General features: G+C 59.7%; 5 protein-coding genes and 1 pseudogene across 12 annotated transcripts; 3 read left to right on the forward strand and 3 right to left on the reverse strand.

Moving 5' to 3' along the window:
• Positions 1–13757: 13757 nt before the first annotated feature.
• On the forward strand, positions 13758–56118 carry SLC12A7 (solute carrier family 12 member 7). 4 transcript variants are annotated; one of them, XM_056135079.1, is made up of 25 exons: positions 13758–13948; positions 39012–39103; positions 39183–39305; positions 39502–39648; positions 40220–40274; positions 40899–41029; positions 41609–41850; positions 42250–42461; positions 42977–43144; positions 43892–43990; positions 45256–45313; positions 45924–46098; positions 46405–46523; positions 46898–46996; positions 47338–47457; positions 47699–47803; positions 47948–48116; positions 49169–49364; positions 49454–49623; positions 49809–49940; positions 50031–50138; positions 51624–51799; positions 52130–52144; positions 54417–54550; positions 55087–56118. In XM_056135079.1, exons 1-25 carry the CDS (start codon positions 13774–13776, stop codon positions 55176–55178), a joined length of 3312 nt encoding a protein of 1103 aa, XP_055991054.1. In that variant the 5' UTR covers positions 13758–13773; the 3' UTR covers positions 55179–56118. The 4 variants fall into 4 exon arrangements, with proteins under 4 accessions (XP_055991054.1, XP_055991055.1, XP_055991056.1 ...); XM_056135081.1 differs by lacking the exon at positions 13758–13948 and adding an exon at positions 30778–30958; XM_056135080.1 differs by lacking the exon at positions 52130–52144.
• Positions 56119–60094: 3976 nt separating this feature from the next.
• TRIP13 (thyroid hormone receptor interactor 13) lies at positions 60095–65297 on the reverse strand. Of its 2 annotated transcripts, none has more exons than XM_056135075.1 (13): positions 65194–65297; positions 64756–64921; positions 63831–63960; positions 63563–63618; positions 63094–63184; positions 62923–62995; positions 61902–61965; positions 61579–61665; positions 61267–61373; positions 60964–61117; positions 60701–60786; positions 60342–60411; positions 60095–60238 (listed from the first exon to the last, which is right to left on the reverse strand). In XM_056135075.1, exons 1-13 carry the CDS (start codon positions 65283–65285, stop codon positions 60143–60145), a joined length of 1272 nt encoding a protein of 423 aa, XP_055991050.1. In that variant the 5' UTR covers positions 65286–65297; the 3' UTR covers positions 60095–60142. The 2 variants fall into 2 exon arrangements, with proteins under 2 accessions (XP_055991050.1, XP_055991049.1); XM_056135074.1 differs by having other exon boundaries at positions 60701–60813.
• A 103-nt stretch (positions 65298–65400) lies between these two features.
• Positions 65401–78652, forward strand: BRD9 (bromodomain containing 9). 4 transcript variants are annotated; one of them, XM_056135070.1, is made up of 16 exons: positions 65401–65558; positions 65924–66138; positions 66209–66341; positions 67704–67764; positions 68253–68397; positions 69888–69998; positions 70486–70661; positions 71776–71908; positions 73015–73090; positions 73714–73809; positions 74946–75078; positions 75236–75347; positions 77115–77153; positions 77786–77885; positions 78141–78308; positions 78387–78651. In XM_056135070.1, the coding sequence occupies exons 1-16, from the start codon at positions 65507–65509 to the stop codon at positions 78485–78487; spliced, it is 1851 nt and encodes a 616-aa protein (XP_055991045.1). In that variant the 5' UTR covers positions 65401–65506; the 3' UTR covers positions 78488–78651. The 4 variants fall into 4 exon arrangements, with proteins under 4 accessions (XP_055991045.1, XP_055991046.1, XP_055991047.1 ...); XM_056135071.1 differs by having other exon boundaries at positions 70546–70661; XM_056135072.1 differs by having other exon boundaries at positions 70549–70661.
• On the reverse strand, positions 69156–69266 carry LOC130043031 (uncharacterized; annotated as a pseudogene).
• A 6387-nt stretch (positions 78653–85039) lies between the features above and the next one.
• On the forward strand, positions 85040–100273 carry TPPP (tubulin polymerization promoting protein). The gene is made up of 4 exons (XM_056135077.1): positions 85040–85154; positions 92788–93075; positions 97149–97302; positions 97379–100273. The coding sequence occupies exons 2-4, from the start codon at positions 92792–92794 to the stop codon at positions 97571–97573; spliced, it is 633 nt and encodes a 210-aa protein (XP_055991052.1). The 5' UTR covers positions 85040–85154; positions 92788–92791; the 3' UTR covers positions 97574–100273.
• Positions 100274–102318: 2045 nt separating this feature from the next.
• On the reverse strand, positions 102319–121239 carry CEP72 (centrosomal protein 72). Its single transcript, XM_056135091.1, has 12 exons — positions 121151–121239; positions 117060–117187; positions 115277–115469; positions 114302–114410; positions 112460–112644; positions 111068–111262; positions 109013–109284; positions 108164–108290; positions 107476–107642; positions 105227–105353; positions 103552–103663; positions 102319–102835 (listed from the first exon to the last, which is right to left on the reverse strand). Exons 1-12 carry the CDS (start codon positions 121230–121232, stop codon positions 102673–102675), a joined length of 1860 nt encoding a protein of 619 aa, XP_055991066.1. The 5' UTR covers positions 121233–121239; the 3' UTR covers positions 102319–102672.
• Between the last annotated feature and the right edge of the window lie 13776 nt (positions 121240–135015).

The following is a 135015-nucleotide window of genomic DNA, read 5'->3' on the forward strand; positions in this document are numbered from 1 at the left end:
GCTGCGGAGGGGCGACGAGAGTGTTCAGGGCCCCCCATGTGGGGCGTGAACACAGGACAGAAATCACCCATTGGAGAATGTCCGTATCAGGGGCCCAGGAGGGGGGCCAGTCTGTAGCCAGATGCGTGTCCTGACTTGGGGGTTTCCCTGGGTGCCCTCCTGGTGAGGCTTGAGCTGGTGACTTGGAGACAGGGCCCAGGACAGTGACACTCAGGTCACCCCAGCAGGGCTTGGGGTACCAACCAGGGTTGAGGGGAGTGGACCCAGGTGGGCCATGTACAAGGTAGAGCTCTACCCACTGCACTATCTCTCCGGCCCACATAAGATCCCCAAGCCCCGCCAGGGGTGAATCTGAGCCCAGAGTAAGACCTGGGCATGGCAGGTGACCCCCCACCACGACGACTATCCTGTTATTCGTCGATTGCCTCGAGCAGGCCCCAGTAACGTCTCCTTCGTCCTAGCCCTGAGATTTTTTTTAAAAAGTGCCATATTCAAGGCTCTTCCAGGGTTAGGAGAATGAGACCCTTCATTGTTACTGGTATTTGGCATATTGGGTACGCCACGGGGAGTTTTGCCAGACTCTGCCGTGTGGGCAGGTTACATTCGGTAGCCTGCCAGTTTGTCCAAAGTAGGAATGAGATAATAAGATGTCATAATAAGATGTCGCGCAGCGGTTCCGGGAGCTGATTTTTATAGTCTCTGAGTCTTGGCTGTTGATGGGATTACACGGCGCCAGGGGGCCAGTTGGTGGGCATGACCCCCGCCTACTGGAATTCGGAGGATCTGGGTGGAGGATGCTCAGCCCGGATTCGAGTAGGCTTGGAGATCTCAGCCCCGGGACCCGCTTGCCTTTGTTCCTCTGCCGGTACCTTCAGGGCTGCGGAGAGTGGTCTCAGCATGGTGGTGGCTGGTCCTGGAGGTCTTCGGCTGCCGGAGCCCTGATCGGCCCCACCACAGGCTCCGGAAAGGCCTGGAGGCCGGAGCTTCGTCCTTCCCTCAGACATGGGTTCGGGCTCCTAAGAGGGATGAGGTACCAGCCCTGTGCCCTCCTGGGCCAGTCCAGCTACGACAGTCGGCGGGGCGGGGGTGGGGGGCAGCTCTGGGGATGGAGACCCGCCAGTCCCTTCCCACCGTCTCCACTGAGTGTGGACCCCAAAACAGATGCCAGCACTGCCAGGTGCCCACCCTGCTCCACCCCCAGCACTGAGGGGTGTCCCTGGGGCCCAGCGCCTTGGGACTGGCAGCACTGTCTGGGGCGCAGGTCCCTCTAGCAGGCTCGGAGGCCCTCAAATAGGGAAAGGTCGCCTCGTCTGGTGTTGCAGAGCAGCTTGGGTGTTCCAGGCGTGACAGCTATAGATCACTGCTGTGTGCTCTGTTAGCCGGTTCTGGGTTGGCTGGTTCTTTACCGCCTGGTTCTTCACTAGCTGTTTCTGAATCAGTTGGTTCTGGATCAGCTGGTTCTGTGTCAGCTGGTTCTGGATCAGCTGGTTTTAGATCAGCTGGTTCTGTGTCATCTGGTTCTTCGTCGGCTGGTTCTGTATCAGCTGGTTCTGTGTCATCTGGTTCTGTGTTGGCTGGTTCTGTATGGGCTGGTTTTTCATCAGCTGGTTCTGTGTGGGCTGGTTCTGTGCCAGTTGGTTCTGCGTGGACTGGTTCTGTATGGGCTGGTTCTTCATCCACTGGTTCTATATCAGCTGGTTGTGTGTCTGCCAGCTGGTTCTGTATTGGCTGGTTCTGTCTCAGCTGGTTCTTCACTGGCTGGCTCTGTATCACCTGGTTCTGTGTCAGCTGGTTCTTCATAGGCTGGTTCTGTGTTGGCTGGTTCTTCATCAGCTGGTTCTGTGTCGGCTGGTCCTTCATTAGCTGGTTCTGTATCAGCTGGTTCTGTGTGGGTTGGTTCTGTGTGGGCTGGTACTGTGTTGGGTGGCCCCGTACCGGCTGGTCCTGCATCTTGCTGGCTCTAACTGAGCTGGCGGCTCCAACATCTTCAGGCAGAATCTCCTTCCACTGTTGTACCCCCTGCCCTGCTGTCTCGCTCGTCCAGGACATGGCCTTCCTGCCACCCAGCGCAGTGTCCTTTGGGAGCCATGCTGCTGCCCAGCCCACTCTCTAGCCTTTGGGGATTCTCGTGGTGGGGGGCCCCACCTTGTTTGGGGAGTGGAGGTGCTGGTCAGCTCCAGCCCTTGCTGGGTTTGGCCCTGCATACCTGCACTGGAAACCCACTTCCTAGGGGATGGTGGGGGTCCCTCCCCAGGCTGTCAGATTCCAGAAGGGGCTGGAGAGAGCACAGGAAAAGGCGCTTGCCTTGCACGTGGCTGACCCAGGCTCCATCCCCAGCCACCCAGATGGTCCCCTGAGCACCGCCAGGAGTGGTCTCTGAGCCTGAGCACAGAACCAGGAGTCAGAGCTGAGCACCTCCAGGAGTGGTCCCTGAGCATTGCCAGGAGTCAGTGCTGAGGACTGCCAGGAGTGGTCCCTGCCATCCTCAAAACCAGGAGGGTCCTCGGGGTGGAGTGGCATGTGGGAGACGCCCACAGGGTTGGGAGTGGGACCCTCCCTGCACCCTGACAGCGCCCCTATGCTGAGGAGAAGACTGCGGGGGCCATGGGAGGGACACAAGGGGTGGCAGAGCCCAGGTCGGGGATGGGAGCACTGGTGAGAGAGGAACTGGTGCCCGAGGCCCGAACCCGCTCGGCTGGGGCAGTTGGAGAATGAGTTCTAGGTTTGGGCAGGGGTCCGTGGGGGATGAGCCTCGGGTACTGAGCTGGGGGCTTCCTCGGAGGCCAGGTTAGCATCTTCAAGCAGGCTGGGTGCACAGTTGTGAGAAGACTCCAAAGGGACAGGCTAGTGGACACCGCGGGGTCATGAGGGCCAGGCTGGGGGTGCACATTGCATGTGGGGTCACGGGAGTTGGGCCGGGGGTGCCCGATGCAGTCGGGGGTGCTGGGGGCAGATCCCACTCAGGCTGCCGAGGGTGAGTCCAGCTGATCTCCTCCCGGAGCTGAGTCCCCAGAAAGGAGGCAGGAGAAGACCCGGGGGGGAATCAAACTGCCCGTCACAGAGAGCCTGGTGGGCCCAGGGCTAGGGCTAGGGTTCCTGACCTTCAGATCCCCCTGACTTCTAGGCCTTTCCTTGACCTCCAGGTGCCCCCTGATTCTAGGTTCCCCTGACCTCCAGGCCTCTCCCTGGCCTCCAGGCCTTTTTCTTTGACCTCCAGGTGCCCCCTGACTCTAGGCCCCCCTGACCTCCTGGCGTCCCTCTGATCTCCAGGCCTCTCCCTGACCTCCATGCCTTTCCTTGATCCCAGGCCTCCTGACCTCCAGGTTGCTCCCTGACCTCCAGTCTCTTCCCTGACCTCCAGCCCCCCCCCCCCCCCGCCAACCTCCAGGCCCCCCTCCCAGGCTTCTGGGCCCCTACCTGAGAGGCAGAGTGCCCAAGGCCAGCACCCCACTCACAGCTGTCCCTCACCCACCCGGGGACATTCCCAGAAACTGGTCACATTGTTTTCAAACGACTGACTAGATTAACCATCAACCACAGCAGGAGGAGGACGCTGGGCCAGATCCAGGTACTTTTCCAAGGAGCCCGCCCCCACCCGCATCTGGGAGAAACACACGTGCCCATCCGCGACCAGGAGACACACACGCGCCCACCCGCATCCAGGAGACACACATGTGCCCACCCGCGTCCAAGTCCAAGGAAACACACATCCCCTCCCGCGTCCAGGAGACACACATGTGCCTACCTGTTGGATTACAGTTCTAAGCATTTTAAGAAGTAACATTGATTTGTCCTTTCTCTCCCTACAGGGAACATAGGTTTATTGAGTTACTCTCACCACAGTGCTCCCGAGGCACTCCCATTCCTTTGTGTTTATTTATTTATTTTTTTGCTTTTTGGGTCACACCCAGCCGATGCTCAGGGGTTACTCCTGGCTCTGCACTCAGAATCTCTCCTGTCGGTGCTTGGGGGACCCTATGGGATGCTGGGAATCGAACCCGGGTCGGCTGCGTGCAAGGCAAACGCCCTACCTGCTGTGCTATTGCTCCAGCCCCGAGAGTGGCCCTTTAAACTTAATATATCTTTTACTGCGTCCGTACGAAATGACTAAGGATATTACTAAGAAGTAAATTTAAGGTGACTGTTTAATTGGACGCTGGCTACGGAAAGAAGAAAGCAACATGCCTTTAGATGGAATTCCACCCGCGGGCGGGTCTCCTGGCAGGAATCTAGAGTGCTGAGTCCCTAGATGAGGTTCTGTCCTTGAGTAAATCTTCTAGAACCTTCCCTGAAGAAAGAGCTTCAGTCTGCTCATTGTTTATGATAATGTTCAACCACATCTCCGTGTAATTGCAACCCCAACCTTCATGATTTCTCTATAACTGCGAGGCTTAAATGAACGGCAACCGATCACCAACCAGCCTAGTGGCTCCCGTTCCTTCATTTGTCCATCCTGTCAGCCGGCCAGGATTACAGTGATCAGCCCTTATCGCACCAGGGACCCTCAGGCCACCACGGGTAGGACCAACGTGCATTAACAGTGACACCCACCCTGTCCAGAAGACACACATGCCCCCACCCTGTCCAGGAGTCACACACATGTTCCCCTCAGGCCTCCCCACCCCACAATGCATTCACACCCTCACACCCCTCCACACACCCGCACCCATTCACACACCCACACAATGCCTCCACCCCTACCCCCACCCCCACATACATGCTCCCCACACACAAGCCCACAACCACCCACACAATGTTCCCCACATCCCACACCCCCATACATGCACACCCCACATACCCACACACATGCCCCACACATGCTCCATACACAACCAAACCCCCCACATACCTCCCACACATCCATACACATATCCACACAATGTACCCCATATCCCCCACAAGCCCCCACATCACTAAACTCCACGTCCCTACACATGTCACCCCACACACCCTTACACATGCACTCTCAACCCCCACCCATCCCCCATTCGTGCCCCCCACCTCCCAATGCCCCCACCATGTTCCCAGGAGCCCCAGTGTTCACAGCCCTCCCTGCACCCCTGTCCTGCCCAGCCCTAAACTCATGAGGCATCTCCTCATTGCCCTTCCTGGGGGCTCTCTTCTTACTTGTGCAGGGGCCCGTGGGGAAGCTCAGTGCCTAATAGGGGCTTCTGGGTGGCACCTAGAAGATATAGGGTGAAGAGACACAGGGCATGGCAGACCTCTGAAGAGCCCCCTGCCTACCTCCCTCCCACTCCACCTGAGGCCCCCAGAGCTTCACCCCCAGCCCACCAGGTACTCAGTCACCAGCCCCTCACACAGAATGGAGCACAGGCTAGGGGGCATTCACCCTGTTTCCTTCCAGCCATCTTTCTAGCCATCCATCCTTGCACCCATCCTAGCATCCATGCATGCATGCACACACTCACCCATCCATCCATGCATGTATCCATGCATCCATCCATTCATGCATCCTTTCATCCATCCATGCCTCCATTCATCCTTCTACCCAGAAGTGCCCCAGAGCAGTGCATGGGGAGAAAGCATCTTCAGGCGCCCACAGAAATGACTCCCCCATCTCCCCTGCAAACCAAGTGGCTCCTCTGGAAGAGTTGCCTGGAGGAGGGACAGAGGTGCCCCACAGCCAGGCCCCGGCTGACTGAGTCATCTTGGGAAGGGAGCAAGAGGGGTCAGGATGGGCTTAGCCATGTGGGGGAGGGAGCCAGCAAGAACAGAGAAAGAATGGGGTGGTGGGGCGTGCTCCGAGCATCTTGGACAAGGGAGGGTTCTGGGAGCAAGGTGGTGGGCTCAGGGGAAGGAGGGTCCGAGGGCCGTGAAAACCATGGTCTCAGGGGCTGGGCTGGACTCAGAAGAGGCCAGTAGTGAGGGCTGTGGGAACTGGAGGCAGGGCAGGGTGTCACCCATGGGGACACACGAGGACGGCTGGACATTAGAGCCAGGGACATTAGACCAGGGACATTAGAGGATGGGCCTGAGGAAGACAGAGGAGGAATATAGTGGGTAGAGCGCCCCCTGCAGCCAGGACTCAGAGCTGCAGGGAAGATATCTACCAGCTCCTGGCACTGTGCCACAGGATGACCGCCCACGCAGGTGCTGTCCAGGTTGAGGCCCAGCCTTCTGCACGGCCACACCCCACCTCTGCTACCCTCCATTGCTGCCTGTCTGGGAGCTGAGCTTAGTCCAGATGCAAAAGCAGCAAGGTTGTGGGAGAAAGAGGTGGGACCCAGAGTTCTGGAGTCTAAGGAGATATTCCAGAGCTCTAGGGTCTCAGGGGAGTCAGACTCTGAGGTTTCAGGGGAGTCTGTCTCTGGGGTCTAAGGGAGTCGGTCTCTGGGGTCTCAGGGGAGTTGGTCTCTGGAGTCTCAGGGGAGTCAGTCTCTGGGGTCTCAGGGGAGTAGAACTCTGGGGTCTCAGGGGAGTCGGTCTCTGGGGTTTCAGGAGAGTCAGTGCTCTGTGATTTGAGGGCTGCTACTGCGGGGGTCTTAGCAGAGCCTGCACATTGTCAAAGCCATATTGGTCCCCTTCCAGGGTGAGGTGACCCCAGATGGGTTGAGTTCTGAGTTCCACTCAGCACAGCATCCCCACCCTATACACTGATGTGTCTGAGACAAATAAAGAAAGAGAAAGTGGTTTGCACTCCGGGCTGCTCTCTGGCAACCGTACTCCACTGCTTCTTCCTGTTCCTGGGAGGCAGGTGCAATGGCTGAAGCCTCTGCCACCTGTAGAGTCACCTTACAGCTTTAGTGTCTTCTTCTCTCCCTCTTGTGTCTGTGGCGTGAGGAGCGTGGTCACGCATGCTTGCTATAGTGCTCACACGCAGTGTTTGTGGGTGCTCACATGCCCTGAGTGCTCTGGAGTTGGTCACAAGGGGGGTGCTGGTTCCAGGCAGTGGTGTGGGCCAGCAGCACCGGCTTCAGACTCTGACTCGAGCTTCACACTCAGCTTCAGAGTCTGGCCTCGAGCGCCCGGGCAGCCCCTTGGCCCCTAAGCCCTTCAGACTCTGGCCTCGAGTGGCCAGGCAGCCCCTTGGCACCTGAGCCCTCCCTTCTGGGCCACAAGGATGAGGAGCTGATGCTGAAGGTTCTTTTTTTTTTTCTTTCTTTCTTTCGGGGTCACACCCGGGGTTACTCCTGGCTCATGCACTCAGGATCCTGGTAGTGCTCGGGGGACCAGATGGGATGCTGGGAATCGAACCCTGGTCAGCAGGGTGCAAGGCAAACGCTCTACCCGCTGTCCTATCGCTCCAGTCCCTGACGCTAAAGGCCCAGTCCCTGAACCAGTGCAGCCCGGAGCAATGCAGCACCAGAAGCTGCCAGCAGGGGGCACCAGCGCCCAGCGAAAAGGTGAACTCAGATGGAGCTGGCAGCTGGCACACAGGGCACACACATGACACATGAAATACCCCTGACACCACACACAGGGCATATGTGATATGCGACACACCTGACACAGCACACATGACACACATGATACAACAACACACCTGAAACATGATAATTAACACCTGACACAGCGTGTGGTCCACCTGACACCCTGGAGGACCTCAGTCCCTCACTCCCTGTTCCCCTGCAACGGGGATGGCGGTACAGGTGGTCCTGGTTGGGTGCCCGGCATCCCGGAGCAGAGGCCCTGCACAGCACCATCCCCTGGGCAGAGCCTGTACTCTGGCTCTCCTTGACTAACCCCTTCACTCCCAACCCATCCTGTCCTGCCCCACACCCCCGCGTACCGGGGCACCCTCCTGCCATGGGAATCACTATCTTGGGGTCCGTGGGGGCTTGGCAGGGCCATGCCAGCACCGAGAGTGAGCCTCAGCTCTCAGCTGTGGCACTGGGCTCCCCAGGGTGCAGCAGCCTCAAGACAGGAAGCTGCTGTGCCCACGTCGCTGCTGGAACCTGAGCTGTCCCCGGGGAACCGCTCCCCGAGCAGTGTGGCACCAAGTTTCCATACTTACTAGGGCAAAGTGGGCCAGGCCCCACCGGGGGCCCGGGAGGGAGGGTGACATGGAGACACCTGCCAGGCCAGCAGCTGGACAGCCCCAGCCCCCGCGCGGCCACCCCCAATGGCAGGAGGGCCTCTGGCCCCGGCTCCTGCGATGTGCATGCCCAGAGCACTGCACTGCACTGCCCCCAGCCTGGCCCAGGGAGAGCTCCAGGCCTCTCTGCTTCCCTGACTCACCCCTGCACCCCCCTCACTGGCCGGACCCATCACCCTCCAGTCCAGCAAAGGCAAGGATGGAGCCTCAGCTTGGAGGCCCTCTGGCTTGCCCCTGAGAGGTGGGCTCAGGGCAGGGGAGGACATGGCTGTGGAGTCGGTGACAGAGGACCCTGCCCCTCCTCCTTCTCCGGAGTAACTCAGGGTCACCCCACACTTCACATACAACTGAAGGCAGAGGCCGAGACTTTGAGGAAGAAACCAAGAGTTCACACTTAGAGAGAGCCACAAAGTTGTGACTTGTGCTCTAAGGAGTGTTCTAGACATTTACCACTTCCTGGGCACCCACCCACCCATCCATCCACCCACCCATTCATCCATACTCCTACCTACCATCCATCCATCTACCCACCGACCCTTCCTTCCTTCCTTCCTTCCTTCCTTCCTCCTTCCTCCTTCCTTCCTTCCTTCCTTCCTCCCTCCCTCCTTCCTTCCTCCTTCCTTCTTCCTTCCTTCCTTCCTTCCTCCCTCCCTCCTTCCTTCCTCCCTCCTTCCTTCCTTCCTTCCTCCCTTCCTCCTTCCTTCCTCCTTCCTTCCTTCCTTCCTTCCTCCTTCCTTCCTTCCTTCCTTCCTTCCTTCCTTTCTTCCTCCTTCCTTCCTTCCTCCTTCCTTCCTTCCTTCCTTCCTCCCTCCCTTCCTCCTTCCTTCCTTCCTTCCTTCCTTTCTTCCTCCTTCCTTCCTTCCTCCTTCTTTCCTTCCTTCCTCCCTCCCTCCCTCCCTCCCTCCCTCCCTCCTTCCTTCCTTCCTTCCTTCCTTCCATACAACCATCCACTCAAGTGCCTGTCCCTCCATCCACTCACCTGCTCAGCATTCAGCTTCGTGTCTCCCTGTACCCACTCCCCCACCCCGTTCCTCCTACCTGCTTCCATGCACCAACCCTCCCTCTAACCTACCATCCTTCTGTCTTTGTTTGGGGCCCCCAGGGGAGACTCTCAGGGAGGCATGTGGAGTGGCCGTGGCTCACTGCAGCATAGGAGACAAGTGTGCAATGTGGCGTCCAGGACTTTGCTCTTAGCCACTGTTCCTGGGTTTGAATAAATCACTGGGATTTTTCTCCATTATCTTGGAGCCCCCACTCACAGCAGAGCCTGGCAAGCTACCTGTTACATATCTGATCTGCCAAAAACAGTAACAATAATGGGTCTCAGGGGATGGAGCGATAGCACAGCGGGTAGGGCATCTGCCTTGCACGTGGCCAACCTGGGTTCGAATTCCAGCGTCCCATATGGTCCCCTGAGCACCGCCAGGAGTAATTCCTGAGCGCAGAGCCAGAAGAAATCCCTGAGCATCGCCGGGTGTGACCCAAAAGGAAAAAAATAAATAAAATAAAAATAATGGGCCTCATTCCCCTGATCCTGAAGGAACCCTCAATATAGCAATGCTGGAAAGGATGAGTAAGGAGAGGCTGATAAAATCTCAGGGCCAAACTAGGTTGCCAAAACGAAGGACTAAAATGACTGCCTGTACTTTCAACGCATGTATGCTGGCATTGGAAGCATCTATTGAGGACCTATTGTGCAAGCGCAGAAGATCAAATCCACGGGATGTCAAAAGAATGCCTGGACGCCCACCTATGAGATGGTCAGATTTCCCTGTCAAGACAGAGAAACGAATGAACAGTTCGATGCTCTTCGTGTTTCTGGAGCGAGCAGACGCCATTGGGATGCCTGGAGCCTGGTGCCTGCTTGAGCAAACCCATGAACAATGGGATGATAAATGACAAGTGATATTCTGGAGCCACGACTCTTGGTGCTCAGATCCACGCTAGGCTCAGCCCTCTGCTGGGTCCTCTCGAGCCGGGGCCTGCCAGCCAGACTTCACATGATTGCAGGCAGTTGCGCCAGTGCTGGTGCAGCATGGATGACCCGGCAGCCCTTCTGAACAGGCCACAACCCGAGCCCACTGCTGACTCTGCTGACTAGGACCTGACCCTGCACGGCCATGAGGGGTTGGGGGCTGCGTGCCAGAACAGGAAGAGGTGCGGACGTGAGGCGGGGTGCAGCTCCCCCCCAGAACTGGGCAGTGCCCTGTGTTAGCAGCACAGGAGGAAGCGTCACAGGCCGATGCTGCATTTCTCACTGAAACGAGAAGTTTCCTTTCTCATTTTGTATTGCGGGCGGCCTGGAGGGTGCAGCTTCTGAAACTACAGGGGGCCCCTGGAAAGGGCCTTGGGGGTTGCTGGATGGGAGCAGAGTTAGAGAGTATGGGGGGCTTTTCAGCAAGGGGCTCGGTAGCTACTGAGACCTTCAAAAGAGGGTGGGACTGTACCCCTTGTCTCCCGCAGAGACCCCCTCTAATGCACGCCCCGCAGTCCCTGCTGTCCCCAGGGAGAGCCGCCCAGGTCCAGCGAAGGGCTCCCGTGAGGGTGGGGAGATAAGATGTCCCTTGACCCCCCTGCCCTTGTGGGTACATTTAGATCCCCAGGTGGGGTTCACTTGGGGCCCTGGACTCAAGTCTGCATGCCCCTAGCATCAGCACAGACTGCAGTGAGGGCCTACTCCCCCATGAGCCCCGCAAGGGAAAGGGGAGGACAAACCCGGTGTGGAAGGCCACTGGGTGGTCCCGTGGGGAGCCTCAGCTGTAGCCTCTGCCCGCTGACCAGCTTTCCCAGACACCCATTCAGACAGCCATCGTGCCACTCCGCAGGACAGGAAAGACTAACTGCATGAATTTCTGGGCACCAGGTGGAGGCACTGTCCTCTCCAGGCTCCCGGGACAGTTACCCCATCCTGGTGACTATGTGGGGTGCAGGGGTCCCCTGGGCAGGTGCCGGCACTGTCTCCACTTCCTCTCTCTGCCTCTGCCTCCCCCATCTGTCTCTCTCAGGCTCAGTGTCTGTGTCTGTGTGTGTGTGTCTGTCTCTCTGTGTGTCTGTCTCTCTGTGTGTCTGTGTGTTTGTCTATGTGCCTGTGTGTCTGTTTGTGTCGGCTGTGTCTGGCTGTGTGTCTCACACCTCTTCCTTCCTCCCACCTAGTCTGGACTCCCATGGTGTCAGAGGAGCCTTGAGGGAATGGGAAGGAAAAATCCACCCTGAAGCTCTCTGCCTGCCCCTCCCCAGGGGCACCCCGCCCTCAGCATCTCCAGTGCCAGCATTTGGGGAGCTCGTGTGGGCTCTGACCAGAACCTCTCCAGCGGCCTGATAATCAGGGCTCCTGGGCTCTGCTGTGGGTTTGGGACGGCCTCTGCTTGCAGGAGCAGAGATGGAGGCCAGGAGGTGGTGTGGCTGTTGGGGCTGGTGGTCTGTGTGGCTCGTCTGGGCAGTAGGGCTGGTGGTTGGTGCGGCCCATGTGGCCGGTGTCCTGGGTGTCCAGTAGCTAGTGTGGCTCTGAGGGAGGGGCAGGGAGCTACTGGGGCTGAGAGCGCCCCACAAATTCCCTTCAGCCTCCTTCTCCTGGGGGTCCTGCTGCACTGCTGAGGCCCTTCTCCTGCAGGGGCTGCTGGCTCTGTGTGGGCCCTGGACCGTGGGGCAGTGCAGCAGCGGCCTTGAGTCGGGGCCCAGGCCTCCCCTTGGGGTGTAGACCAGACAGGGAGCTCGAGCAAACAAAGTGTTTAACTTCGCCCTGGAATTTCTAGAAAATTCCAGAACAAGAACAAAAGGGGAAAAGAAACCAAAAGAGTAAAAACAACAAAGAAAGACAAAGCCGTCATTCTCCGCAGTGAAAAAGATCCCTGCACTGCCGGAGAGGTGGAACTGGAAAAACGGTCTGTGAAGAGCAGCGGGGGGAGGGGGGGGTGCCGGTGGCCCGCCCAGCGCCGCCCAGTGCCGCTGCCACTAGCTTCTGAGGCAGGAGTCCAGCTGCTGGGGAAGGGAGCTGGCTGCACCCGGGAGGAGTGTATAGGGGTGTGCTGCCGACGACCCTCTCGGGATGCCCATGCAGCTAGAAGCCGGTCCATGGGACCAGATGCAGGGGGGCCTCTCAGCCAGCCTGAGGTGGACGAAGCATTCAACTTGCACATGACTGGCCCAATTCCATCCCCAGAACTGCAAGTGGCTCCCCAAGACCATCAGGGTGACCCTTGAGTACTGACAGGTGTATACCCCACCCCCCAAACCAACTGCTTTCAGTGTGACTGGGCTGGAGACCAGAGCTGGGTCCTGGAGAGACATGAGGGCTGTCCTCCTCACAGTGGTCGCTGACTTCTGTCAGGAGACCCCACAGGCTTCCTAAGCACCCCAAGTGTCCCAGAAGGCTGAAGAGCAGGGAGGTGGGTGGGTAGGTGTGCTCCTTCACGCAGGTGTGCATAAGGGGTATGCTGTTTGTGCAGAGGTCTGCTACGGCATGGACGGGTTACGCAAGAAACATCACCTCTCTGCTGTCACAGGTGGAGATTAAGGTGATGCCAAGGCTGGGTAAGGGGGCAAGTCACCTCCCATACCAAGTCTTTCCCCTGGTTTGCCAGGTGGCTCAAACCGCTCACTTCTCACATTCGGGGCATGTTTCCCAGCCATCCACAGGGGGTGGCAAGGCTGTGGGGTCACCTGCTGGACAGCAGAGTGCTATGTGCAGCCTTGGGGCAGTGCTCCTGGGGGAGGCGCTGACTTCCCGCTCCACTGGAATGCAGGTGTGATGGCTGAAGGGGAGGCAGCCACCTTGGGCCATGAGGCAGGACTGCCAGCCTGCACGGACAGCCAGTGACCCCTCCAGGTGATTGCCCTGAAGTCCCTCTCTCTGGGGGTCCGCCTGGTACCCGTTCACAGTCCGCTACTCGGCGACGCATTCTGGACCCGCTGCTTCACCTGAGCTGTCGGGGCGTCTGGGAGACGCGGGGATCTGCAGCCCCGCCACGTCACCAAGGGCTATCTGAGGGCTGGAGGGGTAGTGTCCAGGGGCTCACAAATGTCCCTCGCTCGTCCCAGGCCCGCAGGCCCTGCCTTCGCCAGGCTCCGACCGTCCTGGGAGCGGATGACCCCAGGAGCAAAGCGCGCCGTCCGCAGGGGACGCTCCTGGCTCTGCGGAGCGAGTCCCGGGCGGGACCCTGCCAAGGTCGGACGGCCCAGGCCCCGGGCTCGCGCCCTTTACCCGCCCGCCCCGCCCCCGCGCCCCGCCCCCGCCCGCGCCCGCCCCGAACCCGCCCCGGGCCAGACCCCGCGACCCCGACCAGACCCCGCGTCCCCGTCCGACCCCGCGCCTGCCCCGACGCCGCGCCCCCGGCCCGACCCCGCGCCCGCCCGGACCCCGCGCCCCCGCCCGATCCCGCACCCCCGGCCCGACCCCGCGCCCCCGGCCCGACCCCGCGCCCCCGGCCCGACCCCGCGTCCCCGGCCCGATCCCGCGTCCTTGCGGGGCCTCTGAGCCGGAGGTTCCGGGGGTGCCCGCCCGCGCCCTCGCCGGGGGAGACCAAGAGGCTCCCCGGTGCCCACCGCGCCCTTGCTGCGGGAAGCCCCGAGGCTCCCCGGTGCCCGCCTGCGCCCCGCCCCGGCCTGGCCCCGCGCCGTCCCACCGCCACGCCCCGGCCCCGCCCGCCGCCCCTCCTTCGCGGCTCCATCCGCTGCCTTCGCCGCGTCCAGGACAGAGCCGGGGCGTCGCTAGGGGCACCATGTCCCAGCGCTTCATAGTGACCCCTGCGGCGGCGGACGAGGAGACCCAGCTCGACGGCGGCGGCCAGCACCCCGGCTCGGACGGGGTCCCGGAACCCCGGTCCCCAGCGTCACCGGAGCCGCGCGCGGACGCGCTGCCCATTCTGCGGTACTGCCACGAACCGAACCGCTACGGTAGGTGCAGAGGGGGCATAGAACCGGGGTGGGGTCGTGCCTGGGCATAGAACCGGGGTGGGGTCGTGCCTGGGCGCCGTGGGGGCGCAGAGCCTGGGGTACGTACGCAGGGGCGGGAGGGGCCAGTCAGGGCAGCTGTGGGGGTGTCCTCTGACCTCCCTGCCCGGCAGAGTCCCCTGAAGGGGCAGGAACCTTGTGGAGCTCCCAGGCTCCCCAGCCCTGTCTGGTCTCCCGCCTCCCGCCCAGGAACCCAGAAGGCCTTGGGGGCAGTCAGCCTGGGGTCCTGGGCTGCCGACCCCACCCTCACTGTGGCAAGGCTGTGTTTCCTAGAGCTGCGCTGGACTAACAGCGCCCCAGAGACTCCCCAACTGCTCTTGGGGCGCCATGGAACATTACCTGTGGGCCCCTGCTCTGTGGCCTTCCTGCCTTCAACCCTGGTGGTGCTGTCTGAGGCCGGCCCATGGGGAGCAGGGGTGTTGCGGGGGCTGTGTGGGGCTTGGGGTAGAGGGCTTTGAGGGTGCAGGTCTGCATGCTGGGTGGGCCTGCAGGGAGAGTGGGTGGGCACTGGTCCACTGTGGCCCAGCGTATGTGGAGCTCTGGGCACACTGCCCCTCTGGCCACACTGTCCCTCTGAGCTGCTTGGGCTCTGGGCACACTGGTCCTCAGCGCTGGCATTCAGGGGCTCTGCAGCCCCCACTGACCTGGCCCAGGAATCACTTCTGCGGCCCCAGGTGGCGCCTGGAATTTCAGCATTTCTTGAGGGCCGGGGCCACTGCCATCCCCCGTCCTGGCTAGACGTCCTCTGCATCGGTGGCCTTGACCAGTGCTGGGTAGCCACTCACCAGCTCCCTGTTTCAGGCCAGGGGACGGCCTGGACTTTGATGTTTTGTCCCCGGCCTGCATGAGGCAGGCTCTGCCTAGGTCCTGGGGGCCCAGAGCTGTGGGTAGAGCCCCCGTGCCTTCCTCCCTGGTCCCCCCTCAGCCACCATCCACACGCCTTGCGCTTCCCTGCACCCAAGCCTGCTGCTTACAGAGAGGCGCCTGGACTCTGTGCCGTGGGCCGGTTCCCGCCACCCGTTGCTTGGGCTATTGGCTATCGCACCCACCCTGCGAACAAAGGTCCTTTGATTCATTGGTGGCTGCTCTTCCGCCCTGAGTGAAGCTGGAGTGGGAGCCGCTTCGCTGCAGAGGCTCCGTGTCCCGCTTCTGGGCTGCGGCAGGTGCCACAGTGCCACTACCTGGGAGTCCCTTGTTGCTTTTGAGACCCCGGACATCAGTGCAGCCCCCCAGCCCCCCCAACCCCAGGGATGGCCACACACACATCCAGGTGCAGGCAGGACCTGCCAGCTTTGGGGCTTCATTGCTGGGAATGGGACACCCCAAGCCTTATGCACAGGTGAGGGGAGGGAGGACAGGGCGCCCACAGGTGAGGGGAGAGGATGAGGCGCCCACAGGTGAGGGGGGAGGGGACGGGGCACCCACAGGTGAGGGGAGAGAGAATGGGGAACCCACAGGTTGAGGAGAGAGGATGGGGCGCCCACAGGTGGGGGAGAGAATATGGGGCGCCCACAGGTGAGGGGAGAGAGAGAATGGGGAACCCACAGGTGGAGGAGAAAGAATGGGGTGCCCACAGGTGAGGGGAGAGAGAATGGGGCGCCCACAGGTAAGGGGAGAGGAGGGTGCCCACAGGTGAGGGGAGACGAGGATGCCCACAGGTGAGGGGAGAGAAGATGGGGCGCCCACAGGTGAGGGGAGAGAAGGGGATTCCCACAGGTGAGGGGAGAGAAGGGCGCCCACAGGTGAAGGAAGGGGCGCCCACAGGTGAGCAGAGAGGAGGAACACTCACAGGTGAGGGGAGGCGCTCGCTCCTCTCTTGGGGTGTAGAAGGAGCTCGCTCTGCAGCCTCTTTCAGGAAACAGGGGTGGTGGGGAGACCGTGGGGCTTCGTCATGGGAGCAGCAGAGGCCCCATATCCAGAACCAGACCCCCGTGACCACCACCCTCTCCCTGTCTCCCCGATGCTCCACTGCCTTCTCTCACGGGGTCACCTGACCCCCACAGATACCTCATGTCCCTGAGGCCCAGAGAAGTGTTGCCTTTAGCCTGTGGCCGCTGGGAAGGGGCAAACCCCAGACTGGGGTGCACAGCTCACCCGGGTGCCCCCTAGCTGCCTGTATTCTACCTGGTAGGTGCAACTGGCTGTGAGCCAGGGTGACCCCGTGCCTGTGCCCAGGAGGGACGGAGGACTGTCCAGTCTCAGAACTTGCCAGGCCTGCGAGGGTAGCCACAAGCCAGACCCACAGTGCAGGGAGCAGGCGGACAGAGAGGACAGAGGAGGCGCTGGGCACGTGTGCTTGCTGTTCCTGTTGTAGGAGTGTGTGAGTGTATGGTGTGAGTGTGTGGTGTGTGTATGTGTGTGTGTATGGTCTGTGTATGGGTGTGTGTGAATGTGTGTGTATGAGTATGTGTGGGTATATGTTGTGTATATGACTGTGTATGAGTATATCTGTGGGTGTATGTATGTATGTGTGTGTATGGTGTGTGAGTGTATGTGTGGGTATATGCTGTGTGTATGGGTGTGTGTGTGTATATATGGTATATGCTGTGAGTGCGGGTGTGTGTGAGTGTATAGTGTGCGTATGGATGTGTGTGTACATATGTGTGTATGGTGTGTGAGCATATATGTGGGTATATGCTGTGTGTATGGGTGTGTATGAGTGTATGGTGTGTGTGAGTGTATATATGGGAGTATGCTATGTGTATGGGTGTGTGTGAGTGTATGGTGTGTGGATGGATGTGTGTATACGTATGTGTGTGTATGGTGTGTCAGTGTATGTGTGGGTGTATGCTGTGTGTATGGGTGTGTGTGAGTATATGGTGTGTGCATGAGTGTTTGTGTCTGTGTGTCTGTGAGCCCCGGGCCTCAGTGTGGGCATTGCCGTCACGCCCAGCTCTGCTTTCTTGTGCGTGAATATTTCATGTTGCCGCGCACCATGGCCGCCACCACGGGGCCCACATGAGCTGTAGTTGTGTGCCAGTACCTCCTGCCTCTTCTTGGGGGGGGTTGGTTCCTGGGGGGCTGGGAGCCAAGGCACCCCTTCTTCTGTGCGGGCTGCATGCCCCAGACAGGCATAGAAGCGAGGCTGGTGCACGGCTGGGCGGGCTGCCACCTGGGAAGGGGAGAGCCCTGTGCCAGTCTGCCCCCGCCCACCCCCGTCCACCTCCCCTTCTCCACCCAGAGGCCTGGTGACAGCGCCCTGTGCTACTGGGAATGCTGGACTGTGGCCATGGGCGGGGCTGGGGCTCACAGGCTCAGAGGTGAGTTGTCCTGGGTGCAGGGCCCAAGGCAATGGGGAAGGGACAGGGTGACAGGAGAGCGACCACTTAATGGGGCTGTATTCAGAGACAGACCCACAGCCCAGCCAAGAGAGTGTCCCAGCCTCCAGACTCCCAGAACGGCTCCCCAGCAGCAGGGAGACCTCCAGGTCAGCAGGGCAGACACACAAGCGCGCGCGCGCGCGCGCGCACACACACACACACACACACACACACACACACACCTCTGTGTATAGTGGCGCAGCCGCAGCAAGGATCCGCCCAGTGGTACCCAGTAAGTGAGCTTGTGGCTCGCCTCATAGGCCCAAGGGCATCCAGACAGATCTGTAGTTGGGAGGGTTTAGGTTCCTCCAGTAAGGATGGTGGGTGCCTTCACTGGCTACACCACAGGAGCACTGGCCCGCGTGCAGCTCAGCAGACACAGAAGATGCGTGCCTGTGCCGTGGGCAGCAAGGACAGAGTGAGGACTCCTGGGCAGGAAGGGCGTGGGTGTGCGGGCCGGGCAAGTGTTTCCTGGGAGGAAGTTTTGGGTGCGAGGGAGGCTGGCAGCTGTGCAGCATGAAGGTCTGTCTGTGCTGGGGTCACTGCCACATCGTAGTTATGTGCGTTTTCCCGTAATGCAAGAGCCCAGCACAGCACACTCTGAAACGAAGCCAAAAAGGAGGTGGGCAGGGCTCCGGCAGCTTCCTGTTCCTTCCGGCCTCATTCGCACCCGGCAGGCAGCCGCTGGGAACTGCTGGTCCAGGGAAGGTGTGAATGCAGCCTGGGCCTGGTGGGAGTTTTTCCTGTCCCCACAATATCCTCTGGCTTCCTGGACTCTGGCTGTAGGGGACTGTCTGCCCCTCCTCACTGTCCTTGTCCACCGGGCCCACCAGGAGTAGGGATGTGCTGCAAGTAGTGTTCACACAGCTTCTGACAAGCCTCCCAGGAAGGGCTTCTTGGAGCCCTGCTCCCCTGAATCACAACCCCACCTTGGCTCTGCCCTTTGCTCTCCCCTCCCCAGAGCGGGCGGGAGGGGAGGGTTGGCTGCTAACTTCCGCTCCGGTGCCATCTGGCTGTTGCCTAATGGGGTGGCCTGTCCCCAGAGTGGGATACTACCCTGCCCTGTCAGTCACCATCATAGCAAACAGTGGGCCTGGGGGTGAGCACCAAGATCGTGCTGTGTGCCTGCATGTGCATGCTATGTGTGTTCATGTGTTTACTAATGTGTGCATAGGTACTCATGTATATGTGTGTATACCAATGTATGTACTTGTGTATACACGTGCGCTTGTGCGTACTAGTATGTGCATAGGTGCAAATGTGTGTGCATATACTAGTGTGTGCACATGTGCTGGATATATGTGTGCACGGATATGTATGTGCACATCAGGTCTCTGCCCTGCACAGCTTATCACCTCATCCTGTCACCTAGAGTAGTCTGGGAAGTGGGGCCACATTTGTTGTCAGGGTCAAGGTGTGACAGAGGCAGAGTTGAGGGGCAGAGCTGGGGCTCACTGGGTGAATGCTCCATGTGGGCCACCAGGGACAGAATAGGGGCCTGGACGCAGCCACAAGGGCTCTGCACTTCCCGCCTATGCCAAAGACGCCAAGGTGCCACGTTCCCAGGCAGGCAGCAGAACCCGCAGGGTGAGTGCAGGGGTGAGACCTGCTATATCCGGGAGCTGCGGCTGGAGGCCTGAGGCCCTTGTGTGGAGTCCATACTTGGCAACTCCCTCCACCCCCACATTTGGGAGGACCGTCTGTTGAACTCAAAGTCCACAGGTTTAAATATTAACCTCACCCCAAAACTGTCTTTACAACCCTTCAGAGGTCTGTCTGACCCAAGTGGGGACATGGCCTCACCACTGACGCGTGAGCAAACAAGCTGGGGAAAGGAAAGTATGCATGTGTGTGCGTGTCTGCACATGCATATGTGTGCGTGTCTGCATATATGTGTGCATGTGCATGTTTATGTGTGCATGTGTACGCATGTACATGTATACATGTGTGCGTGTGCACGTATGCATGTGTGTGCATGCATTAGGTATGTGTGTGCACGCGTGCATGTGTGCCACACCAACTCTCAAATGGACTGTGGCCCCCAATGGACTGCAAGTGCCTTTCCTAAGCAGCAAGCCCCATACTCTGACTCTGAAAGCAGATAACCGCCTTTCCCATCCCACAAGGGTGCCGGGAGCCAAATCCTGGGGTCTGGAAGTCACGAGCACGGGACGGCCGTGATCCACAAGCAGCCAGCTCTAGGTTTCTGCGCTGTTGCTAAAAATGGAAGAAGGAACCTCTGGGCCTGGCCACTTCCTGTTTAGGCGATGACCGTTGCAGGAGGCGGAACACAAACACTTCTCTTGGACTCCTCATGGCGAGTTCCTCTGCCCAGTCAGCCTGGCAGCAAGCACGGATGCAGAGGACAAATATTGACACCGGGTGAGGGCATCATGGCCCATGGCATCTGTCCCTGGAGGTCATTGTGTGGGGCCTACAGGACCTGTGATCAGGCTGCTTCCTGGGTATCCCCTCACCCCCACCCGACACCAGGGGTTGAGGCTCCCCTGTTGAGGTGAAGCTCCTGCGTGAAGATGCGGAACGGAAGCCTCCCCACCAGTGGCCCCAGTGACCTCGGCAGGGCTGGGCTTGGCAGGGCAAGGCCCGGCCCGGACACCCCCTGGAGCAGTGAGGTGGGCAGAGATGTTAGCGGTGGGGGGGAGGGGCACTGCAGCGCCTCTGTGGAGGGTTCACTCCATCCATGCCTCCTGACGCAAGCCTCCCTCTCGCATGTAGGACAGCAGCGCCCTACCGAGACTGCCTATGGCCAGAGGTCCCAGTGTAAGGGACAAGCTGGGCGTTGGAGGGCTGGCCAGTGCTGTGGCTGCCAGTGCTGGGGATACTGGCACTGTGGCCAGTGGTGCCATGGCTGCTGTGCCGTGGGGGTGGGGGCACCTTGCCTCATAGGAGGTGCTGGCACTTGGGGTAAAAGGCAGGGTCAGGTGTCAGGAAAACTCCGGAGAAGATCTATGGGTCTATGAGACAATTCAAAGGTTCTTTTTTGCGGGGGCGGGGGTCACACCTGGCTATACTCAGGGGTCATTCCTGGCAAGCTTGAGGGACCATATAAGGTGCTGGTATCTAATCCTGATCAGCCTTGTGCAAGATAAATGCTCTAGCCTTGTACTAATATTCAGTTCCCTGGTTTTCCATTTTTATTGAGAATGTTCTGGAGCTGTCTTTAGGTGTTCTAGCAACCCTGTCTTCAGGACTACATTATGCAGAAGCTGTCTGTAGTCTGGGGACGCCTGTACATCCACATCACCCTCCTACCTCTTCAACACGAGCACAGTACCCAGTGAACCATCCAGCTAGGAACAGCACTGTGGTCCTGTGAGCGTGTGGGTGTGATTGAGCATGACTATGGGCTTGACTGTGAGGGTGACTGTGAGTGAGGACTGTGGGTGTGACTGTGAACAGGTGACTGTGAGCCAAACTGTGAGGGTGACTGACTGTGGGGGGGGGGCTTGTGGGTGGGACACAGTGGTGGTGTCAGGGGGAACCTCTTTGTGTCTCACCCAAAGCCTTGCCTGAGACTGTAGAGATGAGCTCTTGGTGCTCAGGGTTCCAGGCACAGGCTGGGGGTCTACACACTGAATGTTCCTGGGAGACGTTGTTTGAGAGGCCAAGGAGCCACCGGCACTGACCACACCTTGGGGCACCTCTATCCCCACTCCCTGGGCCCCGGGCTCCCTCCCCTGCCACCTGTGGCTCCCCTGTGGCTCAGGCACGCCCTGACCCGTTGCCAGGAGACCCAGCACAGCGCCCAGCACAGCGCCCAGCACAGCTGTCCCCCTGGACTAGAGCCGGTGGGGGGTGGGCACTGGGCAGTGCCCTGTTGTTGCCGGCCCCCTGGCTGCGGGAATGGTGGTCCACAGGGAGAGGCATGCCTCCTTGGCTATCGATCATGAGGGGAGTCGATACTGGAGTTCACGAGCAGGTGCACAGTGGGGCATGGGGACAAACTCTGCACACAGGGTCATGGCAGAGTATGAGGTTCCCCCTTTGTGAGGAAGGACAAGTCCTGTCAGCTCTCACCTATGGGTCCCCTGGCCTGAGGGCCAACCTGGGCATGGTCACCCCAAAGGTTCACCCAGTTCATGGCAGCCCAGCAGAGGCTCTGGGGAGCTGAATTTGTCCTGAGTCTCACTCGGGGCTGCTGGAGCTATGCAGTGCAGGGTGCTGTGTGGGCACAGGTGCGGGGGGCTGTTCAGGGCTGGGCGCTGTGTGGGCAGAGGTGCAGGGGCCTGTGTGGTGCGGAGTGGCTGTGTGCTGCAGGGGGCTTGAGGCAAGGTGCAGGGCTGCTCACTCCAGCCTGGCCTCCAGGGATCTCAGTCCTCTGTAGAAGCGTTGTCAGAGTCGGGATGCTGCTCTGAACAGCCAGGGTGGGGACCCTGGGCCCACAATGGGTCTGACTCAAAGGTTTGTTGGTCCAGGCTCATGACGAGTGGCTGCCCAAGGGGGTGGCAGGGTCTTGGGGAGTCTCTGGGGCCTGCAAACATCTGGGGGTTCCTTGGGGTCTGGGATGTTCTAGTTTGGATGGAAACCCTGTGTGTGTTGAGGGCTTGTGGTGGGCAGGACTCCCCGAGAGGGCGTGACCACGCCATCCTGAGCCTGAGCTTGGGGGGCTCCAAGGGAGGGGCTTCCTTAGTGGGGTAGTACTCAGGTCTTCGCCTGAGATCTTTGTGGTCCAGAACCCAGGATACCCGGAGCTACTGGTCGCCCAGGGAAATGCAGAACCTCTTGGAGCCTTGGGGTGCAGTCCTGAAACACCCCTGGTTTGATCCAGTACGACTCAGACATGCAGGCTCCCTGAGGGCATGGCAAACTGACCCTGCCTGAGCATGTCTCAGGTGTTCTGGGCCAAGCAGTCACATCACTAAGGCCACCGCCTTACAGGCAAGCACAGGCTGTCACTCACAGATGTTGGGACACTTCTGGGGCCAGAGGGCCGGTACCGCTGCTGTCCCTAGCCAGTCCAGAATCCCTGCATATCCTGAGGTGGTGGCTGCTTCCAGGAAGCCTCTATGGCTCATAGACCTGCTGCCACTGTAGGGGGGGGGGGGGCGGGGGTGGCCACTGGGGAGTCTGCCTGCCCTTGCAGATGTGTCCCCTTTCCCTCACGTGTTCCCTGGGAGTCCAGGCCAGGCTCAATTGGCCTCCGGCTACTAGCGAAGTTTAGGGTTAGTATTAGGATCCAGGGCTCTGTTCAATGCCTGTCTAGTTCTAAGGTGTGAGACAGACTGGGGCTGACTTGTCCCCTGTTCCTGGCCCCTTGGGCACTTCCTGCAAGGCTGTCCTCCAGCCTGGAGCAGGCACGTCCCACCCGCAGGCAGGTCTATCATAGAGGCCCTGTCCTGGCAGTCTCCTCCAGGGATCCCCCAGTGGAAGATGGACCTCTCTGGAAAAAATCCCTACAGCCACGAATTTTGGGGTTATAGGACTCCCTGTGGGTCCTGGCCATCAGGGTGACCTTGGCCCTGCATACTTGGAAACCTAGGGAGGCTCCTGCACCCTACATATGGGCCCATAATGATGGTCTCCTGCCGGGTCCCTTTCCCTGGAATCTCTGAATCTTGGGGGTACAGGATTAGGGAGTGTAGGAATAGAATATGAAAACAAGAAGCACAGGGGTGCGGGGCAGAGGGTGGGGTGCTGCACTAAGTTCTGTGTGAGTGGGGGACTGAGGAGTAAGGACTGGAATAGGGGTGTGGGAGTGGGGGCTGTGAAGAAGGGGATTGTGGCAGGGTGTCAGGAGTGGGGGCAGGAGCTCTAGGTCTATGGATTTTGGACAGAATACAACTGTCCAGTCAGGGGCTGTGTCCCCGCACAGGTCTCGCCTCTTTGTCCCTAGGGTGTGGTCAGGCTCTGTCTCTGGGGCTAAGTTGAGAACTGTCTTGAGGTCTAGCTGTCGCCAAACTTCGAGGGGCTGGCAAGGCAGGTGACTGTTCTGTACCCCAATTCTGGTCTGGGAAGCTTGTTCCGTACTTGCGGGGTACAGGAGCAAGTGTGGGATTCCGAATGCAACCTGAAGTTCCTGGTGCCCCCTTCCCTGGGGGTCACACCAGCTGGGCCCCTGACCTGTACTTCATGCACCATCTGCTGCCCTGGAATCTTACTGTCCTTCAATTCCACCGCTCCTCAGCCCTGCACCCCTTAGCCAGCACTGCCACTGGCCCCAGGTGCCCAACTGGGATGAAAACAGCCGCAGCTGATTGGGCACCCCTAATTGCATCCCCAGGGCCTCCAGTGGAGTTTCTGGAAACTCCCACTCCCATGGGTGGGGGCCTAGCTGCAGAGCCCTTATCCCCGTTTCCAGCCCCCCCCCAATCCTGGGCATTGTGGCCCCACAGGCTACCAATGGAGACTCAGACCTCAGACTGGTCATAGGACAGTCTATGCTCATCCCAACCCCCCACGGCCCCCAGACCCCATCTGGCTCTGGCTGCTCCTGTGGTTCTTGGGCAGCAGAGTGTGGGTGCAGTGCTGCTTAGGCCGGGTATGCTGGTGATGGCACCTGTGTGGGCCACGTGTAAGGCCGGGGAAAGCCCTGGACCATCTCCCATCTCAGAGCTGGGTGGGTGGGTGAGGTCCTTGTGCACCTGTTCTGTGGTGGGGGTGAGGAAGGACACGAAGAGCCTGACTGTTAGCTTTAAAAAGAGAAGGGAGGACCTCAGGGGACACTATCCTTGCAGAGGGAGTAGCCCTGCTCAGGGGGCCAGGTAGTGAATAGGCTATGGTGGGATTGGCTGCACCCCAGGCTTCACAGCACCCACTCTTGGTCACGGGTGTTGGGAAGCCCCCGAGCTGAACAGGAGATGGGGAATGTGGGGGACAAACTTCCTTGTCCTTGGGCTCCACCCACTGGCTTCTGCAACAGGACTTGTTTCCAGAAACTTCTACAGACCTCACAACTCTGCTTCCCTGTCCTCCCCACCCCCAGTCCCTCTTGTGCTTGCAGAATTGTGGAGGCCCCAGTCTCAGGGCCCCACCAACCCTCCCCGAGTAATAGGCCAGCCAGCAGAGGGCAGGACAGGACCACAGTGGCCCTGCAGCCAGCCTGGGACCCAGGAAATCCAGCTCTGGGTAGTCTTCACTGCAGGGAAATCGGTTGCTTCACCTCATCCTTCCTCCCCACACAGCCCCAACCTTCCTTTTGTTCATGTGGACACACCCCCCCCACTGTGGATGGTCCCTGCAGTCTGGTACCCGTGGTGACCTTTAGACAGGGGATCCTTCTCGGGAACTCTGCCTCACTGAAGCTGGCACCTGGGCTTCTGGAACATTCTGAGGGGCCACTCTGCAATTGTCCTGCTGTGGCAGATGCTGAAGTCTCAGTGCAGGCAGTGGGAGGGCCTAGGGGCCCCCACAGGCTTGAGGGGGTTCCAAGGTGGCGATGCTGACCAGGAGGGCACTGGGGCTCCTAAGTCGCTTGCTCTGCTGGTAGCCTAGGTGCTTCGAGGCCCCGCAACAGTGGGGACCTGAGGCTTGGCACCCATCTTCCAGCAGACACCATGGGGGTGTCAGAATCTGGACTTGTTTGGAGCTGCACAAACCCAGGCTGCTCTTTTTTAAGGGACTGGGTCACTCCCGGTAGGACTCAGGGCTGACTCCTGACTCTGCTCTGTCACTCCTGTGGGGGCTCTGGGGACCCTAAGGAGTATGCCTGCAGTCAGCCATGTTCAAGGAAGTATTTCAGCCCCTGCACTAGCTTTCTGGCCCTCTTAAGTTTATCTGTTACGTTTAGGCAAAATACAGGAAAGACCGATTGCCCTGGGCCTGAGAGAGCCAGGCAGGCAGGCACTTGCCTTGTATGCAGATGACAATTCAGACCTCGCTGCCAATCTCCAGCACGACTTCCGGTCCCTGAACACTTCCAGGTGTGACCCTAAACGAACAACAAACAGAAGTCCCTGAACTAAATAGAGGGACGGGGAGAAGGGGCTGCCTGGCAAGAAAGAACCAGGCAGTGACTGCCCAGCACATGGACACCAAGACATCCACACTGGGCAGCCAGCACACCCATGCCTCCAGAACGTTCCACCTGGCCAGAGACACGTTGTCCCACCATCCCTGAGCCGGAGGGTCTGGCTCACCTGTCCTTCAGGCGAGAAGTGGGGGCTCCCAAGGCACCCCCTGACCATTGGCTGCTGTGGCACAGGGACATGGCTACAGATTGCCCCAGTTTCCCCACAGCTGTAAGGCTGCCCAGTTCCTTAGCATGGCTGGGCAGAGTGGAAGAGTTCTGGGGAGTGGCCCTAGGAATTACACGCAGGAAGGCAGGGCCAGAGACACAGGTGACTACATGTCCACACTCTCACAGAAGCGTGGGTGAATTCACACCCACACCCTCACAGATGCACGGGTGAACTTAAACACAACGCACAGATGAACTCATACTCATACCCTCAGACCCGCAGGTAAAATCACACACATCTCTTTACCAACACTCTCAGATGCATGAGTGAACTCACATTTATACCCTTAGATGTGGGGGTGAACTCACACTCACACACTCAGACCCATGGAAGAACTCACACTCATATCCTTAGACATGTGGTAAACTCATACTCATACCTTTAGATACGCGGGTGAGCTCACACCCATACCCTCAGATGTAGGGGTGAACTCACACACCCTCAGACATGCAGTGAAGTCACATTCATATGCAGGGTTGAAATCATACCACCCTCACGAGACAGCCCACACTTACACACACACACACACACACACACACACACACACACACCTGTACTCTCTGAAGTGGCATCTCTGGCCCCCATGTCTTGCCTGCAGGCTCATTGTCCACATGAGGGCAGCTATATTCTCATCCCTTGCAGTATTTGGGTGATGTACTGAGCCTGGGTCAGGTGGGATCCCTGCCCGCGATACCCGACAGTCAGTGCGGGGCCTGTCTCGGCAAATGTGCTGGTCCTTTCCACTGCTGTGTCTGTAGGTATCAGGCTAACCACTCCCTCTCCACCCCATCCTGCCCCTACCTGGAAGTACATTTTTTTTCTGGTTTTGCCCTTTGGGAGTGCTCAGAGGGCCTCCCCTACGATGCTTGGCCTAACTTGACTCTGGCAGTGCTGTGCTGCTTGGGCCCAGCAGTGCTCAGGGGATCATGAGGTGTGGGGGTGTATTGGTGTTTCTGGACCCCACCCCCCAAGTATCTCTCTGGCCTTGGGCTCTGCCTTTCTCCTGGGCAGACAGTGTCTTGGCAGCCTGGGCGTAGGCTTGTGTTCTCTATACTTGCTGGCCCTGCTTAGATGTTCTTGGCCTGTGTTTCTAGAAGGATCTGGTTGACGTGGAAGCAGGTTAGCTATGATTGGTGCTGGGCCCGTGTGACCTTGCACTTCAATGACGACCAGGATCTTTTCCTTCCGTGGTGGCAGACGTGGCTGGGTCACAAACTTGGTCATGGCACCAGGGACCCCCTGAGAACACTGCAAGCAGTGCTTTGTGGCCTTTGCACCAAGCAGTGTCAGCAAGAGCCTGTCTGTAATTGCATGGTGTGTACACGTACACATCCCATGTGTGTGCCTGTGTGTGTGCATGCTTTGTGCTGCATCATGTCATTCTGTGTGTGTCGCATGTGTGCAGAGGACTGTCCTGTAACTGGAAATCTGCCCGGCTTGAGGGACGGGGCAGCCCTGGATACAGTCTTGGATCTGGCCATGCACCTTTCCAGACCCTTGGGGAATGGACAGCTTCCTCAGCTCTCTGGAAGCTTTAGCCAGGACAACAAAAGCTCCCAGAACCCCCATGCAGGTCCCTCTGGGTTCTTGGGCACGTCGTCACAGGCACTGTTACACCAAGCAGTGTCTGTCTCCCCTCCCCCAGAGGGAATCAGAGCTCTGGATAGGTCTTATGGAGGATGGTGCCTGACCTTGGACAACTGTGAGCACCTTATCTGGGCTGTGGGTAATAATAGGACAGTGTAACAACCCAACTCCCCTGCAGCTCTGTGTGGAGATACTTGGAAAGTGCTGTGTTCCAACAAACACCTTGTGCCCCCCAGGTGTGGATTTCAGTGCAGCCAGGGGTCAGATCCCAGATGCCCACCCCAACCCATCTCCTCCCCAGGAGGTGTGCCCTGTAGGTGTACACACAAGAATCCTTGTGCATGTATGTACACATATGCCTGTTTACATGCATGAGCCCATGTATATGCATGCATGCATATACATGCCAATGGACACACATGTATGTCTGTGAACACATACAAGCCTAGTGCATATATGTCTCATAAGCTTTGGGCATATCGTGCAGATGAACCTCGTGCATATCTGTGCACACACATCTCTTTACCAAAATGGTGCCTGCTTCCGGTGTGTCCCTCCAGTTAAAACACTCCCTTAGTGGCCACACCCTCACTTCCTCAGGACACAAGTTTCTGTTAGAGGGTCCCAGGCTGTTGGGGATGCAAGATGATGTACTTGTTTCAGGTTAGGGGGCGCCTTTCCACCCCAGCCTCCCTCTCAGAGCCACTGACAGAAGGCTAGCTTGCAGGAAAAGCTCTTCCTTGTGTCCTGGAGTAGGGGGTGGAGCTGGGGGAGGGGCCTCTTCCCCTCTGGTTGAGCCCAGGAACAGTAATAAATAGGGGCTGTGAGGTGGGCACTGGTGTGCCCATGCTGGAGACAAGTGCCCTAGGTTCTGCCCTTGGCTAGTACCAGGAGTAGGAGGGTCTCTGTGGAGTCGGGCCACAGACCTATGAATTGCCAGTGGGGACAGCACATCCCCATGGTGGTCCCCTCACTTTTGCTCCTGTCCTTCCGAGCTGCCCCCCTGCAGCACGTGGATGCTGCTGAGCAGTGTGCTGCAGGAACCCCATCCCAGGCTGGCCCTGTGACCTTGCTTCTGGGCTGTGATCTGCTTCCTGATCAAAGCAGTATAAGCACAGGAGACACTATCAGCAGCAAGACTGGTGAAGTCAGGGTGGCCTTTTGGTGGCCCAGTGGAGGGCAGAGCCCAGAGGGCAGAGTCCTGGGTCGGCCTAACAGAGACTCCCTGGGTACTTCCAGGGACCTCCTAAGTGGCCCAGGTCCTGGGGGGGTGCCTCTGTGGGGGCTGCAGGCCAGATGGGCCCCTTTCTGTGGGTGGCTCTGCATCTGTGCTGACCTGGAGGAGGAGGAGGTGCCAGGATGCAGGGATGTGGTGGGCAGGTGCTGTCTGTGCCCTGGAGCTGGGTAAGCCTGGAGCTTATCCCAGGCCTGTCCACACTCAGAACCGCAGCCCCATGGGTCAGAGTGGGGCTCCAGGAGCATCCTGCCATCAGGCCATGCACAGGCAGCTTCTGAGCACATCTCCCCAGGTTGTCCCTGTCTGCATCAGCAAGGACCTCCTAGCGACAGGGAGGGTTGGTCTGTGGGTGGTTCTCCTGTGACTCTGGGAGTGGGATGGGGACGGGGTACCCTGGGAGAGAGCACCCTCACACTCACTGCCTTCAGGCTTTTTCCTGGAATGTGTCTGCAGCCCTGACTCTGCATCTGACCTCTTCTGGGAGTGAGCTGGAGGACCCCACCGGCACTCGGGGGTGAAAAGAGACCCTGACCTAGAAACGAGCAGGGAACTGAGGGCTGCATGGAGGCCACTGGGACAGGACAGTCAGGTCTAGACAGTCCTCACCCCTCACCTCTCCTCACCCCTCATTCCTCCTCATTCCTCATCACTCCTCACACCTCCTCACTCCTCCCTTCTCACCTCTCCTCACCCCTCATTCCTTCCCATCCCCCATTGCTCCTCACTCCTCATTCCTTCTCATCCCTCATGGCTCCTCCCACACCTCCTCACTCCTCCCTTCTCACCTCTCCTCACCCTTCATTCCTTCCCATCCCCCATTGCTCCTCACTCCTCATTCCTCCTCATCCCTCATCACTCCTCACACCTCCTCACTCTTCCCTTCTCACCTCTCCTCACCCCTCATTCCTTCCCATCCCCCATTGCTCCTCACTCCTCATTCCTTCTCATCCCTCATGGCTCCTCCCACACCTCCTCACTCCTCCCTTCTCCTCACACTTCATTTCTCCTCACCCCTCATTCTTCCTCACTCCTCATCACTTCTCACTCCTCCTCACTCCTCCTTAGTCCTCACTGCTCCTCATTTTCCCTCATTCCTCCTCACTCCCCACCCATCATCTTTCCTCACTCCTTTTTCCTCAACCCTCCTCACCCCTCATGGCTCCTCATCCCTCCTTTCTCTTCACCCCTCATTCTTCCTCATTCCTTCTCACCCCTCATCGCTCCTCACACCTCCCTTCTCACCTCTCCTCACACCTCATTCCTTCTCATCCCTCATGACTCCTCACACCTCCTCACTCCTCCCTTATCCTCACCCCTCACCTCTCCTCACCCTTCATTCCTCCTCATTCCTTCTCATCCCTCATCGCTCCTCACACCTCCTCACTCCTCTCTTCTCACCTCTCCTCACCCCTCATTTCTTCTCATTGCTCCTCACATCTCCTCAGTCCACCCTTCTCACCTCTCCTCACCCCTCCTTCCTTCTCATCCCTCATGACTCCTCACACCTCCTCACTCCTCCCTTATCCTCACCCCTCACCTCTCCTCACCCTTCATTCCTCCTCATTCCTTCTCATCCCTCATCGCTCCTCACACCTCCTCACTCCTCTCTTCTCACATCTCCTCACCCCTCATTTCTTCTCATTGCTCCTCACATCTCCTCAGTCCACCCTTCTCACCTCTCCTCACCCCTCCTTCCTTCTCATCCCTCATGACTCCTCACACCTCCTCACTCCTCCCTTCTCCTCACCCCTCACCTCTCCTCACTCTTCATTCCTCCTCATACCTTCTCATCCCTCATCGCTCCTCACACCTCCTCACTCCTCCCTTCTCACCTCTCCTCACCCCTCATTTCTTCTCATTGCTCCTCACATCTCCTCAGTCCACCCTTCTCACCTCTCCTCACCCCTCCTTCCTTCTCATCCCTCATGACTCCTCACACCTCCTCGCTCCTCCCTTCTCCTCACCCCTCACCTCTCCTCACCTCTCATTCCTCCTCATTCCTTCTCAGCTCCTCCTCGCTGAGTCTCTCTTGAATTGCTCCTCACCCTCCCTCGGCCCTAGACGGCTCTGTCCCGGGTCAATCTTCCTTCTGGGGCCTCGCCGGGGGCAGGGACCCGCGCCGGGGGACAGTCCGGGCTCGAGGGCGGCGGGAGGGGACGCCCAGGACAGCGAAGAAGGCCGGCGGGCGCCTTCCCCGCCGCGCCTACGAGTCCGGCGGCAGCAGGTGAGGTCACGTGGACGGGCGGGGCGGGGCGGGGCCGCGGCGGGGCGGGGCCGGGGCGGGGCCGATTCGCAGCCGCGTGGGAGGTCCGGGGCGGGGCGGGGGCGTGGTCGGGGGCGTGTCCCGGCGGCCCGGGGCGGGGCCTTCCCGGGACGGCCCCCGGCGACGCGCGCCCCGCCCGGCGCCTCAGTCCGGCTCGGCGTCGGCGGGAGCGACGGCTGCACCGGGGAGCGCGGGCGGCCCGAGCGGCGCGGAGTGGCCGGAGCGTGGCCATGCCCACTAACTTCACGGTGGTGCCCGTGGAGGCGCGGGCCGACGGCGGCGAGGCGGGGGAGGCGGAGCGGACGGAGGCGCCCCCCGAGGACCACGAGCCCGACGGCCCGGGCGCGGGTGAGCGCGGCCGCACCTGCCCGGCCGCCGGACAAAGGCGGCGCGGGGCGGGGGAGGGGCGCGTGCGGCCCCTCGGCGCGCGCCCGGCCCGTGGGGCCCCCGCCGGCCCGGTGGGGCAGAGGCCACGGAGGGCGGCCCCTCGAGGCCCGGAGGCTGCGCTTGGCCGGCCCGGCTCCGGGGGGGTCACTCCAGAAGGGCAGCCGGCCCCGCGGGACGGCCCCAGCCGGCCAGGCCGCCCGGCCCGGGCCCTGGAGGCCGATTTCTAGCACTTTCACTTTCTCTTGGGGGCCACTTCCTCCAAGTTCATCCCCCAGGCTGGGGTGGCCCCTGCCAGGGCCCCTGCTGTGGGCTGGGTGGGCAGGGGCCAGGGCTGGTCTCTCCGTGGCTCTCCGTGGCTCTCCGTGGCGTGGGCCGGACCCAGGCAGGGGGCCCTCAGTGGGCTGGCAAGAAGGGCCAGGCTCTGGGCGCCCGGGCAAGTCGCCCCCCTAGTGTCCTGTTTGGGCGAGGGCGGCTTCTTGCTCTGTACCCCACACGGGAGGGGGCCTGAGAGCAGAGGTGAGGGCACAGCCCTCCGCCCCCCAGCCCAGCTGTGGTTCTGAGCCCCTGAGAAGGGGGGTACAGGCAGGTGTGAGCCACACCTCCTCTGGTGCACTGGGCTGCCCTGGCCTGTCCACAGAGCTCTGCTGCCCGTGGGGGAGGCAACAGTCCTGTTCTTGTTGACTTTCCCCCAGGAGCCTCCGGCTACCCTCCCTGGACCGGGGCCGGGGGCACACTCCACTGCCGTCTCATCTCTGACCCTCCTTTGTCCTCCTTCAGATCTCACGCTCTATCCCCACTCAGGGCTGACCGTCCTTTGTCCCTGCTCAGGGGTGATCCTCCTCTTTTCCTGCTCAGGGCTGGCCCACCATCCCTGCTCACGGCTAACTCACTTTCCTTGCTCAGGCCTGGCTATTTCTGCTCCATTTGCCTGGACACTCCTTGTGCAAGAGCTCAGGCACTCTAGCACGTGGGTGGGTCCTGGATGGTCTGAGGACCCTCACGGTGGGCTGGGCCTGGTGGGCTCTGTTCCCACACCCTGGGAGTGAGCGGCAGGAGGGACAGACCATCCTGTGGGCAGCACCGTGGCTGCTGTGCTTCACAGATATGCCTCAGCCATGTGTGGATGTATCTGGAGAGCCTGTGCTGTGTGACAGAGGACAGAAACCAAGTCCTGACCTTGAACTAGCCTTGACCCACTCGGGCAGGAACTTTAGAGATGACTGGTCCACCCCAGGAGGGTTATAGGAGCTGGGGGCCAGCCCCGGGGGCACAGGCTTAAGTGAAGCCAGGCCGGAGCAGTAGGGGCTCTGCCCACTGTCCTTCTCTCCCCAACAGGCTCGGGTTCACTTCCCTGGGGTGCCCTCTCTCTGGTGGCCAGACCATGCTGAGTTCTGTCCAGCGGTGCCTGGCACTGCCGTGACAGTCTTGTCCTGGCCAGTATGCTGGCCCTGAGAAGACAGCTCCCTGAGGGCCAGGGGGTGTACTCAGAGGACACTCTGACCTCCAGGAGCCGGGGGCGCTGTGCCATCGATTTTGGGGATCCCATCTGGCTCCTCTTCCCAGCTGGGCGGGTGTGTGAAGTGGCTTGGCAGCCACAGGGTGGGGCTGAGTAAGGGGCCGGGGAACAGGCCTCCCCACCCTTTACCACTCCTGTCCTGCTGCAGCACCCTACCCCCCGGGACTGCTGTCTCATCAGGTCAGGCCCTTCTGCGGAGATCCTTCCCATGGCCCACCGTCCGTGGCCACATCCATGGCCCCTGGCGTGGCTGCCCACCATTCGTGGCCCTGGCATGGCTGCCCACTGTTCATGTCCCCAGTGTGGCTGCCTAATCTTTGTAGCCCCAGCGTGGCTGCCCACTGTGGCCCCCAGCGTGGCTGTTTCACCATCTGTGGTCTCCTAGCCTGGTGGCTGGCAGACTGCTTTCTGTAGGATGGGACATGTCCTTGATACATGGGCCCAGCCTCCCTGGAAGTGTGGAGAGGGACAGATGCCACTGATTTGGTCCCAGCCTCACCTTTGAGCGAACTGTCTGCCCTCAAGGGGCTGCTGCTTGGTGTCGGGACAAAGTGCCTTTCAGGAGGGCCTCCTGAGCTGTGGGCTAGGATACCCTGTCAGGGAGTGTGAGGGGCAGGCTGGAATAGAGTAGAGGGACTGGGGACCTCGCTGTGCAAGGGCAGCTCAGAGTCCAGGCACAGCTGGTGCGTGCACATGACTTTGAACATGCATGTGTGCATGGGCAGGTTTGTGCTTGCTTGTGTGCAAGGGGGGGGTGTTTGTGTGTGTGTGTTTGTGTGTGTCTGCTCCTCTGTACATGGGTGTGTGTGTGTATTCAGGGTCCCCCTGACCTAGGCAGAGCAGCTGAGGTGGGAGCTGTCCATGATGGCAGGGTCAGTGTCCTTGAGATCCCTGTGTCCTGGGTTATGGCTGGGCTCCTGTGTGCATGGGTGTGTACTCGTCTGCTCCTTTGTACATGTTTGCTCCTGTGTGCACGTTTGTTTCTGTGTGCAGGTGTGTGAGTGCATTCTGTGTCCACATGTGTGCATGTTTGCTCCTGTGTGTCATGCTGTGAACTCTATCCCAGCTCTCTCCCAGGGATCTGAGCGGGAGTTCTGCTTCCTTCTCAAGTCCCTTGGTCTCTGTGCTGTGTGGGTACTGTGGGAGCGGAGCTGTTGGTGGGGTGTAGGAACCAGCCAGTCCCCTCAAGGAGGACAGTGCCCCCGAGCTCAGAGCACTGGCCAGGTGCCTCTCGAGGGGTTCTGGTGGAAGCAGGGGGGTATCTGGAGTGGGCCCAGCCTGACAACATGGATGGCTGCAGTCAGCCCTCGGCCCTTACCTCCATCCTGAAGTGGGAGCTGCAGATGTTGCAGATGTGACCCTGTCATGGGAGCAGTGGGCCCCCTACAGAGCCCTGGCACTGGGGCATCTGACGGACAGAGGAGCAGTCTGCTGTCAGCACCGCTAAAGGGGTCTTTGTTGTGTGGCCCCACTCCAGATCCACCTCTGTGCAGGAGGCTCCCGTGTGCTGGGCTGGGGGCACCACTCACCCCGAGATGGGCACACAGGTCCCAGCCGTGGCTGGAATTTCCCCTGGTACCTGGTGCCTGAGACAACTGGTGGGGTCCACTGTCTGGGCAACCCTTGGACTCCTGCATTGGGGTTCAGGTGTCCCTGGCCTTACCACTGTCCAGCTGGGCCATGGGCCATGGGGCCAGAGTCCCAGCTACACTTGGGACAGGAAGTCCAGGGTCCCTCTGACATAGGCAGGCAGCTGGGGTGGGACCTGTCCATGATGGCAGGGCCATTGTCCCTGAGACCCCTGTGTCCTGGCTGATGGCTGGGCTGAGCAGGCTGACTCAGGGACAGGTGCCCGTGCTGTGGGTATGAGGTTTGATGTAGGCTGGGGCACCAGAGGCAGATGAGTGTCTCTGGCGGGCACCAGGACTGGGCATCAGGGACACCCGCAGGGTTGAGGGGAGGGGAAGGAGTAGAGAGGAGCAGGGTGTTTGATGGGCAGGGGAGGGGAGGGGCGGCAGTGATGGAGCGCAGCTGACACTGTGCTGGATTCGACACTCCCTGTACCCAGCTATGGTCTGGTCCCAGTAGATAAAGGCTGGTCTCAGTGCCCGGCTCTCCATGTTGGCAGATGAACCAGCCCAGCCCACGGCACCCCGTGCATGGCCACCACAGTGATGGGGGTGGTCCTGGAGTCACGTTCTGGGGCTTTGGGGGCTGGAAGGGAGCCTGCAGGAGCATGAGGCCATCTACACTGATACTTGGGGTTGGAGCAGCTCTTGGCTTTCTGCCTGGGCTGCTGCTCTGGCCTGCGCTCTGCCTGGTCGCCAGTGGCTGGGGGGCTCGGGGGTGAGTCCTGAGTGCTTGGTTTCTCCGGGCTGGTCTGTCTTCCAGGCACCACGGTTGCCCCTGCTGACTCAGGGCACCCACAAGTTGCAGATGGGCTCCCAAGCACAGGATCGGTCACGGGGAAATGGGTGGGGAGGATGGCCACTGGGGAGGATCAGGTGAGGCCGGAACCTGGGAGGGAAGTGCTGGGCTGTTCTCGGGTCTCAGCTGTCCCCCGACGGAGGGCCCACATCAGTAACAGGAGCAGGCCCTTGGGACCAGGGGCCTGGGTCGCTGGCACCCTCTGAGCCCTGGCACTCAGGATGCTTGTCACCTTCCATCTTCTTGTCACCATGTACAAACCAGGGACTGGCACTACCAATAGCTGCAGAGGGTGAGGGGCTCCTGTTCTAGGGACAGGTATTGTCTGGAAAGTTCTGTGTTCCCCTTGAGAAGCTTTCTGGATAAGGGTCCTTCAAGGTCATTTGTGTGCTGTGTGTTGTGTGTTGGAGTGTGTTACTGTGTTGCCTGCTTCTCTGAGGGTGTGTGTCCGCAACATTTTCTTGTGCACAGTGTAGGTCACTGACCCTGCCCCCTTACCCTTATCCTGTCCCAAGGGGCTCTTGGAGGCAAGAGGGAGGCTTCAGGTCCTATAAGGAGGCACAGTCCCCTTATAGCTGTATGGAGCTGATGCCTGCTTGGGGTGCCAGTGTGTGGGGACTGGTATACCTCCAGCAGTGAGGTCTGTGTTCTCCAGGGGAGACCCCGGATTGGGTTGTGACAGGCTCCCAGCACTTGCCTGGGGAGGCCGCAGTGCCTGTAGCCTGGAGGCCACCGCCTTAGGTCCCAGTGTCAAGATCAGGATAAGCATCTGCATCGAATCTTGTCCCTGGTGGCCATGGGGTGGAATAGGGGTGTGGGAAGGGGAATGTTAATGGGGTCAGCCACAGGAACAGGGTCTGGGACTTGACAGAGGTCTCCAGACCATGATCTCTCAGGCCGTGGTCTCCAGGCCGTAATCCCTCAGGCGATGGTCTCTCAGACTGTGATCTCTCAGGCCATGTTTTCCAGGCCATGATCTTAGGCTGTCGTCTCCAGGCTGTGGTCTTTAAACTGTGGTCTTTGAGATCTTGGTCTCCAGGATGTTATCTCAGGTGTGGTCTCTAGGCCATGGTCTCTCAGGCTGTGGTCTCCAAATTGTGGTCTTTGAGACCCTGGTCTCCAGGATGTGATCTTTTAGGCCGTCATCTCTAGGCCATGGTCTCTCAGGCTGTGGTCTCCGAACCTCATAGTTTCCAGGCTGTGATCTCTCAGGCTGGGTCCTGCCAGCCAAGATCTCTCAGACCATGGTCCCTCTGGCTCTGATTTCTCAGACCAGATTCTACCAGCTGTGGCCTTGCCTGCCGTGGCCCCGCCTGCCGTGGCCCTGCTGAGTACCAGTGCTTGGCAGGAACTGAGGCCTTGCCTGCCTGGGTGGGGTCCCTGCTGAGGGTCCTGCTTTCTAGAAACCAGGAGGGGCAGGCCTGTCTTTTTCCTGTGTGACGTGAGTGGTCAGCGCACTTATCCCTGCGAGTTGGTTCTTCCCCTGTGTTCCCCACCATGAGTTCTGCTGCCCAGACTGAGGGCAGGGGGTAGGCTGTGAGTGAGGCGGGGACTGTGTTGTGGGGCTCTGGGACTTTCACAGAGCAGCTGCTGGAAGATGACCCAGCCAGTGGGCCCAGGGTGGCGTCCAGGCCTGGCTACGCCCCAGATCCTACTTTGCCCCTTGGGGAGTCTCAGATGGGGGAAGAATGTCCGGTGCCTGGAGATCGCGCCTCTAGATGGGGTGGCTGTAACCTGAACCCCGGCGGGGGGGATGGGCACCACAGCTGACCACCCTGTCCAGGCTGCGGTCGGAACCGCTGAATTCTACTGCCCCCGCTTGTTCTCTGGACTGAGGCCTTGTCTTCCCACAGAGCCTTTGTTTTCCGAGGGGGGGCTGCTCAGAAGGAACCCCCAGGCGAGGGCCTGTCCCTGAGCTGTCTTTGCTAGGGCACTGCCCTCCTGGGGGGTCAGCATCTGCCCTGACCCCCTAGTGCTTCCTCCCATGTTCCTGGGACTGAGTGAGCCGAGGGTGCGGGTGCTTGGGATGAGGCCTCTGGGCCTCCCAGTTGGTGGCTGGTGTGTGTCCCTGGCGGGGGCTCCAGAACAGTGAATCATCCATCACAGCTGAGCAGGCTTTAGGGGCTGGAGAGATGCTCTGGGTGGACGCACAGACCTTGCACGGAGAGGCCTGTCTCTGTCCCCTCGCACCTGGCTCTGGGTGTGCGCAGGCTTGAGTCCGTGGGAAGCTGGTCTGAGCGGGGTTGGGGCTAGCCCTTGGCCTCCCGGGGGCCCCTGCAACCCCCACTCGAGGGCCCGGCCTCTGCCGGGTTCAGACCCTACAGGATCTGGAGATCAACATTTCTGTGGGGGCTGGGCTGGGTTAACCCCTGACCTCCAGCTCTGAGTGGGGTTAAACATGGCTTTGCAGGACATTGGCAGAGAGGGACTTGGATGTGGATCTGGCTCAGTCCCCTGGGTGGCAGACTCAGCCTCCCTAGGGCTCCGTGACTGTCTCTCTGCCAGCATCTGTTCTTGGGGGATGAGCGGGCGTGAGCCTGGCCACTATGGGCTGGCCCCGGTGAGTGACCTCTGAGTTCTGGGCAGCTGTGAGGATGTGCTGTGCTGTGGGTGCCCAGTACAGGGTATCGGGGCTTAATGGGGGCTGTCCTGGGGTTCAGGATGGCGGCATTGACTCCCTCTATGTAGCCTCCCTCCAGATGGCCCCAACATGTCCCGCTTTCCCATACTAATGGAGGGCCTGCCTCGTGCCGCCAAGTCTCTGGGTGTCCCTGTCCCTGCCACGTGCCGCTGGGTCTCACTGGGTGTCCCTGTCCCTGCCACGTGCTGCCGGGTCTCTGGGTGTTCCTGTCCCTGCCACGTGCTGCCGGGTCCCTGTCCCCGCCACGTGCCTCTGGGTTTCACTGGTATCCCTGTCCCCGCCATGTGTCTTTGGGTCTCACTGGGTATCCCTCTCCCTGCCACATGCCTCTGGGCTTCACTCTGGGTGTCTCTGTCCCTGCCTCCCACTGTGGAGCTGAAGTGCGTGTGTCACCTCCCTGTCCAGCTGTACCCTTGGGCAGGAGGCCAGTGGGGGTCCTGCTGCCCTTGGAGCCGTGTTCATTGTCAATGTTGGGAGGACATGAGTGTCTTTTGTCAGCTCAGCAGCAGACTGGCCGTGGGACCCCCACCTGAGTGCTCTGGTGTGGGGTCAGATGGAGCCGAGAGCAGGTGGGGGCCCTTCCTGCCAGCCGTCCAGACCAGGCCACATGGCACTGTCCAGGCAATACTCGGCTTTGCCCCAGGCATCCCCTGGCCAGCACCATGAGTTTGTCTCTGACCCTACCCCCACCACATGGTCCCTCTGGTCCCTGCAGCGCGACATGGCTATCGACTAGAGGAAGTCTGCCCTGCTCGGGTTTCTTCCTTGCGGGGCGCCAGCAAGCCAGCAAGGCTGTATGTCCTCTGCTGTGACCTCTCAGGCACCTGCAGCCCCTTCAGTGGCTCGGGGTAGACAAGCATGTGGCTGCCAGGGGCCCTGTGGTCTTGCTCCAGGAGGTACATCTGGGCGGGGTCCCTCACCCCGTACCCCCTGGGTGCGGCACTTTCATGTCACCCTTCCATGCCCCCCCACACACATGTCCACACAGGCAGCACATGATGGACACACGCTCAGTCACTCACCTGCACAGGCTGCTGTGGCCCGTGTGGGCGGGCCCATGCTGGGTATGTTTGCTGATCTGTGTTCAGTGGCATGTTCAGGGACTGTGTGTGCTGGGGATGAAGGTGGATTCATCTGCATGACCTCCAGGGTCAAGGAGAAAGACTCGGTTTTATTTCCTGGTGCCCCTCCACAGAAAGGCCCCCTCACCCCCCACTGACTGCTCTGCTGCCTTGACGCGGTCTTGCAGCTCCCCATCACCTGCACCCCTGTGGGCAGATCTGAGGGGCTCTTCCCCTCCCCCTCGGCAGAGGTGGTAGGTGACATGGAGGGATGCATGGTCACATGGCTCCTGGGCTCTGATGTCCAGAGTCCCCGGGATATCCTGACCCCAGTGCCCTGTGCCTTTCTGACCCGAGTCTTGTGTGCAGGTGATGGGACCCCGAGGGAAAACAGCCCGTTCATCAACGTGGAGGTGGAGCGGGACAGCTCGCTGGATGGCAGAAACATGGCGCTCTTCGAGGTGGGTCCCGGGAGGGCTCGGCCTGCTCTGAGATGTGGCCGTCTGCTGCCCTCTGGGGTGACTGTCCCGACACCTGCAGGAGGAGATGGACAGCAACCCCATGGTATCCTCGCTGCTTAACAAGCTCGCCAACTACACCAACCTGAGCCAGGGCGTGGTGGAGCATGAGGAGGCAGAGGACAGCCGGCGGCGCCAGGCCAAGGTGGGCGACCCGGGCCGACGTGGCCCGGGACCCTCCGCATGCCTACTGAGGTCGGGGTGGGGCGCCTCCTCCCGCTGTGTGGCTGTCTTCTGTGGACGCCCCTTGTTCCTGGGGGTGAAGCCTTCCCCTGTGGCCTGGCTGGGGCCCACTGGGCAAGTGCGCCCTCCCTCAGCACAGCCACCGTGTCCCTCTGCAGAGCCCACGCATGGGCACCTTCATCGGCGTCTACCTGCCATGCCTCCAGAACATTCTGGGTGTGGTCCTCTTCCTGCGCCTGGCGTGGATCGTGGGCGCGGCCGGCGTGTTGGAGTCACTGCTCATTGTGTCCATGTGCTGTGCCTGTGTGAGTGTTGGGTGCCCATGGGCGCGCTCGGCCCCAGCACCTGCCCCTGGTCACTCGGCGTCCCTGTCTGCCCCATACCCCTCCTCCTTGCTCGCGGGGGTGTGCGGGTGTGCTCATAGCTCTGCCCTCACTCCACTCTGAGCACTGACTTGCTGGTGCCCCGGGACCTTTGCAGCCCCCTCTCCTGCTTGAATGTTCCCTAACCCTGCCCCCTGACTGAGTCTAGCGTGGGAGCATATTCCTTGGGCCAGTGGGGGCTGCTCACAACTGCAGGGATCCAGCGGCTGCCCCAAGGCCTGTCCAGGGGTGGAGGATTGGGACATGCAGCCTAAGCCCACAGCACTGATGGCCCCAGCACCCCTGGGGCACCAGGGAAGCTGGTTTTAGTGGGGCCCCAGTGAGTGCCAGGCCACCTGCAGGCACTCAGCCCGGGGTTAGTGGGGTGTAGATGGTGCATGCTTTGAGCTTCTCGGCTGGGTCTTCCGCAAACATTTGTGTCAGGAGTGGTGAGGTGCCTGGGGCTCCCTGTACCCCATTCGGAAGCCCTCTGACCCCACGTCTATCTTTGCAGACGATGCTGACGGCCATTTCCATGAGTGCCATTGCTACCAACGGCGTGGTCCCAGGTGAGGGCGGGCGGCTTGGGCAGGGCTCCCCTCTCCCCTCCCAGCACCCCTGCCCCAGGCCAGGTGAAGGCTGTTATGGCACCATTCAGGATGGATACTGGCACTTGCCACAAGGCTGCTTCTGGCATCCCCCTGCTCACGCCTTGTTCTCTGCAGACTCTGACTACTGGTCCCGGGGGCCTCCTTAGTGATGTGTCCATAGTGGTGCTCATGTCTGGGCGGGTGTGAGGGGCTCCATCCTGAGGACCTCCGTGGACTGATTATAGGAGTGGGGGAGGCAGGCAAGGGTTGGGGTGGAGGGGCACCCTCAGGGTGGCCCCACCAGTGTAGCTGGGACTTTCAGCTCTGCTTTGGGGACACCCAGGGGTCTCCGACCTCAGCCACCTGGAATCTCCTGGTTGCTCTCTGGTGGCAGGGGGGTCAGGCCATGAGCCTGGTCCCAGACTCCACAGAGGCTCCCATGGCTGTTCTCAGGCCTGTGGGAGTGGGGGGAGGTCTCTGCCCAGAGATTCCCACTGAGGTCTGCTTTCTCTCGGTCTCTGTGTGGCGTCCATTGCAGACCTGTGTGAGGGGTGTCTCTACCTGGGGACGTCCACTGCAGCCCTGCTTTCTTGGTCTCTGCAGCGGGTGGTTCCTACTACATGATCTCTCGCTCCCTGGGGCCTGAATTTGGAGGTGCTGTGGGCCTGTGCTTTTACTTGGGCACAACATTTGCGGGGGCCATGTATATCCTGGGGACCATCGAGATCTTCTTGGTAAGTGCCATGGGGCAGTGGGAGGGCCTGTTGACCGATGTCTTACCCCAACTGTCCTGTCATCAGCCTCAGCTCTCATGAAACTCAGGTTCAGCACGACTTCCTGTCCCATGGCTATCTGTGAGGGCTTTTTGGTGCCAGCCTTGCTGACCAATGCCCTTTCCATCTCTCTCTACCCCTGTTCCAACCTCTGGAGCCTGCTTCGTGTTCCCGCCTCATCCCCCCTCCTTGCCCTCCATCTTTCATTCCTTCTCTGTCCTCCGTCCTCCTCCCCTTCCTCTACCCCTTTCTCTCCTCCATCTTTCCCTCCCGTGCCCCCAGAGTTAGGGGCCTGGCCCTAGGTGTCTGCAGTGCAGCTCTGAGCAGGAGGTGCCCAGTCACAGAAATGCCCAGCTGTCCCTTTGGGAGCACAGTGGGAAATCCTGTGGTTTCATGCAGCCTCGCCAGGGGGAATGTGGGTCCTGTGCCAGCTGTCCCTGTCCGTCCCTCACTGCCAGGCTCTGCCCGAGAGCATTCTGGTGGGAAGGGGTGGCCAGGCGGCCTCTGTCTCCCGTGGCTCACGGCCCGCTCTCTCTGCAGACGTACATCTCACCCGGGGCGACCGTCTTCCAGGCCGAGTCCCAGGAGAGTGAGGCGGCCGTCATGCTCAATAACATGCGTGTGTACGGCACGGGCACGCTGGCGCTCATGGCCACTGTGGTCTTTGTGGGCGTCAAGTATGTCAACAAGCTGGCCCTGGTCTTCCTGGCCTGTGTGGTGCTCTCCATCATGGCCATCTACGCCGGGGTCATAAAGAGTGCGCTGGAGCCCCCGGACGTCCCGTGAGTGTGTCTCAGGGAGACCGTGGGGCTACTCCAGAGTCTCTCCTGGCGCCTGTGTTTGGGCTTGCCAGTGTCTGTGCAGGCGGTGGGCAGATGGCTCTGGCCTTACCCAGGGTCTTGCCCTATCTCAGGTGCAAAGGCCGGGGGGCAGTGGGCACAGTCCTAGCTGTGTACGAGCATGGAGTCCCCCGGTGTGGCACTCTTGGGCTGCCCTGTGCACATAATAGTCACTGGGGGTCTCTGTGGGAAGACTGTGGGTCCCGTGGGGGGGGAGGGGAAAGGTGGGGACAGTGCAGTGGGTCCTTTTGCTGACAGACTCTCAACTGCCCTGCACACTGACCATCTCAGGGAGGCCTGGGATGGCCTGCAGCCCGGCTGACTGACCACTGCCCCACGCAGGGTGTGTTTGCTAGGGAACCGCACACTTGCCCGCCGTGGCTTTGACGCCTGCACCAAGGTTCCCATCGGCCCCAATGGTTCGGCACCTGAGACCCTGTGGAGTCTATTCTGCAATGGCTCTGCCCTCAGCACCTCCTGTGATGAGTACTTCATCCAGAACAATGTGTCTGAAATCCAAGGCATCCCGGGGGTTTCCAGTGGCGTCCTGCTGGGTGAGTCCTGCTCTGTGGACACAGGCCCACGTACACCTGTCCTCTGCTTGCAGGGTCTGCGGCCCTAAGTGTGGGAAATGTAGAGGGCTAGATCCCCTATCTCATTCCTCTGGGACCAGGGATCCCTTCTGCAGAGGCAACCCGGGGCTGAGACTGTGTCCCTGGCCCTGCCCAGCCAGGCCACGTGTGCCTGTCCCTGCAGTGCCTAGCCGCCAGGGGCCCCAGAGCTGCATGGACCCCGTCCTGTGCCCACACGAGGCTGCTGCCCCTGAGAGTCAGGTACGCAGGCTCCTCACCTCCAGGGACAGTGATGCAGCTGGTGCAGTAGGCTGGGGGCACCGAGGACCCAACAGGCCATGGCCCACGGTCACCCAGGGAGAGCAGGCCCAAGACCCATGCAGGAGGCCTGTGTTGCCCAGCCTCTGAGCCTGTGTCTCTCATGTCCCCATCCCTGGGGCTGCTGCCATCCTTGGTCATGGAAGGTTCTGGAGCTAATCACTGCTGCTCCTCCACAGAGAACCTGTGGAGCACGTATGCAGATAAAGGGGCGTTTGTGGAGAAGCAGGGGGTGCCCTCCGTGCCTGTGGCCGAGGAGAGCAGGCCCAGCGGGCTGCCCTACGTGCTCAGTGACATCACCACCTACTTCACCATGCTGGTTGGCATCTACTTCCCGTCTGTTACTGGTGAGTGCCTGTTAGAGAACCTCCTGTGGGTCAGAGCATGGGTGAAGGGCACCACGGGAAAGTGACCGCAGGTGACAGCTGAGAGGGCCCAAGAGAAAAAAGGACCTCAGATTAGCCAGCCTTACAGTGCGAGGGCCTCTCGGTACCCAGGACACAGGGACCCACTGCCCCCCTCCTGCTGAACACTTGGGGCTCTCTGCACCCCCCACTGCACACATGGGGCTCGCTGCCCTCCACACTGCACACACAGGACTCACTGCCCTCCACACTGCACACACAGGACTCACTGCCCTCCACACTGCACACACAGGACTCACTGCCCTCCACACTGCACACACACGGGCTCACTGCACCCCACACTATATGCACATGGGGCTCACTGTACCCCACACTGCATACACAGGACTCTGCACCCCCCACTGCACACACACGGGGCGTACTGCACCCCATACCACACACATGGGGCTCACTGCCCTCCTCAGTGCACACATGGGACTCACTACACCTCCCTCTGCACACATGGGGCTCACTGCCCCCACATTGCACACATGGGACTCATGCCCTCCCACTACACGTAGAGGCTCACTGCCCCCATGTGACCCAGACCTTCCTCTGACCTGACACCCACTCTGTGAGCACTGTGTATCTGACCTCCATCTGATCCCCCCCACCATGATCTGTATTTGACGCTGACATACCTGACCTCTCTCTGACCTGATGCCCATGGCCACCACTGTCTCCTCACAGGCATCATGGCCGGCTCCAACCGCTCTGGGGACCTGAGGGATGCCCAGAAGTCCATCCCCACAGGGACCATCCTGGCCATCGTGACAACATCATTCATTTGTATCCTTGAAGGGTGTGGGACCCAGGAATACACTGGCTGTGCGTCCCCACTGTGGGGCAGGGCTCTACCTCCACATGGGTTCAGGAATGAAGTGATCAGACACACCAGGGCTTGTCCTCACACCTCTCGGATGTGACTGCCCGTCCCAGTGTCTGACTGCATGTCCCTGACTGTGACCCTGTGTCTGTGACTGTGTCCCTGTGTCTGCGTCCCTGTGACTGTGTCCCTGTGTCTGTGACTGTGCCCCCGCGACTGTGTCCCTGTATCTGCATCCCTGTGACTATGTTCCTGTGTCTGTGACTGTGTCCCTGAGTCTGTGACTGTGTTCCTGTGACTGTGTCCCTGTGACTGTTTCCCTGCGTCTCTGTGTCCCTGTGTCTGTGACTGTGTGACTGTGACTGTTTTCCTGTGTCTGTGACTGTGTCCCTGAGACTGTGTCCTGTGTCTGTGATTGTGTCCCTGTGACTGTGACTTTGTCCCTGTGTCTGTAACTGTATATCCTGGGGACTGTCCCTGTATCTGTGACTGTGTCCCTGTGACTGTGGCTGTGTCCCTGTGACTGTCCCTGTGTCTGTGACTGTGTCCCTGTGACTGTGGCTGTGTCCCTGTGACTGTCCCTGTGTCTGTGACTGTGTACCTGTGTCTATGACTGTGACCCTGTGACTTTGTGTCCCTGTGACTGTGACTGTGTCCCCGTGTCTGTGAATATGTCCCTATGACTGTGGCTGTGTCTCAGTGATTCTATTTGTAACTGTGTGTCCCTGTGACTGTGTCCCTGTGTCTCCAACTGCGTGTCTCTGTGTCTGTGACCACGTGTTCCTGTGTTTGTGTCTATGATAGCGTGTCCCTGTGTCTGTATGTCCCCGTATCTGTGACTGCATGTCCCTATGCCTGTGTCTCCATACCTGTGTCTGCATGCCCGTGTCTGTAGTGCCTCTCAGCACTAAGGGAGGCTTCTCTCCCATCTTGGCTTGTCCCACACCAATTCTGCCAGCTATTGCGGGCAACCTCGACCCACCAGGTCTCACCCAGAAGAGGTGTGGCTGGGGGGAGGGCGGTGCTGGGCAGGTGGTTTGAGGCTGGTGAGCTGGTTGCCAGGAGAAAAGGTGGGCAGGTGTGTGGTGAGTGGGTGGGCAGTAGAGCAGGGAACAGCAGGTGAGCAAGTGGATAGGAGGGCAGGTGAGCCGGTATATGGTGGGTAGGGGGGCAGGTGAGCTTACAGGCCCCATGACATATGAGCCAAGCTTCCTTGACCAGCCCACAGACCTCTCCTGCATCATCCTCTTCGGAGCCTGCATCGAAGGCGTGATCCTGCGGGACAAGTAAGCTCTTGGCCTTGAGCCAGCTTGTCACTGATGGATGACGTTTTGTTTTTGTTTGTTTGGGGGCCCACTCTGTAGTGCTCGGGGATCACTCCGGGCCGGGTTGGGGGACCCTATTGGGGGGCTGGGGATTGAGCCAGGGTCTGCTGTGTGCAGGGCAGGGGGCTGCCCACTGTGCTGACCCAGGACTCTTCAGCTCCACCTGTGGCCTGACTCCTGTTCTCGGCACATCCATTGGCTTCTCATTGCCCAGCAGTGAGGCCGCAGCCCTGGGGAGGCTGCAGTGACCCCACTGTGGCACCTTCAGGGAGCTCTGGGCTCTGAGATGTCCCCAGCCCACCCCTCCAGTCAGCCTGCCCTTGGCCACTAGCCCAGTTCTTGGCTCTGACCTCTAGCCACAGCCTCAACCCTACATCCACCCTCCACTTGGCCTGGCCCCTCCATTCAGCCTTGCCTGCTGGCCTGACCCTCCTCAACACCACCCATTGCCCCCGCCTGGCACCCGTTTGTGTTCTAGTCCGGTCCTCCACGTGGGTCTTTGCTCCCCCACCAGACCCTTCTACCCAGCCCTGTCCCTGAACTCAGCTCAGCTCTGCCCACCTGCCCACAGGTTTGGGGAGGCGCTTCAGGGCAAGCTGGTCATCGGGATGTTGGCCTGGCCATCGCCCTGGGTCATCATCATCGGCTCCTTCTTCTCTACCTGCGGTGCCGGCCTGCAGAGCCTGACGGGCGCCCCTCGCCTGCTGCAGGCCATTGCTCGCGATGGGATCATACCTTTCCTGCAGGTGGGCAGCCCGGTGGGTGCCCCCGGACCGTGGGGCAGCCCAGAGCCCTTCTGCGTGTGACCCTCATGGGCATGGTGCTGGAGGGGTCACCACTGTCCCAGGTGGGGAGGTCAGAGCAGCCTCCATCTCTCGGGCGTGGCCCTGTCTACCAGACACGGCCTGGGCCCTCCACAGGGACAGCATCACCTCACCATAGCGGCTGCCCTGTGCTGGACTCACCCTGGCAGACCCTGACTCTCTCCGGAGGAGGGAAGCGTCCTGTTCCCCAGCCCAAGGGGGCTCCCCGCACCCTCCCTCTTTCTTCAGGTGTTTGGTCATGGGAAGTCCAATGGGGAGCCCACGTGGGCGCTGTTGCTCACGACCTTCATCTGCGAGATTGGCATCCTCATTGCCTCCCTGGACAGTGTGGCCCCCATCCTTTCCATGTGAGTGCGTGCCGACCTTCCGTGTGACCCTGTCCTCCCATGTGTGACCTGTCCTCCCCATGTAGTGACCCGCCCTCCCTGTGTATGTGACCTGCCCTCCCCGTGTGTGTGACCTGTTATCCCTGTGTCTGTGACCCCGTCCTCCGTCCTCCCTGTGTGTGTATGACCCTGTCCTCCCTGTGTGACCGGTCCTCCCTGTGTGACCCTATCCTCCCCGTGTGTGTGACCCTGTCCTCCTCATGTATGTGAACCCATCCTTCCTGTCTGCGACCCTGGCACAGCACGCAGCCCTCATCCCAGCTGGCTTCGTGAGAATAGGCATCTCTTGGGGTGGCTGTGCTGCAGGCACCTGACCCCTCCCTGCCTGCCCCCAGGTTTTTCCTCATGTGCTACATGTTTGTGAACCTGGCCTGCGCCGTGCAGACGCTGCTGCGAACACCCAACTGGCGCCCACGCTTCAAGTACTACCACTGGTGAGCACTGGTGACTGGGCACTCCCCGGGCACACTCCCCTGGGCACCCCCACACTCGCCTGGGCACTCCTCTGGGCACTTCCCAGGGCACACACCCTAAGCCTGGGTGCCAGGGGTTCTTTGGGGAGGCCAAGGGCCCATGATCCTCAGTGCCTGGTGCTAGCCTGGGTGCTGGGGGTGGGGGTTAGGGTGTGAGGTTGGGGTGTGGAGTAAAAGAATGGGGAGTGTGTTCTGTGGGCTCAGGTGTGGGGTGTGGACTGGGGGTCAGGTGTGGGGTCGGGGAGAGCTGAGCGGGAGCTGTTGGGTCGGTGCTGGAGTGGGCAGCTGAGCTTTGCCCGCAGGACCTTGTCTTTCCTGGGCATGAGCCTGTGCCTGGCGCTGATGTTCATCTGCTCCTGGTACTATGCCCTCTCGGCCATGCTCATCGCTGGCTGCATCTACAAGTACATCGAGTACCGAGGGTGAGGCTCCGGGGTCTGTCTGGGGGGAAGGACGCGGCTGCTGTGGGCTGAGCCAGCAGTGTCCACTCTCCCCTGGTGCAGTAAGAGGCAGGTCTGGGACTGCAGGGGCTTCTGCACTTTCTTCCTTGGGGGTTAGAATAAGGAACTGGGTGCCTGCCCCTCCTGCCCTCCTGCTCTCCTGCCCTGCCCATGACTACCCCGGACCCTCTGGGCCTGGCCTCACTGCCGCTCTCCTCATCAGGGCCGAGAAGGAGTGGGGCGACGGCATCCGGGGCCTGTCCCTAAACGCGGCCCGCTACGCCCTGCTGCGTGTGGAGCACGGGCCGCCCCATACCAAGAACTGGAGGTGAGCCGCGGGCAGGGCCAGCAGCCAGCCCTCGGTGCCGGGGGCTGAATCCAGGTCTGGGCATGTGGTCGTCGGGTGGGCAGCCATGTGGTGTGTTGGGACTGTGGTTCCCCCTGCCCCTGTGAGCTGCTGTCCACCCTGCAGGCCTCAGGTGCTGGTGATGCTGAGCCTGGACTCGGAGCAGCGTGTCAAGCACCCCCGGCTCCTATCCTTCACTGCACAGCTAAAGGCGGGCAAGGGCCTGACCATCGTGGGCTCTGTGCTGGAGGGCACCTACCTGGACAAGCACAAGGAGGCCCAGAGGGCAGAGGAGGTGGGACCAGGGGTGTGGGGGCCAGCCCAGGAGTTGGGTCCCAGGGCTGTGTGTGGGGTTGCCAGAAAGTGGGCCTTGGGGGGCTGTGGGGAGGTAGCTCCTATTGGGGTGTGTGGGGGCCAGTCCAGGAAGTGGGTCCCAGGCGAGTATGGGGAGCTGCCCAGGAGGTGCGTCCCAGGGGGATGGGATGGCAACCTAAGAGGTGGGTCCCAGGGGGACGTGGGAGGCAACTCAGGAGGTAGGTCCCAGGGGCAGTGGGGGGGCAGTTCAGGAGGCCGCACACAGGTGAGCATCGCTGAGGTGACTCAGCTGGTCCTGGTGGGCAGGCATGGAACATTCTGGGAGGTCGGGGGCACGTGGTGCAGTCCCCCACTGAGTCAGGACAGTGGAGGATGGGCACAGAGCTCAGGGGACTTACCCCCAGAATGGTATCTCTCAAGCCCCTTCCCTATGCCCCTGATCAGCCCCCCACTCTGTCATGTGTTTTTTGGGGGAGCTGGGCCCCCCCCCCCCGGCAGTGCTGGTGCATGCAGGGCCATGCACCTGCCTTCTGAGTGGTCTTTGCTCCCTGGGCTGCAGTTAGACACTCAGATGCTGGGATTGCGGGTGGGTCTCATGGGCCTGCCCAGTTCAGGGGTCCACGGGGAATCCTGGAGGACTGAGCACCAGTTGTGAGCGCACTTGTGTGCTTCTGTGCACATGTGTTATGTGTGTTTGTGCATGTGCGTGTGTGGGTGTGGATCTCAGGGGCAGAACCAGGCTGGGTGGGGCGTATCCAAGAAGGTGTGGGCTTCCGGTAAGAGGCACGCTCTCACTGGGCACTCAGCTCTCAGGCGAGGCCCAGGCTCCCTGAGAATGGAGATTCTCAGGTCCTGCACCGAGTCTGTCCTTTGCCGATTAGTTTAGCAGAGACTGGTCGAGTGACCGGCTCAGGCCAGGGCACGCCAAAGCCCACTGCTGACTGCGGCGGGTGTACCTGACTGGCTTCTAAGCACTGGCGCCAAGGCTATGCCCATTTGGGGCTGTGCACTCACCCCCCTCACCCCCCCCAGAACATCCGCTCTCTGATGGGCGCCGAGAAGACCAAAGGCTTCTGCCAGCTGGTGGTGTCCTCGTCCCTGCGGGACGGCATGTCGCACCTCATCCAGTCTGCTGGCCTGGGCGGCATGAAGCACAACACGGTGCTCATGGCGTGGCCTGAGCGCTGGAAGCAGCAGGACGACCCCTTCTCCTGGAGGAACTTCGTGGGTGCGCGTCCTGCGGGGCAGCCCACCCCAGGGGGCTCCTGGGACCCTGTGGCCCCGCAGGAGCCCCCTGACCCCCTTGCTTCTCTGCAGACACCGTGCGTGACACCACGGCGGCACAGCAGGCCCTGCTGGTGGCCAAGAACGTGGACCTATTCCCACAGAACCAGGAGCGTTTCAGTGACGGGCACATTGACGTGTGGTGGGTTGTGCACGACGGGGGCCTGCTCATGCTGCTGCCCTTCCTGCTGCGCCAGCACAAGGTGCGGGGGTCGGGGCGGGGTGGCCGGGTGGTGGAAGGCACCTGGTTCCACAGGGTTGTAATGGGTGGACTGGGGGGCTGTTGTCAGGGTCTGTGGGTGCAGGTGGGATGCAGGGGCAGGGGCCAGGCATCAGAGGTCTGTGGGAAGCCCCACCGGCCCCCCCTGCTCAGCCCCACGCCCAACAGGTGTGGAGGAAGTGTCGGATGCGCATCTTCACGGTGGCCCAGGTGGATGACAACAGTATCCAGATGAAGAAGGATCTCCAGATGTTCCTCTACCATCTGCGCATCAGCGCCGAAGTGGAGGTGGTGGAGATGGTGAGGCCGGGGGCAGCAGTTGGGGACAGGTGGGCAGGTGCGGGAGGCTTCTTCTACTCTGGCGGTGACCGCTCTGCTCCGGTTGCACAGGTGGAGAACGACATTTCTGCCTTCACCTATGAGAAGACACTGATGATGGAGCAGCGGTCCCAGATGCTGAAGCAGATGCAGCTGTCCAAGACAGAGCAGGAGAGAGAGGTGTGTGCACACGTGCCCGTGTGCTTCTCATATATGACTGTAGTGGTGGCACATGTCTCTGCTAGGGCTTCTGTGCATATGTAGGTACATGGGTATGTACAGACATGGGTGCACATATGTGTGTGCATGCATGTTAGCGTCGTCTGCGGGTGCATGGGTATTGTGTATACACAGACGTGGGTAAATATATGTGTGTGCTTGATGTATGTGCTTGTTTTGTGTTCCTGTGTGGGTACCTGGGTATTTGTGTGTACACAGACATGGGTGCATGTCTCCCTGTGCCTGTTTGTGTTCCTGTGTGGGTACATGGATATTCGTATGTACACAGACATGGGTGTGTGTGTGTGTGTGTGCCTGTTCGCATTCCTGTGTGAGTGCATTGGTGTGTTGTGCCTTTGTGCTTGTATCTGTGAGTGGGTGTGCACATTTATTTGTGCACGTAGATGGTATCACTTGGACATTGCTGCCTAGTGACTGGCAGCTGGACATCTGCCACACAGCAGTGGCTTGAGTGTCTCCTACATACTTGAGCATGCTGTGGGCCTGGGCGGAACCTCGAAGAAGGTCCAAGTGTATAAAGGTCACGAGTAGCATGTACCTTGATCTGTGTCCTGGCAGCCGGTGACCCAGAGCCCTAGCACCAGTGATGACTCACAGGTCTGAGAACAATGGGCTTCTCGGGCTCTCAGCTACTTGTCCAGAAGCCCCAGATCTTGCTATGGCAGATGAGGTAGAGCGGTGCTGTCTGGGGCCCACTGGTGACTCTTACTAAGACGGGGTGAATGGGTGGGTTGGTGGATGGATGTGAGTGGGGGGTTGGGTGTGGGATGGATAGGTGGGTTGTGTGTGGAGGTGGTAGATGGATGGTGATGAGCCAGATAGTAGACGAGGGTGGGTGATGGATAGAGGGTGAGATGGATGGGTGGTAGGCTGGCTATGGACAGGGTGGGTGATGGATAGAGGGTGCAGATGGATCAGATAGTAGAAGGGATAGAAGGTGTAGTATGACGGTTGATGGCCCAGATATCGACAAGGTGGTTATGTGTGTCGGGTAGTAGATATGTGGGAGGTGGGAGGTGGGCAGGTGGACGGGTTGGACACGGACACTGGGGCCGGATGGCAGGGCTAGAGGATGGGGTAGACTGGGGCATAGGTGTGAGTGTGCTAATAGACACGTGGGGTGAGGATGGTGGGTTCTGGGAGTACTGCTGGGTAGGCAGCGTGTGCTGGGCTCAGGCACTTCCACATGAGTCCTGTGTCTCTCAGGTGGCTTCCAGGGCCAAGCAGGAAAGCTGGGAGAGGAGGCTAGCATTGCAGGTGTTGGTGTGGGCGCCCAGCAGAGAGGCCGTAAGGCTCCATGACTCTGGGTCCAGCCGCTCACACGTCCTTGGTCCCATGGGTCCAGCCCAGGTGGTGGTTTTCAGTCTCTTGACCGGTGTTGCAGAGGCTGTGGCTTTAAGGAACCCTGTGCCTGCCCTCTCCCAGGCTCAGCTGATCCACGACAGGAACACAGCAGCCCATGCCTCCACGGCTGCCAAGGCCCCGGCCCCAGCGACGCCAGATCGGGTGCAGATGACATGGACAAAGGAGAAGCTGACCGCGGAGAAGCACAGGAACAAAGACCACGGCACGTCTGCGTTCAAAGACATCTTCATGAAGCCGTGAGTGTGCCCGGCCGTGAGGGAGGGTTCCAGCTCAGTGAGGGGTCCGGGAGCCGGGCTGAGTGCCTGGATGGAGGGGTCTTATCTCTTGCCCGAATATGAGGGGGCACTAGAAGTTGGGGTTTCCAGACCCTCCCAGCTTTGACCACTGAGAGTGAGGGCTGCCCCCAGCCGCTGCCCAGAGCTCTGAGCTTAGCAGCTCTGACGGCCTCAGGTCCTCAGTGTAGAGCTGACCCCAGACCACCAGTCGGGAGGCTTTCCAGGGCGGGCAGGCCCGGGGTAGCGAGCTCAGCCTGGAAGTAACCTGTCCTTGTTCTTCTCTCCCTGTAGAGAATGGGGAAGCCTGTAAGTCACTCGCCTCATTAAGAAGCTTTAGTATTGGCGCCTTGCATGTACCACATGTGCACGGCATGTGTGTGTGTGTCCTGTACGCATGGCCTTATGTGAGCGTGTGTGCCTAGCCCTATGTGCATGTGTGTCCCCCGCGTGTCTGTATGTCCATGTCCCTGTGCACACATGCACCTGCGTGTATGTGTCCTGTATGTCAGTGTGCGCATGAGGCATGTTTCCATGTCTGTGTATACCCAGGTTTGTACATATGTGTACATGTGTTTATGTATCCACATGTGCTTGTGTCCGTATGTGCACACAGGCTGTTTCCCAGTGTGAATCCCCCTGTATGTGTGTGTCGACTCACATGTGTGCTTGTGTCCGTGTGCGCACGCAGGCTGTTTCCCTGTGTGACTTCCTATGTGTATATGTGTGTGTAGATGGAAATGTGTGCTTGTGTCCATGCGCTCAGTCAGGCTATTTCCAGGTGTGAATCCCTGTGTGCATGTGTGTGTAGATGCACTTGTGCTTGTGTCCATATGCGCACTCAGGCTGTTTCCGTGTGTGATTCCCTGTGTGTATGTGCAGGTTCCGTGTGTACACTCTGGAGGATTCTGTCTGTGTGAATTCCTTGTGTGCATGTGTCATGTGTGTGAACATGGTTGTATCCACGAGCTTGCTGGAGCTGCTACCTCCCCTAGCTCCTAGGTAGTCCTGCTCCTCTGTCCAAGCGGCTCCCAGAACTTGCCAACCCCACTATGTGGGCGCCGTGTGGGTTCTGGAAGCCACCGGGTAAGGGGCACATGTGGCTGGCAGTCTGTGTTGTGGTACTGCCTCGCGCTGGCGTCGCGCCTCTTCTGCTTCACCCCACACTGCTCACCCTGAGAGCCTGTCCCCACCCCAGGAAGCCGCCACATCCTGTCCCCACGGCTCTGCCTGGAGGGGTGTGTGGGGACTGCACTTGGCTCCCTGCACCCGCCCGCGTGCACCGAGGGGCACGAGCAGCACCAGCCTGTGCCCCCTCAAAGGCTCTTGAAGGGGGCAGCCCTGAGGGCTGCTCAGAGTGAGTGGGCGGGGTCCCGGCCTCAACCTGTCTATGGAGCTGGCAGAAGCTTCTAGAAGGTGGCTGGGCCATGTGTATTGCTCCTCTGCGTAGTAGGTTAGCTGACCCTGATGAGGGCCGGGGCCTTCCCCATTGCCCCATGTAGGCTGCGGGCATGTAGCCAACTGGGCCTGGCCTGAGGCTGTCCCCCTGCTCCTCGTTGGCTGGCTGCTGGGGGCACACAGCCTCTCCTGTCCCGCCTCACTGGACCTGAGCTGTATTCTGATCTCTGCCTCCGTGACCTCTCTCCCCACCCCCAACCCTGGGGTGTTGCCGGGATCCCCTGGTCTAGGATGTGCTGTCCAGCCTTCCTGGGCCCCATGAGCCCACTGAGACCATCAGATGGGACGAGTGAGGGGGCAGCTGGTCGCCCCTTCTGGCCAGGTCAGGCCCAGGGCCAAGCAGACACAACATTCTGCCACCTCCCTGGCCCCTGGTGGCCTGTGTCTGTGTGCCTATGTGTCTGTGTATCTGCGTGTCTCTGTCTGTCTTTGTGTCTGTGTGTCTGTCTCTGTGTCTGTGTCTGCGTGCCTGTGTGTCTGTGTTTCTGTCTGTGTCTCTGTCCAACAATCCTCCCAGCGCCCATGTGTCTAAAGGGCTCTGTGCCCAGCTGCTGTCCTGTTGCCTGTGTGGCCCTGAGCGGCCACTCTGCTGGCCTCAGCATCGTGTCTCCTGAGCAGCATGTGCACCCGCTGGGGCTGGGTCATGCGGGGCCTGTGTGTAATGGGGACCTGCTGTGGCCAGTGGCAGCAGCCCTGGGGGTGGGGACTGGGCGGACCTCGATAATGACCCCTAGGAACAGTTTCCAGCTGTTTGGGGACCACATGCATTGGCCATGGAGCCGGGGCTCTTCACCCCAGGACACACAGGAGTGGCCATGCACCTTGCCTTCGGGCGCCCCGAGCCCGTGCCAGCCTGCTCCAGCTTCCTGCCGCCACCTGTGCCTGTCTGTCCATGTTAGCCTGCTGGCATCGCCACAGCAGCCCTGAGCTTGCCTGCATCTACCGGCCACGTGGCCCTGAGCAGGAGCCCTTGGGTCCCCAGTGGAGCCTCTGGTTGTGGCCCTACCTGGACCCCCAAGCTCGCAGGCCCTTCTGAGAGGCAGGAGCAGCTGTGGGTTCAGGTGCGGCCGGGCCGGGGACTAGCGGGGGCCCTGGGGACCCTGGTGACCCTCGTGTCCTGCAGGAACCAGTCCAATGTGAGGAGGATGCACACGGCTGTGAAGCTCAACGACGTCGTCCTCAACAAGTCCCAGGACGCCCAGCTGGTCCTGCTCAACATGCCCGGGCCTCCCCGCAACCGGCAGGGCGACGAGAACTGTATCCTTCCACTGTCCACAGTTCGCTCTTGCAGCTGCAGGCCCACAGCAAAGGGGTTCCCCGCCACCTCCACCCCAGCCCTGTACAGGCCAACCCCCTGCTGCTCTGGGGACCTGTGACCTGCACAGGTGTGCTTGTGTGTGGGCGGAGGCTTTGAGAAGCAGGTGCCCCTGGGCCCTGTGAGGCACCCAGCAGGCACCCCAAAGACCCTATGAGGAAGGGGCTCGCCCTGGACAAAGCACTGGGCAGGTCTGGCCCCTGTCCTGGCAGGAGAGGCCGTGTCCACCCTGCCCCCAGCTGGTGCCTGCCCGCCTTGTGCCCACTGGCCATGGTATGGCAGGGGCATGGCCTGGGGCTGCCTCTGAGTCTGGCCAGCTCTGGTGGGCACGTGGCTCCCCTCCCGGCAGTCTGCCCCCAGGCCCCTGCGAGCACATGCTGGCCCCAGACCTCCAGGCAGGGGCATCCTGGGCCCCTTCTCCCCATCCTCCTTAGGCCAGGCATTCCCAGTAGCAGCTGTGGCCTTAACTACCCTCCAGATATGGAATTTCTCGAGGTCCTGACCGAGGGGCTCAACAGGGTGCTCCTGGTGAGGGGCAGCGGCCGGGAGGTGATCACCATCTACTCCTAAGTTCCCCTGCAGTGCCCTGTGGTCCGGCCAACTAGGCCTAGAGGCCTCCTTGAGTCTGGGCTCACGCCCCGGGGTGACCAGGACATAGCCACCTCATAACCATGCAGTGACCAGTAACACCGCCATTTGCCGCCACGCTGGCTATGGTCTTGGCCATGCCGGCCATGCCAACACGCTCTAGAAACCCTTTTCTCAGCATGACCTTCACGTCCTGGTGGCGGGCAGGTCAGGCCCGCCCCGTCCAGGCATCCACAAGAGACCACTCTGATGCAGCTCTGCGGCCCACGTGAAAGAGACAGGCGTGAGGGCTGGGCACTGGGCTCCCGCTTGGCCTCCCGTGTCTGAGAGGGCTGTTCCGGGCTGCACGGTCACCTCATGGACACTGAAAGGGACCGGTCCTCGGGGTGGGGCTGGGTCTCAGCCTCCCCGGAGCCCCATGAGCAGGCTCTGGGAAGCTCACGTGGACCACTTGGTCCTCACTTGAGCACTGACAGGTGAGAATGCAGCTGGGATGGTGCCCGCTGCGGGAGTTCCAGCATCCCCGGGGAGGGCGGGGGGACCTATGTGGGTCGCATGCTTTCCTGGACTCTGCACTTTACTTGGCTCTGCTTCCCGGGGTGGGCATGCCTGTGGGGGCTGGGGTCCCCACCCTCACTTATTTATTGAACTGCTCAGGCAGAGGAGACCCCAGCGCCAGGCATGGCTTGAGGGGTGCAGCCTGCGCTGGACCCCACCCTGGGCACCTGCACCCTGTGCTCACCTGGGCCCCCCACCCCACACACAGGGCTGGGGAGCCCAATCCCAGGACCAACCAGTGAGGTCGCTGCTTCCTGGCGTCGATGGCGGCTCCCTGTCCCTGCCCAGCAGGGGCCCTATGCCCTTTTGTAGGTTACACATCTTTGTACGATTTTTCATAGAATAAAAATTGTACGGAACCGCCTGTGCCGCTCAGGATTTCCATGGGGTGGAAGCAGGGCCTCAGGAGGGGAGGGGGCGGGTTCTCCCAGGAAAGGCTGCCCCCCCCCCCAGTGGATCCTCTGCCTTTTCGGGCCTTCAGACACGGGCACCTGTGCATGTCCTGCGCTCAGCAGCAGGCAAGAGAGTGTTCGTGGGGTTGGAGGGGGAGGGTAACTGGGGACACTGGTGATGGAAAGCATGCACTGGTGAAAGGGACAGGTGTTGTACAACTGTCTCAGTGATTGGAGTTTCTGAAGTAGAAATATTTAAAAAGTTGTCCGTGGAGAGGCTGGCACGTGACTGTGTGGGTGAGGGTGGATGGCACCTGGTATTGGCACGGGCCACCAGATGTCCTTGTGCCAGGGTTGTCAGCAGTGGCACAGGCTCAGTCTGACGGGGTAAGGGAGCTGCCTAGACCCTGTCCTGGGCAGCCCAGCAGTGGCCGGCCCAATGCCCCCACCAGCTAAGGGGACTGGGGCTAGACCTGCTCAGTAAAGCAGCCAGTGGCCGGGTGGGCCCGTGACCCAGCACTGAAACCCACGGCTTCCCAGGGAGAACAGCGTCCCTGCACCCTGCCCCTTTGCCCCAGTGCAGACACTCAGAGCGGCTGCATTTCTCCAGGGGATCCCACTGGCCCCGCTGTGCTGGGCCACAACCTCCACAACCCTGAGCTTGACAGAGCCAAGATTTTTTTTTTTTTTTTGCCTTTTGGGTCACACCCAGTGATGCTCAGGGGTCACTTACTTACTCTGCACTCAGGAATTACTCCTGGTGGTGCTTGGGGGACCATATGGGATGCCAGGGATAGAACTCGATAACACCCCACCCGCTGTACTATCGCTCCTGCCTCCAGATCCAAGATTTTTTGTGTAATTTTGTTGTTGTTTTGGGGCCATGCCAGGCAGTGTTCAGAGGTTACTCTGGCTCCACACGCAGGAATTGCTCCTGGCATTGTTCAGGGCACCATATGGGATGCTGCTGTACTGTCTCTCCAACCCTTTGATGTTTTATCATTTGTTTTTTGGGTCACACCCAACAATGCACAGGGGTTACTCCTGGCTCTGCGCTTAGGAATTACTCCTGGCAGTTCTCAGGGTACCATATGGGATGCTGGGAATCGAACCTGGGTCGGCCGCGCGCAAGGCAAACACCCTACCCGCTGTGCTATTGCTCTAGCCCCCCTACCCCCCTTTGGTTTTTGAATTGGATCACTGAATTGCAAAGTCACAGTACTTATGATTTCCAGGCGTACATTGTTCCAACATCAGTGGCCATTACCCTCCACCCATGTGCCGTTTCCCCCCTGCTCTCCAGTCTGCCTCTGTGGTAGGCACTTTCCCCTTCCCCTGTCCTACTGGTCCCTTCCCTGGCTCATCCCCACTGGCCCCAGTGTCGCACTTCCCACCCAGCACCAGCAATCCTGCTCTTCCTTTCTCGTGCCACTGAGCACTGATATTCCCACAAGGTTTCTTTATACCCCGCATCTGAGGGATCATCCTGAGCCTGTTCCTCTCTCTCGGGCCAATTTCACTCCACAGGACCTGCTCCAGATCCAACTATGTTGCAGCAAGTCAAGCAAATCATGAAAATCATCTTTTCTTAGGCCAAGTAGTAATTCCACTGCGACTATATACCATAGACAGGCCCTGGAGTTATTACTGCAGGAGCTCCCGTCCCATGAAGTAGCCAAGGCTCCTGGAGGGACGTGCCAGGAACCAGCAGGGCAGGTGGCCACTGCCCGTGGGGCTGGAAAATTTCAGAACTGAGAATGTTCTAGAATGTGTGCTGACCCGCTAGTTTTCAATGGTACAAGGCTCAGTGGGCAGTGCTGGACACAAGGCTCCAGGTGCCCTGGTTGGCACTGCCTGGTGCTGCTGGCACCCAGGTGGGCTACAGGGCAGGTGCCATACGTAGGGTGGTGCCCGTGTCCTGTGTGGCTCCCCCACCACGGGCATTGTCTTTTTTTTCTTTTTTTTGCTTTCCGGATGCACAGGGATTGCTTCTGGCTCTGCACTCAGGAATCACTCCTGGCAGTGCTCAGGGGACCATATTGGATGCTGGAAGTCGAACCCAGGTTGGCCGTGTGCAAGGCAAAGGTCCTACCCGCTGTACTATCAGTCCAGCCCCCACAGGCAGTGTCTTTGCCGTCGTGCTCTACTCTCCCTGGGTCGCCCGAACCTTACGGCTTGGTTCCCACAGGCCCTGCTCCAGTCTCCTGGGCCAGTTGGTGCCTCCTGGATGCTCCATGCACGCAGGTGGGGAAGGTGTTGGGGTCCTGTGGGGAGGGTGTTGGAGTCCTGTGGGGAGGGTGTCAGGGTCCTGGGGAGGAGGATGTCGGAGTCCTGTGGGGATGTAGAGGTCCTGTGGGGATGATGGGATCCTGTGGGGTATTGGGACCCTGTGGGGAGGGTGTCAGGGTCCTGTGGGGGGAGGATGGTGGGGGCCTGTGGGAAGGTGTTTGTGGGGGGCCTGACCCTGCCTCCTGCTGGGGCGCTGGCTATCTCACTCATCTGTCCCCTTTTGCTGCTTGTCCTGGAGGACAGAAGTGAAGGAGTCCCAACCCATGTGGCGGGGTCCCAACAGGGAAACTGACCACATTAGCCCCAGGAGGTAGCTGTTCCAGTGCCCGTGGTGCAGAACCTTCCGGAACTTTCTGCTCCAGCAGGATCCGGCTCGGCTGCTTGTCCCGTTGGACTGAAAGGGGCCTTTGTGCGTGGATGCGCTTTGGCAAAGGAGCGCCTGGAGCTGGGGAGGCGCTCCCAGGTAGGGGCAGAGGCTAGCAAATATTTGCCTTCAGCCCCCGCCTCGGGCCAGGGTGGAGAGCAGGCCCTCCTTCCACAATTCTCCTGGCACTGTTCAATACCACTTGCTGGAAGCGTGGACCCCTCTCCAAGAAAGGCTGGACAGATGCTTGGGGCCAGGGGCAGAGCCCGAGCTGCTCCCAGGACTGAGCCTGAAGCGTATGGAAAACCCAAGGCGTGTCTGCACCGCCCCCTGGTGGGGTGTCAGAGCAAGGCCGGGCCAAAGCTCTGCAAGCTCTAGTTCCAGACAGGCTCCACCTGCCAGACCTAGGAAGGCCCTGGAGGAGACATGCAGACACGGCCCATGGGCACACGGCACGGGCACGGCAGGCACACATGCACATAAACACATGCATGCAGGTACGGCAGGCAGACACATGCAGGCGCGCACACGGGCACATGTGCGTGCACGCACACACACAGGCATGTCAAACTGGCTTGCATACACACGACTGCAGAGGCTGTGGGGCCGGAGAAGCGTTTAGCCTCGGTGGCAGCTCACTTGGGGCTGGTGCTCTGGGCACTGGGCTGGGGCCCTCCGTCCCCCTGCAGGAAGCTTGTGTCCTATCTCTCCACTCAGTCCCAATCCCACCTCAGTCCCTCACCTCAGGGCTATTCCTTCTCACCCGGGACTGGACTCCTGGAATGATGCAAACCTGGCCCACCCTCTCCCACCATCTCTGCTCACACTGCCACAATACATTAACTCAGGCTGAAACTGACTCAGTGAAGTCACAAGTTAGGTAGTGAGAGGAGAATGAAAATGAGATTCTGCTTTCTGTGCTCAGGGTCCACACAGGATCAAACCCAGGTTGGCCACTTGCATGGCAAATGCGCTAGCCACCATACTATTTTTCTAGCCCCAAATGAGAACATTCTGGAGAAAGCTTTAATTTTCCAAGCTCTGTTAACAAAAGACCACACGTTCTTTAACAAACACAAGGGCAAGAGGCCGAGCAGTGGCCCTATGACACCAGGACAAGGCCTGCAGCCTCTGGCTAGAAACCGCCGGCACCCCTTAGTGGATCCAGCCTCAGGCCCCACCCAAACTGGCTCCCAGATGCGCACCTCAGGGGCAGCGGCCACAGGCACACCGAGACTGCAAGATACAGTGGCAGGGGCGGAGCCAGAGTCCTGACATGACCCACTCATGGGCGAGGGGCCCTCGAGGATGGGGCTGCCCATATCCCATGGCAGGCAGCTACGTCACGTGCAGGACGACAGCTGCTTCTTCTCCTCAAACTGCTTGTCCACTGCCAGTGAGAGGGCCTGGAGGAAGCCCTCGATGGTGACCGTGGGGGCCTGGAAGGAAGGGCAGCAGGTGGTGTGGGTCCTCAAGGGTCCACGGCCACCCGCCGGTGCAGGGCTGAGGTGTTGAGCTGGACAAGGACAGTACGGGGCTCACCTGGATGTACAGGGCGTGGGCCAGGAAAGGCAGCTTCCGCAGGACGCGGCCACTGAGGCCCTCACTCTTCCTGTGGGCAGATTTGACTGGGTCTGTGATGGGTGGGTGGGCGGCCGAGAGCCCAGGACCTGCACCTCCACCACTGCCCGAGCCCTTCATCTTTCCCAAGCTCCTTACCTGGGGCTCTCCCAGAGCCCCGCAGCTGGCTCACCTCGACAATCCCTGCTCCCATGGCAGATAACACCATGAACCTCACCCCTCCCCCTAGCCCTGAAAGCCACAGCATCCATGCTTCCTTCTGCCCACTTCTCAGGCTCTGCAGCTGGTACTAAGGGCCCCCTGACCCTGCCAGGCCGCACCTGGAGATGTCACTCAGCAGTAGACTCAGCCTGGACACGTTGTTCTCGATGAAGCCGATCATCTCCAGCTCACGCAGCGTCAGCAACTGCTGCCGCGGGTAGATGATCTGGCACTGGGGGACAGGCCGGTCAGGGCAGGGGGCAGCACCCCGCAGGCCGGTCAGAGCACGCTTGCCTCTTGGGGATGTCCTGGTGTCCAACCCTGGTGGTGGGGCCTGGCTGCTCCATACCCCCCACCCGCCTGTGCCCAGCTTGAGGCCCACCTTCATCAGCTCCTCCAAACACGAGAGGTAGATCTTGAAGATGGCAGCGGCTGAGGGCGGCCCGATGTACTGCCTGATGTCCGCACGGTCCACAAAGGCCAGGTCGATCTTCTCAGTGATGTTAGACGTGGTCAGGATCACCACATTGGAGTGCCTAGAAGGGCGGGTAGGCTCAGGCCTGCAACCCCCTTCCCCTCACCCACCCGTGTCTGCCTGGAGGATCATGCCCAGGCCCCAGCACCGAAAACTGAGTGGCGGGGGGGGGGGGGGGGGGGGGAACAGAGGGCTGCCCCCAGGCCGCACCTCTGGATCTGGTCGATCTGGGTGAGGACTGCGTTCACCACACGGATGGCGTCGGAGGGCTCTGCACTCGCCCTGCTGGCGCTGCGGGCAGCGGTGAGGCTCTCCACCTGCAGGGCAGCATGGTCAGCGTGTGTGTGTCTTGGGCCCACGTATTTATATGTGCTCGTGTGCATGTGCCCACACAATGCATATGTGGATGCGTGTCTACCTATACAGACGCACGTCTGCCCACTCACAGATCTGAATACGCATGCGTTGTGTGGTGTGTGCATGTGTGGTGTCTCTGGCCAGGGCTTAGCTGTTGGGTCCCACCTCGTCGATGAGCACAAACACCAGCCCGTCTTTGTCATCGATTATGTCCTGAATCTTCTGGAACATCTTGGTCACCAGCTTGCCACTCTGGAGGGGAGTGCGGGGCTCAAGGGCTGCCCAGAGCCCCTCACTCCCACCACCCGCTGCCTCCTAACAAAGGCCTGTTGGGGCCACTTCCTAGGGGACTCCAGGCTGGCAGGGAAGCGTGTGTCTTCCTCTCCCTGCAGCTGGCACAGTGCCTAGGAGGCACCATGGCAGTCTTCCGCCGCAGGCCCCTCATCCACCTCCCCAAGCTCCTGAGGGACCCTCCCTGGGCGCCTCACCTCTGAGAACCACTTGGAGAACAGGCTGTGGCTGTTGATCTCGATCAGCTGCCCATACCGGAACCTGCACGACACAGGCAGGTTACCACCACCACCCGGCCCCACAGAAGCAGGCGAAGGCTGAGCCAGACAGTCCCTCAGCCTGGCTAGCAGCCAGCACCAGACCAAGAGGCAGATGTGGCCCCAAGCCCCAGGGCAGAACCACAAGTCACCAGCACAGACTCACTCCCGGGCTCTGCAGCTCGGGTCACTACCATGCCGTAAACCCACCTGGACAAGGCAGAAGTGACAGCCCCAACCTGGCACTCAGCTGGGCAGGGAAGCCCACAGGAGGGGAGAGGTAGCTGCACCCCTGCTCCAGGACAGTAGGGTCAAAAGCGCAGGGGGGCGGCAAGAGAGGTGCGGACAGGCTCACAGCCAGTACTACTGCAGAGGGCTGGGGGCTGAGCCCTGGAGAGTAACTCATGCCCACTCATGGCTTTCTGCTTTTGTCTAGTTGCGGCCAGTGTGAACACAGGGGTGAAGAGCCCACAGGGCATGGCCAGAGCTTCAGAACATTCTAGAAAGCACTGTTCTGGGGGTCACAGCCAGAGCTCCAGAATGTTTCAGAAAGTGCTGGCCCTGTGTTTTGAGAGCACCCATGTGAGCAGCTCTAATTAGGGCTCCTGTGCTCATGACTGAGCGTGCTCTCCACACCAGTTTGAGGGACTGGTGGTCGCTCCTAAAGGGCCATGTAAGAGGTAGGACCCTGAGCTGCAGACAGCCTGAGGGAGCCCCGGACCCCACATGGGCTGAGACCCTGGGCAAGATGGTCAGCTCAGTGGGACCCTCACCTCATCCCTAACAAACCAGGGCAGGGCAGGTGGTGCAGCAGGTCACGTGGCACTCAAAAAAAGGGGAAAGACACCGACTGGACAAGGGTCAAATGAGGCAGGTGTGATGACTGGACACCAGCCTGGGGCCCAGGGGCCAGCAGTGCCCCACCAGGGTAGGGGGTGCAGGCACTTCTGCCGTCATGTACCTGCCGGAGAGCCGAATGCTCAGCTTCTGGGCCAGAGCTTTGCACAGTGACGTCTTCCCGGTCCCTGGGGGCCCTGGAATGGCCAGAGGGGTGGGGGGGAGGAAATGGTGGTCAGCAGCAACTCAGTAGGAAGCCCCACCCCGTCCCCTTTGCCTTGCGGTCCAGCCCTACCATGCAGCAGCACCACACGGTTCCAGGCCACCAAGTTGCTGTCCACCTTCTTGTCTGAGAACAGCAGTGTCGTCATCATGTAGTCCAGGAGCTGGGTGGGCAAGGGCACTGAGGCACAGGGACCGAGGAGAGGGGGAAGGGAGAGCGAGCAAGAGCCTGGGCTTGCAGGTTGGGGATGGGGACAAGGCCACCCTGTGGCCCAGTCTGGGGCTGGTACCCAGTAGAAAATGTGGGAACCCCAGCACAGGCCTCGCCGTGTTGAGGGTCCCCTGGGGTAGCCCCAGGTAGGGTCCCTGAGGGCTCAGGGGTGGGAGCGGGCTGTCCCCTGGGCGACCCTTCTCCTGCGGGGTTCCCTAAAGGACAGAGCCCAGAACATGGCACTGGTAAGCAGTCTCCATGCACCCTCCAAAGGCAGGGACGGGCACAACACCCCCACGATCACGGGACTGGGGACGGGGCAACAACTCACATGTGACTTGACCTCTGCGTCATACACCAGGCTGTCCCAGAGCCCGTGGAACTCGGCTGTGGGGACGAGAGCCCATCACGGGGCAGGCGACAGACCTGAGAGAAGCCCCCCTCCCCCCCCCCCCACAGAGTTCCCTTCCCTAAAGCACAGCACAGGCATCACACCCACTCCTGAGCACTCAGCAGTGTGAGCTGTTCCCAGGTGGTCCCCAAGGCAGGTGGGCACCGAGGTCGGACCAACCACACACAGCCCAGGGCTGGCCCCACACCTGCCGGCAGCACCCAGTGGTTGGCGGCGACGATGTTCTCGGCCTCTTCCTCCAGGTTCTCACTGCTCGGGCCGTCCTCATTCAGCTGGAAGATGTGGAGTGCCACGGAGCAGGCGCTCAGGTTGATGGGCTGCGGCAGAAGAATGCAGTGGTGGGAGCTCAACCAGACCCCACAGGTCCAAGCCTGCTCACGCCCACACATGTCCTCTCCCCTCTGCCCAGAAGAAGCAGTCTAGCCCTGGCCACCAGGCACCAGCACAGCCACACCAGAGACAGCCAGCACTGTGTGACAGGCACCTCGGGCCCAGCATCGCCCACACCCACCTGGGGATGCGCACCTGCTCTCTGCCTGCCTGCAGATGGCACAGTCCCCCTCCCAGCTGAGCCCCAGGTGGCATGTGATGGCTACTTCCCTCGGACTGGCACGGCAGGAGCAGGGCTGAGCATAAGCTCTGCACACAGATGGCCCCAGACCCGTCCTTGGTACTGCTGGTTGGTTTCAGGGCTGTGGGCAGCCCCTATCCAGCCCACACACAGTAGAGCCAGAGACCCTGAGAAACGGAGAGAGATGAAGAGCCCACCCCGAGTCTTTCGCAAGCCAACGGGGACAAGGCTCCAGTCGTTATAACATCTTTGTTCTGTGATGGGGACACCCGGCTGTGTTCAGAGATGACTCCTGAGCAGGTCTGAGAACCACATATGGTGCCCAGAACTGAATGTGGACATCCGGGTACAAAGAGATGCCCTTAGTGCCCGCACTGTTCCTGGGTCTGAGAAGGGCCAGGCGGACCCCTCCCAGAACCCAGACAGAATCAGACGAGGCAGCAGCACCTGCAGTCACTGAGCTCTCTCGGCCCTCTCTCTGGGTCTGGCCTCAAGTGGCAGTTCAGGATGGGGCCTGTGCCGCCCACCCTGGCTCCATCACCTGGAGGTCTTTTGCCTTCAGCTCCGTGTCCACGATGGCCACTGAGTGCACGTTCCTGCTCAGGAAAGGGTCGTCAAACTCGGTCCAGGTGTAGTCCCCGAACACAATGCTGTGTCGGTTGAGCAGCTTCTGGACTCTCTGCCTTATGTCGTCCATCCTGGCGGTGCTGTGGCCGGCACAGAGCACCAGGGGTCAGAGGGCTGCAATGTGCGAGGGCTGGCATGCGTGCACAAGGCAGCTCAGGGCGTGTGCGGGTCGCACAGCGGCTCGGCCCGGGCTCTGCGTGCAGGACGGGGGGCGCGCGGTCCCTAGACCCGGCCTGCACCGAGGGAGCCGCTTCCCGGCGAGGCTCCCGGCGGCCCCCGCCCCGCCCCTCCCCGGGGCGACCTGCAGCCAAGCTCGGCCTTGGCTCGGGGGACCCCGCGGGGTCGCGCTCACCTGCTGGCGCGCTGGTGCACCTCTACGTGCACCGCGGGCTTGTCGGTCACGCAGGACAGCGCCTGCTTCAGGTCGCCCACGGCCTCGTCCATGGCACCGTCGGGGCGGCGGAGACCCGGTCAGACAGTGGCTGCCGCCGCTCAAACCTGCCGCGCTGCCCTGACCCGGAACAGCTCGCGGTTGCGGGCGGGGCACTTCCGGCCGCGGACCGGCTACTTCCGGCAGCGGCAGAACCACTTCCGGCGCGCTGCGCCCTCGGCGGAAAAGCGGGCGCGGGAGGAGGCAGCGGCGGCGACAGGGCTCCGGTCGCGCCATGGGCAAGAAGCACAAGAAGCACAAGGCCGAATGGCGTTCGTCCTACGACGGTGGGACCCGGGCGGAGGGCGCGCGATCACCCCCAGACTCCCGGGTCGTCGCCGCTGGGCGGGCCGGTGGGGTCTGCGATCTGAGAGTGGGGCGGGGCCTGACGCCGGGGGCGGGGCCTCCCGCGCGCCGGGGCCGGGGGCGGAGCCTGAAGCCGGGGCTGGGCCTCCCGCGCGCCGGGGGCGGGGCCTCCTGCCTACTGGGGTGGGGCCTGAAGCCGGGCTCAGGGCCTCCTGCACGCCGGGGCGGAGCCTGGAGCCGGGGGCGGGGCCTCCTGCGCGCCGGGGCGGGGCCTGGCGTGGGTGGGCGGCGCGAGAACCCAGTTTGGAGGCGGGCCCCAGGGCAGCTGCTGACCCTGCGTCCCTAGACTACCCAGACAAGCCGCTGGAGAAGCCGCTGAAGCTGGTGCTGAAGGTCGGGGGCAGTGAGGTGACGGAGCTGTCGGGTTCGGGCCATGATTCCAGCTACTATGACGACCGCTCGGACCACGAGCGCGAGCGACACCGGGAGAAGAAGAAGAAGAAGAAGAAGAAGGCGGAGAAGGAGAAGCACCTGGACGACGAGGAGCGGAGGAAGCGCAAGGTGGGCGGGGGCCCGGGCCGGGCTGGCGTGTGGGAGCCCACGGGCCGCTGCCACAGTCTCCTCTGTGCAGGAGGAGCGCAAGCGCAAGCGCGAGAAGGAACACGGCGACTCAGAGGCCGAGGCCGACGTGTTCGAGCCGGGCAAGAAGGTGGAGGTGGAGCCGCCCCCAGACCGCCCCATCAGAGCCTGCCGCACACAGCCAGGTGACCGGAGGGCCATGGGTCGCGTCCAGGGAGCTCAGACGTGTGTCCTGGGCCTGGGGGGGGGGGGTGTAGATGCATGTCCTGGAGCACCGGGAGCCCAGGGAGTGCAGACCCGTGTCCAGGGGGTAGAGACGCGGGACCACCGGGTACAGATGGGTTTCCAGGGGGCGGAGATGTGTGTCCATCTAGGGGACAGAGACGCGTGTCCAGTGGGTGCAGATGCATGTCCAGGGGGTGGAGATGCATGTCCAGCAGGTGCAGATGCATGTCCAGGGAGTGGAGACACCTGTCCAGAGGGAGGAGATGCATGTCCGGGGGTGGAGACGCGTGTCCATGGGGTGCAGACATGTGTCCAGTGGGTGCAGATACATGTCCAGGGGGTGGTGATGCATGTCCAGCAAGCGCAGATGGGTGTCCAGGGGGTAGAGATGTATGTCTAGGGGGTGCAGACAGGTGTCCAGGGGTCGTAGGCATGTGTCCAGGAGGTGCAGACCTGTGTCCATGGTGTGTGTCCAGTGAGTGCAGATGCATGTTCAGGGGGTGGAGATGCGTGTCCAGCATGTGCAAACGGTGTCCAGGGGGCTGAGACGAGTGTCCAGCAGCTGCAGATGCGTGTCCAGGGGGTGGAGATACGTGTCCAGGGGGCAGAGACATTTGTTCAGGGGGGTGAAGATTCACGTCCAGAAGATGGAGATGCATGTCCAGGGGGTGCCGATACATGTCTGGGGCAGAGATGCGTGTCCAGGGACACAGATGCGTGGCCAGGGTCTGGTTCCTACTCTGGACCCATCTGACCTGGGCTGATACTCAGGATGATCCCTCTCCCACAGACTGCCCTAGGCACTCACTGTGTGGGGCTCCACCTGGGCGTTGGTGTCTGTGGGCTGGAAAAGCCTCCCACACTGTTGTCTGGGTGTGGGTGGACACCTGGGCCCTCCTTTCTTGGTGCTGCTGGTCAGAGCAGCTCCTGGAGGAAGTCAGCGTGTGGGTGCCCGGGAGGGCTGGGCCCCAGTGAAAGGGTGTATGGGGGGACCCGTGCTTTCAGGGCCTGTGGCACCCGGCAGGGAGCACTGTCTGCATACCCAGGCCAGTGGCCCTACGCTCTGCACCAGGGGGGTATGTCCTGGGCAGCGGGTTCCTCGTCCAACTGTCTCGAGCAGGCTGGACGTGGCGGGCCTTGCTGGTCACAAGGTGGGGACTCAGGGCAAGGCCGGGCTTGGGAGCCTGGGAAGCAGACAGGCTGCCGCTGTGTCGGGTTCTGAGCACAGAAGCCCTGGGCCCTGGGGACCAGTCTGCCTGACCTGGCCCGTGTGGGCTCCCTGTGCCCGTGCTGACAATGCTGGCTGGTTGTCGCCTCTGCAGCCGAGAACGAGACCTCGCCGATTCAGCGCCTGCTGGAGCACTTCCTCCGCCAGCTGCAGAGGTGTGTGGGTGTGGCCGGGCAGCTGTGGGTGGTGGAGTGAGCGGGCAGCGGTGTGTGGGTGAGGCCAGTCTGCTGTGGGTGGTGGTGTGAGCGGGCAGCGGTATGTGGGTGTGGCCGGGCAGCTGTGGGTGGTGGTGTGAGCAGGCAGTGGTATGTGGGTGTGACTGGGCAGCTGTGGGTGGTGGTGTGAGTGGGCAGTGCTGTGTGGGTGCTGCCAGGTGGCTGTGCCTGGTGGAGTGAGTGGGCAGGACGGACACTTTCCAGCATAGGGTCCAAGAGGTGGATGTGGGCCCCCTCCGGAACCAGGGGCTAGTGAAGGAGTTTGGGGAAAAGTCACCACATTCTGCGGTTCCGGAACGTTCCTCTGCTCTCCAAGCAGCAGACTGGTTGAGCCCATCGTACTGGCCTCCACCCTGCCAGCTGGGGCAGCACTGACGGGCCTGAGCGTCACAGCTTCCTGCCCTCCACCGGGACGCCTCTGTTTGCAGGAAAGATCCTCATGGGTTTTTTGCTTTTCCTGTCACGGACGCCATTGCTCCCGGATACTCGATGATAATAAAGCATCCGATGGATTTTGGCACCATGAAAGACAAGATCGTTGCGAACGAATACAAGTCGGTCACGGAGTTTAAGGTAACTGGCTGCCCTCGGGCACTCGCTCTGGTGTGGTGGGGCTGAGGGTTGGCCACAGGGATGGGATGCTGGCTGCTTGGCTAGGGTCCACTCCAGGCCTGCCTGCAGCAGCAGAGGACACGTGTGGTGCCCAAGAGTCCCCAGGGCAGCCTCAGCCTGTTCCAGAGCTGCTTTCCAGCTCTTAGCTCCTTCTGCCTGCCACTAGGGTTTCGTTGGCTTTCGAACACTTTTTTTGTTTTGTTTCTTTTTATTTTGGGTCCAGGCTCAGAGGCTACTCCTACATCAGTGCTCAGGGCGTCCAGGTAGTGCCAGGGAAGAGAGAGCCTGGTTCTGGTGTGTGCGGGATGCACTGCAGCCCCTCGGGCCCTCCCTGGCCCCCGTACTGAGATCGCACCTTCCCTGATACCGAGCTCCTGACTCTGGGCCAGCAGAGACTTCCGGGTCTGGCAGCTTTGGAGAATGTGCCCTTGCACGTTCCTCTCTGGGTCCTTGCTCCAAAGGGTCTGCTGCCCTGAGGAGCAGCGGGAGCGGCTGGAAGGAGAGCACAGATGGGGGCCCTGCAGTGCTCACAGACGCCCTGCCTCCTGGTTGGTGGCAGGCTCCAGGGCTCAGGAGGGCACCGCGTCTCAGCCCAGCCCGGCCTGGCACGGCACGGTGGCCAGCAAGGTGGCGTGGTCGTAGCTGGTTCATGCAGCTGTGGAGTCCCGGGTTGATGACAGAATACTCAGAACTGTGGACTTGTTTTTATTTCCTATTTGATTTTCCACCTGCATTTCTAAGACCAGGTCTGGGGATCAGGCGTGCCCTTGTAGGGAATGTTTAGCTTGTGCTGATGACTGCAAAATCAGAACAGTGAAAACTTTGCCCGTCAGACTTGTGTTTAGGGTCCAGTTGGTAGTTTTAGTTCTCTGTGTGAGGGGTGGGGGGTCTGGTGACTGTTCATACAAAACTCAGCCTCCCCCCACCTCCCCCAGCATACCCTGAGGCAGAGCTGCCCGGGGTTTGTGATCTGCACTTGGCCTTGGACAGTCTTTGCTTTTTTTTTTTTTTTTTTTGCTTTTTGGGTCACACCTGGTGTTGCACAGGGGTTACTCCTGGCTCTGCACTCAGGAGTTACTCCTGGCGGTGCTCAGGGGACCATATGGGATGCTGGGAATCGAACCCGGGTCGGCCGCGTTCAAGGCAAACCCCCTATCCGCTGTGCTATCTCTCCAGCCCCCAGTCTTTGCTTTTAGAGTTTTAAAGATGCTAGTGAGGGTTGGGGCCGCAGTGATAGTAGAGCAAGTAGGGCGTTTGCCTTGCATACAGCTGACCCAAGTTCTCCCCAGCATCCACTTTGGTCCCCCAAGCAGCAGCAGGAGTAATTCCTGAGTGCAGAGCCAGGAGGAACTGCTGAGCATTGCCAGCTGTGATCCTAAAAGCCAAAATGCAAAAAGCCAGTGGGGCGAGAGCCCATGGCCTCTTGCTCACACTGGTGCACCCGTTTCCAGGCCGACTTCAAGCTGATGTGTGACAACGCCATGACCTACAACAGGCCCGACACCGTGTACTACAAGCTAGCCAAGAAGATACTGCACGCTGGCTTCAAGATGATGAGCAGAGTAAGGGCCCGCGTGCGGGGCCGCCGCCGCTCGGCGAGCACATGTCCTGCCTGCACAAAACTCACGGCACCACGCTTCCATCCTTCCACCCGGCCTCAGCGTAGACCCCGGGCCACTCCCTGGTCCCCATGTGGGGCTCTGCCCAGGCACTGTCCCTCCCCAGCCCTTGCCTCTGCTCCAGTTGTGGCTTTTGCTTTAGGCTTGGAAAGTTCCAGATCTGGGGTGTTGTGCCCAGGGCGTCTCCAGTCGGCAGGCGGCCCCTCTGCTCCCCGTTGGCTGTTCTGAGGGGCTGCCCAAATCCGCCCATGGGCCCGGCTGCATCTATGTACTCTAGCCCCCCCCCGAATCCCCCCCAGCGGAACCCCTCTTCCCGCTGCATGTGGAGGTCAGCTGGAGGCCGGGGCGTGGCCATGCCCATCCATCATCGCCATGGCGCCTGGCTGCGAGGAGGGGCCAACCCCTGGCGCTCTGTCCTTTCTGGTTCTAGGAGCGGCTGTTAGCTCTGAAGCGCAGCATGTCGTTCATGCAGGCCATGGATTTCTCTCAGCAGGCAGCACTTCTGGGCAGCGAGGACACGGCTGTGGAGGAGCCTGTGCCCGAAGTTGTCCCCGTGCAAGTAGAAGCTGCCAAGAAGTCCAAAAGGCCGAGTAGAGAAGTGACCAGGTAAAGGCCGGCCTGCCTGGGCCGCCGAGCAGTGAGGCAGCTGTGCACGTAGCTCTCCAGGGACACACAGTGACACTCCCCGCACATCACACAGGAAGATGTACACACGTGCACAGACACACGTGCACACGCATGTAGAGGCACATGGATGCAGGCACACGCATGTGTTAGGTGAATGCAGGCACACATGTTAGATGGACGCAGGCTCATGTGTTAGGCATGGGCACACGCGCTAGATGGATGCAGCACATGTGCACATGTGTTAGATGGACATGGGCACACGTGTTAGGCAGGGGCTCACATGCATTAGGTGGACGCAGAACATGCACACATATATTAGGTGCACTCACACACGTTAGATGGATACGCACACGCACACACGTGTTAGAACGGATGCACGCATGTAAGATGGATGTAGATGGATGCAGGCACATGTGTTAGGCATGACACATGCGTGCACACACGTTAAATGAAGACATGTTAGGTGGATGTGGGCACATGTGTTGGACATGGCACACACATGTTAGAGGATGCGGCACGTGCACGTGTGTTAGGTGGATGCAGGCACACATGCGTTGGATTTGACACATGCACACACATACGTGTTAGATGGATGCAATCCATGCACACACACGTATGCATCTGTACCACAACATGTGCGTATGTGTGCAATGAGCCTGGCAGCCTACGGAGCTGCCAAGACCATGCCCCCAGCTTGTACCTGGAATAGGCAGTGCCTGGCGTGAGGGTGATGTGACGGTGACGCTGGAGTCGCTGGTGCCTGGGGGAGGGGTGGCCACACTGGCCCCCGCTGGGCTGCTATTCGCTGATGACCACGCAGGCAGCCACTCCTTGCCCACTCTGGCTCAGTGCAGGCCTCAGCTCTGCCCCCACCCTGCTCCTGAGCTCCTTTCTGCCACCGCTGCGTTTGAGGGGCTTGTCAGTGGGCTCGGGACCCCTCAGCCTCCCACAGTGCCTGGAAAAGCGTCCACATGCTTCCAGAACCTTCTCAGGAGACGTCAGCTTGTTCGGTGCCGCCCGAGGCCAGCGTCCTGGGGCTCGTCACTGTCCGGGACAGGCTCTGCCCGGCCCCACGATACGCATCCCTCCACAGCTCCATATTCGAGCCTGAGGGGAGTGCCTGTAGCCTGACGGACAGCACCGCTGAGGAGCACGTGCTGGCCCTGGCCGAGCACGCAGCCGACGAGGCTCGAGACAGGGTCCACCGCTTCCTCCCGGGCGGCAAGGTATGGGCTGTGGTATGGGCACTCCTGACCAGGCACCTGGGTGCCCTCAGCTACATGCGGGTGCTCCCAGCTAGCAGCTCTCCCTGGCCAGAGGCCCAGAAACGAGGGTAAACAGGGAGTACCCCAGAAGGGGCTCAGGCCCACGGGGTCTCCCCTAGGACGGGTTCAGGCACACAGGGTCTCCCCCTAGAAGGGCTCAGGCCCACAGGGGTCTCCCCTAGGAGGGGCTCAGGTCCACGGGGTCTCCCTGGGAGGGGCCCAGGCCCACGGGGGTCTCCCCTAGGAGGAGCCCAGGCCCACGGGGGTCTCCCCAGGAGGGACCCAGGCCCACAGAGTCTCCCTAGGAGGGGCCCAGGCCCACGGGGTCTCCCTTAGGAGGGGCCCACGCCCACAGGGTCTCCCCTAGGAGCGGCCCACGCCCACGGGGTCTCCCCTAGGAGATGCCCAGACCCACAGGATCTCCCTGGGAGGGGCCCAGGCCCACGGGGTCTCCCTGGAAAGGACTCAGGCCCACGGGGTTGTCCCAGGAGGGGCTCAGGCCCATGCCGGAAGGGGCTCAGGCCCACGGGCGTCTCCCCGGGAGGGGCCCAGGCCCACAGGGTCTCCCCGGGAGGGGCTCAGGCCCATGGGGTCTCCCCTAGGAGGTTCCCAGACCCACGGGGTCTCCCTGGGAGGGGCCCAGGCCCACGGGGTCTCCCTGGGAGGGGCAGCTCCTAGTCGTCTTCCTATGGAGATTCAGGCTGCAATAGGTCTGGTGAGATCCCAGCACCCCTGGCCCTGCCATGTCCCTCATACTGGCCCCTGCTGTGCAGCGCTGTCCCAAGGGCAACCATGCCCTGTTTCCGCCTGCTGAGCCCCTGTGCCAGCACATGGCCTCAGCAGCTTGTCCTGCCGCCCCGCCCTCCTGCTGGCCGCTGCATGGACTTAAGCTGAGGGAACCCTGTGCCCTGGCCGCCTCTTGCCCGCACAGTTCTGGCCCTGCTGAGGGGTTCTGGGCTGTCCTGCCGGCGTGGTACTGGCTGGGCCCTCGGGCACAGGGAAGGGGGAGCCGGACCCCTACTGGCCAAGCTTTGGTCAAGCTCCAGGGGCGCTCTGCTTTCTTGCAGATGGGCTACCTGAGGCGCAGCGGTGACGGCAGCCTGGTCTATAGCGTGGTCAACGCCGCCCAGCCCGATGCCGACGGTGGGCGCCCCCCTGCACCACAGCTCTGGATTGGACACTCAAGGGCAGCGTGCCTGGGGTGGACTCTAGGCACACTTCTAGGGGGTGGACGCTCGAGAGCAGCATGTCTGGAATGGGCACACTTCTGGGCACTGGACTCTCGAGGGTAGCATGCCTGGGCTGGACATCAAAGTGCACACTGCTGGAGCCCCTGGCTGGGTCCAGGCTGGGCTCTGAGTGCAGCCAGCCGAGATGCAGAGGCGTTCTTAGCACCTGTTGCTGCCCCTGTGGCCGGGGTCAGTCTCCCAGACTCCCTGAAGACCTGGCCCAGAGCCGGTGTCGGGAGGAGGTGGCTCCTATGAGTGATGGATCCCACAGGCCTCACCCAGTGGGCCTTGCCCTTCCCAGTTCCCAGCAGCCTCTGACGCCTTGTGGGCATGTAGATGGGATTCTAGGCTCCAGCCGAGCGAGCCCTGGTGGTCTCTGGGGAGACCTGAGTCGGGCTGCTGGTGGTCAGAAAGGTGTAGCTGGCCGGTGCCCTGGGGATGGGGCCCACGCAGGACTCCTGGGCGGTGCTGCGTGTTGGGGTGGAGGATGGAGCTGGCACTCACACTGACCTCTCACCCCCATGCCTGGCCTTGCAGAGGAGGAGACCCACCCTGTGGACCTGAGCTCACTGTCCAGCAAGTTGCTGCCCGGCTTCACCACCCTGGGCTTCAAGGATGAGCGGCGCAGCAAAGGTGAGTATCCCCGACCACAGCCCTCCACAGAGGGGGACCCTCTGGGCGGGTCCCAGAGAGCTCAGGCTGGGGGGTCCAGTGGGGGAGGCTCAACCCCCAGGGCCATTTTCCACTTGGGCTGCACTTTGTTTGCTTCAGAAAGAACCTGGATGTGAGTGTGTGTGCCAGTGTTACCGGTGTGCCCGTCACCCCTTGTATGTGCTATGCACGTGTGTATAGAGGGGCACATCACCCCTTGTGTTCATGTGTCCTGGTTGTGTGTTCAAGGGTACATGTCACTTCATGTGCATACTGGACATGTGTGCACCAGGACACCTGTCATGTCTGCATGTTCCGAGTACATGTGTATGTGCACCCCGGCATATGTTACCATGTATGTGCTGGGCACATGTGCATGTGGGCACATGTCATGTCTGTGTGCTGGGCACGTGTGCACCAGGACACACATTACAGTGTGTGTGTATGCTGGACATGTTACCATGTGCGCATGTGTACCGGGCACACACTAGTGTGCATATGCTGGCCCACGATGGGTGTGACGTGTGTCAGTAGTCTGCACGCACACGTATGTGTGTATTGTCAGCAGGGAACAGGCTTCTGCCCCCACCCAGCCCCAGTCTGCCGTCCATGTGCCAGTACTGGGCATCGTTTTCTGTCATGTGCGAGGGAAGTGCCTGTCTCCCTCATGGATTTTCTGCCCCATCTTCACTGGAGATGTGTCCACTGCCCGTGTCGCACAGCACATGTGTCACGGCTTCCCGTGTCTGTGACTCTGGATCCATACTGGCACCTGGTGCTGTCAAGGAGGTCACTGCTGCCCCCCTGAGCTGGCTGTCCCTGGTTTCAGGCAGCCTGGGGAGCAGCCGGTTACAGATGTGCGGTGCTTCTGGGCTGCCGGCCGAGCAACCCCCAGGCCCTGATGCTGCCACCTTGGGCCCCGATTGTGACTGGGCTCCCCTACCTGCTTCATGATGGAGATAAAACAGCTGTCACCTAGGGTGCCCCTGGCATCTAGCGTAGAGCCCAGGGCCCTCAGGGTCTGGGTGGGACCTGGGGTCTGGGTGGGGCCTCGAGGCCTGGGGCGGGGCCTTGTGGGCACGGCCAGGGCACCCACCTGCGCTGTGTGCTTGTGGCAGTCACCTTCCTGTCGAGTACTAGCACGGCGCTCTCCATGCACAACAACTCCGTGTTTGGAGACCTCAAGTCAGAAGAGACAGAGCTGCTCTACTCGGCCTATGGGGACGAGACAGGCGTGCAGTGTGCGCTAAGGTGAGTGGCTGGGCACTCACGCCCTCATGGTGACTCACCAGGACCACCCCGAGGGTTGGCTCTCCAGGCTGGTGACTGCCGCCCCACACTGGACGTGGCCCTCCGTGCAGAGCCGCGACCATGGGGGCGTCCATGGGAGCAGGGGCCTCTGCTTCAGCCTGCAGGAGTTCGTGAAGGACGCTGGGAGCTACAGCAAGAAGCTAGTGGACGATCTCCTGGACCAGATCACGGGCGGGGACCACTCACGAGTGCTCTTCCAGCTGCGACAGGTGCCGTCACGCACCCTCCCCACTCGCGCGGACCCACTTCCTGCTGACCGCGCCTGTGGTGTTTGTCCAGCGGGCTACCCGCAGGGGAGGGTGAGCCGTGAGCTCTGTCCAACCCTTCTCTGAGGGCACGGTCACAGTTGACCCCATGGGCCTGCCTGCCCTGCTGTGAGTGGCCTGGCCCCAGGCCGGGGCTGGCTGGTGACTGTCCCCCAGCAGGCCGTGGGCTCCTGGTCGAAACCCAGAAGGTTCCTTCACAGCTGTTAGGAGGGGCTGGCCTTGCCCTCCCTGCTGTGTGAGGGGCAGCTGTCCCCTATGGTCACTGCTGCTCACAGGAGAGCTGTGAGTCCAGCCTGGTGGTGAGGTTACAGGCGGAGGGAGGAGAAAAGGGTGGTCTTGCGGTTCCCATCCGTGCATCGCTGCCCACGCCATTCCCAGCATGCCTCAGCCTGTCATGCCTGCCCTCCTCGTGGCCCTGGCCACAGCGTCCAGCCCCTCTGTCTGCCTTCTTGTGTCTGTGTCTGTTGGGCCACGCTTGGTGGTGCTCAGGGGGCAGTCCTGGCAGGCTGGACTCTGTGGTGCTGGGGGTGAGACCCTGGGGCTCTTTGGTCAAGACCTTCCTCCTCTCCCGGCCTGCCCCAGGAATCTCCCCACGGGCTCTAGCACAAGCTCCGTAAGGGCAGAGCCCAGTTCAGCCCCAGGCTCTGCCCGTGGCCCCAGCCCCACAAGGCTTCAGCAGCTCTGCCCCCTTGGGTGGGATCAGAGGAGAGCACACCCCGGAGGGTCTTTGTCTTGTCTTGCACACGCTGACCCGGCTGTTCCCATGATCCGCAGGACCAACCCCTGAGCATCGCAGGGTGGGCCCTAAACCCAACTTTTCTTGCTGCGGCTTGGAATCAGGGGGGTCATGTGCTCACCAGGTTTCTGGGTGAAGGGGCCGGTCTGCGCTGAACACCTTCTCCAAAGACTCAGCAGCTCTGCCGGGCTCGTCCTGAGTCTTCTGCAACCTGCCTGCTCACCCTGTTTCCTCCTGTGCCTGTGTGTGCGTGTGTACATGTGTATGCCTGCACACGCCTGTGTGCATGTGTGCCTGTGCCCACGTGTGCATATGTCCCTGTGCCCACGTGTGTGTAAATGTGCCTGTACATGCTTAATGTGTGCCTGTGCCCGTGTGTGTTCGCATACGTGTGTGCCTGTGCCTAAGTGTGTGTGTGCTTGTGTATATGCACGTGCATATATACTTGTGTGTGCATATGTACACGCGTGTTCCTGTGCCCACATGTGTATTTATGTTCATGTGCGTACATGTGCCTATACATCCTTGTATGTGCCTCTGTGCTTGTGCATGCATCTGTGTGCGTGCGCTCATGTGTTCATTTGCTGTGCCTGTGTACCAGGCCCGTGCGTGCCCATGCCCATGTTTGCATGCCTTTGCCCTGTGCACTCACAGGCTTGCGTCCCTGCACCTCTGGGCCCTGTGTGCTCCTGCACATGTGGGTCAGCGAGTGAGGGAGTCCACGTGCAGGTGTGAGGGGGGTGGCTGGGCTGCACGGAGCTGGGTGGGCGGGGACGTGGCAGCCGGTGGCCAAGCTGGTGGCCAGGCAAGTGTCTGTGATGGTCACAGCACAGGGACCCGATACAAGTCACAGAACGGGATGTAGACGTGGTGGCTGTCACGGCACTCGATGGTGTGGCAACGGTCATGGCATGGGGGTGGAGACAGCACCCTGCTCTGGCCTGCGACCACTCTGTCCCTCTTGTTTCCTGCAGAGGAGAAGCATCCCGGTGAAGCCTCCTGATGAAGCCAAGGTGAGCTTGGGGCGCAGAACCCCGGGGCTTCCCCAGGGTCTTTTGTGGAGTTCTGTAGATGCCCCCCACGTTGCCCGGCCCAGGCCCAGCCAGTGCTGTTGTCCCCTCCCGCCTCTCCCTGGTGCGGACTCCAGCTGCAGCCTCTCACGGAGGCCAGGGCAGAACCCAAGTCTCACTCTCAGCACCACACGCAGGTCCATGGGAGCACCCACACAGCCGGCGTGGGGAGCACGGGGAGTACCCGAGCAGCTTTGCCAAGGGAGGAGAGCACCCTTCACAGCACAGCCCTGTGGTGGCTGTGGGGTGCTGCACGCCCCTGGGAAGCTGCCCAGGGCCTCACCCTGGCGGAGCGAGCCTGTGTCCATCTGTCTGCTGGGCCCGAGCTCCCTCACGCATTTGGGTCACAGCAGACGAGAGCCATACTGGGGGTCCCGGCAGAGCCTGGCTGGGTGTTGGCATCACCCTGGGTTTTTGGAGAGTGGGGTGCTGTGCTTGCTCTAGACTCGGCTTGGAGAGACCCAAAGGGGGGTCAGAGCGGGGCCAGAGCCTTCGGCACCCTGTCAGTGCTGGAACATCCGAGCTGGCTGCGCGCTTACGCCGGACGCTGGCTCCTTCCTTTGCTCCCTGTACAGCCTGGCGACACCCTAGCCGACGGTGGCTCCGTGCTGGACTTCGTGTCAGTGAAGCCATACTCCGACGTCTCCCTGGACATGGCCGTGCTCGGCACCTTAGGTAGGTGGTCCCCCACCCCCTGCCTGTGGCTCCCAGCAGTGGCCTTTGGGGCCAGTTGTTGACATGGGGACCGGATACTGCTTGGTGTACCTGTCTTGGTGTTGCCAGCACTCCTGGGAAGGTACTTCCTGCGCCTGCCTTTCCCCGCCATGGGCTGGGCTCAGGCTGTGCTCGCGTCCACAAACTGGCCTCTCAGGCGGCCCCAAAGGGCGGGCCCGGGGCGCGTCTCCAACCTGCCACGCATGCGTCCTTCAGGGAAAGTGAAGAAGGAGCTGGAGCCAGAGGACGGGCCGCTGCCGCTGGATGAGACGGCCAAGCTGCTTCAGGAGCTGCAGGAGGCACAGGCGGAGCGCGGGGGCTCACGGCCCTCGTCCAACGTCAGCTCCCTGTCCAACGCCTCTGAGCGCGAGCACCACACGCTGGGTACGCCCTGCGCCACCGTGGCCGTGTCCCCTGCCGGGCGCTGCGGGTCTGCGTCTGACGCGCTGCCCCACGTTGCAGGGAGCCCTTCCCACCTCAGCGTCGGGGAGCAGCCGGAGGTGCCCCACGACCCGTACGAGTTCCTCCAGTCTCCGGAGCCCGCCGCCCCCACCAAGAGCTGACGGCGTGGCCGGGCGCCTGTTCTGTGAGTCACGTGCAGCCCCGTCGCCGGCAGGCTCCGTGTGTCCGTGGCTGGAGTGCCGGTGCAGCCCGGGGTGCAGGCGCAGCCCATTGGTGCAGGCCTGGGCTGGAGCGCCGGGCTGGCAGTGGGCACAGCTGCCCATCGCGGGAGCAGTCCCAGGAGGCTGTGCTGCCCGCCCGGTGCCTGTGTGGGGCCGCTGCGTGTGTGTGGGTCGCCCCAGGGCCTCCCTGGTTCCTCGCGGCCTATGCAGCACCCCCAGGTGTCAATAAAGAAGAGGGCCCTTGTGTGCATGTGGCATGTGGCTGTTCCAGCTGGGGGGGTCTCAGCTCCGCCGTGCTGGCCCACCGAGAGTACCAACATGCTAGCGGGTGTTGGTGGCGGTAGGACTTGGGCAGGCCATGGGCTGAAGCTGTCATGGGCATGCCACGTACTCCAGGATGGCTCAGGGCCCACGTTTGTGCTGGGGTGGGCAGCAAGCAGGGCAGACCCAGAGGCACATTGGTGCTGGGTGTTGCTGACTTCGGAGCATGTCTAGGACTCCCCACAGCCGAGGCCTGGTGGGTAGCAGGTGCGGGCACTGGGACCAGGCCTCCCACCCAGGGACCGGCCAGCGCTGCGAGCCCCTCACAGGTACCTTTCTTGTCAGTCCAGCTCAGCCCTGTTTGCCCCTCCGTACCCCTGGTCTTGCCAGATGCGTGCCCAGCCCTTGGCAGTGCCCATGTCCCTGCACGAGGGTGCATCAGAGGCCCCTGCAATGGGCCATTGGGCCCTCAGGAAGGCAGTGTTGGTGATGGGGCTCGCCCAGAGCTCCTAGGAGCACACCTGGGCCAGGGTGCAAAGCGCAGGCAGGCAGGGTGCAGGAGGAGGTACTAACCCCCTCCCCCCCCGGGAGGCCACTCTACCACAGCCATTGCTGCACTCCACGTGGACATGGGAGGTGCTTAACCGTGGGGTGGCCCTGGGTCCTGATGTCTTGAGGAAACTGGTTCAGCCCAGACACAGATCTAGACTCGGCCACGAGGGGGCCGTTTTATACCTCAGCTGCACATGGGCCCTGACCTTCCAACTAACTGGTCCCTGCTGTTGAGGGTGTGTGTGGGTGGGGGTTTGGGGCTTCCCCAGGAACATGCCCCACTTCTCTGCCAGTGCTTCTGGGCCTGGCTGGCTGCAGTTCTGGCCAGAGGGGGGCGCAGAGGGTCAGGCACGAGAGAGCACGGCCTCTGGGCCGGGAAGCGGGGCAGAGGTCGCCCTGCGGCTTCCTGGCGAGCTCCTGTCCCCGTGACTTGGCAGCTCATGCAGCTGCCTGGGCTGGGGGTAGGGAGAGCGCGGTGCCCAGGGCCCCGGCCCGCCTGCTCCTGCAGTGGTCTGTGGACGTGACCCAGCACCCCTGCAGAGTGGCTTCCAGGCTGGGGACAGGAAGGTGGCAGGCTGGCCCGAGGGCGCTGGCGCCGAGCTGTTTACCAAACACAGATTGTTGCTAGGGGACGTTCAGAAAGTTCTGGCTCCTTGGCCCTGGGCAGGCGCTGCTTCCTCTGGAGGAGGCCCCTCTGCCGTTATCAGGGAACCCGAGCCCCGAGAGTCAGTGGCACCTGGGCTGCGGGACTGTCACCCGCACCAGCAGCGCCTGCCTGGTGGGTGCGGCGGGAGGGGCCCCCTGGAGACTATCCACTGAGGGCCTCATTCCCCCACACAGTCCCCCCACATTATCCCTCTGACCACAGCTTCCTGTCACTGCCCCCTCGCCACTCCCTCTGGCTCCTCTCCTTCCTGTGCTCATGTTCCTGGACAGCCCCTGAGCGCCGGGTTTTCTCTTGGGGTCCCATGGGCGAGACACATGGAGTGAGGTGGCGCCCCCCAACATCTGCCCGCTGCTCCTGGCCTCCTGCCGTGGCAGCACTCTGGTGTCACCTTCCCCGGCCCCAGAGCCACATGCTGCTGCCCGTGGGCCGTGGGTGGGTGGGCCGTGTCCTTGGGGCCATGGGCTCATGGTGCGGGTCCTCGGGGTCCCCTGCGAGGGGGCATGTTCTCAGGGGCCCACTGAGGGCACATCCTGAGGGGTCCCTGCATGGTCACTTTCCTAGGGGTCCTTGGCACAAGCTGTAGCGTGTGCTACTGTCTGTGGCAACTGACACTGGGGGGGTGAGAGGCCTGGAACAGGGAGGAAGGTCTCTCCCAGTCACCCTTCGGGGCCGTGTTTGGGGGAGAGGGACAAGGCTATGCAGGTGGGGACAGTGCACACAGGGCCCCCGCCTGCCCGCTGGCACTGGGCCCCCAGCTCTGTGGAAACCAGGACCCCATGCACCCCCACCCCCAGGCAGCTGTTTGCAACAGAGTCACCACACAAGCCCGCCCTTGGAGGGGGGCCCCTGATACCCCTAGTGGGAGGTCACTGGGGTCACTGGACCTGGTCTGCCCTACCTGGGACTGAGTCTTTCTGTGGCCCTTGGGCACCCTGAGCTATGGGGGAGCCCTGTGGAAGCTGCTAGGGAGCTAGCGAGTGTCCGAGTGGGGGACACAAAGGGTGGGCTCTGGAGAGGCCGTGACCCCAGAACAGTCTCAGTTCTGAGATGTCGGCGTGCGGCTGTCTGGTGCAGCCAAGGTGCAGCCCCAGACTGGGGCCCCCTTGTTGGGCAGAGCCTGCGGCTGCCTGAGAAGCCAGGGGGAACCCGGTGGAAGGGGACCCCGAATAGGGGACCCCGGGTGGGTGGAGAAGCCCCAGCAGCTGTGCCCACACCCACGGTCAGGCGCTCGGTCCCCTGGGTGACCCCTATGGGGAGACCCTGGGCAGAGCCCAGGTGGACTGGCACTGGGGAATGGCTGGAGACCAAGGATGCTGCCCTGTGGGTGTGGACACAGCTGTCCCGAGAGGGCTTTGGGCTGGAGGGGAGTAGGGGGCAGTGGGGAAGCGTCTCAGCCACCCCCAGGTGCTGTGGGCCAGCCTCCCCCCACCCCAGCTGCAAATAGGCTCCCGTGGGAGGCGCTTCCCACCCTAAAACGCAAACCATCTGCTTCAGGGGGCCAGTGGGCAGCACCAGGACTTCTGCAGCAAACTCAGCACAGCCCCTGCTCCGACATGCCTGCCTGCCCTCCATGCGTGTGTTTCCCGTGGGGGTGAGCGCTTGTGAACAAGTGTCTACCCCTGGGAGCATGGCAGGTGGTGTCCCTGGCCGACCTCACGGCCTTGGCAGCAACCAGAACAGGCACTTAAGGCCCCAACTGCAGGAGCCGTGTGTGTGTGTGCGCGTCTGTATGACATACATCCATGTGCATGTATCTGTGTGTATGAGCACGAGCATGTGTGCACATTGCACACAAGTGTTTGTGCAGCAGCATGTCTGCAGGCACGTCTGTGAGTATCCATGTTTGTATCTGTGTGTGTGCATGTGCACATACGTGTGCGTGCATCCACGTGTGCATCTGCGCATGTGCACATATGTGTGGGCGTCTGTGTGCATTTATGTGTGTGTATCCGTGTGCATACATTCATGTATGTGCATTCATATATGTGAGCTTGTGTGTGTGCATCTGTGACACTGCACCAGACACTTGCGCACCTGTTCTGGGGCTGTGGAAGGCAGTAAAGAGAGGACTGTCTGGCCCCTGGAAAGTCCCAAGATGCATGGAGCAGGCCCAGCACCCATAGGCACACCTGTGGAGTGTCCCACATATGGCTGGTGTGCATGCATGAGTGATGTGTGGGAGGCCTTGCAGGGTATCACCCAGAGGGACCCCGACACCCCACTGCCCCAGCAGAGCACAGCAGAGGCCCCAGGACATGGGGCGTCCAGCACAGGCTCAGGAGGGAAACCCCCAGAGTTGTCCAAGGCCTGTCCTCAACTGCAGCTCCCAGAGCAAAACGTGTATGACGCTGACACTGCAGGGACACATGCGTGCACAGGGCACTGCTCGTGCATGTGTGTGTGACACACAAGCACACATGGACCCATGTCACTTGGTGCCTGACACCCTTTTCCAGCACTTTGATACCAAATGTGTGTGTGACACGCTCACCCTTGTCTGCGCAAGCACACATGTGTGCCACACACAGGCCAGCGTGGTCCACAGGTGCCTGAACAACAAACCTCGGTGAGTGACCTGCCAGGGGAAGCGCATGGGGCCAGGGGCCCACCCAAAGCCTCCTGCAGTCGTCTGGACCCCACAGCTGCCTCTGAACACAGCTCGCACTCGTGTCCTTCACAGAGCATCTGAGATGGAGTGTGGCCCCCGGGCTCACGAGGGCACCAATCACCTTCACAGGGGATAGGGTGAGAAGGGGGACCCCGAGTCATCAGGCCTGTCGGGACGTTACCGAGAGTGTCCCTGTCCCTGACCCCCGGTTGACAGGGCTCACCCACCTGGTGCCACACAACGTCCCCTCCCTGAGCAGCTGTTGGCCCCCAGGAAGTGCCGCCCTGGGCCAGCGAATGGAGCCCGAAGCTCTGGGCTGCCCCTGCTGCCTGCGGTCTCCCTGCTGGTTTGGGTGCAGTGTCCCTGTTCCCCGCCATGGACACTAGGCTCCGTGCTGGACCCTTGGCTGGGAAGTGGCCTGAAAGACTCCCTCCCCCGGGACTTGAGGAGCTGCTTTGGAGAACTGGGCTGTCCATGACTCGGCCCAAGGAGCTTCTCGGAAACTGTGATGTCCGACCAGGCAGGAAAAGCGGCTTTCATGGGAGTAACAGGGAGTCAGTCTCGGTCAACTGGGTTCCTGTTTCCCCGTGGCGGTTGCAGGGGCAGCTGGACAGCTGGGCTGTCACTTTCCTGTCACTCTGGGCTCTCAGCCCCCAGGCCAGGCGTGAGTCCAGGGGAGTGGCTGCCCTGATTACCACTGCACCAGCAGGACCGAGACCTAGCCTGGGCCCCCAGAGGCTGTGGGTAGCATGACAGACAGCGGGCAGGGCACTCACCTTGCTTGGAGCCAACCTGTGTTCCATTCCTGGCACCGCCTACCCCCCAGGAGTGATCCCCAAGAGCAGAGCCAGGAATTAGCCCTGAGCATCACTGGGTGTGGCTCAAAACCGAAAAGAACCCACACAGTGCAGTTGCAAGAGAGCTCCTGGGGCAGGGGCTGCACCTGCACCTGCACACCTGTGTGGCCCAGGTGCATGGCTGTGCCATCAGGCACACCCACGAGGCCACCCCCAAGGCCACAGCTGCAGGACCAGGTAGGGTCTGAGCGGGTGAGCTGGGCAGTCCCCATTTTCCCTCCTCCCTCCCCTCTGAACCTGCCTGAGCACAGGTGGCCATGTGGGTGTCAGGGAGCCCCACTGTTCTCCCAGCCCTGCCAGCACCTCATCCCCACTCCCGAGAAGCCCCCAGCTGCGCTCAGGCGTCTCCAGGGCTGCTTATCTTGGCGGGAGGCGGGGGCCTCCTCTGCTTCCCTGTCCCGGGAGGTCATACGGGCAGTGCTGGGTGGGACTGGGTGGGAAAGCCCACTGTGGAGCTGGACCTAGGGTGCCGTCCCTTTGCGCAGGAGAGTTTTGGGGCAATAGCCGGCTCTGCTTTACTGGGTAAGGACTGTGGGAGATGAGTCCGGGCAGCCAGACTAGGAGTCGAGGGGTACAAGCTACCAGGCCAGTGTGGCAGATGCTGATCTGTCCCCCCTGTCCGGCTTCCTGGACAAGTGGTACCCATGGCGGGGTTCAGTCAGGACACACGGGCCTCGTGAAGCCCCATGGCTGGAGCAGATGTGCTGGGGGGTAACGCACTCCCAGAACCGCCCAACCAGAGGCAGGTGCCCGTGTCCCAGCCCCCGTGTCCCTGCCAGGGAAGACAGAACCGGGCCCTCCAGCTCTCCTGGGTGCCCCCACTTGGACTGGTCCCAGGAGCACCCCAGGGCCCTTTGGCAGCCTCAGGCTCTCTAGGCTGCCTGCCCTGCTGTCCAGCCAGGGTTGGGAGGGGGAGTAGGAGTCCCCCCTCCCCCCGCCCCTAAAGGCTGCGTTGGTCAAACCAGGGAGATCCCCTCTCTCGCTGTGTGGCCGTGACACCTGAATTAGGTGGCATCAACCTCCTGGCACAGGTCCGGCTCCCTGGGAGGTGCTGGCCGCTGGGCAGGGACCGGGGTGTCCACAGGCCGGACTGCAGCTGGGAGGGGAGGACGTGGGCTGGTCGGCCGCCCCGAGGCTCGTTCCAAGAAGTCAAGGCCTGGTTCCGGGGAGGCGACGCATTGGTGGTCCCGCAGACCCCGAGGCCAGAGACCAGTGGGACCAGTGGCTCCCGCGCGGCCGGCTGGGCGCAGGTGCGGAGCGCTGGCCTTATAAGGCAGAGGCGCGCGCCCGTCGAGCCCCTGGGGGGCGGGGCCTCTCCGGGAGACCAATGAGCGCTCGCGGCGGGCCGGGGCCTGCGGGGAGCAGCCAATGAGCCCCGTAGGGTGGGTGGTCGGGGTCGGAGCGATCTGGGGGCGGGGAGAGGGCGGAGCGGAGCGCGGGCTACCAATCAGCCCTCGGGCCGGCGGGCGGGGGCGGGGCCTGTCCCGGAGCGGGCGGGGCGGCCCGCGGACGCGGGGGCGGGCCGGGCCGGGCCGGGGCGTGCCGGGGCGGAGCCTGCGGGCCGGGCGCGCCGGGCGGGCCGAGGCGCGGGCGCTCCGCGGGGCACCGGGTCGCGCGCGGCCAGTGGCGGAGGCGCCGCCGAGCTCTCACTGCAGCTGGAAGGTAAGCGGCCGCAGGCCGGGCCGGGCGCGCGGCGGGCACCCCGCGGGGCGCGTCTCCGGCCGCCGCTGCCACCTGCGCGCCCGGCCCAGCCCGCCCGAACCTGCCCGAGCGCCAGCCCCGCCGGCGCGCCTGCCCGGGTCGGGCCGAGGGGTGCTGCGCCGCCCCCAGCCGCGGCCGGGCCTGGGAATCTCCGTCCGGCAGCCGCGGCCGCGTCCGGGGGGCTCGTCGCGGCGCTGTCACTGCGGCCAGGGACCTCACACCTACCGGGGCGAATCCAGAAGCTTCCGCGGGTGTCGGGGTTTCTCGTGCATGGCAGAGCGAGATAACGGGGTCAGCGCCAACATCTTCTTTCCACACACCTCCGGCGGGCGCAGCGCCGCCTCTCGCCGACGATCCTTCGCCTGCGTCTCGGTTATGTAAATGGACCTGCGGGGCGGCGGGAGGGGCCAGGCTGTTCCAAGGCGCGCGCCCCGCGCCCGGGACCCGCGCCCGGTCCCGCGCCTCGAGCGCCGCGCCGCGAGCCCCGCGCCTCGCACCCCGCGCCGGGACCCCGGACCCGCGCTCAGCGCCCCGCGCCCCACACCCCGCGCCCAACGCCCCACGCCGAGCGCCTGGCCCTGCACCCCGCGCCCCGCGCCCGGCCCCGCGCCCCGCATCCTGCACCCGGCCCTGCGCCCCGCGCCCCTGCCCCTCTTCCCTCGCCCCGCACCCGGTCCCGCGCCCCGCGCCCAGCGCCGGGCCCCGCGTCCAGCACCCCGAGCCCCACGTTCTGCTCTTGACCCTGCACCCCGTGCCCCGCGCCCCGCGCCCCGCATCCTGCACCCGACCCTGCGCCCCGCGCCCCTGCCCCTCTTCCCTCGCCCCGCACCCGGCCCCGCGCCCCGCGCCCCTGCCCCTCTTCCCTCGCCCCGCACCCGGTCCCGCGTCCCGCACCCCGCGCCCCACGTTCTGCGCTTGGCCCTGCACCCCGTGCCCCGCGCCCCGCGCCCGGCCCCGCGCCCCGCATCCTGCACCCGACCCTGCGCCCCGCGCCCCTGCCCCTCTCCCCTCGCCCCGCACCCGGCCCCGCGCCCCGTGCCCAGCGCCAGGCCCCGCGTCCCGCACCCCACGCCCCACGTCCCGCGCCTGGCCCTGCACCCCACGCCACGCACCCTGCACCCGGCCCTGCGCCCCGCGCCTCTGCCCCTCTCCCCGCGCCCCGCATCCCGCGCCCGCGTCCATGCCTCTGGCCCTGCATCCAGCGCCTTCACCCACGCGGCCCACTCCCGCACCGCCCGCAGAGTCCCGGCCCTGCATCCTGCCCCGCGCTCCGCGCTTCGCGCCCGGCCCCACACTTTGTGTCTTGTGCCCGGCCCCGCACCTCCGCCCGGTCCCGCGCCCCGCGCCTTCGCGCCGTTGCCAGGCTCCCTGCTGCCTACCCCCGCACCGCGAGCACAGCCCGGGCTTGTGCCCAGTGCGCCCAGTGCTCCCAGTTCTCCGTGCCCGAGCCACAGGCGACTCTGCCCGCTGCAGTGCCGCCGCCTGCGCGGTGCACCCCTCCACCACATTCATTCCTGAGACTTGCTGTCTGGGGTCTGGGCGGCGGGGTAAGGATGTGGCGCTCGCCGCCCCTCTCCTGCCTCCCAGGACGCCCTCCCCATGGCCGAGGTCTGCCTGCGACAGGCAGGACCGGGGACTGGGGAGCTGACCAGATCTGGTGGCCAGGAGATGGGCAGGGAGGAGAGGCGAGGGACAAGAGGGTTGCTGACCCCCGTCGGCCTCACTCGGGGCCACACACCTGCCCTCACTGGAAGGTGCGTCTGCGAGGTGCCCCATTGGCAGCTTCCTCTCCATCGTGAGTGGCCAGATGCCGGCGGTCAACAGGGAATGCCTCTGGAGTCTGTAGCAGAACGCGTGTGCCCAGCAGAGCCTGGACGGTGGGGTGGGGACTCAGCAGGGACCCGGAGCCGCAGCAGGCTCCCTTCCAGCTGCACGGCTGACCATGAGAAGCTTCTGGAGCTACAACCCTGGTGTGCAAGGCCCCCTGCGCATCAGGGACTTTAGAAGGGCAGGTCCTGGGAGCAATGTCCCAGTACAGGAGTGTCCTCTGCAACCAGGCTGTGTCTGTCTGTGTGGGGCCCTGACTCCCTCCCCTCGGGTGCCTGCTTGTTCCCTTTGGTTTGGGGTTGGTCTGGCTTGGGAGTCCTCACCCACAGTGCTCAGGGCTGGCTCTTGGCTACACAATCAGGGATCCTTCTGTCCCTCCCCCTCCCAACCCTGCAGTGACACTGAGTCCTGAGCCTGTGGAGGCTGGTCTGTCTCTCGCCGTTCCTCAGACTGAAACTGGCTTTCCTGCCTCATTTAGCGATCCTGAGACCAGAGCAGGAGGCATGGCCCAGCCCACCTCTCCTGCCAACCACGGCCCTGAGGGGAACAGAGCTGGGGGCTCCCTTCTCCTGGCCCCGGCCCCAGGCCTGTTCTGAGACCCCCCTCCCCACGGTCTCCTCTCTGACACCAGCCGCAGTGGGTCACTCCTGCTGGCCGGAGCTCTGCCCTCTCAGCCTCCTCTCAGCCAGGACCTCAAGGTTTCATTGGCATTAAATTAAAACGGAAGGTGGGGCCAGGGAGGTAGAACGCCAGCAAGGCACTTGCTCGCATGCTGCAGGCTCGCTTGAACCCCAGCACCCCACAGGCTCTCTGAGCACCACCAGCCAAGGCCCAGACACAAAACAGAAAAAGAAAACTGTGAATGAATCTGTGCACAAGAGTTTGTGGGAATGTTTTTAATGAGGCAGAAGTTTTTAAATGTTGGTACACTTAGGAGCAGTTGGTTTTAGTGCGAGGTTCTGCTGTGTTTGGCGACTTTCATTTCTTCTAACTATTTTTGTGTTGGTGCTTCTCTATCTCTTTGTTAAATTTTGTTGCTGTTGTTCCTTTGAATATAGATTTGTTTTCTTTTTTATTTACTTTTTTGGGTCACACCCGGCGATGCACAGGGGCTACTCCTGGCTCTGTACTCAGGAATTACTCCTGGCGGTGCTCAGGGGACCATATGGGATGCTGGGAATTGAACCCGGGTCGGCTGCGCGCAAGGCAAATGCCCTACCCGCTGTGCTGTTGCTCCAGCCCCTAGATTTGTTTTCTAATTTCTTAAATTTTTACTTCTATTTTTGTTATTTCTGTTATCTCTTTAATTTTCTGAATTTTGTTTTCTACTTCTTAATGGTTGCTTAGAGTTTCGCGTGTGTGTACCATGTATACCTGCCAAATGCACACAGGTACACGTGTATATATGTGCTTGTCACTCTCTGGTGACTATAGTCATATATGTGTGCAGTTGTGTGGGTCAGTACATGCATACAATATATACACATATATGCTCACATAACTACATTCATGTCACACAGATGCATGTGTACACACTTCGGTAAAATGCATATAATACCATGTGTGTACCTACATAGGTACATGCATATGACACTGAACTCAAGCGTGTATAACACTACCTACAAACATATCTGCACACGGGGACTGGAGTGATAGCACAGTGGGTAGAGTGTTTGCCTTGCACACAGTCAACCCGTGTTCGATTCCCAGCATCCCATATGGTACCCTGAGCACCGCCAGGAGTAATTCTTGAGTGCATGAGCCAGGAGTAATCCCTGAGCATCGCCCAGTGTGACCTAAAAAGCAAAACAAACATCTACACACAATGCAGTTCCCTCCATCCATGGCCACAGTGTGCATGGTACAGCACCGATGAACACATGGCTGCCTGCGTGCACATAGCTCAGAAGTCATATGTACACACACAGCACTACATGAAGATACACATGTGCTCACCAGACATGTGCAGGTACATATGCACACTTCGTGTGTTTCTGCCTGTGTCACACTATACACTTTTTCAGGCACGTATATCAGCATGTGTGCATATGTGTCATGCTCATATCTTTAGGTGCACACAAAGGTGCATGTGGACTTCATGCATATACTCATGATATACTCATGTCCACATGTGTACAGCCCATGTGCACATGCTGTCTACATGAACATACATACAAACAACATGCATGCTAGTTCATGCATGTATATGCTCCGAACACATGTGCCCTGCACTGTGTTGACATGTGCAGTCACATGTATTTGCTGGGTTGTGCGTAGCCACCATTCTGTACACGTGTGTATTTATATGTGTGGAAAAAGTACTTCCACATGCACTGTCAGTACTTTCCCACGTTTATACACAGGATAGAGGTACATGCATGGCACATATGGTGTACACACAGATGCTTGTGCATGCACTGCACATATACATGTGCTTTCCATATTTGAACACATCTATGTCTGTGTGGGCATGTGTTTCCACACTCTCCAGTTCTTTGCACATGTCACACATGGCACACATTGGATTGTACACAGCACACGGCATCTGGTACACACGGCACACAGTGCCCAGGTTATATACATCACACACCGCATGTGGCACACAGCACACAGCACACACAGCACCTGGGTGTACATGTCACACACTCTGCACAACACACCATGCATTCAGGGCCTGTGCCGGGGCTCTCTCTGGGGGTGCTTGGAAGACTCTGAGAACTTGGTCCTGGCTGCAGGTCATCACTGGCCCCCGAGGAAGTGGTGAGGAGGTGAGGCTGTGCTTGGCACGGCCCCGTATCAGGCTCCTGGCCGGGTTTTGTGCTCCCCGGCTGCTGGCATCCCGCCCTCCGCCTGACTTTACCCACCAAAAGAGGGTCCGAGGTGTGAGGGCAGCTGCAGGGCCCTCCAGGCGGCCACTGCCCCTCCCTCCCGAACCCCATTCTGCCTCATAGTCTGGGCCCCCACCATCGAGTGACCGGGGCCTCTCCTGAGTGCTGAGCAGATGAGCGAGGGTGGAACCGGACATCATGGTGGCAACTGCCCCCCTCTGGGTGGCCCTGGCCTCCTAGACACCCTGTGGTGCCCTCCAGCCTCAGCTGCTGTCCTGTGGCCGCTGTTCCCCCCTCCCTACTGTCTTATCTTGGGCCTAAATATCATTTCTGGTGAGGCCTATGAGGTCACTTTGGCCCACGTGGGCACTTCAGGTGACCTCAGAGCCAGGACTCCAGGCCCCCGCCTCTGGAGGCCATGTAGGCAGAGCATGCAGGATGGTGATGGGTAGGCCCTGGGATGGCTGGAAGATGGGAGCCGATGGCCACCTGGAGGGGGGGCACACCCTGCACCCAGGGAGGGACAGTAAGTCAATGGCTGGCCTGTGCAGAGGACACCTGTCCGTCCACGGGCACACGGGTGGGCTCGCAGGTACACAGGTCGGCCCGTAGGCACACCTGCGTGGTGGGCCCTCCGCTAGCTGTCCCACTGCATCACATGCCGTCTGTGTCCTGGAGCTGCGGCTGTGTGCTCGGTGGCCTGTTCCCGTTTGAGATTTCCTTCAGACCTCAGCTCTGAGGGGGATGGCCTGGGCCTACAGACCCCTCATCCTGCCCCCGCATGGTGCGGCCTCCAGGGTTTGAGGAGTGCTGTGAGGTCGGCGCTGCCCACAGCTCTGAAGGCCCCCTGCCCTGCGTACTCCCTGCCGCAGGAAATGCCCTTGGCACCGCAGCTCAGCACTGCTGCTTTATCAGCGCTGTCTTTGCCCGGCCACTCTCCAGCCCAGCTCATCGGGGCCTGCCCACTCTCCTGCCCTCCTTCCTGGGCCCCAGCGGCTGAGGTGCCAGGCACTGCAGCCCACACTGCCCCATGCACTGCACCCGGCACACCCCTGGGAGCGCCCCACACACCTGGGAGTGCCCGCACACCTTGGGAGTGGCCGCCATACCTGGGAGCACCCAACACACCTGGGAGCACCCAACACACCTGGGAGCACCCAACACACCTGGGAGCACCTGGCACACCTGGGAGTGCCTGCACACCCCTGGGAGCACCTGACACACCTGGGAGTGCCTGCACACCTTGAGAGTGGCCGCCATACCTGGGAGCACCCAACACACCTGGGAGTACCTGACACACCTGGGAGTGCCCACACACCTTGGGAGTGCCCACCATACTTGGGAGCAACTCACACACCTGGGAGCACCTGGCACACCTGGAATCACCTACACACCCCTGGGACACTTGACACACCTGGGAGTGCCTGCACATACCTGGAAGCGCCCACACACACCTGGGAGCACCCGACACACCTGGGAGCACTCAGCACACCCCTGGGAGCACCTGACACACCTGGGAATACCCGGCACACACCTAGGGGTGCTCACATACATCTGGGGATGCCCACAGATTCATACAGATGTATGTGGGCATCCCCAGATGTATGTGAGCACCCCTAGGTGTGAGTACTGCACACAACTCGGGGTGACCGTAAACACCTAAGAGCATCTGCACACACCTGGGGATACTCACACACAACTGGGAGTGCCCCCCCGCACACCCCTGGGAGCACCCACACACACCTGGGAGCACCTCCACAGACAGCTGGGGGTGCCCACATGCAGCTGGAGTGTGAGCTACACCTGGAGCACAGTCACCCCTTCTGGATGCAGTCACACTCTGGGGTCCTGTGGTCTTCAGCACACCTGCCTCTTCGGTGGCATCACCTCACCTTGAATCTGCCACTTCTTGCTGGGTGTCCCTGTGAGGATGAGAGTGACCCTGAGGGTGACCCTTGGGAGGATGGAGCTTTCTGCACCTGATGTCTCCTTACTGCAGTTACCACGGATGCAGCCTCAGGCAGCCTCAGTGGGCAGGGGCAGGCACAGAGCCCGAAGGTGCACCTGAGGCACCTCTGTCTGCAGTCCTCACAGCTGTCACAGCCCTGGCACATCGACCCGCCCCATCCACCTGTCCCTGTGTATACCGGGGGGCTCGACCCCTGCACCCAGTCCCCCTCTCTTTGCTTGTTCCCTGCCTAGGGCCCTGACAGGCTGTGCCCACATCTGGGTGGCTGTGGGGAATGGACACTGCCTGGAGCCCTCGCCTGGGGGGCAGGGTGCATGTGGCTCCTGTGTGAGGAGTGAACGACAGGGGAGGCTGTGTGTCTCCGAGCAAGCTGGGGCTTCCAGAAGCTTCTCAGCTGCTTCTCGGGGCTGCCAAGCCCAGCTCATGGCCTGTTTCAGCTCCTGTTTCCGAGAAATGGGGTCAGTGATAACAGAGGTGCACCTGCCCACCTGGCCACGGTCCCTCAGGTCACACTGTGGGCACAGAGCCGCAGGCACATGCCTCCTCCCTCTGCACCCCCAGAGGTGCTCCAGGCTCGGGGGATCCGCTGCCTCGAGGGGCTGCCCCAGCTTGGAGAGGTGCTGCTGTGGCGCTGCCCTAGAGCTCAGGGGGGCTGTGGGTCTGGATGTGGGCAGGAGGGCTGTGTCGTGAGGTGGTGGGCACTGCAGGTCCTGATACTGTGTCCTCTTGTCTCTGGCATTGCTCCAGAAGGGGGTAGGGAAGTGTGGGAGGAGCCAAGCTGTAGGGGGCACACCTGGTGAAGGTGGACCCAGTGACCACACTGGCCCCCACGGCTTGGCCAGCAGCCTGCCCGCAGCCTCAGGCCACGCAACCCCGTCCCTGCTCCGGGCCCTCATGCCATCGTGTTCCTGTCCTGGGGGGTTGTGGGTGTTGGGCAGGTGAAGTAGGTGACCTCAGCTCCCTCCTGCAGCACCATGGCCGCCAACAGGACCCCCCCTAAGTCCCCTGGGGAGCCCGCCAAGGACAGGGCAGCCAAGAGGCTGTCGCTGGAATCGGAGGGTGCTGGCGAGGGGGCAGCTGCTGCGGAGCTGAGCGCCCTGGAGGAGGCTTTCCGGAAGTTCGCGGTGCACGGAGACACCAGGGCCAGTGGCCGGGAGATGCATGGGAAGAACTGGTCCAAACTGTGCCGCGACTGCCAGGTCATCGACGGCAAGAACGTCACCGTCACCGACGTGGACATCGTCTTCAGCAAGATCAAGTGAGTGCTTCCTGTGTGCTGGCCAGCGCTCGGCTGCCCTGGGCAGCCCCCTCTCAGAACAAAGCCACAGAAAGGGGGCCAGAGCCTCTGTGTTGGGTGGTCTGGGGCCCCACTCAGGGGCGCTCTGGCCCTCGTGCTCCAGCTCAGGGGGTTGGGTGGTCCATGCGGCTGACCTCCGGCGGGGGGGTCTGGGGTGAACTGTGCCTTGGTGGTCTGACTTGGAGCTGGTCCTCAGTCCTGGCCAGTGCACCAGGCTCAGCTCAGCTCCCAAAGGAGTGCTCTAGTGTGAGCAGAGCTTGTGGTGGATGGTTGGTTCAGTGCCATGTGACTCAGGGAGCCCAGGGCGGTGTGTGCCCGAGTGTTCATGTCTGAGTGTGCGTGCCTGAGTGCTCGTGTCTGGGTGCTCATCCTGTGTAGTCATGACTGAGTGCACGTGCCTAGGTATGCTTACGCCAGAGTGCTCATGCCAGAGTGCTCATGTCTGCGTGCTCATGCCTGTGTAGTCAGTCATGCCTGAGTGTGCATGCCTGAGTGCTCGTGCCTGAGTGCTCACGTCCCTGTGTTTGTGTCTGTGTGCATGTGTGTGCTGTTATGTGATCACGTTACATATTTTCTGAGTGAGCCTGTGTATATGCACTGTCCAATAGTGTCACCTTTTGTGCATGCATGCAGCTTACCCTTGTGTTCTTGCATGTGCACACGTGTTCCTGTGTGTATGCTCTGTGCTTGGGCTCCTCCGTGTTTACACATGTTCCAGTGTGTATGCTCCGTGCTTGTGTTCCCGCGTGTGCACATGTGTTTCTTGTGTGTATGCGCCATGCTTGGGCTCCTGTGTGTGCTCCTGTGTTCCTGCGTGTGTGCTCTGTGCTTGGGCTTCTGGCTCTGTTCCTGTGAGTGCATATGCTTTTCCCCGTGTGCTTGACGTATGTCCTGTACATGGGTGCTCACTTGTGCTGAGTGCATGCTCACGTGTGTCGTCTAAATGCTGGGCTGCTTCTCTGTGTGTTGCCTCCTGTCTCACAGTCTCTGACCTGAGCTCCTTCCCCTGAAGTTCAGCTCACAGCACTGGGGGACAGGGTCAGTGTGGGGAAATGGAGTCAGCATGGGGGATGTGGTCAGTATTGGGGGCGGGGCCAGTGTAGGTATGGGGTCAGTGTTGAGGATGGGGTCAGTGTAGGGATGGGGTCAGCGTGGGGGATGTGGTCAGTGTAGGGGTGGGGCCAGTGTGGGGTATGTGGTGTGTAGGCACGGGGTCACCGTGGGCACAGGCCAGCAAGAGGAGCGGGGTCGGTGTGGGGAGGGGTCACTTTGGGGTGGGGTCGCATAAGCCTTGGGTGACTGTAGGGATGGGGTCAGTGCTTAGCTCGCAGGCTCCTCCTGTCCCAGGGCCACGTCCTTGAGAGGGGACTCTCCTGGGGAGACTGGCATTGTGGCAGGGCACCCAGGGACCAGAGCATAGGGGAGGTGGCATGGAGCAGAGAGGGGAGTGGGGTGCCACGTCCGAGGGGCTGCACCCCAAGACCAGGTACATGGAGGAGGGTTCCAGGTCCTGGACAGGCCCTCAGCTGCTAGGGAGGTGCTGGCCTGCTCCCCACACCTGGTGCCCTCTAGGTTCTTCTCTTATGCCTTGGTGGATGGTGTCCGGAGTCCAGGGCAGGCTGGAGCAAAGGGTCCCAAGAGCTGTGCCCTTGGGAAGGTTCCAGAAGGGCTCAGGAGGCAGGGTGGGGCGTCCATGTAGGGTCACCTGCCAACTGACCACTACAGGTGAGCAGAAGACTGGAGCCTCTTAAAATGGTGATGTGGGTGCTGACGTTGACCTTCACTAAGCTATATCCAAGTGTAAGCCACTGGTGGTACATGCAGGCGTCAGCTGACCTCAATTCCTTCTGCAGAGTTGCCATGTTACTGCAGAGTCAAATGAATTCATATGTGTGTAGATATGCCATAGGCACACATGAACAGGCATATACTCAAGCTCACATATGTGCAGATATGCCACAGATACATGAGCAGGCATGTACACATGAGTTCACACATGTGCAGAGAAGCCAGACACGCGTGAGAGGATATGTACACAAGATCACATGTATTCAGACACAGGGTACATGTAAGCATGTGCAAGCACAAAGCTCATGTGTGTATGCATGCATTGAGCTCTAACTTGTACAGAGATGCACACAGGCATATGTGAGTGGGTTTGTACACATGAGCTGACACGTCTGCAGAGATCCGCACAGGCACACGCGAGTGGGCGTGCACACATGAGCTGACACGTCTGCAGAGATCCGCACAGGCACAAGCGAGTGGGCATGCACACACAAGCTGACACAGATGCAGAGATGCGCACAGACACATGTGAGATCTGCATACCTGACCTGATGCATGTGCAGACACTAATGAGATGGCCGGCTCCCACATCATGGGCCCTGGGCAGCTGCAGCTGAGGTGTGTAGGTGCTGGTCTGGGGAGCCGTGCGGAGTCCCTGTGTGCGCAGAGCTGGGCATATGGGTCCAAGTGGCCACAGGACCCAGGGGAGGCAGCGTTGGCAGCCGATAGGCGGCCTGGGCGGGGCACGGTGGCTTCTGTGAGTCGGTTGTCATGGCAGCAGTGTTTGTTGTGCTGTTGCTACAGTAAGTCTCAAACAGGCTTTGCAGCTGCACCAGGAAGAGGCTGAAGGGGCTCCCAGGACCCCTGCAGGCCTGGTCTGCACCGGCTGCCTGGGCAGGGGTTCTTGGGGACCGGTGGGACAGGGTGGGAGATGGGGTCTCCACTCAAGTGTGGTGTGATGGGAACTGCAAGACCCTGGCAGAAGCCAACAAAGACCACCGGGAGTCGGGGGGCTGGTAGGTTATGTCACCTGCCCCCACCCTCTGCAGGGGCTGGATTTTGGGGTCCCAGGTGTTGCCTCGTGTTGGGACTCCAAGCTGGGGTTCAGGCTGTTATTTGTGTCCGCCTTGGCTATGTGGACACAAGGGCTAGCTTGTGAAGCTATGTGAAGCTCAACAGAAGGGCTAGCTGGCAGGACGAGGCCCTGAGCCTTGGCCTGGAGTGGTGTCTGTGCCCCCCCCCCCACCAGGCCTGTCAGACAGGAAGTCAGGAGACCCCAACTACAGTCCCGGAACCCCGCCCCTGACACAAGCCACAGCAGGGGATCGGGCTCCCGGGAACCCACCCTGGCAGCAGGGAGGCCCGTGGCGGGCCGGACTGGTGCAGCCCTGTCATTCCTGGCCAGGCTGAGTCCCGGGGACCCACCCCGGGAGCCAAGCAGAGGGATGCGGCTCGTGGAGGAGATGGCCCGGCCAGGCGCACACTCCTCCCCCCGCATCCCTGCTCTGGGAACCCAGGGCCAGCCTGGCAGGTGCATGGGCAGCCGTGATGGGGGGCGTCCGGCTGCTCTGAATGCGCCTCTGACCCATGGTGACTCAGGCTGGTGGTGCCTGGTGCTGGGCTGCCGTCAGGCCTGGCACCCGCATGCCAAGCCCAGCAGGCCATGAATAGGGGACAGACGTGCCTTTGACGGCCCAGGACGGGGCCAGAGGGCAGGCGCTGTGTCCCTGCAGAGAGCAGGAGTGGGGCCGAGCCCATAGGTGCTACGTGCTGAGTTGGATGATGGACGTGGCCCCCTCTATCATGGCCCAAGCTGGCCACCCATCACTGGGCCTTCCCCAGGCCCTGGGTTCCAGCACGTAGCGTGGGGGAGGCTACAAGTAGTGGCTGGTCCAGTTCCTTTGGACAGTGCTGGAAGCCCCACGTGGGGCTCAAGCAGCTGAGACCCCTCTAGGAGCAGATGGTTCCTAGCCCAGGGTCCAGCAGAGCCCCCCACCCTGTCTCATGGGGGTGGATGGTAGCGGGGGCTCACACAGGACCTTGTGGCTCCTGGTGGGATGAGCCTCTCTGAGCTTTCCCAAGGTTCACAAGCTGGGCCGTCGCCCATGGCAACTGCCTGTTGGGTGTAAACAGGGCCCGGGGCAGGTGGGGGAGGGGCCGCCTGCCACCAGTGACCTCCAGCTCCAGGCTGCCGTGGGGGTGGGGTGCCCCGCCTCTGCCTAGCATTGCCCCCGCCCCTTCCACAGGGGCAAAGGCTGCCGAACCATCACCTTTGAGCAGTTCAAGGAGGCGCTGGAGGAGCTCTCCAAGAAGAGATTCAAAGACAAGAGCGGCGAGGATGCCGTGCGCGAGGTGCACAGGCTGGTGGAGGGCAAGTCCCCCATCATCTCGGGCGTGACGGTGAGTGCGGGGCTGCCCGGGCAGGGCGCAGGGCGGCGGGGGCTGGGCTGACCCCCTGACCGCCTGTCCCCTGCAGAAAGCTGTCTCCTCACCCACCGTGTCAAGGCTCACAGACACCTCCAGGTTCACCGGGTCCCACAAGGAACGCTTCGACCCGTCGGGCAGGGGCAAGGGCAAGGCGGGCCGTGTGGACCTGGTGGACGATTCGGGCTATGTGCCGGGCTACAAGCACGCGGGCACCTACGACCAGAAGGTGCAGGGGGGCAAGTAGCCACGGGGCCCTCAGGCCGGGTCCTGCCCTCACACTTCTACATTCCTGCACTCACCTGGGCTGACTCGGACCTCAGGGACCTCAGGGACAGGGCAGGGGGCTGGAAGGGGTCCGGGCCTCTCCCCACCCTGGAGCCCCACCACACTTCTCTCCGACCCCAGGTGTGCCCCCAGCCCCCCTCACCTCTCTAACATGCCCACTGCCTCCCAGTCCGGAAGTGGCGGGGGCGGGGCTCCGGCCCCACCCCAGCCCGCCTGGCTCACGTTGAGATGGGGACCACAGGCAGGGGACAGCGCCCGAGCTCAGAGTCACTGTTGTATTAACACACTAACAAGGCATCAGTGCACCAGGGCAGCCCCAAGCCCAGCACAGCATCTGCCCCGTGTGGGCAAGGGGCAGCGAGCACAGGGACTCACACACGCTCCCACGTACACACACGTACTCACACACACGGGCTCACAATGCTCCTCAGCTCATACATATGGCTCATAGACACAGACACACACATGACACGCACAGACCCACACTCATGAGCACACGTGGACATGCATAGACCCACACCCATGAACACACACTCATGGACACGCACAGACCCATGCCCATGAACACACACGTGGACATGCACAGACCCACACCCATGAGCACACACATTGACATACATAGACCCACACCATGAACACACACGGACACGCACAAACCCATGCCCATGAACACACACGTGGACACGCACAGACCCACACCCATGAGCACACACGTCGGCATACATAGACCCACACCATGAACACACACGGACACGCACAAACCCATGCCTGTGAAGAACACACGGACACACACAGACCCACACCCATGAACACACTCACGGACACACACACAGACCCACTCCCATGAACACACACAAGTACACGCACAGACCCATGCCTGTGAACACACATTCATGGATACGCAATGACCCAAGCCTGCCAACACACTCATGGACACACATAGACCCATGCCTGTAAATACACACATGGACACACACAGACCCACTTCCATGAACACACACAGACATGCACAGAACTCACACCCACGAACACACTTATGGACATGCACAGACTCACACCCACGAACACACACATGAGCATGCACAGATCCACACCCATGAACACACACACTCATGGACATGCACTGACCCATGCCCCCGAACACACACACAGATGGACAAGCACAGACCCATGCCCATGAACAAAGATACGTGCACAGCGTTCACGTGCACATGTTTATGCACACACCTACTCTTGTGTGCATCTGTTCACACATGTTCATGGCCCCACTGGGCCTATCTGTTGAGAAAGGGAGGCTGCAGCCACGCAGGAGAGTGACCAGCAGAGTGAGGTCAGAAGGCATGAGGAAAGGGTGTGAAGGAGAGCCAGCCTGTGGATTTTCTAAGCGGAAGCCAGAAACAATGTGTGCATGTCCCCAGGATGTGCCTCTGCTGTCCCTGCAGGGCCCCTGCCCGGGCTTCCTGGAGGGGGCGTCCCAGCACAAACGGGGAGACCCCGAGAGAGCATGCCCTGCCTCGGGGGCCTCACCCAGCAGCCCACCGGCCATCAGTGCTGGCACCAGCCTTGCTGAGCCCTAGAGATGGACATGATCAGGACTCACTGCTCTCTCCGGACAAAGCTGCCTGTCCAGGTGCTCTCAGTGGGAATGGAGACCCGAGCGCCGACCCTCCCTGGGTTGACTGCTGGCACATGCCAGAAGCCAGGCTGTGGGCCTCACCCTGACCCCATCCCTGCCTACCCCCAGGTCCCCGTGGGTCAGGCTGCCCTCGTCCATCCCCAACACCTGGCTCTGCCCCTCACAGTCAGTGGGTAACTGGATGCCATGGTGGCCTCACTGCCCTGCACAGAGCATGTGCTTGTCCCCCCCCCACCCCCGGCTGCCTTGGCCCAGGGCACACCACAGCATGCTGTGCCCACTCGCTTTTGCCTACCTGGACCACACCCTAGTCATCTACTGTAACCCAGCAAACTGCACAGCCAGCCCCGAGGCCTAGCACCGAGGTGGGTGGGGGCATTGGGCCCACGCCTGCTTCTTTCTACTCACTGCCAAAGGACGAGAACTGACTTCACCGCAGGCTGGAGCAGGGCTGGGTTACAGTTCCAGCCTGTGGGAGGTCAGGGACGGCCTGTGGACATTCCCGGATGGTGGCCACAGCTCGGGCGAGCCTCACACCCTCACGGACTCATGCAGGCTCTGCGCTGGCTGGGGCCTCCCCTGCCGGCCAGTGTGTCCAGGGAGCACACCCCAGTGACTGCCGCTGACAGCCTTGAGTGGAGGCTCATGGGCGCGCCCCAACCCAGAAGGTGCTGTGCACACTTTTAACCCTGAACGTCAAAGCAAGATGAACGCAAAGGAGACCTGCACAGCTTAGGGGCCACTAGGCGCTCAGGGCCCGCTGTCAAGTGTTGTGGAAGGGACTGACGCTGCAGATTGGGTGTTTTCCAACTGTGGGGCAGTGGGTGCAGCAGGGACCCCTACTGGGCTCAGAGCGTGCCTGATGGACCCGCTATCCTGCCCACAGCCTGGGCCAGTTCCCACCACCCTCACTGTTGTTGGGCCTGGTGCCGCCCTTAGTGATCAGTTCCCATCTGTATCTGCCACTGCCATGTCTCTTGGTCACTGTGTCACTGTGCCATGATAATAAAGGTGTCATCTGTGCTCTCCGTGGTGTCCGGCAGCGCCTGGAGGGATCTGGGGATGGGACCGAACCCCCCAAACAGGAGTGCTGCAGCCAGTAATACCTACCTGGAGCCAGCCAACGCCAAGGGCACGGAGGCAGCTCAGCAGGACCCAGCTTGCTCTTGCACAAGGTCCTGGTCCATCCCCTGCGGGGAAGAGCTGAGAGGCTGGTTTCTGTGGTTCTCCCAGCAGGGGCAGCTCACTAACCCCAGGGGGCAGGGGGCACCACACAGGGCAGTTCCCAGTCAGGAACTGAGCTGCCTCTAGGAACTTGAGCAGTGAGGCCCAGAACTCAGTGGGGTCCAGGTGTCAACTCACACAAACCTGCTGCAGTAACACAGACGTGCCACTCTGTGGCGTGAGAAATGTCCCAGAGTGGAGAGAGCAGAGTGACCAGTGTGGGTGGGAAGAGACACAGGTCAGGAACCAGCTCATGTCTGTAGCACGGACATGGCACGGAGAAGCTCGGGCCACGCACACAGCAGCTTCACCACAGGAACCCTGAGTTGGCACAGATGAGCACAGTGTAAGACTGGAGAGTAAACAGAAGCTTCTGGCCATGAAGCCAAGGCAGGGAGATGGCCCAGAGTGGCCTCTAGACCCTGCCCAGGGCACTGGGCCAGAACCAAGAGCAGCCTCTCTCATCAGTCACCTGCATCTCTCATGTGGACTGTTCCCTGGGTCTCTGCTACTGAAATGCCATGGGAAGACCGAGCATCTGAAAACGGTACCATAAACAAGCAGATTTGAGTGGTGTGGTAGTAAGTGTAGGCCTCATGCTGAGCTTCCCCATTTTAGCAGCAGCAAAGCAAAGGCCAGTGAGCACCAACTTAGGCAGTGCCCTTTCGGGAGACGGGGCCTCAGTGGGGGCACTGTGCTGGGTACATGAGCCCCGTCTCTCTCATGGGGGCTTGATCCTACACTGTATGCAGGGACAGGAGCATGAGGGCCAGCCACAGCCCTGCAGGGCCAAGCAGATGTTCAAGTCAACATCCCCCCAAATAGTGCAAGGGCTGAAAAGCACTCAAGAGTCCCTCTAAGGGGCTGGAGCGATAGTACAGTGGGTAGGGTGTTTGCCTTGCACGCAGCCGACCCGGGTTTGATTCTCAGCATCCTATATGGTCCCCCGAGCACCACCAGGAGCAATTCCTTAGTACAGAGCCAGGAGTAACCCCTATGCATCGCTGGGTGTGACCCAAAAAGGAAAAAAAAAGTCCCACTAATGTCCAGGAAAGAGACCTCTGCAATCTCACCCCGACAGGGCAGATGGGCCAGCCCCCTCCTTCTCCAAGGAGAGGTGTCCTATGTCCCAGAGACACACAGGGACAGCTGGATGAGCCATGCCAGAGGAGGGGTCAGGAAGCAGAGTGCTGGAGAGGCCAGAGCGCCCTCTGCTGCGCAGAAACACAAACCACACCACGAAAATGAACTGTCCCTCCCATTTCTCAGACCCATCACACACACAGGCAGGATGTGTCATCTGGGGCCCAGAGAGCCCACAGCAGGGATCTGGCTGACTCCACAACCTCACAGAAGGCCTGGAAACAAGCATCTCCTCAGAAGCTCTTCCTGCAGTAGACGTTAAAAATCAGTTTGGACAGAGACAGAATAGCGGGGAAGGCACATGCCTTGTACACAACCAACACCTGTTTCATCCCTGGCTTCACATATGGTCCCCTGAGATCTTCCAGGAGTGATTCCCTGAGCGTAGAGCCAGGCGTAAGCCCTAAGCATCGCCAGGAGTGGCTCTAAACAATTACAGGCGAAGGGTGAAGGGACCTGGCTTCTGTGGCCCACCCAAGTTCAATCCAGTAGTACACATGGTTGCCCAAGCCCCTCATATCCTCTTTAGGCCTCCTGCACACTAACAAGGGCTCTCCCAGTCCAAAAGATGACTGTTTACCAAAAAAATCACATTTGCATATGACAGACATTTGTCAAGGAAAATGACATTTCATGGTCTGTCAGGACATAGTTTTCAGAAGTGCTAGCAAGGGAGAAACAGTCAGGGCTGGATCCGTGATTTCACTGGGGGCTTTAATCTTGCAAACTGTTTCTCATATTCCCACGACTATCGTTCTACTAAGTCCAGGAACTTCCTTGTTCCTGCTTGTCAGAACAAATGGTTTCATAATCCAATGACAAGTTTACCTCGAACCTAAAAGGAGCCACTTTTCAGAACAGTGTGATAACATTTTTATTAAATAATTTCTCCTTACAGAAAAATGATTGTAGCAACAGGTACAGTTCCCTCTGTATGCAGGCATGCAGGGAAATGCTGCTGCTCACTCTACATGGCTGACCCACGGCAACAAAGTGCTAGTCTCAGAAGGGCAGGTGCTCTGCAGGGAAGGGAGGAAGCAGGGCGAGCACCATGGTCAGGACGGACAGCTGCTGAGGGGTGTGCCGGTGGCTGGGAACAGGGCCAGGGTCTTCTTGAGCTCCTTGTAGCTCCAGTGCAGCTGCTCCACCTCGGCCTGATGCTGCGCCCGTGCCTGGGCTAGCTCCTGCAGCAGGTGCTCGTTGGTGCTCACCAAGGAGCTGGGGGAGAGGGCGGTGCTCAGCCTGGCCCTCCCCCACACACCCCTACCCCCCGCGGAGCCCGATCCCCCCCCCCCCAGCCTATGCCCCGCCCAGAAAACTCTTCAGGGCCTCAGGCCTGTTGATCCCTAGCTCCTTTCTTGATGGGGCCACAGCAATGGCCACTGGCATTGGGACCCCAGTATATGAGCACAAGGCAGGTGCCCCATGACCAGGCTATGGCCTGGCACCTCCTTTTTCCTGCTGCTCTTCCTGCTGGTTTCAGCAGGTGCAGGGCAGGGTGAAGGGGCTACCTGCCCGGCTGTTCCCCACCAGCCTGCCATCCTCTACTCAGGTGGGGGTGGGGGACATAACCAGGAACAGACCAGAGAGGCCCGAAGTTAGGGGCACAGCATAGCACCACCTCTAGGGACCCCCATTCCTGACACCACTCAGCACAACATGTCACCGCACAATCCCTCTGCACAGGGTAGCTCATTCCTTATACCATATGTCACCTCTCATGTCACAACTCAGCAGTCATCTCACACGTCACCTATCACATCATGCCACCTCATGTGACATGTCACTCTATCACATCACCATATGTCATAGCTTGTCATTTCTGTCACGTCACCCCTCCCATGTCACAGCAGCCAACCCACACAATCACATCACGCTCATGCACCTCAGATCACACTGATCACATGTCACAGCACGCCACTGGACCTGAGCACCTGTGGCTCTCCTGGAGCATCTGGATGAGCTCCTGGATCTTGTCATAGTGCTCCAGGTGCTGCTTCAGCTCCACCAGCTCCCCAGAGAGCCGCCGGACACTTGTCTGGAGTCCTGAAAGACAAAAGCAACAGGGGACTTGGTCAACATGGTTCACATGCTTGAATGATGGTTCCCAGGCTGGGGCTGGACCTGGGGCTCAGGGAAAAGGAGCTAAGGAACTAGGTGGGCTCCGCACAGAAGAGCATAGCCCCCATCGAGCTCCATCATCCTACACAGGAAAGCAAGCAGCAGCTTCCAGCTGCCTGAACCAGATCCCCCAGGGCTCTAAGTCCCCAAGCAGCAAGCCAGGACCCATGTGGGCCTGTAGGTCTGCAGAAAGCTACAGAGAAGCCAAGCGCCCTCTGACCTCATATCTGCAGGGGACACAGCGCCTGTATGCACATTCATGCCCATGTCCTTGAAAGAGGGTGCCCACGGTAGTCAGGCTTCAGGACCAGGCTGCAGAGGACCCGCAGGGGTGAGGAAGAGGCAGTGTGGAGGGGTGGGCACCCTGGCTTCAGGCTCCCCCAAAATCCCATGAATTGGATGCTGGGAGGAACAACGTGGAGACAGAGCGTAAGATATGGCAGCACCTGATGACCAGGCGCCCTGAAAAATGTCTGGGTCTCATGGGTGAGGGGAAGCGGCAGGCTGAGGGAAGGGGCGCAGGGCCTGTTCCAGACAAGCTGACTTGGGGCTGGGCTGGCTTGGCTGAGGTTCCGGGTACTCAGATGGGCCAGAGCAGCCTTTGAGGCAGCCTGCTGGGTTCCTCCTGACAGGCAATACTGCTAGCTGGTGAGGGTCCCACAGCAAGGGACAGCAACTAAAAAGCAGTGGTAGTGAGGGCAGGGCCTCTTAATTTTGGTGTAGGCAGTCAGGAAAGTTTCTCAAGGAACTCAGGATAGATGGACTTCCCTGGACTTTCCTTACACATCATGGGAGTGTGAGATCCCAGGGTCCCTTCAGGAAAGGTCACCAGAACTGGCCTGAACCCTGAGTTAGTCTACAGGGCACATCTATTTTTCTTTTCTTTTCTTTTTTTTTTTTTTTTTGTCAGTGTTCAGGGTTTACTCCTGGAGATGCTTGGGGGACATTATCGGGTGCCCTGGAATAAAACCAGGGAAAACGCCTTAACCCTTATGCTATCTCTCTGGCCAGGAGAGGGGAGATTTCTGAGAAAAGACAGAGATTCTGACCACTCAGTCAGCAATGTGTAAGGACTATAATAGAAACGCAGTGTCCTGCCCAGGGACATGCAGACACAGGGCCAATATATGCTGCCCAGCCCTGGCAGGTGGTTTTGGGCCTGAGAGATAAAAACAGTCCGAAGTTTGACCTGCAGGCCTGGGGGAGGGTGGGCACAGAAGGCACCATGGCACTATCACCTGACCTTCCTCCAAAGCCCCCAGGTCTCAACTTAAAACACCAAATGTCCTTATGTAAATGTAGCCAGAGGCTGGAGGGAGGAAATGAAGAGCCCTTGGGCTTGCACAAGGAGCCCAGCAGACCCTGAGGAGTCTGCAGAGCCCAGGCCAAGGGCAGCAGCAGTGGAGGCCTCTGCCCCTAATGTAGTCACTGCCACGATTCTGCACTGGCTGGAACCAAGATTCCAGACAAGAGCAGATGAACACTCACCAGTGATCTGCAGATTCAGTGTGGCTGATGCCTCTGCATTCTTTACTTCTTTTTTCATATTGAACAAAAGCGATTTTAAACTAGTATTCTCCTCCAAAGATCTGTCTAAATGCTGCTTCAGGTCATCCTAGGGACATAGAAGCACAGAAGACAAATTTAGCACATACCTTACACTACTGCCGTCCCCATGGCTAAGGAGGCTGCAGACCCCAGGGAAGACAGCTTAGAGCCCACCCCACCCAGGAAGCCTGTAGGGGCCTCCAGGCCACCCTCATTTGGCTCTTCCCCTCAAGCTATGGGTGGGACCCTCCTGCCCCACCAACTAGTAGCCATGGCATATGCTCACCACTCATGACACCAGCCAAAGGCCAACAGCCCTGTCTACCCTATGGGGCCACGTGAGCTGAGAAATGCAGCCCAGAAGTGGGTTGAGTTCTCTGGACAGAGGGACCTTCTACATGATCCCACAGCTGACATGGCTTCCCTTCACCCCAGCCTCAGACCCTAGGCTGAGGTGGAGGGGAAGTAAGATGTTCACAGGGATCCCTCACAAGGTGGACAGATGTGGGGGGTTACCCCCACCATATCAGCAGATGGTCCCTTTCCCACCCACGTCAGTATGGTGACATACTCCTTGTGCCCCTGGTGACTGGCTCTTAGCTAGAGGCGCTCTGCAGCTGCTGAAAGACCCACCAGGCGCTGCCCGTCAGCATCTCAGCCCACCTAGCTGCCAGGAGTTTCCCTCCACCTTCTGCCCACAGAAGTCCTAAGGTCAGAAGTCCTGTGCTCCTGTCAACACACTCAGGGGTAGCACATGTATATGGTGTGAGCCAGGGCCTACTACTCTTCCTCTGCACATGGACATTCATTACACCGACCCCATGGACTGAAGAGGCTGCTTCTCCACAGCACCCCATTAACTGCCCCTTTTAGGGTTCTGTGGTTCCCTAAGTCCCAGTGGTTCTGCCTCTTTTTTCCTGCTAGTATAACCGTGGCCATAGTTTACAGTGCAATGTGAAACAAAGAGTTGTGGACTAAGTCTTCTGTGGACTAAGAGAAAGAATTGATTTTGGGGCCACAGAGAGTTCAAAGGTTGAAGTGGGGCATGCAGGACTCTGGCTTGCTCCCCAGCCCTACAGGATACCAGAGCTGCACCAGGGAGTCGCCCCTGGACACTGCCAGGTGTTGCCCCAAACCACCACCACAAACAAAAACAGAAAAGGGAGCTGAGTGATAGTACAGCAGGTAACACATCTGCCATGCATGTGGCCAACCTAGGTTCGATCTCCAGCACCCCATATGGCTCTCCCACAGCCTGCCAGGAGTAAGACCTGAGCACAGATGAGCGTGACCTGAAAAAAAAAAAAAAAAACGAAAAAAACAAAAACCCTACAGGAATCACCTAAGGATACAAAGTTCAGAACAATTTTATCCCTGTAAAAGTGCCAACATTTGAGGGATTTTTAGGGATGGCATGAAGTCTGGAGATGACTGGGTAGTACTAATGATTTCCCAACACAGGCTAGCTCCCCTCCTCTCTGCCTTGTTCTGCTCAACAGCAAAAGGTGCTAAGGATGGAGCCAGGCCCTCCCACACCCTCTCTTTCAGTGTAGTGATCTTCTCATTTTCTGAGTCTAGTGGAGAATTCCTTGAAAATGTATCTTTTCAAATACCAGACTATTTTCATTGATTATTCCACTGTTTTCTGTTCTTCATCTGAATGACTCCAGCTTTTAATTCTTCCCTTCAGCTCACTCAGAGTTGGGGTTAGGTTTGTTGCTTCCCGGGTTCCTCTGCAGGTCAGGCCAAGCTCTTTCATGAGTGCTTTTGAGTGCTTTCCCCCTCTGAACCTACAAGGTTTTTCTGCTGCTGGTCAGTGGAGACTGGCTCAGAGTGCTTGCTAGCTGTGTAGCCCTGCAGTGCCACCTGGTGGACGTCTGGGGCCTGGGGCAGCAACAGAGGCCATGCTGCATTCCGGGCCCCTCCTTTGCTTCGCTCTGGGAGCCAGCTGGGGGCTTGGGGGTCTGGGTGTATGGGCAGTGAACAGGTGCAACTTCACCCTGCCTCCATCTCCCACCAAGATGTCCCTAAGGCCTGAGTCCAAACATCCCAGGTGTTGTCCCCTTGAGGTTGGGGTCTGTGAGGCCCGACTGGCAGGAGGTCTGCCCTGAGGTCCATCAGGCAGTGCAGGACCCAGGGAGGGAAGTGAGAGGATTCCCTGCCCCTACACCCCGCGGGCACAGGCTCACCCTCTCCTTGCGAGTGCTGCTGAGCTCCGCCACCACCGTGGCCAGCTTCAGGTTGTGAAGCTGCTGCTGCTCGGCCAGAAAGTCCCCATCTAGCTCCTGGTCCATGGGGCTGCTGTCCAGAGGGGCGGCCAGCTCATGGGCAGAGGCCAGGACTTGTTGTGCCTGAGCTAGAGCAAAAGCAGGTCTCAGCACAGCCTGGCAGACATACCAACAGGCAGTTTCAGACAACAGCACTTGCCTCAGCCTGTGGGCTGAGGGTGCAAGGGTACCCCCAATCCCTAGCAGGGCTGGAGGCTCTGCCTGGGGCTGTGCTCTCCTCAGTTGTACCTTCCAAGGACTCCTTGTATCCTGGGCAGAAGTGCAACCTGGGTTCACCTTCTGCTGCAGAATGGGGGATGAGGACCCCCAGGCATCTTGCTCCAGAAGATGAAACTCAGGGGTGGCTAGATGCCACAGGATCAGCTGGAAGAGCTGGATATTGTCCCATGGGAACACGGAGAGCTCAGGTCCCAGAGAAGGTACCCCAAGGCCTGTGGGTGCTCCTGCCTCTCCATAATCTTGCCTGACCCCCTCAAGCTTCTACAGGACTTGGAGACTCCACAGTAGTCTTCAGAAACAAGGATGGGGACAGGCTTCCCACGGCCCCACACTAGGTCCTCCCATCAATGCCACATGCTCAGGCTCTTACCCAGGAAGGCCTTGTCGCTATGGAGGGAATGGCAGCCCGTCCAGTGTCTGTCTACCAGGTCCAGCAGTGCCTCTAACAGTGCCCCTTGAAGGCCAGGGAGTGTAGCCACGTGTGCAATGGGCCCCATCTGCAGAGGGACAGTATGACAGTGGTTCACATAACATCTCAAAGACACCCACACATGGGTGGTTGTGGACATGGGTCTGTGGACACAGGTCTGGAAAGGCCTGGTTCTGTCCCAGGGCGTGCATGGTAATCCCACACAGCCTGTTCCACTGGTGGGGAGCCCTGTCCTGGAGCAGGCAGCACCCTCCTCTCTGCAGCCCAGGTTTCCAGGATGGTGCGCACCCGAAGGAAGGTGACCATGGGGCGCAGTGTGGGAGCTCAAGACCCAGGCCCTGCAGTCTATGCCAAGGTCCCCAGCTCCAAGGCACATAAAGGCCCACCCAAGCACTCAGCTCTCCCAGGGCAACCTCCTTCCCAGCAAGGCTTGCACTTTCCCAGAAAGCCTTGCATGAGACCAAGTAAGCTGGAGACCTGTGATCACCAGAGACCATCCAGAAGGATCTCGCAGAGTACCTGCGGCTGCCCAAAACTCCCACATGAAGCCTCTGCTGCTCCAGCAGCTCCACTGGGCCACCAATCCTCCCTCCCTGAACCTCCTTCTCCTCTGCCCCTCACACCCCAACCCTCCCTTTCTGGCCTCTCTCTCCTCTATCCCCTACACCCCACCCTTCCCTCTCTCCCTGGGCCTTCCTCTCCTCTGCCACCCACATCCACCACTCCCCTTCCTCCCTGGGCATCCCTCAGTGGGGATAGCATGGGCCAGATTCCTGCCCTCGTCCTCACCTCTCTGGCACCACACTGTGGTTCACCAAGCTCCAACCCCTCCGATCTCTTTCTCTCATTCTTGCCCTCGGTGCTGCTCTGCTCAGAGCTCAGGGCTCCTTCAGTCCTTGCTGGGCAGCTCAGGCACTCCTGGTCCATAGGAGCCTGGAACCTTCCTCCGGGCATTCTGTGCTTTCTGTAATTGTCAGGAGCAGGCCCGGGGTTCGGCAGCTTCTGTGATGACAGACTGGACTTCAGAGAGGATGTGTTCAGGTCCTCAGTGTCTCTGGGGTCTGTAACATGGACATGGCTGTCCAACCAGCTCTTGGGCTCAGGGATCAGGGATGGGGTGTAGAGAGGCCTTGTGTGTGCAGGCACAGGTGAAGATCTGTATGCACCCCAAGGAAGACCCACAGGCAGTGAGACTGAGTCATACCTTCCACACAGAGTAACCAGCTACGACTCGACTCGTTTCCTCACAAAATTCTTTCCTGATGAGTCACGTGAGTGAGAACCAGGTCTTTCTGAGGTGGAGACAGGCTGGCCTCCATGTTCCTGTCACTGCCTCAGCAAATGAGGCCCTAGACCATGCATGAGTAGAAGCTCTCAGGGTCACAGCCCCAGGCCCCACACACTGCACCTCCCTAGGGCCAGGCCCTCCTCACACCTCTCAGACTCCTGCTGGAAGAGATCCTGGACACTGCCGAATTCAGGCCACATGACCTGCTGGGCCCATACCTGTCATGCAACACGGTGACCACTTATGCCACCTCTGGCCCTGGTGCTAAGACAGAGCCACACTGTCCCAGCATGCCCAGCCCTGCAGCTGCACAGCTCTTCCTTCCCCCATCCATCCTATGGCCTCTGCGTGGGCCACTCCCAAACACAGGCCAGGCCCGCCACTTGCAAACATCAAGAAAAACAAAAACATGTCTTGACTTAGGTGCCTGAGCAGGAGGGAGAGCTGGCGGGCTGTTATGCAAGGGAATAACCTGGGCAAGGGAACAGCCCATGAAGCTAGGCAATAAGGAATACATGAGCAGGGGCTCAGCAAATGCCAGTTCCTCTTAGAGACTTCCAGTTCAGATTCCAGAAATTACAATAGGCTCAAAGCAAGAGATTCTAATCCAAGAACATCTCTAAGACCAATGAGAGCACACATGCTTGCACATGCTCACAAGCTCACATGCAGACACGTGTGGGTGCATGTGCTCTCAGAGAGAAATGCCTGGGCATGTAGCCACCACATGTGCATACCCCCCCATACAACCACCATATGTGTACATCCACACAAACTGACAAGTAAACATAGGTAGTCACAGACAGACATATAAAACCACATGGAGGAATGCCCAGGCTTATACTCTCCACACACATACACCAACCACACATACACATACTTATCTGTACCCCCCACAAGCACACCCCTCACACATGTGAACACCCCACACGTGCATACCCCCCACTGCACATCCTAAATACCTGCACATGTGTATACCCACACATGTGTATACCCACCACACACATGTATACCATACATGTATGTACACTCACCACATGGGTACACTAGCAATGTGCACATGTAGCACAACATATATATATCCAACAAACCATCCACCACACATATGCAAGTACACACAAAGCAGTATGATGTGGGACATCTGTGGGAGTCTGGCTGGAGCAGACCCCAATAGTTCATAGCAAAGCATGGAAGCAGAAACAAGAACAGTCACAGTGCATGGATCGAGCCACACCAGAGAGGAATGTTTTGGGGCTCCTGGTCATGCACAGAGACCTCAGCTAGGTCTGGGTGACTAGGTCCCAGAGGGGTCGGACACACTGGCCCACATGGCCCCAACTTTGGTATTCTTGCAGCACGGGCACTGCTGTCACAGAGAACAGAGCTGCAGCATGGTCTGGCCCCATCTGTGCAGGCTGCATGATAGAAAAAGGGTGAGCACTCACCTATGGCCAGGTAGATTTGTCAGGTTGTGCTGAAGCTCTGGGAAACTCTTGCTAGACTCAGCTTCCGGCAGTGAAGACAGAGAAGTGGTGAGGGGACAGGGGCCTGCCTACCTGTGTGGGGTGGGAAGTGTACGTGTCCGAAGGCCTCAGGCTCAGCACTGGGATGTATGGGGCGCTCTCCACACAACTGGCTCCTCTTCTCCACAGAGAACCCCCAGGGGCTGCTCTTCCTCCTCTCCTGGCCCTTCCTGCCAGCATCCCCACACTGGAGCTGTAGTGACTGAGGGCTCAGCAGGTGTCGGCTCTCTGCAAGGAGGAGGCAGTACTGCTGTACCACACCCTGGGCAGGTACCAAACCCCAGGCAGCACAGTGTGGGCCACAGGGAGTGACCATTCCAGAACAGGCCCACAGCAATGAACACACCAGGTAGAGCAGTCACATTGTAGACAGACCAGCCTGGATTGCTACATGGCTGTGGAAAGACCACCAAAAGCAGCTCCACAGGTGGACAGATCATCTGAACAGTAAAACGGCCATGGACAGACCATCAGAGCAGCTCCACGGATGTGGACAGACCATCTGGAGTAGCTACATGGTTATGGACAGACCACTTGGAGCGGCTACACCATGGTCATTGGAGATGCAGACAAGGCAGAAGCCACAGGGCTCAGACCCAGCCTAGCTGTGCCCACCCAGATGGTGCCTGTACAGAGAAAGCCATGAGGGTCCCAGAATAGACATGGCTACCATGGGACCAAGGTCACAGACCATCCTATTGAAAGAAGTCCTCTCCTCACAGGTACTGCTGTGCCAATGCACATGTGGAGACAGCCTGAGCCCTTCCCTCACTAGGGATTCCCCCCAAAACAACAGGACACCCCCACTCCAGAGCATCTCCAAGAAAGGGCCTGAGGTTTCTTTCACAGACGAAAAGCACCGCACCTCAAAGACTTGCAGCTACAGCTGAGTGGGCACATAGACACCAGGAGGGAGGCAGCAGAAGCCCAGCCTGAATTTCAGTGCACAGACCTTACAGGCACCCCAGAGGCCAGGGAGAACAGGGGCCCAGCCTCAAGGTTCATGCAGATCCCATGGGAACCCCCCAGGGAGAGGGGGCGGGATCAGATCTGAGGGAAGTCCTGAATGCACACAGCCCTGGCAGCTTCTCTTTGGGGTTCAGAGAAACCTGAGAGCAGCTGGGGGCAAGGCCCAACTGTCCACCAGGATCTGGTGCAGGAGTCTTAAGCGGCCCTCACCCTACCCTGTGCCCCAGGAGCTGTCCTTGGCCTGTCATGTGTCCCCAGGAGCTTGGGAAGTCATCTGGATGCTAGGATAGTCCCAAGCAGAGCACAGGAGGTGCCTGAATCAGTGTTCCAAGTGTGTACTCCAGCCTCCCGGTCTGTGAGCCCTGGTTCCATTCCAGCTTCTCATCTGCAGAGACACGGTGGTCATGTTCTGGAAGCATGGCTGGGATGAACATGCCAGCCAGCCTGTTCACCTACCATGGGAGGTGTGGCAGTCAGTCTCACGGTCCCGCTGGTTGGAGCCAGAGCTGCAGCTGCGCGGGGGGTTACTCAGATCCCACTCGCACTCAGCGATGAGGGTCAGCACTGCCTCGTCATCTGCATCCATCACCAGGGACTTCTTGGCACCAAGGTCTGCACTCTTGGCTCTCAAGGGGGGTGGTCTGGGAGGAAAGCAGGCAGCAATCACTCCAGATCCCCCATACCCATCCTGGGAGAGGGCAATGACCACAGCAGGGCCCAGCTTCCAGGCATGGAACCTAAAGGGAACCCACTGACCACAGAGGGTTCAGGCCTATTTTTATAAACTGCACATAAAAAACTTTTCTAATATTTTCTACCATCCCTTCCTTTAAAACACATTGCTCAACACACTAGAAAATGTTCTGCCTCCGCCCCCTCAGGACCATCCCCACTGCCAGAGCCACGATTCCCTTCTCTGAGCCCATCATGACAGGCCTCCAGGCACAAGGCCTCCCTGAGGCGTGTTTCCTCCACACTGAAGATCAGTCTGGGAATGTGCATGTTCTCAGAATCAGCTGATATAGAGCTTCCCAGTGGTTTCAGACGCCTATACCTCTGCACTGGCACTTAGCACCCCCTTTCCACATCAGGTGAAGAAGAATTTCTGAATCATCTAACTACCAGAGAGGTGTTGCGTCCTCAAGGGCAGCCTACTTCAATACACATGCACATCTGCCATGGCACTAATGGGTATCAGTCTCTCCACAGCCCCAGCATCCCTTCCCTGCAGACCGTGGGCACATGCTCAGCACAGCAAACCCTTAGACCATCTCCCCACTGAGCACCTGATCCCAGACAAGGGTGATGGGCAGGGATCTGCTCGAGCAGTGACAGTCGTCTATCACTTTTGATTCTGCTCCCCAAACTCTGTGGGACATCAGAGCTAGCACACTGGCAGAGAAACGTGTGTGTTAGGGGCCCTAGTGAATAAGCCACACAAGGTTAGAGCAAGGCAAGAGGACAGGACACTGTCAGAGCTGCAGTGAGCACCAGGCAAACACTGCTGTGCCATGTGTTGACATGAGGCAATAGGTATGTAAGACCACTACCGTGTCCACGGCCATTGCTGATGAAATCACTGTTGGGGACATGGATGACTGGATTGGGAAGAGGACTAGGTCTTAACCTTCCAGATGAAGAGACTGGACAACAGTCACAACCTGAAGGGAGCCTGAGGTATCTGTGTAACTGAAGAGCTAAAGATACTTGTGACTCTGATTCCAGAGGTGCTCAGGCAGAACAAGGGACTAAGCGTGGTAATGGGGCTGCCTGGCACTGGACAGTGGAGGTGTTTACTGAATGAGTATGACACTTACTTTCATAAGATGAAGAGTATTCTAGAGAACAATGGGTGTGAAGGATGAATATATTTAGATTTGTTTTTGGACCATACTTGACTATTCTCAGGGGACCATATATGGTGCTGGGAATTAAACCCGTGTTGGCCATGTGTAAGGTAAGCACCCTATGCACTGTACTATTGCTCTGGTCCCAAAAGACGAATGCATTTAATTCTATAAAATGGCTCACTTAGAAATAGTGACAATAAAAAATTTTTACTAAGTGTATTAGACCACAATTGAAAACAACTTTCTCAGGCAGGAGATGGGACACTGGGGACCTAATACCAAGTGCAGTGGCCAACACCTCACACACTGGAGTGGAGAAATCCACAGTCCCAAGCTCCAGCCACCAGCAACTCCTGCCTCTTTCCCAGGTTTGCCCTTGGCCACGCTTGAGCACAGGGAAGTCTCCTGTCTCTGGAATCTTCCCCAGGGCCTCACACCACAGCCCTACCTGCTATCTTGAAAAGTAATAGGGACACTCTTCTTCGAGTCCAGAGGTTCTTCTGCAGTGAAATGCAGCCAGGATGACTTCCGCTCACTCTCACGCACAGGGCGGTCATCTGTGGGGAAATCCATGGCCAAACTAGTAATGGGCACTGCCGGGCAGTGACTGGTTCCCAGAGGTACCTCCATCCTTTTGGGAGTGAGGTAGCCCATCCTATTATACACTGCAACCAGTGTACTACCTGCAACCTGCAACCTGCAGGTAGTATACCTGCAACCAGTGTACTACCACTTTCTCTGGAACAGGCCACCCCTGGGGGATGACCCTGCCATCAATGAGCCTGTGTGACTCTTGACCCAGTGACCATGCTGACACTGGGTCCCCAGTACGCCCTTCACAGACACTCTTCTAGAGCCTGGTGGGTCACCATGCCCGTAAGGCCCAATCTCACCTGCTTTCCTGTCAAAGTTCTGGCCACACCTGATAGGTCTCAGGTGCCCAGTGGCATCATCACCATGTACATGGATGCCAGTCCCCCGACAGGGGTTAGCCAGAGACATGCTTCCCTGTGTACCAGCAACTCCCGCATCCAGTAAACATTCAGGGGGTTCCCAAGTGGTCAAGTGCAGCACTGTGGGTCCGAATGCTTCCTCAGCAGAAAGGGACACAGAAGGCGGAGAAGCTCCCCAGGAGCTCTTGGAGCCAGCTGCTATGGGGAAGTGTTAACTGTGCCTTCCACCTCTCCTCCTGCCATCTGCGAGTGTCACGTGACCCAGTGGCACTCCAGGAGGAGACACATGCCCAGGGGCTCTAAGACCAGGCACAGGAAGTGAGGGGCATGCCTATGCCAAATAGCTAGGAATGATGGAGCATTTGCCTTACCCCAGTCCTGGGCACCTTCCCAGGCAGGACCCACCCACAAGGCTACAAGGTCCACAGGCACCAGGAAAAAGCCACCTCCCCCGACCCCGTGCTGCCCACCCAGCTGTCTGAGCTTTGGCAGCAGGTGCACCACGAATAGTCGGTAGTCAGACTCGTTCTTCACCACTGGATTCAGCCGAAAGTCCACCTCTGCCAGCTTGGTCAAGGGGTGTAGCCGGAACACCTCGGCTAGAGAGGAGATGCAGTTGTAGTAGAGATTGAGGCTTTCCAAAGCCACCAGGTACTGGATGCCCTGTGGATGGGACACAACACTCAAGTCCTTCTCACTCTGACATAAGAACAGGCCTAGGGGCCACTCACGACAGCTGGCCACCACTGTAACCGAACACTTGTCACAGACAACACTGAGTATGGGAAGACATGACAGTGACTAGCACTAGTATAGTGGTGTTTTCTGATGAGTGGTAGGCAGCAAAGCCCTCCATTCTGAGATATAAATGCCGCTGCTCTCAGATTCTCTGTTCTAGTAAGTGGGGAGCTGGAATGGGGCCCACTAGGAGACACAGTAATGATATCTTAGTCAGCCACAGGAGGCAATAAGCTCTAAGCTGTGAGCTCCCCTCTAGAATGTCTACACAGCAGGTCTCAGTGTCTGTGAGACAAAGCCCAGACACTGAGCAGATGTGAGCAACATCTGAACAAAAGAGAAATGCCTATCTGCAGTATTTCTAGCAATGTCTGCCTGTCATATTCTAACATCTGCTGTGACTCCTAGGCCTGTGTCTTATTCTCTTAACAAACTTTATCTGTAATTGCTCTGTAAATTCTTTTACAAACTTATACAACTGCTTGTCACTCCAAATATTTCACATCTGGGGAGACAGCAGTGAGGGAAGTTATGTGAGGAGATGGGAGTGGGGGTAGTCAGGTGTGGAGAGGACTGTGAGGAAAGTCGGGATGGGGGTGGTCAGGAGAGAGACGGGTGTGAGTACGGTCACGGTCACAGTCCTCCCATTTTTCATCAATTTGCTCGAGCGGGCCCAGTAACGTCTCCATCGTGAGACTTGTTGTTACTGTGTCTGGCATATCGAATACGTCATGGGTAGCTTGCCAGGCTTTGCCGTGCAGGCGAGATACTCTCGGTAGCTTGCTGGGCTCTCTGAGAGGGGCGGAGGAATCGAACCCAGCTCAGCCGGGCCGGCTGCGCACAAGGCAAACGCCCTACCCCTGTGCTATCGCTCCAGCCTGGGTGTGAGTAAAAGAATGTAAAGAACAGGAAGTCATGTGAAGTCATCCAGGGAGGTGGCTGTGAGGGAAGGCAGGTGGGAAGGTGGCTGTAAGGAAAGCTGGGTGCTATTCCTGCAACACTCTGAGGGACAGTTGACTGGCCGTCCTCAGGACTCACACAGCTGAGAGATGTCCCATCTACACCATCTGCATACAGCCCCTGGGTGAGCCCACCGCCACATCCATCCACATCAGAAAACCACAACTGTAGGGGCAGAGAACAAGGCTTCAGCTCTCATCAGGGTGCTCACTGCTGGAAGTACCTATCTCTTCCTGTCCTTCTGAACCAGACTGTGGTGTTTGGGGTGCAGGCATCAGTCAGATGAAAAATAGACACAAAGTTGAGGATGAGCTAGGAATGCTGGGCGGGGCCCCCACAGCCTGTAGCCTCCATTTTCTGTGCTCGTGGACACAGCCACAGCTTCTGGTCAAGGATGATGTGCCTGGGAAAGTGAATGTATTGCAAACCCAGGACAAAGCACACCCTTCACCCCACCACCCCAGCCCTGTCAGCACCAGAGCCCTTCACAGTGGTGGCAGCAGATGGCACTTCTGTGGCAACACTGGGCTCTTCACATACATGTGGAAAACTCACCTCCAGACTGACCAAGGAGTTGCGTGAGAGATCTAAGGATCTGAGACCAGTCAGATTCATCAGCGAGCTGCCCAGATGAGTGATTTTTTCTTGGTAAGTTCCAGGAATAGATAATGATCGAAGCTCAGCTAGGAAGAGAAAATGAGATTCTTGTTTTAGGCTATTTGTGTGTATGTATGTGGAGGGGCTCGGGGATTTTCCCTGACGGTGCTCAGGGAACCTCATGTGATGCCAAGAATCAAACTGAGGTGGGACTATTGCCTTATCTTTTGCACTATCTCTCAGGTCCCAATTTTAATTTATTTTAATTGAAAATAAGTCATAGCAATACAAGCAAGTAGCAAAATAACTCTGTAACCTGAAAAAACAAACACACACTAAAGAGCTTAACTGTAGGGAAAGGGAGCTGCTCAAGGGTTGGAGGGGGTGTGGAGGTCCGGGTGCCACCCTGATTAGATCTGTGGGGCCAGCCTGTGGAGCCTGAAGCAGTAGTGGGCCCAAGCACTGGACTGTCAGACTCACACAGCCAGGTTAACTATTGCTAGGAGGGGTTCCCTGGCACCCTAATGCAACTCACTCAAAACTCAAAGAGCAACATTGAAAGCAAGACCGCATGGTCATCATGAGCTTCTGTCCTTGTCAAGTGTTTCTGGTCTAGGTGCTCCTCCACATGGCTCCCAGCACACACTGCCTACACAGTCCAGCCTCCAGTAGAGCACAAGCAGGCTCTTGCTAAGCACAGTTTCTCCCTCTGCAGCAGGCTCCGCCTGGCCCATGTCATCCACAGCAGTGAATGAGCATCACAACAAAAAGGAGTTTCAGAACCAAAACCTCAGCAAGGGTCAGCATGCATCAATACTTCCCCAGGAACATGGATTTGCAAACCACCTTACTCAATTTTAAATCAGCTCCCTGCCATTGGTTCCAGACAATGCAGCAGACACAGGCCACCTGATTCTTTCCACTTATACCCCAAAGTCCTGAACAAAAACACAAAAAACCAGCCTGAGAAGTCTGGAGAGGTGGCAGCAACAGCTTTTTTATCTTTTTGTTTCTGAGATTTCCAGTTACTGTTCCTTTACCAGCTGTTCACTGTGTGGTCCTGGTGAGCAAGGGTACAGCCCCCAATCTGCCCATACATCTAACAAGTACTTTGCAGCTAGAAAATAACTGCTAGCTGGACTGGAGCAATAGACAGCAGGCAGGGTGCTTGCATTGCATGTATCTGATACAGGTTCAATTCCTGGTACCAGGTATGGTCCCCTGAGCACCATCAGGCATGATCCCTGAGTGTACAGCCAAAGTTCTGAGCACCACTGGGTATGGCCCCAAACTGCCCCCCCCCAAAATATTAACTGCTGGAAAAAAACATTTCAGTGAGTAATTACAATCTTGAAACAAATGCAAAGGGGGAAAAATATGGTAAAGACACAAAGAGATAAGGATGAAATAACCAGAAATCTCAGAAATGAATGCCACACAAAAAAAGATAAAAAAGAAAGACAGAACCAGGATGGGGGTGGGCTAGGCACATGCCTTAAATAAGACTAATTCTGATTTGATCCCTGGTACTGCATGTAGCCCCCTGAGCCCTATCAAGTGTGATCCCTAATCATCAATTGGTATGGCCCCAAAAACCTAAAAATTTTTTTAAAACATAAACAGAATGAGAAGCACTGAATGTGAAGTAACAGCCATTTCATCAGTGGCTCAGGGGACAGAATGATCAAAACAGTCTCCATGACCAACAGTGAGAAGAGATATAAAAACTGCACTAAGCCTCAGTGACCCACAAAAAAAAAAAAGGCCTAAAAAGCCTGAGAAACAAAGAGCTTGAGACTGGCCTCTGAGTCCCATGAAGGAAGACAGAGGCACTAGTAGCGTGAGTCAAAGGCAGTGTCTCTGAGCAAGTTTAAAGCAGCTAGAAAATAACTGCTGGCTGGACTGGAACGATCGACAGCAGGCAGGATGCTTGCATTGCATATGTCTGACCCAGGTGACTGGGTGATATGTATATATACATATATATGTATATGTATACACATGTATGTATGTATACAGTGATGACTATACAATGTCATCACTCATGCAGACCCAGATCTGGGAGAAAGTAGCTAGGAAAACTAAATGATGGGGGTTTGGGGGTGGTTAAGTACTCTCCTAAGGGTAAGGCTCCCTCAGTGGTCAAGCGTCCATTCAAGCAGACTGTACTCATGCCAGAATTGGAATGATTGTGCAGAGGCACCACCATTAAAGGCTCAATATGTGCTCAATAATGCAAAAGATGGGGGGTGTGGGCAGAGCAATAGGACAGCAAGCAGAGCACTTGCCTTGCATACGAATGACCAGGGTTTGATCCCAGACACCAACAAATGATCCCCCAAGCCCTGCCAGGAGTGATCTCTCAGTGCAGAGCCCCAAAACAACAACAACAAAGCAAAAGACAAATCAGGATGTAATTCCAAAAGCTACAAACACGTGAAAATGACTTCACACACACACACACACACACACACACACATTCTACAACCCACAGTTTGAAAAGGAAGAGTCAGGGAAATACTGAGATGATGCAGTACAAGACAACCTGAGCTGGTAGCAACGAATGTTTACATTACAAAGTTATTCTCTAATCAACTCTGTTCATCTGAGAATCTCAGAGTGTAATAAAGCCAAGTGGGCAGAAAGTAAAAAAAAACAGTAAAGAGCAAAATCTATGAAGTTTAAAACTAAAAAGATATTGGTGGAAATGGCCAGCAAAAATCAAGAGGGACACAAGTCACCAATAGCAGGAAGGGTGGAGGGTGCCACCACAGACACCAGTAACTAGACAGTGGTACTGCGAAAGCCAGAACCACTGTGTCACAGCAGCAGTGTAGAGATGGCCGTCTCTGGAGTAATTCTACACCTAGCTACACCAAGCGAAGAAAGGGATCCTAGCACTCACCACAGCCCCCGTGGGACTGCTCCAGGGCCTTAATAAAAAGCCTGACTTGCTACTCCCCAAGGCCCATTAAGTCTAGCAGGCCTCAAGCTGCACCTCAAGCTCTCAGCCTGCCACGCCCCTCAAATCTACTCCTCACCCTCTGGGACCCGCCCACCACTCACCCTCAGGCCTGTCCTCGGGCTCTAGGACCCGACCCCCCCCCCCACACACACACCCACAGACCACCCCAAAGCCCCTCAGGCCCACTCTTCACCACTTCAGACCCACAACCCACTCACTCAGGGCCCCCTCCCTCACATACCCTTCAGACACGCCCCTCACGCTCTAGGGCCCACCCCTTACATCCCCTCAAGGCTCACCCCTCAATCCTCAGACCTCCCCCCCATGCCCCTTCAAGCCCTCCCCTCACCGCCTCACCGCAACAGACCCACCCTCCATGCCCCCTCAGAGCCGACCCTCAATACCTCACCCCCTCAAGGCCCGCCCCTCAACCCTCAGACCTGCCCCCATCCTCTCAGGCAGGTCCCTTAACCCCTCAGCCCCTCAAACCCAGCCCCCAAACCCTCAGGCAGGTCCCTCACCACCTCAGCCCCTCAAATCCAGCACCCAAACCCTCTCAGGCCCACCCCTCACCCCCTCAAACCTAGCCCCCAACCCCTCGGGCCCGTCCCTCACTCCCTCAGGCCTTCTCCTCACCCCCTCAGTTCCAGCCCCCAACCCCTCAGACCCAGTCCCCAATCCCTCAGGCACGCCCTTTACCCCCTCAGACCCGCCCCTCAACCCCTCCGGCGTGCCCCTCACCCCCTCAGACCCAGCCCCCAACCCCTCAGACCTGCCTCTCACCCCTCAGACCCGCCCCTCAACCCTCAGACCCAGTCCCCAACCCCTCAGGCCCGCCCCTCACCCCTGAGACCCAGCCCCCAACCCCTCAGGCCCAGTCCTCAACACCTCAGACCCTCCCCTCACCCCCTCAAGCCCGCCCCCAAGCCCTCAGGCCCACTCCTCACCCTCGCGGACCCGCCCCCGCACCTCAGGCCAGCCCCTTGCCCCCCAGCACAGCCCCCCGCGCCTTCAGACGCTCCATTCGGCTCCCTCCCAGGTCCGGGTGCCGGCGCCCTAGATCTGTCCTGCCTGTGTTGCGCACCCAGGTCGCGGTGAGGAGCCAGGCCAATTTTCTCCCGAATCGTCTCCTCAAACAGCACAAATCGCTGGCCGGCTGGCGCCATGTTTTCAAACGGCAAAACTCGGGCCCGCGCCTGCGCAGTGGGGCGCCTGGGCCTCGGCGGGGGCGGGGCCTGAGGGGAGGGGCCGGGTTAGCGGGGCGGGACCTGCGGTGAAGGGCGGGGCCTGCGGCGAGGGGCGGGGCCGGTCGGCGAGGGGCGGGGCTTGAAGGCGGGGCCATGTCGGCGGGGCGTGGCCGGAGGCGAAGGGCGGGTCCTGAGGGGAGGGGCCAGGGGTGGGGCCACGCCAGTGGGGCGGGGCCGGCGGCGAGGGGCGGGGCCGGCGGCGGGGGGCCAGGCCAGCTGGGCCGGGAGGCACAGGGACGGCCACCGCCCTCCCTCGCTGCCTGCAGGAGGCTCTGCAGAGCTTCAGGGCGAGAGCCTGCGCGTCTGAGAGGAACTGCGCCTCACTGCGGACCGCTACACCAGTCCCCAGCGTGTCCCCAGCCTAGACTATTTGTGTCAGGCTCCTCTGGTTCTGACTCGGATGGCATCGGCCTCTCTGTCTTCTCCTGTTCCCTGGCTCCCTCTCCGTTCCCCTCTTCAGCTTCCCGGGGCTCCTGGGGTCCTCTTGTGCTCATGGGTGACCAGGTGCTGGTCCCAATGGGACCCTGACTTATGTAAAAGGTCAGGAGACTCATAGCTGTGGTTCCAAGGCATGTGGAGGGCATCTTTAGGGTAACTAAATTCTAAAGGGGGAGGAGGACACCCACGGGTGCAGGTATGCCAAGGGGGTGAGTGCCTCTCACTCCTGCCTCACTGCAGGGCTTCAGGAGGACCTGTCCCAGGAGGGAGCCCACGTGGGAGGCAGCACTCTCCTGCACTCCCTGACCCCAGCTCCTGGCCAGCCCTGTGATCTGCACTCCGCAGGCTAGCTGTCCCACCTCTGCCCGCAGCCCTGCACCCAGGGCAGCAGGGCAACTGGGAATGGTACCCCCCACCCCACCTCAGAAGCAAGGTCTGCAGGTGGCAATCGCGGCCTCTCCAGAGAGATTTACCCCTCGTGCCCAGATTGGAGGGGGAGAAAGGAGGTGGACAGGCTGGGCCGGAACCTCCTATGTGTCCTGCCCACCAGCAGCTTTTTGTGCTGTGCCCCTCATGTCTGCGGGGATCAGATGTCTCTCTGGCAGAAAGGCCAGCTTGTCCCCCAGGGTTGATGCTGTTTTCTGTGTTGACTTAACCCCAGGCAACTGTGTGGGAACCTCAGTCCCTGCACAGATTGCCTTCAAAGTCCCCTCAGTCTCCGTGGCAGGAAGCAGTACCCTTTTAAAAACCAATTAGCCACACAATTTTGCACATTAAATAGAGATCTTTGCTTTGGACCCAAACAGCACCTAAGATACAAGGAACAATGGGGCTGACTGAGGCGCCCAGCTCCAGCCCCTTCCGGCTCGGCCTTTGAAGTCCCGGGGCAGCACCTGCTCAGGTGACCCTGCTGGAGGCACGCCCACTGAGCTCTGCCCTGGGCCAGTAGTCTGCAGCAGGTCCCTTCTCCTGGAACCCCATGGAGAAGGTGTGACCTGAGAGGTTCCCTGAGAGAGATGGGATGGGGTGGCAGGGCCCAGCGAAGGTCTTCTTTCTCTTGCCCCCGCCATGTCCACCCCTACTCATGACCTGTCTCTGGAGCCTCTACCGCTGGCCAGGTGGGGCTCCCGATGTCCATGGGCAGGGCTTCCGGTGGAGCACTGGTCATGTGTGTTAAAGGAGCCTATATTCAGCTCTTCTCCCCAGCGCTCACTGGCCCATCCCTGGCCTGGGTGCTGGTGCACAGGGACCCTCCTGACCCCTGCCATCTAGCTCAGGTTGTCTCAGCCCTGAGTGTGCAGGTAAAGGTGGGGTGGGAAAGAGTGACAGGACAGATGTCAGGCAGCCGGGATGGAGCAGAGCTGACCTTCCCTCCGGGGATCCAGGGAACATGTTCCAGGCAGCGAAGCAAGAGGGAAGGGTCCTGCCTGAGGGTCACAGTCAGATGATTCGGCTGCCCAGATGACCTCCTGCGGCGTGAGTGCGAGTCCCTGATCCTGCACCCTCACTCCACCATGTCTGTTCCTGCTGTGGTCCTGGTCACTGTCCAGTCACTTCTGCCATGCAGACATAGCGCTCTCATCTCTGGGGTGTAGACACGGCTCTTTTCTCTAGGGTGTAGGCAGAGCTCTCATCTCTCTGTGGTATAGACACAGCTCTCATCTCTGGGATGTAGACACAGCTCTTGTCTCTCTGTTGTGTAGACACAGCTCTTGTCTCTCTGTGCCTCTGCCTTTCTCAGGAGATGGCTTCTGTTCTGAGTGTAACAGCTGCTTCTGGAAGGTTCTACATGCACAGTCCTTCATACGCCATGGGCTGTACTCACAGGCCCCTGACATGCTGGGCTGTCACTGCTCCACTGAAATTCTGCTGGTCAGCGTTCCCAAGTCAAAAGTGGCTTTTCATCTCCCCTGCATGTTCTTGGGCGTAAATTTAGGATGCTGTCCTACACAGGATGGTGCTGGGTCCCAGATCCCACTCCCTGATCCCACCCGGCGGGGGCGGTGGTAGTCTTGGGAGCAATGAGGGGATGCTGCTTTCTGCTTGGTTCTCTTCAAGGATGTAGATTTGGGGGTTGTCACTGGTGGTCTTGTTTCTGGAAAGAGGACAGCAGCAGGCCAGGCTGGGGCCCCCTGGAGGGTGTGTCAAAGTGTACAGGTGAGCGCGCGCCCACCTGCTTCCCAACCTCCAGCCCTGTTTCCCAGTGACCCTTTCCTCCTGTCCTCCCAGCTCTGTCCTTGGCCGCCCCCACTGTGTTTCTCTTACCTGCCCGAGGGGGGTGGGGGGTAGGGGGACGACTGTGTCTGAGTTTATGGAAAATACCAAGGCCCTGATTCACCATTAATCAGTCAGCCTATGCATTCATTCGACAAGTTTATCTTTCTAAGAAATTGTTCAGATTCTTTCAAAGGTAGGGCTGATGCTCTTTGAAACTCAAGAAAATCAGGCTGAGCACAGCTCAAGGGTTGGATGCAGGTCCAGCTTGCATGAGGCCCAAGCCTCATCCCAGGACCCACATGGTCCCCCAGCCCCACTGCCGCCCCCACCTGGGTAGTGCCACCTCGAGCCCTAGTATTCAGTCACCTGTGTGGTTGACTCACTGTCTCCAGAGTGTCCCTTTGCCCCTGAGAGGTACCTTGGGAGGGGTACCCACATAAAGGAAAGAGAAACTAGTAGGAATCCACATCATGCCGCCTTGCCTTTGGTGGTCCTGCGGCCACTTTGTCCTCTTCCCATGTGGCCTCTCCTCACGTGGCCAGTGGGGTGTCAGGCAGACAGTCTGTCCGTTCAGAGTGGGCTGTGACTTGGAACTGAGCACAGCTCAGATTCTTTTTCTGAGACACCACAGCCTCCTCGGGGGGCTGAGAGTGGGCCATCAGTTTCATGCTGGCCTTGGGGCGAGACCAGGGCGTGACTGAGGCTGGACACATAGAGGTGAGGCTCCTGGATTTCCCCTGCGGTCTGTGGTTGGTGAGTGTTTCAGGTGGACATGGGGGGGCCTAGATGCTGTACACAGCAGGGCTGTTCTGGGCTCGGCCTGGCTTCAGGATCACACTGTGTGTCCCCTTCACCCTGTGGGGCCCAGCCTGGCCGGTACTGCTCCTGTGTGGGGACTGTCAAAAAAGCAGATCTTTAGCATCCCCTCGAGGTCTGGTGGCCGTGTGGCACCAGCCCCTACTCTGAGCTCCTGCTGACTGTTGGGCTGTTGGGAGTAAGCAGGGAGCTGCTTGGAGCCTGTGATGGGTGGGGTGCCTTCCTGCTGGGTCATTGCTCCCACCCAATGCCTGAAAGTCCAAACGTGTGCGTTGTCTGAGGGGTTCTTTCTGCTCACACCGTGGGGTGCTGGGGTATGTGCAGGTGGTCTTATGGGCAGCCCTTTCAGCAGGGCCTGGCCTGGAACGAGTGCAGTACCAGGGCCCTGTGCCTGTTCCCTGCCCAAGCAATGCCACTCCTGGGAATATACCCCGGAGAAGCAAAAATGTGTAGTCAAAGTGACATCTGCACTTGTTTGCTCATTGCAGCACAATCTTTCTATGTCTGTCCCTCTCTTTCTGACTCATTTCACTTAGCATGATACTTTCCATGTAGTACCACTTGTATGTGAATTTCATGACTTCATCCTTTCTAACAGCTACATAGTACTCCATTGTGTATATGTAGCAAAGTTTCTTTAACCAGTCATCTGTTCTCTGGCACTCAGGTTTTTTCCAGATTCTATTTATGTGTGTGTGAGGGTGTGCTCATAGACATGTGTGTCTTCGTGCATCCTGTGAGTGTGCACTCTTGGATATGTGCTCTCAGACTTATGTGTACATGCATGTGTGTGCTCTAGACATGTATGCATGCATGTATGTGCCGAATGTGTGAGAGTACACTCTCAGACATGTGTGCATGTGTGTACAGTGCACACTCAGACCTGTGTGTTTGTGTGCAAGTGCATGTTCTCAGACAAATGCACATGTAAAGTGTGTGCTGCATGTGCGAAAATGCAGTCTCAGAATGTGTGCGTGTGTGTGCACTCAGGTATTGGGCACTTGTATGTGTGTATGTATGTGCTCTCAGATATGTGTACATGTTTGTGAGAGTGCGCTCTCAGACATGTGTGTGAGTGTATGCCCAGATGCGTGTACATGCATGCTCTCAGATGTGTGTGCAAGTGTGTGTATATGTGTGAGCGTGTTCTCTCAGGTGTGTGCATGCATGTATGTGAGAGAGTGCTCTCAGACACGTGTGTACAGGTGTGACTTTGTTCTCATACGTGTGTGTGCCTGTGCATGAGTGTATGCTCTCAGGTGTGTGTGCACGTGTGTGAGTGCATGATCTCAGGTGTGTGTGCGTGTGTGTGTATGCTCTGAGACATGTGTGCATGCATACATGTGAGCTCCCAGATGTGTGTGCATGTGTGTGAGTGTGTGTTCTCAGACATGTGTGCAGAAGGACGGTGCAAGGAGGCCTGGGCTTGGCTTTCTGCTACTGAGCGCTCAGATGCCAAGTTCGAACTATTACTTCTCCAAGAATGCAGCTGCCTGAGCATTACATAGAATGGTGATTGTCTAAGCAGGGGTGGGGGGAGGTGGTAGGAGGGAGTCCCACAGGGGGCTGCACCCTCAGCAGAAGTCATGCCCCTTCCACAGTGGGATTGTTCACAGGTGAGTTACTCCCTCCCCATCTACCCAGAATACCTGAAGGTTGAGACCAGGTACGTTCTCTGCCAAGGAACAGCCTTGTGGGGGGCAGGGCGAGAGAGCCTGAGCTCTCCTGACCCTGGACGCCAGTGTGACTGCAGGGGGCTCAAGCAGAGTGGGGCCCAGGACTGCCCCAGGCAGGTCACTCGGCAGCTCCCAGAGGCACCTTGAGTGGGTCACAGGGAGGAAGGGAACCCAGGGATCACTAATGACTTCAGGGTGCTGAGTGCTCCCTTGTCCCCTGGGGAGCACTCTGGCTGAGGTCCAACAGCCCTTGCCATGAAAGGGTCTTCCCCCTCCTTCTCTTCCTGCTTGTAATTCGGTGCAAACAAGAGTGTGATCTCCGTGTGAAGGTACAGACCTGGGCTATCAGGTGCCAGCAGGAAGGTGAACCCAGCTGTGCCTGCGGACATGGACTCTGGAGCTTGTGAAATTCCACACAGGGTGCAGCTGTGGGAGGGGCAGGAGCTGTGTGTGCACGAGAGAGGGAGGGACCCAGTGGGGCATTGTGTGTGTCCAAGTGTGGTAAGAGAGAGGGATGGGAAGGGAGCTGGTCCCAGGGTGCAAGGGCTCTGTGTGTGTGTGTGTGTGTGTGTGTGTGTGTGTGTATTGATCCAAGTGGGATGCAGGGTGGGGAGGATTGGTCTGAGGTGAAGGGGTGCTATGGGGTTGGTGCCATACAGAGGCCGTTGCAATGAACGTGACTTGGGAAAAGCAACGTGTCTGCCTCTGCTTTGGAGATGTGCACCTTCAGGAGACTCAATGTGCGCTGAGTCAGAGTGAGTCCACACACACAATCCATGGAGAATTATCTTTCTGTCAACAGTATTTTGAGGTGGAAACTCAGCATTGTCCAGCATATAATAGCATCAAGAAAGCCATGAAGGGTGTCTGCAGGGTGTGGTTCCCATGCCTTCACTAAAGTGGCAGTTCCAGGCAGTCCCCTGGGGGTCTGAGGTGGACTTTGGGGGAGGTGGATCGGGGCAAGGAAACCTGACCCAAGAAAGCCTGCCTTTCCAGCCTGAGCAGCTCCCGGGACTCCTGCAGGCCTGGAGTCGGGAGCGGGGCTCAGTTCTACTTCACGCCCGTAGAGGAGCATAAAGTAGTGTGGCAGCCACAGCGGGCAGGCTAGGACTGACCCTCATGGGCTGGTGCATCAGCCATGCTCCAGCCTCATTTCCTTGTGGCCTGCTGGTTCCTCAGAGAAATTAAGGGAGACTTGGATATCTACCAACTATGCTTTCAAATTTCTTTTCCAGCTCTCAGACTGAGAAAGACACATTGATCCTGGCTGGTATCCCCACCCCAAAGCACTGAGGTGTGCATGGTTGGTGTGATGTCTAAGATGACCCCCCCCAGGGCATCCTGGGACCCAGGGCAGGAGCCTGGCTTGTGCTGGCTGTGGCCTGGGCATCTGGTCTGCAAGTTGGGCACCTGGAGCCGCAGTCTGTGACCTGACATGGCCTGTCTTCCGGCAGCTCAGCATGCCTGGGTTTGTGACGCAATGGTGTGATTCAGCCTGCTGGAGACTGCCCTCGCCTGGACGAGCTACAGGCAAGTGTCCTGCTTTCCACTGCATGTGCACACTGAGCCTGCACAGTCGGGGCAGAAAGCTGCAGGGGCCCTAACACAGTAGGGTGTGTGCATAGTAGGACTGGCACACAGAAGCGTCTGTTCACACCTATACACAGTAGGGCCTGCACACTGTAGGGTCTGACACAGTGGGACCCATGCACAGTAGGATGTGCACACAGTAGGGCTTGTACACAGCAGGGCCTATACATAGTAGGGCTTATACAAGGTAGGGCTGTACACAGTAGGGCCTGCAAACAGTAGGGCCTGCACAAGTAGGGTCTTACAGAGTAGGGCCTCACATAGTAGAGTCTGCACACAGTAGGGCCTGCATACAGTGGGGCCTGCACACAGTAGGAGCTATACACAGTAGGGCCTGCACACAGTAGGGCCTGCACACAGTAGGCCTGTACATAGTAGAGCCTATACACAGTAGGGCTGCACACCATAGGGCCTGAACACAGTAGGACCTATATACAGTAGGACCTATACGCAGTAAGGCCTGCACACAATAGGGCTTGCACACAGTAGAGTTTATTCACAGTAGAACCTATATGCAGGTGGGCCTGTGTATAGGAGGGCCTTTATAGGGCCTCTTGCCTATCAGGATGAGAGCTGGTGACAAGCTCGACCCAGAGAGCCGGCAGGCTGTCACTGGGAAACACGTCAGCTTACACCAGGCCATGCAATACCCAATTGCGAGCAAATCAAACGACACTGCTTCACACCAGGCATCTTAGATTTTCCACTTGCAACTGCATTTTGCCCAAGAAAGTTTTACTCGATCCGGGGGCTGGAGAGATAGCACAGCAGGTAGGGCGTTTGCCTTGCACGCGGCCGACCCAGGTTCGATTTCCAGCATCCCATATGGTCCCCTGAGCATCGCCAGGAGTAACTCCTGAGTGCAGAGCCAGTAGTAACCCCTGTGCATTGCTGGGTGTGACCCAAAAAGAAAAAAAAAAGAAAGAAAAGAAAGCTTTTCTCGATTCAGGGTGCATAGGTATGTAAATTAGGCATATAAATCAAGAATTTGCCAGGGGAAATCATCCGGAAAATTCATTTCAAAACAGATTTGTGAAAGTTCTTGTCTTGTAACCCCACACCAGTTACCTGAGCCCCTGCCCCTTGCCGCTCACCACCCTGGTGCTAGCTCTCCTCCTGTCTGCAGATTTCCTGGCCCTGCCTATCTTTGAACTCACCAGCCATGCAAAGCCCTTCTCTTGTCACCATCCCCTCTCTCCTCACCTCTCCTCTGCTGGCTGTGGGTGGGATTTTCCTCTCCCTGTGGTGACTCTGGAATGCACTATCTTCTCCTGAGGAGTGCTCTAGTGGCCTGCAGACCCCTTTCTCCAGCTGCAGCAGGAGGCAGCCGAGGGACAGAGGGAAGGCGCATGCACGGGTGGTCTCTGGCTCCATTCCCCACTTCACATCCTGTTCCCAGCGCCTCCCATGCAAACCCCAAGGCTGCAGTTCTCTGCGGGTGTCCAGCAGCCCCCAGACCCCGCTCACCAAACAACAGAGTATGGGAGACCATGGCTGGCACCATGGCTGGTCAGCTGCATGGAGTATGCACCGAGGCTGAAGCCTCCTAAATTTCTTCTCCAACACCTGTGACCAAGGTTCTGTTTACTTGGTGAAGACTTATGTGTTTTTCCATGATTATCTGTGTGATCACTGTCAGAGCCTCTTAAGCTGCTTACAAAGCCACATTCCCTCAGTCTTGCTCCCTCAGTACTGCTCCCTCGGTCCTGCTCCCTCGGTCCTGCTCCCTTGGTTCTGCTCCCTCGGTCCTGCTCCCTCAGTCGTGCTCCCTCAGTGCTGCTCCCTCAGACCTGCTCCCTCAGTCGTGCTCCCTCAGTGCTGCTCCCTCAGTTCTGCTCTCTTAGTGCTGCTCCCTCAGACCTGCTCCCTCAGTACTGCTCCCTCAGTGCTGCTCTCTCAGTCCTGCCCTGCTCCCACAGTCCTGCTCCCTCAATCCTGCTCCCTAAGTGATACTCCCTCAGTGTGGCTCCCTCAGTGCTGCTCCCTCAGTCCTGCCCTGCTCCCTCAGTCCTGCTGCCTTGATCCTGCTCCCTCAGTGCTGCTCCCTCAGTCCTGCTCCCTCAGTGCTGCTCCCTCAGTCCTGCTCCCTCAGTGCTGCTCCCTCAGTCCTGCTCCCTCAGTCGTGTTCCCTCAGTCCTGCTCCCTCAGTGCTGCTTCCTCAGTGCTGCTCCTTCAGTGCTGCTCTCTCAGTGCTGCTCCCTCAGTACTGCTCCCTCAGTCCTGCTCCCTCAGTGCTGCTCCCTCAGACCTGCTCCCTCAGTGCTGCTCCCTCAGTCCTGCTCCCTCAGTGCTGCTCCCTCAGTCCTGCTCCCTCAGTCGTGTTCCCTCAGTCCTGCTCCCTCAGTGCTGCTCCCTCAGTGCTGCTCCTTCAGTGCTGCTCTCTCAGTGCTGCTCCCTCAGTACTGCTCCCTCAGTCCTGCTCCCTCAGACCTGCTCCCTCAGTCGTGCTCCCTCAGTGCTGCTCCCTTAGTTCTGCTCTCTTAGTGCTGCTCCCTCAGACCTGCTCCCTCAGTCCTGCTCCCTCAGTGCTGCTCTCTCAGTCCTGCCCTGCTCCCACAGTCCTGCTCCCTCAATCCTGCTCCCTCAGTGATACTCCCTCAGTGTGGCTCCCTCAGTGCTGCTCCCTCAGTCCTGCCCTGCTCCCTCAGTCCTGCTGCCTTGATCCTGCTCCCTCAGTGCTGCTCCCTCAGTCCTGCTCCCTCAGTGCTGCTCCCTCAGTCCTGCTCCCTCAGTGCTGCTCCCTCAGTCCTGCTCCCTCAGTCGTGTTCCCTCAGTCCTGCTCCCTCAGTGCTGCTCCCTCAGTCCTGCTCCCTCAGTGCTGCTCTCTCAGTGTTGCTCCCTCAGTACTGCTCCCTCAGTCCTGCTCCCTCGTTCCTGCTCCCTCGGTCCTGCTCCCTCAGTGCTGCTCCCTCAGTGCTGCTCCCTCAGACCTGCTCCCTCAGTCGTGCTCCCTCAGTGCTGCTCCCTCAGTTCTGCTCTCTTAGTGCTGCTCCCTCAGACCCGCTCCCTCAGTCCTGCTCCCTCAGTGCTGCTCTCTCAGTCCTGCCCTGCTCCCACAGTCCTGCTCCCTCAATCCTGCTCCCTCAGTGATACTCCCTCAGTGTGGCTCCCTCAGTGCTGCTCCCTCAGTCCTGCCCTGCTCCCTCAGTCCTGCTGCCTTGATCCTGCTCCCTCAGTGCTGCTCCCTCAGTCCTGCTCCCTCAGTGCTGCTCCCTCAGACCTGCTCCCTCAGACCTGCTCCCTCAGTCGTGCTCCCTCAGTGCTGCTCCCTCAGTTCTGCTCTCTTAGTGCTGCTCCCTCAGACCTGCTCCCTCAGTCCTGCTCCCTCAGTCCTGCTCCCTCAGTGCTGCTCTCTCAGTCCTGCCCTGCTCCCACAGTCCTGCTCCCTCAATCCTGCTCCCTCGGTGATACTCCCTCAGTGTGGCTCCCTCAGTGCTGCTCCCTCAGTCCTGCCCTGCTCCCTCAGTCCTGCTGCCTTGATCCTGCTCCCTCAATGGTGCTCCCTCAGTCCTGCTCCCTCAGTCGTGTTCCCTCAGTCCTGCTCCCTCAGTCCTGCTCCCTCAGTGCTGCTCCCTCAGTGCTGCTCCCTCAGTGCTGCTCCTTCAGTGCTGCTCTCTCAGTGCTGTTCCCCCAGTCCTGCTCCCTCAGTCGTGTTCCCTCAGTGCTGTTCCCTCAGTGTTGCTCCCTCGGTCCTGCTCCCTCAGTCCTGCTCCCTCAGTGCTGCTCCCTCAGCCCTGTTCCCTCAGTCCTTCTCCCTCAGTCCTGCTCCCTCAGTCCTGCTCCCTCAGTGCTGCTCCTTCAGTGCTGCTCCCTCAGTCCTGCTCCCTCAGTCCTGCTCCCTTGGTGCTGCTCCCTCGGCCCTGTTCCCTCAATCCTTATCCCTCAGTCCTGCTCCCTTGGTGCTGCTCCCTCACTCCTGCTCCCTCAGTGCTGCTCCCTCAGTGCTGCTCCCTCAGTCCTGCTCCTTCAGTCCTGCCACGGGCAGCACACTTGTCTTTTCTGGTGGGATCAGCATCATGTCACTTTGGCCAGCAGGCTTCCCACATGGAGAACACACTGGCAGTTGTCTGGAGTCTGTGAGTCACACTCTTTTCCCTGTGGCTGCAAAGGTGCCCTTGTTCCATCCTCATCTGCAAGGACCCCAGGGCCTGCAGCAATGGCCCTCACAGGAGGTGTGGCCTGCTGCCCCCCTCCCGCCTTCTGCCCCCCTCCCGCCTTCTGCTTTCCCAGCCCTGACTTCCCCTCAGCCTCACTGTTCCTCTCCATCCCCCTCCAGTAGGTGGCTCAGCCGGGAGGTCCTCTCAGGATGGTCAGCAGGTCAGCAACTTTCCGACCTGCACCGCGTCTGTTTGGATCCCTGTAGTGGAAGGGGACAGAGGGGCAGGGCACCCCTGGGTGAGGCGGCAGACGACAAGGATGCATTGTGTCTTCCCACGCAGGACAATACTCTGCAATGTTCTCAGCCTGCTCGTCCTCCACCAAGGTCACACTTTCATGGAGTCAGCACAGCGAGGAGGTGGTGGGCAGGATAGTGTGCGTATCCACAGCCTGGGGCCAGGCTCTAAGCAGACAAGGAGAGTCTGTGTGGAAGGAGGAGCAGGGCAGCTCCTCCCAGCCTCTTCCTCAGGATTCGGATGTCCGCCAAGAGCTGACTTCTGTTGAGGCGCTGGGAACAGTTTTCTCCTTGGTCTTCATTGAAAGATAAACAGTGGAGGGTGCTGTGGGGGAAGTCTCACAGCCACGGAGGGTGGCAAACCCACTGAACATCCACCCCTACTGAGGGTCTGTGCTACACGGTGCCAGGCCAGCCCGCTCTGGGTTCTAGCTCACAAGATGGAGTCAGGTCTGAGGAGGGGGCAAAGCACTTGTGAGCAGGGCACAGGATGGGCACCCGGCCACCATCTTCTGCTGCTGGCTGGAGGGGAAGAAAAGACAACTGACACCCTAGCAGCACTGTGACACTTTAAGAATAAACTATGAGAGGAAGAGGAGATTTTTGGGTTTGCTCTTGGACCGCACTCAGCAGTGCTCAGAGCTGAGTCCGGGCTCTGCACTCAAGGATCACTCCTGGCAGGGCTTGGCTCACCATGTGGGGTGCCAGGGCTCAAACCCAGGTCAGCGGTGTGCAAGGCAAAAGCCCTACCCGTGGTACCATCTCTACGACCCCCAGAGGAGATATCTTTAAGGAGTTATAGAGGATCCAGGAGAGACAATGAAGCAAGAAACACCAGGAATCTCCTGGACAGCAAAAGAAACGGAAGATGTGAGACGATGAAAGCTGCCTCACGCCACGTGGGAAGAACTTGCACGCGTAGCTGTTCACCCTGTCTCAGACAGCACACAAGCTGAATGCCACTCCTGCCAGGGTATTACGGAACGTTTCACAGAGGAAGAAGCATCCAGGGATTTATAAGGAAGCCAAAGTGATCTTGATAGGAAGTGAAGCTGGAAACATCATGCTGCCTGATCTCAAGCTTCAGGTCAAGGCTGTTACGATCAAACAGCACAGAAGGACCTTGTGCTGTTTGATCGTAACAGCCTTGACCTGAAGGACCTGGAAACACACACAAGACTCGGGGCAGAACGAGGAGCCCAGACAAGATCCCTGAGTGTCTGCTCAGTTCACTGACAGAGGAGCCGGCAGCCCTCCGGGTGGGTGGCAGCGCAGAGCTAGCCCGTGGCTGACCCTCGCCCCACATGGTCTTCTGAGCCTGCTGGGAGTGACCCTGAACACTGCCAGGTGTGGCCCCCAAACCAACGAGAGAATGTGAGGAGAGAGCAGTCCTTTCAATAATGGGGCTGAAGGAACTTGTAAAAGCCTAAAACTGTCCTAGTGGCCATGCTACCCATGGATAGTACCACGGTGGGCAGAGGCCTGGATGTGAGGCCAGAAATGTGAGCGAGATCCCAGCTGCTCCCTCAGACCAGTTGCTGGGGTCTCTGGGCCTGACAGCACAGGTGAGCAGAGGGATTGTCTCAGGTCCCTTGGTGCTGCCACAGAAGCCGCTGGCCACCAAGCAAAGAGCCTGGGGGCAGTGCACGAGGCCGTGGCTCCCACGCCCAGCAGGTCATTATCCCAATCATGGTACCCACGCTAGGGCCGATGTCAATGGGTGCGACCACTCAGGGAAACGGGGGGCGATTCTCAAAATATTTGACAGAACTAGCTGCAATCCAGCACTGCACCTGCAGGTATTTATCCAAATGAAATGAAAACAATAACCCCAAGCAATGCCCACCCACCTGCCTCCCTGTGGAAGTATTGGCAGGAATGAGGGCGAGTGGCCGGTGCTTCCGTGGACCAGTAGAGAAGCTCTGGCATCTCTGCACAGGGAATGTACCCACCACTCAGAAATAGCTCTGGAGGCCATGCAGAGCGGCCCTCGGCACTGTGCCTGCCAGGCACCCCTGGACTCGCTTAGGCAGAGACTCGAGAGAAGCTGGGGAGTCGCATTGGCAGAGGAGGAACTGTGGCTCCCCTGACGGGACGGTGTGGGCAGGTGAGTGGCACAGAGGCGGGCACCCAGCCCTGGCGTGGCTCCCCAGTCTTGGCACATCCCGCACTGTTGTGGTATGCCCTCGAAACGGATGCAAAAAGGGTGAAGGCGGGGATGGCTGGGCCAGGTGTGCCCAGTGGGGGCAGGGAGCCTGGAGCTCGGGGAGGAGCTCAGAGGGAAGGCTTTGATTACGGGGCCCAGGCCTGGCAGCACCAGGAGGACAGAAGGAGCTGGGAAGCCTGGCTGTTCACACCCTCCACCAGCTCTCCGTGCCTCAGCAGTGGACAGAGGCTAGCCCCTAGCTATCCCTGTCTGGGAAGTGCACAGAGGCGGGTCCCCAGCTCTCTGGGTCTTGGGAGGGACAGAGGCGGGTCCCCAGCTCTCTTGTGTGGGGAGTGGACAGAAGCAAGTCCCTAGCTCTCCATGTGGGTAGAGTGGACAGAGACAGGTTCCCAGTTTTCTGTGTTG

The sequence above is a fragment of the Sorex fumeus genome, unplaced genomic scaffold, assembly GCF_029834395.1.
Source record: "Sorex fumeus unplaced genomic scaffold, SorFum_2.1 ptg000110l, whole genome shotgun sequence".
Lineage (NCBI taxonomy): Eukaryota > Metazoa > Chordata > Mammalia > Eulipotyphla > Soricidae > Sorex > Sorex fumeus.

Excerpts from the sequence above, each read along its gene's own strand:
- SLC12A7 (XM_056135079.1), top strand. The coding sequence starts at position 13,774 with ATGTCCCAGCGCTTCATAGTGACCCCTGCGGCGGCGGACGAGGAGACC. Across the intron at positions 50,139-51,623 it reads AGACAGAGCAGGAGAGAGAG|GCTCAGCTGATCCACGACAG; the intron begins GTGTGTGCACAC and ends GCCCTCTCCCAG. Across the intron at positions 54,551-55,086 it reads CCGGCAGGGCGACGAGAACT|ATATGGAATTTCTCGAGGTC; the intron begins GTATCCTTCCAC and ends ACTACCCTCCAG.
- CEP72 (XM_056135091.1), bottom strand. The coding sequence starts at position 121,232 with ATGGCGCCAGCCGGCCAGCGATTTGTGCTGTTTGAGGAGACGATTCGG. Across the intron at positions 109,285-111,067 it reads ACACTTCCCACCCCACACAG|ACCCCAGAGACACTGAGGAC; the intron begins GTAGGCAGGCCC and ends TCCATGTTACAG. Across the intron at positions 108,291-109,012 it reads CACAGTGTGGTGCCAGAGAG|ATGGGGCCCATTGCACACGT; the intron begins GTGAGGACGAGG and ends GTCCCTCTGCAG.
- TRIP13 (XM_056135074.1), bottom strand. The coding sequence starts at position 65,285 with ATGGACGAGGCCGTGGGCGACCTGAAGCAGGCGCTGTCCTGCGTGACC. Across the intron at positions 63,619-63,830 it reads CCACTGGGTGCTGCCGGCAG|CCGAGTTCCACGGGCTCTGG; the intron begins GTGTGGGGCCAG and ends TCGTCCCCACAG. Across the intron at positions 61,374-61,578 it reads TGTTTGTGCTCATCGACGAG|GTGGAGAGCCTCACCGCTGC; the intron begins GTGGGACCCAAC and ends GCTGCCCTGCAG.
- TPPP (XM_056135077.1), top strand. The coding sequence starts at position 92,792 with ATGGCCGCCAACAGGACCCCCCCTAAGTCCCCTGGGGAGCCCGCCAAG. Across the intron at positions 93,076-97,148 it reads ATCGTCTTCAGCAAGATCAA|GGGCAAAGGCTGCCGAACCA; the intron begins GTGAGTGCTTCC and ends CCCCTTCCACAG. Across the intron at positions 97,303-97,378 it reads CCATCATCTCGGGCGTGACG|AAAGCTGTCTCCTCACCCAC; the intron begins GTGAGTGCGGGG and ends TGTCCCCTGCAG.
- BRD9 (XM_056135070.1), top strand. The coding sequence starts at position 65,507 with ATGGGCAAGAAGCACAAGAAGCACAAGGCCGAATGGCGTTCGTCCTAC. Across the intron at positions 75,079-75,235 it reads GGCGTGCAGTGTGCGCTAAG|CCTGCAGGAGTTCGTGAAGG; the intron begins GTGAGTGGCTGG and ends CCTCTGCTTCAG. Across the intron at positions 75,348-77,114 it reads TGCTCTTCCAGCTGCGACAG|AGGAGAAGCATCCCGGTGAA; the intron begins GTGCCGTCACGC and ends TGTTTCCTGCAG.